A 144,179-nucleotide genomic window follows, 5' to 3' on the forward strand; every position below is an offset into this window, starting at 1 on the left:
AAACGTCCCTTTGGAAAAAGCCTGAAAACTTAGTGGCACATCTGGGAGCCTCGCATTTTTCGCATGAAAATAGTTTAAAATACGGGTTTGAAATATTATTATCTCATTCCTTAACCATTTAGGCATATCATTACTTACAAGGAGTCGCTCTATACCCCCTCCTGGAAACTATAAAGCTTCCCTTTAACACAGGGGGTTGTCTATGCAAACGTCCCTATGGAAAAAGCCTGAAAACTTAGTAGCACATCTGGGAGCCTCGCATGTTTCGCATGGAAATAGTTTAAAATACGTTTTGGAAATAATATTTTCTAATTCCTTAACCATTCATGCTTAAATTAACGTAAAAGGAGTCGCTCTATACCACCTGGTGAAAACTATATAGCTTACCTCTCGTGGGGGTTGGGGCTGAGGAGTGGGGATGGGGGGTTTGCAGCGATTCGGCTATATCTTTTACTCCATATTATCTTCATATCTTCTTATACAATCTCTGCGTTTCCCATCTGGAATTGGGTGGTGTCTCGGGGTGTGTTACTGTTGGTCATCACCCTTTCTTGGTGAGTGTGCCTCAAAACTAAAACAGCCACAAACCGTAACAATGACGACATGCTATGTCTTAGACGAACATCTTGTCTCTGAAATTAACATATTTTATAGATAAAACCAGTTGTTAAATATTAGTTATGAAATATAATAATAACAAATACTCTCTTCATTTTCAGAGACTAAACAAATCTGTAGAGCTATAATTGCCTGGAAATTCAAAACACACGTAAAGAATGCTATCACCCATCACTGGCAGGCCGCTGAAAGTGTGTCTGACAGGAATATTTACTGACGCTACTGCCTCTCCCCAAACACACACACTCTCACTGTCAGTCGTGGGTAGTTGAGAGAGGCTAAGTGTCTAATGTCCAGAAATCTCTCGAAAAATCCGACAACGATTTCAAAGTTATTTACGGTTTGCACTATACTTGTAATGGGATGTCCTCAGTGGTAGCGAGAACTTGTATTCGATTTTATGAGATTGAGGTAATCTAGGTATGTGGTTAATCCTGTTTTGTTTTTTCAAAGCAGTAATTGTTTATTGTTGAGCAAGTTTATCTCTGCAGCCGTTGAAATATGCAGCTACTCGCGGACTCGTCTCGCATCAAAACACAAGGCTGTGTACTCGCGGGCAACAACAACACAATAACAAGCAATAAACGTATATTTCGCTTCAGGGTCATAGCTATGACATATTGAAGGTACAATTGGAGATGTATGGTGACACGAGGCAAGAGACTTTACGTTTAACTGCAACACACTCATACATTTAATTAAGCATCTTGAGGATTTCTTTTACAAACTGTGCTTGTTTTCTTTGATCTGATAAACTTTCAGTATTGAGTAACATATCAAGTAGTATCGCACTAGGTCTTGTAAAATACTTCTTTTGAAGATATAACTTACGCAAGTTATGCAGAAAAGGACATATTAGTAGATAGTGACATTCGTCACCTAAGTCATGTTTATTACAGTGACTACAAATTCTTCCCGCGGTATATTTTCCCATCGCCCATTTTCTATTGGTAATCTATGGTTTGTGGATCTTATTTTAGTAATCGGGATACTGAGTCTTCAGGGTAGCGACAGTAGGTGATTTTCTAACTGGAGTTTATGTTTAAATATTCGGTAAAATACTGCCTTGGGAGAGTCTGTCTAATCTGATCAAAGATAGTTGTTTAATAGCATATTTTAGTCCGTTTATATTTGGCATGAATTGTTGGGTCCGTGTAAAGCTAAGGCCTAATCCATCGAATAGTCTTTATTTATGGTTACAGGAGTCTGCAAATAATACATTATACACAACAGTACACAATTTCGTTGGTTTATTATAAGTTATCTTAGACCAATATGTCACCATTCTTTGTTTAATTAAATCCGTTATAGGGGTTATTCCCAGCTCACCATATAAAAAATAGTGGGGTGTGCTTTTTTTACCCTTAGTATATATATTAAGAAATCTGTGTGAACCTTTTCTATCATATCTAGTTTACCAAATCCCCAAATTTCGGAACCATATGTTAATATAGGTACGATTGTTTGATCAAATAATAATAGCTATATCTATTGGCATGTCAAGATTACATATTCTAATATATAATAAGTGCATAGCTTTTCTAGCTTGAGCCACTAACGACATTTTGGCTGCTAGGAAATTTCCATTTCGTTTAAAAACCAGACCCAAGTACTTATATTTATCTACTACTACAACAACATTATCGCCTATCCTAAACACATTATTGTTCTTTCTTGATCAGAATACAACCACCTTAGTTTTATTAATATTCAACATCCATTGTTTTCAATATTTATTTAAAAAAAACATTCATATTATTTTTCTCTAAGGTCACATGGGTTATCTGCAAGTATAATAGTATCATCTAACTACTTCATCTTCCGATATAACATCAATACCTTTACATATTTTCTGTTTTAGATATTCTTCAAGGTCATTTAGGTACAGGGCAAAGAGAATTGGCGATGGATTTTTCCCCTGTCTAACTCCGATATTACTAGAGAAAAACGATGAATTTTCATACGACTTTATGCCTTGATACATGTTAAATATGATCTCGAAACGTTTACCTTGTACATTTGTTTTTATTAATTTTTGCCAGAGTCCAAAGCACCAAACGTTATCGAAGGCCTTAGAGAAATCTATAAATGTACAATACTGTTTCTTTTTGTGTGTCCTGAGGTATTCAATGAGGGAGTGCAATACGAACATGTAATCAACAGTAGAATATCCGTATCGTAATCCTCCTTGTGATTCTGATAACAAATTATTATTTTCTAGATAATTATTAATTCTTTCACTTAAAATAGAAGTAAATGGCAGATGACCACGGAGTAAGCTGATCACTGTGTCGCATTAACGAGACTGATTAATGAGTGATTTCGGTGATTCGTTGCAAATTAGGTGTGTCGGAGTCGGAATGCGAGACTGTCGGATTAACGGGTCTAAATAGCACTGATTTAATCGGTTCCCATCATTAGTGTCGGATAAAGCCGATTGTCGGATTAACGAGACTTGATTGTTGTATGGCAGTTTGATTTATGTAGCATCGAACAGAATATACGTTTTTATTGGAAGTTCTAAGATAGAGACATTTCTTCTGACTGCAAAGTTTTCAAAGAGCAGTACATCGAGAATGTTCTTCACATAACGTGAGTGGACACGTTGTGGACAATATTTTAAGCCAACTTGTGAAGTCATTTGAAAAGACTGTTATTTTTTTATATCAATCAAATGGAACCGAAGACGGATTGCTCTGTATATTTGCTTTCTTTGGTGATAAAGCAATTAAGTCATCAATGTTCCTATTAATTTTAACCGGAAATGCCAACCAATTCAAAAAGTAAAGAAAATACAAAAATCGTATATGTCACCAGGTCTCCAAAATCACACATGTCTGGCCAGTGTTCGAGTGGCAGGGGGAAGAGCAGGAGGTCTTGGTGTGGTGTCAATAATACCAGCTGGAGATTAACTGATGATTAAAAGGCCTGTGAATTCAGCAGATTTGTACAAACCCTGATACTGCAGCAATCTAGACTTGCTAAATACCATAGACTTGGAAGGGACTGTAATGGATATATTTGTTTCATGATCTGATTTATTTGTATCTGAAAGGATATTCATTGAAGAAAACATTCCTTTCCCGAAAAAAACACACATCATAATTCATACATACACATATACAGACATACATACATACCTGAAAACACAAAGAAATGATTTAATGTATAGAAAATATCAACAGTACAGATTTGATGATATTATACATAAAATGTCATAGGTTGATCAACAGGAATCTATTGCTAGACATCATCCATTTGAAACATATGCAATTGATGTTGATGGATAAATATTTGAGAGGATGTGGTGAAATAATATGTTTTCATTATTGTGGACATTTACATTTTGTGTGGATACTTTTCCAAATAGTATATTTCTTTCTTTTGTGTGTTTGGTACAATAAAGTGTTTTTCCTCATCAATGGTTGAACATGTACGACATAGTTTCTGATGTTGTGGGAAGGGTGGCTTTGTATGTCTTCCAAGTTCTATAGTTAATTTATGGTTACTTACTCTTAGTTTAGAAAAGTGCACTCGATATTTTCTTATTTTACAGTGACTGAAATAGGATTCTAATTTTATTTCATTTTTAACTGTCCTGAATGTCCTCAGTTTTTTCTTGCGCCTTTTGGGGCATGGTTGGCTCAGTCGTCCGAGGCGCAGCAATTCGCTGTGCCGGAATGAGCGTCCTTTGGGCACGCCAGAAATCTATGATCGTGGGTTCGAATCCCGGTTCGCCCCGATTATGTTTCTAGATTTTGTCAGTACGACAACCGTGCTTGTGGGTTTCACCGAAGTGGTTGACGTCTGACACCTGCATCACTTCGGGCTTTCCTCTCACATGGAACGAGGCGGTCGGGTAGCCTAGTCTTTAAAACCTTAGTTCGTCACGCCGAAGACCCTAGTTCGAATCCCGACATGGGCACAATGTGTGAAGCCCATTTCTGGTGTCCCCCACCGTGATATTGCTGGAATATTACTAAAAGCGGCGTAAAACCATACTCACTCACTCTCACATGGAACTGACACACCGTGATATAACTGGAATATTGTTCAAAGCGGCGTGAAACCCAACTCACTTGAAGAGGGAGTGGAATTTAGACTTTATTGTCTCTTTGAAAGACTTACATATTTTGTTTTTCTGAGAATAGATTGAGTTGGTTTTCCCATCCCAGAACCAGAATTTCACTATGTTGAAGAACCAACAAGTGATATCATTTCGTAATTTATATTAGTACTGTGTACATAAAGAGTATAGAATCCTAGTTCTGCTCGCCTTGCCCAATTGTGTGTTGTTTTGTTGACACCTAACATGGATTTACAACATATGTGCAGCTGTTTCTCGGGGATTAATTAATCAAGGTGGTTCAGACTAGGGGGATTGCTTCTATACCCCAGATTAGTTTATTGGTAGACTGAAGCTTATGGTAGGACCTAGGCCCTCTTTCAAGGTATGTTTGGCGCTATTATTTTGTTTACCATTTGCTTCAAATGTTATTCATAAATAATTATATCTATCCATAACTAGAATTTTTGCACCAACCACGGTCCAAGTATTCGTTTCTTCTATTTTACTTTATTTGCCAAACACTGCAACATTTGTTTTTTCACCTTTAATCTTTTGGTTATTTGTTAAGATAAATACTCTTAGACCATCAAATAACTCATGCAGATGTTTTGGAAGTGGCAAATAGTATGAAGTCATCGGCAAACAACAAATGACAAATGTTTAAAACATTAAGTGTTATTTTTTTATTTTCCTGTTTGATATGTGGTGGACGATCATTGAGGAATATATCAAATAATGTGGAAGACAAAATTCACCCATGTTTTATGCCGATGTTGGATTTAAAGGATTGTGAAATGCCCTCGTCAATTTTCACTTTTTAAGAGCTATTTCCTGACTTTTTATTTGAAATAGACTTGTTAGGGGTAGTGCTCTGTCAACTGAATCAAAGGCCTTTTGAAAGTCTACAAAGCAAGTGTATACTTTTTTCTTTTTACTTTTTGTTGAAACTATTAAATAAATATTTTATGAACAAATACATTACTTGATGTTCGGTAGCCCTTTCTTAATTCCAGAATGAATTTCTTCATTTTTAGAAACAAAAAGTCTAGACTTTCTATATCGTTTCTTTATAGGGTCTGTTAGGGGACTTATTTGTTTATTGTAACATGATACGTTCCGTGGCAAGTTCCAGATCCTAGAGGAGTTTCCAGGGAGTTAGAGATGTCACAGCAATAACTGGATGACACATTTAGTGCTTCTGTGAGATCCTAAAAGATAAGCACATTTCTTGCATTTGGCCTGGTACTAAACTACCTGAAACCCGGAAGGGGGCCAGCAGTTGACCTTATGTAAGAGTGAAGTTCCTGGAGTTGACAGGGCTAACTGATACGTATAAACAAGGAGCATCCTGCTGCATGATAAGAGTGCTAACACCAGCTAGCTACAGATGTTGGAAACTTAGACAGTGGTCAGCCTTTAACAGAACAGACCACGTATTTATTCATGAAAATGACTTGGACTTCAGCCACTCGTATAACAGATACAACAAAAATATATATTGACAATGGAGGAAGGACACGATTTCATATTTACTGTAAGAAGGATTTAATATATTTAGAAATGTATAACAGTTGTGTTTTACAACTTGTTTGTAGCAGGCTAACTAGTTTTAATTCAGATGGCCTTTCCCAATAGTATTTATGTATACATTTTACTCTGATATCTTTATATTTGGGACATATTAATAGAAAATGATATTCATCTTCAAGTATGTCAACACTTCTAGCTTGACAATAATCACAGTATCTAAGATCTTTCATAATGTTGTGATATCGTCCAACTTCTACATACTCAGGGCATATCACAATATACTCTCAATAAGACTCAGGTATATAATATTTCAAACCCGTATTTCAAACTATTTCCATGCGAAAAATGCGAGGCTCCCAGATGTGCCACTAAGTTTTCAGGCTTTTTCCAAAGGGACGTTTGTATAGACGACCCCCAGTGGTAAAGGGAGGCTATATAGTTTCCGAGACAGGATATAGAGCTACACCTTTTACTTCATTTTATGTCTAAATGGTTAAGTAAAGATATAATAATATTTTAAACCCGTATATTAAACTATTTCCATGCGAAAAATGCCAGGCTCCCAGATGTGCCACTAAGTTTTCAGGTTATTTCCATAGGGACGTTTGTATAGACGACCCTCTGTGTTAAAGAGAAGCTATAAAAATTCCAAAATAGGATATCGAGCGACTGTTTTTTAGTTATTGTATGCCTAAATGGTTCAGGAAAGAGAAAATAATATTTCAAACATGTATATTAAACTATTTCCATGCGAAAATGCGAGGCTCCCAGATGTGCCACTAAGTTTTGAGGCTATTTCCAAAGGGACGTTTGTATAGACAACCCCCTGCAGTAAAAAGAAGAGATATAGTTTCCAAGAAAGGATATAGAGCGACTGTTTTAAAGTTATTGTATGCCTAAATGGTTCAGGAAAGAGATAATAATATTTCAAACACGTATTGTTATCTATTTCCATGCGAAAAATGCGAGGCTCCCAGATGTGCCACTAAGTTTTCAACCTTTTTCCAAAGGGACGTTTGTATAGACGACCCCTGTGTTAAAGGGAAGCTATATAGTTTCCTAGACAGGATATAGAGCTACACCTTTTACCTCATTTTATGCCTAAATGGTTAAGTAAAGATATAATAATATTGTAAACCCGTATATTAAACTATTTCCATGCGAAAAATGCGAGGCTCCCAGATGTGCCACTAAGTTTTCAGGCTATTTCCATTCGGACGTTTGTATAGACAACCCTCTGTAGTAAAGGGAAGCGATATAGTTTCCAAGAAAGGATATAGAGCGACTGTTTTAAAGTTATTGTATGCCTAAATGGTTCAGGAAAGAGATAATAATATTTCAAACATGTATTTCAAACTATTTCCATGTGAAACATGCGAGGCTCCCAGATGTGCCACTAAGTTTTCAACCTTTTTCCAAAGGGACGTTTGTATAGACGACCCCTGTGTTAAAGGGAAGCTATATAGTTTCCGAGACAGGATATAGAGCTACACCTTTTATTTCATTTTATGCCTAAATGGTTAAGTAAAAATATAATAATATTTCAAACACGTATATTAAACTATTTCCATGCGAAAAATGCTAGGCTCCCAGATGTGCCACCAAATTTTTAGGCTATTTTCCATAGGGACGTTTGCATTGACAACCCCCTGTGTTAAAGGGGAGCGATATAGTTTCCAAAAGGGGATATAAAGGGGCTGTTTTAGAGTTATCATATGCCTAAATGGTTCAGGAAGGAGATAATAATATTTCAAACACGTATTTTAATCTATTTCCATGCGAAAAATGCGAGGCTCCCAGATGTGCCACTAAGTTTTCAGGCTATTTCCACAGGAACGTTTCCATAGACAGCCCCCATGCTTAAATTAAAGGGAAGCTATATAGTTATCCAAACGGGTTACAGAACGATTCCGTTTACGTTATGTTATACCTAAAGTGTTAAGGAAGGAGCAAATAATATTTTGAACCTATATTTAAACTATTCCCATGCGGAAAATGCGAGGCTCCCAGATGTGCCACTAAGTTTTCAGGCTATTTCAACAGGAACGTTTGCATAGACAGTCCCCGTCTTACAGGGAAGCTTTTTAGTTTTCAAAACGGGGCAGAGGTAGATTCCTTTTACGTTATTTCATGCCTTACTAGTTAAGGAAGGAGAAAATGGTATTTCAAACCCGTATTTTAAAGTATTTTGATGAGGAAAATGCGGGGCTCCCAGATGTGCCACTAAGTTTTCAGGCTATTTCCACAGGAACGTTTCCATAGACAGCCCCCATGCTTAAATTAAAGGGAAGCTATATAGTTATCCAAACGGGTTACAGAACAATTCCGTTTACGTTATGTTATACCTAAAGTGTTAAGGAAGGAGCAAATAATATTTTGAACCTATATTTAAACTATTCCCATGCGGAAAATGCGAGGCTCCCAGATGTGCCACTAAGTTTTCAGGCTATTTCCATAGGGACGTTTGTATAGATAACCCCCCGTGTTAAAGGGAAGCTGTATAGTTCTCCTTTGGGGGTATTGAGCGACTCCTTTTACGTTATGTTATACCTAAATAGTTAAGGAAGGTGAACATAGTATTTCAAACCCATATTTTAAAGTATTTGGATGCGAAAAATGCGAGGCTCCCAGATGTGCCACTAAGTTTATAGGCTATTTCCACAGGGACGTTTGTATAGATACCCCCCGTGTTAAATTAAAGGGAAGCTGTATAGTTCTCCAAAGGGGGTATTGAGCGACTCCTTTTTCGTTATGTTATACCTAAATAGTTAAGGAATGTGAACATAGTTTTTCAAACCCATATTTTAAAGTATTTGAATGCGAAAAATGCGAGGCTCCCAGATGTGCCACTAAGTTTTCAGGCTATTTCCAGAAGGACGCTTGTATAGATCCGCGTACGTGTTAAAGGGAAGCCGTATAGTGTTCAAACGGGGGTATAGAGCGATTCCTTTTCCGTTATGTTACACATAAACAGTTAAGGAAGGAGAAAATAGTATTTCAAATCCGTATTTTAAAGGAATTTGATTCGAAAATGCGAGGCTCCCAGTTGCATAGACACCCACCGGTGTTAGAGGGAAGCTGTATAGTTCAGCAAAGGGGGTACTGAGCGACTCATTTTACCTCATTTTATACCGAAATAGTTAAGGAAGGAGAAAATAGTATTTCAAATCCGTATTTAAAAGTATTTTGATGCGAAAAATGCGAGGCTCCCAGATGTGCCACAAAGTTTTCAAGCTTTTTCCATAGAGACGTTTGCATAGACAGCTCTCCGTCTTAAAGGGAAGCTATAAAATTATCCAAACGGGGTACAGCGCGATTCCTTTAACGTTATTTTGTGCCTAAATAGTTAAGGAATGTGAAAATATTTTTTCCAAATCAGTTTATAAGTGCACTTAATACAGGTGTATGGTGTTAAACGCTTCAACGGCTATATCACGGCGTCGGGTGGCTGCAGGAATGGGCTTCATTAGAAACATTACCCCGATGAAAGGAATCGAGCTTGGCAGTTTGGGCGTGACGTGCCAAAACTTGATTGAGACACTGAGCTACTTTATCGCTAATATGGACATATTTTCTTCACACATATTACATTTACAAATATTACCGCGCACACTGGAATCTGTCGAGTCAGGACTTTCACTAATCAGCATAGTAATACAAGGCGATATCAGTTGTGCCGAATGTACTCCGATTAATAATAACACTTCTTTGAACTTTGTTTCCATTTACATGTGTTATCATCTGTTATACTATTCCTAATACGGACCTATGTCTAAATCAGACTAACCTTTGACCCCACAAAAAGTAAAACGTTCATTTCGCCTGGATGTCAAAACAATGACTTAATGAAGTCTAAAGCAGATATTCCACTGCACTACACAATACACAATGAACGTCAAGAGCCCCTTGCATGAATGCGCAATGCAGATGCGATAGGGTAATTCTCTCAAATGTTGGAGGCAAAATGAATTTCAAAGCTTTGTACTTATTGATTGCGATGTTCTCTGCATTCCAGAGAATTCTGCGCTCGTCCTCACAGTAGGCTACACCAAATGACTGGAGATCTACATTTGTGTGTTTGTTGTTTAACGCCAGACTCGCCAGTATTCTAGCTATATGACGGCGTCTGTAAATAATCGAACCTGCACCAGACAATCCAGTGATTAACATCATGAGAATCGATCTGCACAATTGGGATACGATGACATACATCAACTAAGTCAGCGAGCCGAACACCCGATCCCGTTAGTCGCCTTTTACGACATGCATGGGTTGCTGACGACCAATTCTAACACGGCGCTTCACGGGTTAATATTGTTAGTAGCGGGTGACCACGCCTGGATGAACACCACCAAGCCAATAGTCCTTCATTTCCAGATGAACGTCCGTATGCCGCGTGATTGCGTTATCAATTCGAATTACGAATTCCCCGATGTCTAACAATAACATCAAAGAGGGTCGGAATTTGCTCACGTGAGAAGGCACTGTCTTCATCAGGCAGCCTACCTACCCATTGAAACCTACAAATGTAGGTTTTAACAAAGCATAGCTAAGAAATCATTTTTACGAAATAGGATTGTTAAAAATACTTAAACAAAAATATCATTAAAATGTCCACTTAAAAAACGATTTTTGTAAATTCTGTTATTGTGATAGTGTTGAAGATGAAGTTCATTTTCATTCTTACTATGGTCTTAGATTTTGGGAAAGATTTACTTTCCCTAGATCTAATTTTATATACGTAGTAGTTGAAAAGCTTGTACATTAATTTAATGTCAAGTTCTACTTTTCTTAACCCCCTCGCCGCACTTCGATCTGAAATGCATAATTGGCGTCTCAACGACAATAGGAGGTATTTACAGGTTGTTACAATTAGCAATCCCCGTCATTTGAATCGGCCAGATGTTGTATTTTAAGTAATGTATTGGGTATTGTTCGTCATACATGATGTGACACACTAATGCAATATTTTCGCCTTCGTTAACGGTACCAAAAAACTAGAGATGTAATGATGATTTCCCCCGATATTGTGCAGTCTGGATCAATTAGAATTGAACTAAAGGGTTTGGCAATGACACTATGGTCATGTAATTTCGTCTACCGTAAACAAACCATTTAATCGACTTAGAATTGATTAAGTATGTAACTAACTCTTCTGACAAACATTAAGTGTATTTTGATATTAAAAAGTACAGAACATTGAAAAAATCTCAAGAAGTCGGCGTGAGAGTTCTGGAGACAGATGGTGAGCTGGGGGCGTCCCGTATTTCCACAGCCTCGTAATAAGGGATCTGGCGAGGGAGACTTGCCGCCAGTCTATGTAACTTAACTCTCCCCTGGGTTCACGCTTACTGGCACCTCTGTGTGGCTCCCGGCACACGGCACATAGGAGCCTTCCCCCACTGGCGCTTGCTAGTCAACGTTAAAAAAACAAACGTACAGTCAAGTCTCGTTAATCCGACACTCGTTAATCCGACACTCGGCTTTATCCGACACAAATGATGGGAACCGATTGATTCAGCGCTATTTAGTCCCGTTAATCCGACATTCTCGCACTCCGACTCCGACACACCTAATTTGCAACGAAATACCGAAATCACTCATTAATCAGTCTCGTTAATCCGACACAGTGATCAGCGTACTCCGTGGTCATCTGCCCGCGAGTACACAGCCAGTGTTTTGATGCGAGGCGAGTCAACTGGTAGCTGCATATTACAACGGCTGCAGAGATAAACTTGCTTAACAATAAACAATTAATGCTTTAAATAAAGAAAACAGGATAATTCACATGCTTAGATTACCTCAATCTTATTAAAATCAGATACAAGTTCTCGCTATCGACGAGGACATCCCATTACAAGTCACGTCAGAACAACCTTTCGCGAACTATGACCTACCAATGAAATGACCAACAGGAAGTCAACGTTAGCCACTTAGAAAGCAGCTTTCTTAAACTTTGGGTACCAGTTTCAAAGTTGCGACTTCCATTTCAGACTATGCTTTTTAAAGTATTTTGAATCTGTCAAACAGTCCGTAACAGTTGTTTTGTGTTAAACTTTAGAGGTTGAATGATTAGAAAACATATTCCGCCAATAATTTAACATAACAATATGAATATATATTTCATATTTTTTATAACGTGTTTGAATCATTATCTATCGTGTAGTTGTTTGATTTTCGATCACGAACGTTGATACTACTAAATTTCGTTTATCCGACATACTCGTTAATCCGACACAATCATATGCAACCAACGATGTCGGATTAACGGGACTTGACTGTATTTCATTTCCGCCCAAAGGTAATACCCCGATCCAAATTTGTTTTTACTTTAAGTAACAATGTCATTGATTATACTCATGCATACAAATATTTCCGGTTCTGGTTTCATGAGCATCTTAACCTAAATTTTACAGTGAACGAGATAGCCACAAATCTGCCAGTCTTGCTTTGGGTGTCATCATATGTAAATTTAAGTCAGGTGGTGGTTAACCCTATAGTGTTTATAATACTCTCTACGAAAACCTTGTGCAGCCTATTTTATGGTATGGTTCAACCATCTGGGGAACTAAGGAATTCGGATGTATCAATAACATCCAAAACAGAGCATGTCGCTTTTTTCTCGGTGTGAGTAACAAAACTCCGAATGTTGCAGTCCGTGGTGGCATGGGTTGGGTGTCCTGTCTTACAAAACAGTACATTGAAATTCTCCGTTTTGGGCGTCGTATTAATTATGTTCAGCATTCAAGACTTGTTTTTGCAGTTAACAGATGGTCTTCCAATTTTAGTAAATCTTGGTACAGTGAAGTTTTATCTCTCGTTTCATCTTTGGAGTTGCCTGTTTCTAATATTTATGACATTTCGCCATGTGAATTTGATCTTTCAAAACAGGGTTTGATCTATGCTGATTATATTAACTGGTTTACCCATTTATGGGATGACAAAGGAAACGTTAATGGAAATAAACTACGAACATATCGCTTGTTTAAAAATACTTTACATGTAGAAGCCTATGTCAACTCTCCTCTTGATAGAAGCGAGAGTAGTATACTAAGTAAATTCCGCTGTGGAACACTCCCGCTGCAGGTAGAACTTGGTAGGTTTTCACGTCCAGTTATCCCCCTTGGGGAGAGAATATGTAAGTTCTGCAACAGTAATTCTGTCGAAGATAAACTTCATTTTCTTATGTTTTGTCAACTTTATGCTGATTTGCGTTACGACCTCTTTCAGTTTGCTTCTACTCTTAATCCTTCATTCCCTCAGCTGTCCACAGTTGACCAGTGTCTCTACCTTATGTCTAATAATTCCCTGTGTAAGAAAATAGCCGTATCATTGTCTAAAATGTATAACCGTCCTAAGTCCATCATTATATAATTTATAAAACCCCATGGTTCGTAACTCTAATTCTCTTAGTATTTCAAATGCACTTAAGTGGTTTTATAAACTTCTTTTTTTATTACATGCTTTTTTATTGTGTAACATGTGTCTCATAGGCCTTTATAGGCCGGCTGGCGTTATTCTTTTTTATATATATATCTGCCTGTATTTTACCAAATTGAAATATTATTGTATACAACGCCGGGTGACACTTAAATAAAACAATTTTCTTCTTCTTTCTTCTTCTTCTATACCTGGAATAATGTTTAAAGCGGCGTTAAACCCAAATCACTATCTGTAAATCACCATAACCCATTTGAGTTGCTGAACAAATGTAATTTGAACATATATATTGCACGAATGGACCTTTTTAGGGTTATAAGTATCGTTATGCATCGTTTGTAATAGTGAAAGTATGATGAGTGGTTCAGACCTGGGATCAAATGGGTGTTATACACTGGGAGCGTGTAAAGGTGATGGGGGATGCCATGGCAACACCACAGCCGACATCCCCCATATATCACTTGTCTAAGACGTTTAACCCCAGAAGACAAATTTATATATGTTATGCAGAATGATAGTCTAGCTATTCCCCTAGCCGCAGTTGTTACTGCCATGAATTTCAACTTGCATTGTAAATAGTGCACTACTGATCCACAAGTAATTGTTATTCTTCCTTATAAAACTGAGTTATTTTTTATCTCTCGTGTCTCATAGGCCAACTGGCCGGGTGGTATATTATATATTTTGTCATGTACTTTGAATGTATGTTTTTTTTATACCGTGTGACACGCAAATAAAATATTATCTTATCTTATCTTAAATAAAATGTTGTGGTTGTAGTTGTAGTTGTTGTTGTTGTTGTTGTTGTTGTTGTTGTTGTTGTTGTAAAGTATTGAGCACTGACCTATTATCTCCATTAGCTACAGGACTATACCTGATATATTTATCAAGGGCTACCCTTGCAATGATGTACAGTAAACTACGGTTATATCGAACTCAAAGGGACTACTAATTTTAGTACGTTATAACCGTAATTCGTTATAAGCATATATACAGCATAACTACAGCAAATAGTCGGGACTAAAAAGTTAGTTCGTTATATCCGTTAGTTCGTTATAAGCGTGTTCATTATAACCGTAGTTTACTGTACATCGTATTTTGTCACGATATAAGCTGCCGAGGGTATGCTCCCTCACCCAAATTGAGCTCTACCATTGCAGTGAGTTTAAGTTGTATGTTATTCAGGCAGACAGTGGTCGTATAAAAGCCTGGAATTCAGGTCAGACCTGAAACTCAACCCTTCACTCCCTTCTCGCTGTTATTGCAACAGACTGTTTGATTAACAAGAATATATACCAGACTTCTATAAAATTTGGAAATAATTAGAGCAAATAACATTTCAAAGGTTTCTTTAGTTCGAACGGGAAATCAGTTAACGCCAAATACACACATTTTATATATTTTGGGGATATTATAAGTTTTTTTGTCACCTATGTATTGTGATTCTTCAGTATGCAAAGTTCAGTACAGTATTTTGGCGTTTTTCATGTTGTTTTTTATTGTTGTCTATTGTTTGTTGCCATAGAGTAGATGGTCAATTAATGTATATTTTACAGTAGCTGTCATTTGTTTCATTTTAATGTTTTTAAACATTTCATCATAATTTTATTCGACGTCAATACTGTTGGGGTATCTTGCAGGAGGCTAATCCACAGCGAGGTGGTCTGGCTTTGGTTACTGGTGGCCTATGGCCCGTGCTTTAAACATTTTTAAATAATATTGTTATGCAAATGTTATGTTTGACAAATTTCTTTTTAAATATAACTTTGTAGTCATGACTAACTTTTATATATATCAACTTGTTCTCGTCGCTATACAGCTAAAATAATGCCGATGTGACGTTAAATTTTAACTCACTCACTCAAATAATTTTAATGCGTTCATGATTCTCATAATGGGAGCGCAGGAACACCTCAGCTGTTTCAACAGCCAAAAAGGCCAGGGACAACAGCTCATGCAAAACAAAATTATACATTTTTTGGCCAGTATATCTTATTTTTTATTGTTTGTTGTTGTTGTTGTTGTTGTTGTTGTTGTTGTTGTTGTTGTTGTTGTTGTTGTTGTTGAACGCCGCAATATTCCAGCTATATGACAGTGGTTATATATCTTATCATAATCATGTTGCTAGGTCAGTATGCTAAGATGAGTACTGCATTGTGTCAAGAACTTGCTTTATCACTTAAATACATGTGTACATGCATTGAAAATGTCTTGGTGCCAACCTATTTGTATAAATATTCAATACCTCATACAGCACATTACTGGTCATAATATTCAATACTGCTCAACATGGCCGAGTCCTTTTGGACACGTGTCACCCTGACTGTGAAACAGAATGTTGCATATTAACATTCCATTTCACATTCTTCTTCTCACTGCTATATACTGCTTCCGTTATTTACATGGGAAATCAAGAGCCAAGAGACTTTCCTCAGTTTCAGACTGACACTGCAATAATCTAGACTTGCCAAATATTATGGACTTGCATGGGCTTTATTGGATATGAATGGATGCACTGGGTAATTGTTTCATTGTAAGAGCCAAGAGACTTTCTCCAGTTTCAGACTGACACTGCAGTAATCTAGACTTGCCAAATATTATGGACTTGCATGGGCTTTATTGGATATGAATGGATGCACTTAGTAAGTGTTTCATTGTAAGAGCCAAGAGACTTTCTTCAGTTTCAGACTGACACTGCAGTAATCTAGACTTGCCAAATATTATGGACTTTCATGGGCTTTATTGGATATGAATGGATGCACTGGGTAATTGTTTCATTGTAAGAGCCAAGAGACTTTCTTCAGTTTCAGACGGACACTGCAGTAATCTAGACTTGCCAAATATTATGGACTTGCATGGGCTTTATTGGATATGAATGGATGCACTTAGTAATTGTTTCATTGTAAGAGCCAAGAGACTTTCTTCAGTTTCAGACTGACACTGCAGTAATCTAGACTTGTCAAATATTATGGACTTGCATGGGCTTTATTGGATATGAATGGATGCACTGGGTAATTGTTTCATTGTAAGAGCCAAGAGACTTTCTTCAGTTTCAGACTGACACTGCAGTAATCTAGACTTGCCAAATATTATGGACTTGCATGGGCTTTATTGGATATGAATGGATACACTGGGTAATTGTTTCATTGTAAGAGCCAAGAGACTTTCTTCAGTTTCAGACTGACACTGCAGTAATCTAGACTTGCCAAATATTATGGACTTGCATGGGCTTTATTGGATATGAATGGATGCACTTAGTAATTGTTTCATTGTAAGAGCCAAGAGACTTTCTTCAGTTTCAGACTGACACTGCAGTAATCTAGACTTGCCAAATATTATGGACTTGCATGGGCTTTATTGGATATGAATGGATGCACTTAGTAAGTGTTTCATTGTAAGAGCCAAGAGACTTTCTTCAGTTTCAGACTGACACTGCAGTTATCTAGACTTGCCAAATATTATGGACTTGCATGGGCTTTATTGGATATGAATGGATGCACTTGGTAATTGTTTCATTGTAAGAGCCAAGAGACTTTCTTCAGTTTCAGACTGACACTGCAGTAATCTAGACTTGCCAAATATTATGGACTTGCATGGTCTTTATTGGATATGAATGGATGCACTTAGTAATTGTTTCATTGTAAGAGCCAAGAGACTTTCTCCAGTTTCAGACTGACACTGCAGTAATCTAGACTTGCCAGATATTATGGACTTGCATGGTCTTTATTGGATATGAATGGATGCACTGGGTAATTGTTTCATTGTAAGGACCAAGAGACTTTCTTCAGTTTCAGACTGACACTGCAGTTATCTAGACTTGCCAAATATTATGGACTTGCATGGGCTTTATTGGATATGAATGGATGCACTTGGTAATTGTTTCATTGTAAGAGCCAAGAGACTTTCTTCAGTTTCAGACTGACACTGCAGTAATCTAGACTTGCCAAATATTATGGACTTGCATGGGCTTTATTGGATATGAATGGATGCACTTGGTAATTGTTTCATTGTAAGAGCCAAGAGACTTTCTTCAGTTTCAGACTGACACTGCAGTAATCTAGACTTGCCAAATATTATGGACTTGCATGGGCTTTATTGGATATGAATGGATGCACTGGGTAATTGTTTTATTGTAAAAGCCAAGAGACTTTCTTCAGTTTCAGACTGACACTGCAGTAATCTAGACTTGCCAAATATTATGGACTTTCATGGGCTTTATTGGATATGAATGGATGCACTGGGCAATTGTTTCATTGTCTGTGTGACAGGCTATAATTACCCCACAAGTCTAGATTGCCAAACGGAACCGAACATACTCATATCAATACTATCGTACAAGACCCGTGAAGACCCGAGTTACGATAGGTCTTCGGCAACCCATGCTTGTCGTAAAAATTGACTATGTTTGTCGTAAGAGGCGACTAACGGGATCGGGTGGTCAGGCTCGCTGACTTGGTTGATGCATGTCATGGTATCCCAATTGTGCTCATGATGTCAATCACTGGACTGTCTGGTCCAGGCTCGATTATTTACAGACTGCCGTCATATAGCTGGAATATTGCTGAGTACAGCATTAAACAACAAACAAGCAAACAAACATGTTCATTCCATACTCTGATTTCTTAAGACACATTAGGAACCTTTTTCTTATAATTAGTATTTTTTCCATTAACTCAAAAGGAAAGACTTTGCACTGTTTATTTTCACAATACCGTCCATATGTTTATATCAACAATACAATTTAGTGATGTTTAAACTGTTAATGTCCTCCTACCTTTAAACGTGTAAATGAAAATCTATAAATTTAGCATTGAATAGCAATTAGGATAAAGTATGTGGAATAATGAATATGTGCATTGCTGTAGAATGTAAATGCTTGTACATTGAAAGCATTTTGTCTTATAGCTACTATCTTGTACGTATACATTGAAACATGCCTTATATGTGACATATAGTAATACTCCTATTTGTACAATGCCTATATTTGAAAATAATCAAAATAAAGAAAAACAAGTAATTTCTAACAAGAAAAACAATACAATTTCAAAAAATAAAGCTAATGTAATGTAGGATTCATACCATTTCATATGGTGGTTTAATGGTTTTACATGATTTAGTTTTTTTCATAAACTCATCAGATTGGTAAGTTTTTTGCAATTCATTCACACAATTGGTGATATATTGTCCTACAAAAATATATGCTTGCATGATATATTCACATGATATTGGCCACCTTTTGTTATATTATTACTTTTGTAGTTGTTACAGGTACATACATATATGTTCTCTACTTCAAGGCATTTATTCACCTGATGAAGGGGTAAGATTATTCCTCCCAAACGTTGTGTTTCTCAAAATAAAGAAGTTGACATCCATGAATTATCTTCCTTGTGTGCATCACTTCTAAATGCTTTTCAAAGACTTTTTGTTCTTAATGTTGGTTTGAACATTGTTAAGATTCTTCTAAACATACTTCATATGCAAGCGGAAGTAACAAGACATCTAGTCTCTGAAATGAACATATTTTATAGAAAAAAACAGTTGTTAAAATATAGGTATAAAATATAATCAAAAGGCGCCAACATACTTTCTTCATTTTCAGCCTGCTACTACAGTAATCTAGAATTGACAAATATTATAGACTTGGGGTTTATTGGATATGTTTGTTTCAGGGTCTGTCTGGATATGTTTGTTTCAGGGTCTGTCTGGATATGTTTGTTTAAGGGTCTGTTTGGCAGACTACATGTATAATCACTCCACAAGCCTAGATTGCCAGACGCAACCGTACACAACCGTATCACACTACCATAAAACAAACATTCTAATAGCAACGATTTAGTACTTGAAACCACACCGCTCGTCCCATTGCTATGATTACACTTCTTTCTTCTGCATATGACATTAATCGGCGGGGAACATTTGATGCACTGCATCAACGTCTACTCCCCATCTATTTTCTACCTCACGCCCCTTATCCTTAGACACCCATATCTGAACGAGGTCGCTAGTCCAAGGTCAGATAGTGTTCGAGGGATGTAGCTTTGCTCCAAGGCTGTACTGAATGTTAAGTCCATGGATGTTAAGGAATTCTATCCATATAATAGGCATGTCTAGATAAGTGGACAGTTTAAGACGCCAAAGTTTAAATCGGACAACTTGTTCTTATTATTTATATGATCTGTATTTTTTTGTTTTAAACTAATAAATATTTCCTTAGAGACTTGTGCAAATCTACGAAAGGTGATACCAGTGCATGATAAGGAAAACACAGGGTCATAACAACCGAACTAACCGAACTGTCAAAACACTCTTGACAATTAGAGATTAAGAGGGTTTTTTCCGCTGTTTCCCAAAATTCCCCGCTCCTCGCTTATCATATCACAAACTTAATCAACAAATATAGATTGAAATATCCCGGTATCCAATGATTGGGTAACCCAGTCATAGGCACGACGTGTTCACGACGTGCTTTAAATTTCGAATGAATGCACTTATGACCCCTCAGCATCAAAGGCGTCAATGGGTAGGGCATAGAGGTTATCGCCAAGGCTCGCTTAACACAATGTTTATTCCTAATGCAGGATATTTACCATCCCCAAACACACTCGCGTGATAACCTCTATGTCCTACCCTTTGACGCCAGGATCACAATTATATTGATTAAGATGCATGTACATTATGCAGACAAACGTTATACATGTACACAGTTATGTTTCCCTTACAAAATACAGATGAATTAGATATATGTCTCTATCTTAAGTCACATATACGACTTTCGATGCGTCATTAACCCGTAACCCCATTAGGACAATAGAAATGAAATGCGTTGTAAATATTATTTAAAAACAACTCGTTCCTTATAATTACTTTCGATCAAACTGTCTTCGTGAATTACATTTAATGCTAAAGTGCTTGTAAAATAAAGTTTAACTTTCCCGCCAGGGGAGACTAGATATCCGATTATAGTATAGGCTCAGGCAGGACTATATATATGTATGTAACAATTCTCTATCCATTTAAACTGTATTGTTAACGATTGTATGTTCTGATGTGAGTTATATTGTTATCTACTACTGAGTCACACACACACAGATACATAATTTTGACAAAACTATACTTAAGATATACATAAAATCTTACAATAATAGCTGATTTAACATATGTTATAGATAATCATTGTAATGCACTTCATATTGTTGTCAACGTTAACTATGTGGCCACACTAATTAGGATGTCTCTCCATATGTGTAGTTTACACAAGTACACATAACAACTGTGTTAACGCCACAGCGGTTAAAGCGTTCGTTCGTCAAGCTGAAGACCCAGTTTGATTCCCCACATGGGTACAAGGTGTGAAGCCCATTTCTGGTGTCCCCGCCGTGATATTACTGGATTATTGCTAAAAGCGACGTGAAACCATTCTCACTCACTCACAGCGGTGTTTATCAAATTACTATATGCAAGTACATATACTTGTAGATTTGCACAAGACAAGAGACACAATTCAAGTTAAACATACATCAAATGTCAAAAAGAATATTTACGGACAACAGTATGACACACTGTAACATCATATACTTCCGAAAACAAGTTATAGAACACCCACAATTATAAGATTGTATTTTTGCAAAACATACAGCCATGACTAATTAACCATAGTCTTCTTAACTTCTTTTGAAAAATATATATTTAGATTTTAACCTGTTTTATTCAGAGCGTATTGCCATGATCTGCCACGCGCTTTCGGCGTGATGGTCACATACAACTGAATGGGGCCGTAAATCAATCAATTACATTTTACGCAAAACTCTGTGGATTGTTTTAAAATCACCTTCGTCTGCAGAGTTAAATTATGTTTTAAGTTTATAGTGAGAAAAGTTCAACATTCCTTCCCATTTGCAGCAGATATCACATGCGGCCCCTATAGTGGTCAAGAGGGGATATTGCTTGACCGCGATAAAGCGATAGAGCGAGAAAGCGAGACAGCGATGTCCCCTCTCGGCCACCATAGAAGACAGGTTTCTCCTGATTGCAGCAAGAAGTCATCTGCCACCATTCTCCGAAATGATCTGCGGATCGCCAGTGGCGTTAACGTTTCAACTCACAAAGTACATAATCGTCTCCACGAGGCTGGTTTCTGGTGACGTAAAGCATGCATTCGCATCCCACTGGCCCGATATGACAGCAGGCACGTTTGGATTGGGCCGAAGATCACCTCAATTTAACAGATCAGTACTAGGCTCCATTCCTTTTCACTGATGATTAGAGACAAAGTCTACACGTCACAGATCGTCGTGTCCAAGTGTGGCGTAGGCAAGGAACTTTAGGTCGCCTTCGCACGCAATGTTTAAAGTTTGAATGACAGTTCCGTTCGTGAACAGGTGTATGAGGTTGAGCTACTGTGATAATCTATACCTCCACTAAATCAATCTTCTGTAAAGTAATGATGATTTATTCAAATATAGTATGTGACACCCAGCGGTGGGTTGGGGGTAGGGGTAGAGGGTGCGGTAGAGCAGCTAGGTGGGTGAGGTTCCATTCCTCACATGGGTACAGTGTGTGACGCCCATGCTTCTGCCCCCGTCGTGTATAGTCGGACTACTGCTAAAAACGCATGGAACCATTCTCACTCACTTACTCACTCACACATGTCTCAATCTAAGCGTTAGTGAGAACCATAACTGTCCCAGTTTAGTTTACGACGTCTAGGCCGAGTCCCTGTTTCAGTGTTGGAATAAATATATAATATCTCTATCTGAAATGGCGGTTGTAAACAGGAAAAGCCGCATCGAGCAAAGGGAGATCACTCAATCCGTGCATGTAACGCATAGTAAGTGAAGTGGACGTAAAATATCCAGCGTTCCGATAACAACTGTGATATGTGTATAGACTGGCATTTCTAACACAGATTTGGCATGTAATGGTTTGGTTTGGTTTGTTTGATGTTTAACGCCGCATTTAGCAATATACCAGCTATATGACGGCGGTCTGTAAATAATCGAGTCTGGAACAGACAATCCACTGATTGACATCATGAGCATCGATCCACGCAATTGGGATCGATGACATGCATCAACCAAGTCAGCGAGCCTGACCACCCGATCCCGTTAGTCGCCTTTACGACAAGCATAGTCGCCTTTTACGGCAAGCATGGGCTGCTGAAGACCTATTCTACCCCGGAATCTTCACGGGTACGCTAAGATAATGAAACTGGGCTAGCTGACATCAACATAGCGGGTTACGGCTATTGTCTCCTGTTAGTTCGTTAGTTTAATGTGTATTACAACTTCAAGATACTAGTATCTTATCACCAAACTTATGTCAGCTGCCTCCCGCCTCTGGTGTGTTGCTGTTACGTAGTCGTTATTAGATAAGGACGGAAGGACGGACTAATATCTTTTTTTAAGGTGTCTTTTACACGATATACGGATTTCCATTGGACGAGAGGTTGGTCACATGACCGCAAAAAAGACGTTCATAAGTGTTCATACGTTTTTCACGAGACTGTATTCTTGAAATGACTAAAACACTAACATACTACTTCCGCATTCCTCCCGGGGAACCTTTGGGAATTTCCTGGCACGAAGGGATACAGAAGCGTTGTTTCTGATAATTTAGATCCTTTAATCTTGAACTCAGCGCCCTATTGTACATTGAGAAACGTCTAAACTTGTTTTTGGGTCTAAATGTGGTAAAGACCATACAACCCTTTTAAAAATTAATTGTAGGTTCAAAAGGGGCGCTTTCTATATTTTTAGCGTTTAATTCGGATACAGAAAGGTTGGTGGGTAGGTGGACGGGTTGAGTTAAAGTTAAGTGTTGTCGTAATCAGATATACCTTCATTGTCGGCTTCCTGTATGAGATATATACTATTGGTCATACAGCAACAGTGAGTGAGATTGGTTTAACGCCGTTATTAACAGTATTCCAGTTATATCACGGTGTGTCAGCTTAATGTGGGAGGAAAGCAGGAAGTGATGCAAGTCTCAGACGTTTACCACTTCGGTGAAACCCACGAGCACAGGTATGGTGCTGACAAACCTAGAAACATAATCGGGGCGAACCGGGATTCGAACCCACAATCATAGGTTTCTGGCGTGCCCAAGGGACGCAACTCTAAACAGCGAATAGCGGCGCCTCAGACGACTGGGCCACCCGTGCCGCCACATTTATGAACACAGAGACTATCGGCGTGAAACGAACCCGCTAGCTCGTGATTTGCCACGGACACTGTTGTCGTCAAAAGTGTCAATTTTCCTTGTCATCATTAACCTATGAACACGAAATGCTATTTAGAAAGTGGTCAAATGCAACAAATATAACACCTTCCTAGTAAAAGTACACAATTCTCGTCGGACTTTCATTTATTTGAACGCCTCGGTGGCTGAGTGGGTTAGATCGCTGACTCTGTGTGCTTGCGATGAAGTGCCTCACTCTGGCAGTGTGGGTTCGAATCCCGGACGGGACTCAGCCCAAAAAAGTACAAGAATCTGTACTTAACTAGGAAAGTATTATCCCAAATAAAGCATTTGTTACATTTGAACACTTTCTAAATGGCATTGTGTGTTCATAGGGGCCGTGCCAATTTACACTTGTCAGAGGGGTACACAAAGTACGTGATCTAGACTACCAGTTGTCGGACTTTCATTTTTTAGGGAAGCCTCGGTGGCTGAGTGGGTTAGGTCGCTGACTTTAAGTGCCTCACTCTGGAAGTGGGGGTTCGAATCCCGGATGGGACTCAACCCCAAAAAGTACGAGAACCTGTACTTTACTAAGAAAGTGTTATCCCAAATATAACATTTGTTACCATTAACTTACACTGTAGAAATTGTGTCTGGAATGTAAACACATATAAGAAATGTTTAGATCGAATTATTTAGGAATGAGTTTAAATCCTATAAGGAATATACATTTGGTGCGTTTTATCTGAACACCTTTAGGGTCTAAACACATGAAATGCGCTATCGTCTTACAACCTAAACACCACTAAAAACAACGTCCCATAATTTAAACATGTTCATGATTTAAACACGTTTAGACGTTAGGGAAAACAGCATCTCATATTTCTTCAAATTTACATTCATTTAAATGTATAGGTAATTTTGCATGGCGGAAGGTGATCTCAAGAAACTTGTAATATGGTTTAAAATTACTTCTTGGCGCGTGTCTGGCAGGTTAGAGACCCTCAAACTGACTTATCAACAAATCTGGCTGCACGACGCGGGACAGCTCATAACAGCAAGGAATGCAGCCGCAACCAGAAATACAAACAAACCCTTATGTCTCTGAAAATATATAATTTTGATAGACTCAAATATTTCCATTTAAAACGAAAAGGTGCCCCAGTGAGATGGGAGATATATGAACCTGAGGTAAATCTAGACTTGCTTCATTGAGGGTTGTTGCATTACAGAAAGGGCTGGGCGGGAGGGAAAGTAATATGGTTCAGGGACTGTGAGATAGACTACCAGAGTGAGTGAATAACGCCGCTTTTAACATTATTCCAGTTATATCACGGTGTGTCAGCTTAATGTGGGAGGAAAGCCCGAAGTGATGCAGGTCTCAGACGTTTACCACTTCGGTGAAACCCACGAGCACAGGTATGGTGCTGACAAACGTAGAAACATAATCGGGGCGAACCGGGATTCGAACCCACAATCATAGGTTTCTGGCGCGCCCAAGGGACGCAACTCTGCACAGTGAATCACGGCGCCTTAGACGACTGGGCCACCCATGCCCCCCAGACTACCAGAAATATGGAACCTTCAGTTAAAGAGCAACTCATACTAAAGGAACAAGGCGGGGCAAAGATGTGTTTTCGGCTATTTTTATGCTTGAAACACTCGACGTATTTTGGACACTTCCCGGTGATCCCCACTTAATCAATTTTAAGGAATATTCTGCCGGGTTTTTTCGTTTAATGCGTCCACATACGAATGACAGTTTCGTGTATGCAGTGAAACAGGTGAACGTTGAGAGAGGTATCCTATCGGAGCACAGATGTGATTATAATGAGATTTCTCTGCACAGTGAATAGACTTCCAGATGTTGCGTTTTACCTTAATAAAATAAACCATTGCTATGAACGTCCAAGATCTCCAAACCTTATGCAACCCACACTGACTTATTGGTGTCTCATATTATTATTTTACTATTTTTACTATCTTATATATATAAAAGTGTTAAGATATCACATTTGTTTAATGTCATTAATGTGCCTGTACGTTCTGATGTTATCCTGAAACACAACAGGACCCGTGAAGATCCGGGGTAGAATAGGTCTTCAGCAACCCATGCTTGCCGTTAAAGACGACTATATTTGTCGAAAGAGGCGATTGACGGGATCGGGTGGTCAGGCTTGCTGACTTGGTTGATGCATGTCATCGTATCCCAATTGCGTGGATCTATGCTCATGACATCAATCACTGGATTGTCTGGTCCAGACTCGATTATTTACACACAAAAACAAAAACAATATACAGTGAGGGATTTCCACTGATTCAAGTAAATGACTGAACTTTAATGATTCAGACTACCAAGACAATTATAGCCTCTCAACCTATAAAATAAAACTGAATTTTACTTCACAGTGAATGCTGAAATGTGTTTCATTATATCAAATATCCCGGCAAATTTCTTGATAAAGGTAAAATATACATACATATATACATATATATGGACAAATTTGAATGAATAAAAACACGTTTACCTTATCGAGAGTTGCCAGGCAGTTCCACTTATCATGATGGCCATGGAACGTTTGTGTCGGTGCCCTTTTGTAATGGTCGCTGTCTCGGCGGCGGAGTTTGCTGCTGTACTTCTATTAAGAAGCAGAAGACATTCCATTTTACAAAAGCTAACAAGTTCTTTGACAAAACATTTTTTCATACACGGTGTTCCCGAATTTTCCAGTTTAGTAAAGGATATCCAATGGGCAATCTCGGTACTATAGATTCGTTGGTTATCAGGTGGTCCCTTACTCACATTATTGCAAAAACATCCCCGATGGTTATTGTGCACCCCTACACAATGAACCGATCCAAATCTTGCAACGAGATGTGCAGTGTGATGCATGTATACGGTAGAACCCGGGGTTGTCTGTTTAATTGGTAACCTTGGATACCACGAGAAACCTATGTACACTGTATCTAATAACCTACTTTAATCACCTAGACAAGGTACACAAACTCATATGGATTAGAATTGTTATATGCAGAAACAGTAGCATCCTAACTACGAAAAATGTCTATTTAAAAAAAACATTAATGCTACCAAAGTGGCACCATTAGGTTCGCAAACGCAACCCTCAACATGTTTCGACCCTAAACGCGTCAAAATTGTGGGACCAGAAACGCGCTTAGGTTTGTGTTCAGGGTGTAAACACGTTTTTCAGTGATTGAGTATGCTTAACATTAACTAAACGACAAAAGAAAGTAAAGGTTGGCAATTTGTAATTTTCCTAAAAACAGCGATAACTAGTTGAAAGTGGGTATTGGGAATATGACTGACCAGGAACAGGTACCAAAAAACACCTCACCCGAACGCGCCACCTTTGACGGCGCTCGTGCGGTGACAGAAAAATGGTGAAACAGGTTTCCCGCCTATGGCATAAACTGCACGTGCATGTTAGCTGTATAAATGCGTTCGTCTGCAGGGTATAACCACACGTGATGAAAGCACACAAAAGAAATTCCACGACTGCCACAGGAGCAGAGAGAGAGAGCCATCGGTATGGCCGAAATGGGGGCAACACAGGTCCAAATTGCCAGAAGGTTTGGTTGTACACCATTGACAGTAGCCAGGCTGATTCAATGTACAGGCAGACAGGGAGGACACAGGACAGACCTAGAACCGGACGACCCCGAGTGACAACACCACTGGAAGACGGTCAGATACGGCTCATTCACCTGCGAAACAGATTCGTAACGGCGACGGCGGCGGCGACGGCAGCAACAGCGTTGGGACATCCCATAAGCCAACGTACAGTACTATGACGACTTCGTGCTGCTGGATTCCGAGCGTATCGTCCTTTCCGAGGAATGGTACTGACCGCTCAACATCGACGCCTGAGACTGCGATGAGTGAGGCAGGTTCGACGCTGGCAAGTGAGAAATTGGCGTCGAGTGCTGTTTACTGATGAAATGACGGGGAACGTGGTGGCTCCGGCGTGTATTCGAGAGGTCCATCCATTCGGCGGGGGAGGTGTCATGGTTGGGGGCGGTATTTGTAGAGATCAGAAGACTGATTTGGTGATTATACAGGGAAACCTGAACGCTGTGCAGTACAGAGATCAAGCGTTGCAGCCAGTTGTGCTTCCGTTCTTACAAAACCAACAGCAGGGGACATTGTTTCAACAGGACAATGCCAGGGCCCATACTGCAAGACTGACTCGCAACTTTCGAAACCAGCAGAACGTTGACGTTTTGCCCTAGCCTGCCCACTCACCCGATATGAATTCTATTGAACATCTGTGGGACCATCTTGACAGACAGATTAGAGCACGACATCAGCCTCCCGTCAACAGACAAGAATTGCAGCAGGCCCTGAGAGACGAGTGGCAACGGATTCCAGTCCATGTCATCAGAAGAGAGCGGTCGGGTAGCCTAGTGGTTAAAGCGTTCGCTCGTCACGCCGAAGACCCGGGTTCGATTCCCGACATGGGTACAATTCGTGAAGCCCATATCTGGTGTCCCCCGCCGTGATATTGCTGGAATATTGCTAAAAGTGGCGTAAAATCCAACTCACTCACTCATCAGAAGACTGACGTCATCGATGAGGCGGCGTATCACAGCATGCATTGAGGCAGCTGGAGGTCATACACGCTATTGAAGGCAACTGTGTCGACAATGAACTTGTTGTGTGTCTGACAATTTTTTGGTGACATTTCAGACAACTTTTGAAAATGAAATTTATTACCCCATCATTGTTAACCTTGAGCTTACATTACCTGTGATTGCACAATTTCATTCAAACTGTGGTTGATCAATCATTTGTTACCCCTCCCTAGATTATATTATAATTCACAACAAAACCTCTTCTTGTTATTTTTTTATCGATCATGGAACTCGACCTATACTTTATTTTGCCGCCCAGTTTAGTTTACATTTCTTAGGAAGAGACACGGTTTAATTGATGCTTAATACCTCGTCAGCTGTGCATGTTACAATGTCTGGCGTGTCCGATGTCTGCATGTTACAATGTATGACGTGTGCTATGTTTGCATGTTGTAATGTCTGGAGTGTCCGATGTCTGCATGTTACAATGTATGACGTGTGCTATGTTTGCATGTTGTAATGTCTGGAGTGTGCGATGTTTGCATGTTGCAATGTCTGGCGTGTGCGATGTTTGCATGTTGCAATGTCTGGCGTGTGCGATGTTTGCATGTTGCAATGTCTGGCGTGTGCGATGTTTGCATGTTGCAATGTCTGGCGTGTGCGATGTTTGCATGTTGCAATGTCTGGCGTGTGCGATGTTTGCATGTTGCAATGTCTGGCGTGTGCGATGTTTGGATCGATGGTCCCGGTGTCAATCAATCACAGTGCAGATTATTAGAGAATGGTGTTTTTTGAAAATAGGATTTATATCTTAGGGGCACGAGTGACCCTGTCGTCTAAGGCGCAGAGTTGCGTCCCTTAGACTTGCCAGTATGCTATGATTCTGGGTTCTAATCCTACATTGGCATCGGTAATGATTCGGTTTATCAGCACGTTCACGTGGGTTTCACCAACCACCTCCATTGTCTCGTGGATAGATCTGTCCAGAGTGCAGAAGGACGGTGGTTCCATCCCAAAACGCCTGAAACCAAAAGACGTTAAAATGATGGTACTTAATTGCTGTTAAACAGCCAGCAGTTCAGCAATAAGTGGATAAAACATAGACTAGTGGGCTATGAGGCAGTACAACGTGTCTGAGTTGGGAATCCATGTTTAACTAGGGCATAGCATAGGTCCGGACTAGTACAAGCAGCAACACACACACACACACAGATGTGCATGTACTTCGCTGTATATAAGTGCAACAATTTTGAAACGGATGTAAGTCACATTTCACCTCACCTTACTTAGTAGGCACTATAAATTATTAAACCCCTGGAAGATAGCTACAAAGCCTACTCCCAGAGGTTCTTTGTAAAATATTTAATACAGTATATTCGATTATATTATGAAAGGGGTGCATTTCAGAAGTTAGTGATATATTTGAAATGGCTTATAACAGAAGCGGTCTGGATAAAAATAGTTACGGGACTGATTTTTGCTTTGAAAATAGCTTTTATTCCAGAAAATGGTGGTCTTGAAGAGGAGAAAATAGTTTGACAAACAATTTTCAATGTTTAGTTCTGCCTCATAATGAGATAATTGCTATATTGGCCTGATTAGTGTCAGCTGAGACATTAAAAGGAAATCCAGTTCTAGTTTTGCTCGAACTGAATCCCTTCAAACAAACATGTATTCAGCAGTAGGTAATAAAGCATGAGTAAGAATACTGTGTAATTGTTGTTCAAATAAAATCTAAAATTTCACGATTGCAAACCCTGCGATTCGAACCTGTCTTCATGTTTGTACGAGTTTCATGAACGTGTATTGTCAGACTTCAGACGAGTTGCGTCCCTTAGGAAAGTCACATGATCAAAAAGAAACAAAATGTCGTCGGAGAAGTTTGAGTCACTCGAAGATGACTTGACAGCCATAATTGATGATATCAAATTCAAATTAGAAAGGAAAATTCCTCATTATGTTGGAGGTAAACTATGGTGGACACCAGGACGACTTCAGTTGAAATTATGTTGAATCTGATCATTGATAAGAATCGTAGACACTGCTAATCACGAAATGCATGATAAAAAAAGAATCGCTCTTGATAAACCGATCATTGAACGTGTAACAGTCACTTAATGTTCATGATATGTAAGATACCATACACATGGGCTATGTGACATAACAATCAGGATTCATTACATATTAATAGCTAGGGTATCTATTTTCAGGATATTCAAGTTAACTGGTTGCAGGAAATGTGGCTAGATCTAGTAGCACCTCTAAAACATGTAAAATAACTATTGTCAACCCAGACAGACTGTTTTCTCATTGTCATGCGATCAGCGATTGAACCGTAGTTATTAATGAGTAAGTGAGTGTGGTTTTCGCCGCTTTTAGCAATATTCCAGCAATATCACGGCGAGGTACACCAGAAATGGGCTTCACGAATTGTACCCATGTCAGGAATCGAACCTGGGTCTTCTGTTTGACGAGCGAACGCTTTAACCACTAGGCTACCCGACCGCCCCCCGTAGTCATTAATACAGTACAGTCACATATTGTAAATTTAATGTTCTGTCTTCCGATGATCGATCATTATCAAGGACTCGTGATCATCAAATGATCAGTTATAGCAGGAAAATAAATTTCCTCATAGATCTACATAGTAGAGGAGCAAGGGGTATGTATCCCTTTAAAGCAGCACAAGATATTAAAGTCAATGTATAACAATTCTATCAATAACTCATATGATGTTATATATTTAACAAAATTACACAATCGCTGGACATGAATCATAGATAAGAAAATACACCCCTCATTTTCAAACAACTTTATCCGCACTGGTTGTCAAAAGCGGCGTTAGAAATTGGCACTTGTCCTATAGTCCTTGCCAAACTGCCCAATAGTTAAGATATCATAAGGACGAGTAGAAATTTTTAAGTGTTTTAATATATGTTATCATTATAAAGACGAGTGGACTAAAACGGAAAAGCTGACTGGCCCAACTTAAAATTTAATTTTACTTATGTATTGCCGATGTGACGTTAACTTTAAACTCACTCACTCATTGAAAGAGATGCTTGATCGCAAGATGAGGAGATTGTTAACTTCACTTGGTTCCTACCTGTAAAGTCCGGGTTAGGATCTGTTGATCTTCAACCTATGCTTGTCGTAAGAGGCCATAACAGAAACGGGTGCCAGGCTCACTGACTAGGTTGATACATATCATTGTATCCCAATTGTGTAGATTGATGCTCATGACAATCACTGGATTGTCTGGTCCAAATTTGATTTTTTACAGACTGCCCTGATACAGCTGAAATAATGCTGAGTGCGGCATTAAACAGCAAGCAAACAAATACTTGTTTTCTCTACACATACGTCGTAACTGGTAGTATTAAAACTGGGTCCCATTCCACAAAGCTTTCTTAGCACTAAGATGATCATAACTCCCATAGTTTAACAAAGACTTACTACAACTGTAGTGTTGTTATCACTTTGTGGAATCAAGCCCTTGTGTCTTGTGCAGAGAATGTCATTGTGAAATTGTTAGGTCACCTGCTACTTTTGGTCTTCTAGCCTTTTTGCATGGCTTATAGACATTTTAAAAAAAATACACAAATAGTTGTCAATTCAGTCAGAAACTATGGGAATCCTTAACATCATAAGGATATGTATTGGAAAATCTACCAAACTTTTGTCATTTCCAGTTCCATTTGTTTCACGGACACATTAACCATGTTTATCCATCATCTGTTACGGTTTGGTTTTAAGACTATTGTTATGATATATTAATAAATAAATCTTGTGCATTTCAATAGAGGCTGTATGCTTATTTAATTAATGTTCTCACTTTTACTTCCAGAGGAAAAGAAAAGTGCGGTCCGGCAAGTTGAACGGAAGCTGGAGGAGGCACATCTCATTGTAAGTTATTGCTTGCTGTCAACAAATTGCTAATAGAATCAGAAAAAGTAAAATGAAAGTTTCTGAACAAGGACTGTCCCCTACCACTGCCTGTCAAGGTCACCTTGTCTGACAAATTACCAAATTGGGGATTGCCTTTGTTTTCAAAACAATGAGCAGGTGCAGGAACATTCACGTGTTCATATGGGTCAAGCACTTTCATCCCAGTATCAGTTGCAAGCTAGGCTTTGAGCTATGTTTTGTTTGTTTGTTTGTTTTATGTCGCACTCAGCAATATTACTGCTATATGATGGCAGTCTGTATATAATCAAGTCCCGACCAGACAATCCAGTGACTGACATCATGAGCATCGATCTATGCAATTGGGATACGATGACTTGCATCAACCAAGTCAGCGAGCCTCACCTCTTACGACAAGCATAGTTGCCTATTAAAGCAAGCATGGGATGCTGAAGACCTATTATAACCCGGATCTCCATGGGTCTTTGAGCTATGTAGCCTTATTGCATTGGTTTTAATTCTTGTAATTAATGGTTTCAAAATAAGACAGAACTGTATATTGTAAGTTACAAAACACACACACTCCACTAGAAAATCCTTCGATATCAGTACTACTTGATACACCTGTCAATTAGCAATAAGGCTTTGACCTGTGTATCCTTATTGCTAATTGACAGGTGTATCAAGGTCTTCAGCAATCCATGCTTGCTTTAAAACGCAACTGTGCTTGTGGTAAGCGTTAAAACCAGTGTTTGAGTTTGATCCCGACTGTTCAATAACTGCTGGTCTTCTGTAGCATGTTTAATTCAAAGCCTAAATTATTTGTACAGTATGTTTTTGTTTAAGACTAATTGATCTTGAAATTAATGAAAGAGAACTAAGTAATACAATTATATAATGCTGCCTAATGAAACTTTGCTTAGGTGTGGACCGCCTCCGTGGTCTAGTGGTAGAGCATCTGCCCAGAGAGCGATTGTTTGGGGTTCAATCCCCGGCCGCGTCATACCTAAAGACGTTAAAAGATGGTACTTGTTGTTACCCTGTCTCGGCATTAAGGGGCTAAACAAGGACTGGTCAGCTCGGAGTCAGTATACTGTGTCTGAGTGGGGTATTCATGTTAAACTGCACCATGGTATCTCAGTGGGCTAGCACTATAAATTGGCATCAGTCCGGACTAATACAAGCAGCCACACAAACACACATGCATGGATGTCACTATAAAAGTGCAATAATCCTGAATGCGACGTTAAACCCCATTTCACCTCACCTCGTTTAGGTGAGCATTGTAAGGAAGGACCATTGGTCTGAATGCATATTAGATACTTGTCATGTTTAGAACTTATGGTCCAGATGATTATTACTTTATTCAGTCAGCTACTGACAGCTGTGATTGTTACCCCCCGCAGTACGATTTGCTGGGTGTATTAAAATGAGACACTGTCCGTCCATGCATCAATCTGTCTGTGTAAGATGTCATTTCCGGAGCAGATCTTGAAATCCATTCAATGTTTCTTCACCAAACTTGGTTCAAATATAGGTCTAGTGGTGAACTGGTGCTTTTAGATAGTTTGTGATTTTAGAAAAATGTATTTTTCTAGTTTGAAATGGTGGTAGTGCTTGTTTCTGGAGCAGATCATGAAAACTGTATAATATTTTTTCACTAAACATGGCACATGGATTGGTTTAGTGGTGAACAGGTGCCGTTTGATAATTTGGGATTTTTGAAAATTTTATTTTTGAGTTTCCATGGTAACAAGTTTCATATGTTTTTTCACGACAAGTATTTACCATTGCAACATGCTTAATGACTTTGTCCTTTTCTTGTTTATTTTCAGCTCCAGGAAATGGAAAGTGAAGCCAAGATAGCTCCAGTGAGCTACAGAACCCAGATGCTGGGGAAGATCCGCAACTACCGGAGTGACGTGGAGGGCATGACCAGAACACTGGTGAGATCTTCTCCTTGCTTACTCTAGTCGGTATGATGTTAGTCATCTTCCCAAGGCAAGGGAGTTAACCATAAAAGTCCAGTTTCCACCCTTGCCGAACTAGGCTGCAATTATGGAGTTGTAGTTTAGTTAACCAACAAGTCTGTGCATAGACCAATCAAAATCATGTAACAAAATCAATATCCAGTTCATAAACAACATGGCGACTGCCATGCAGATTTCGGTTGATTACAAAATTTGCAGATGGCGCCGACAGAAGTCTTTTCATGTTCTTTCTCAAGGTGCTCAAGTGATTTGATGCGCATCACGAGGTAAGACCCGTTTTATCACAATAAAGATCATGATTATCAATCAGATCATCTTGACTGGGTGCCTCTATTTTGTTTGAAGCAAATGTAAGTGATATGAAAGGTGGAATCTGATTGGTCAGTAGGTGGGACATAAATGGGGCATTAGTCGTAGTAGCCACTGGTCAAGCCTAGTCAGTTAACTCCCTTGCCTTGGGAAGATGGATGTTTGTATCTTGGTGTAGTATTACTAAATATTCAAAGATGATAACTGGTGTCATATACTTGTTGTGTTGCAGAAGAAAGGCAGCGGGGGAGGAGGGAGAAGCTCAGACAACTTTGGGTTTGATAGAGAGGATGTAAGTGGCATCTTAAAATGTCCTAGAAAGTAAACCCATGTAGAACCCTGCTTTATACATGATTTACTTAAGGAGTCTGGATTGGCATATTCACATATTTCTTCTACTGAAATGATAAAATTTTTCTTTAGATCCGATACTAGAAGGTTAGAAGAATGTAACCTGACTAAAACTTAAATGGAAAAGGGTTAATTTTGATAGGCATTTTTTTTCGTGCAAAAATAAGAGAGTGATAATAGCCAGGTTTGGTCACATGCTTCCGGTATGCATGCTCAGTCCAGGAGTGTGTTCAGGTCAGATGTTTTCTCTGTTCTCCGGGAACACAGTTCAGGATGTTTCCACTCCCTTTCAGAAATAAGTAGAGATGAGCGCTAAGTAGGAGTCAGGATAAGTATAAGTAATATTTTTACCCTAAGCAGTACATAATGGTCAGATTTTGTAGATGATATATTAGTATTTAGAAATTTAGTTTCTTCAGAAAAAAATGTGTGAATATGCCAGTCCAGACACCTTATGTATTGATGTATAAAGCAGGATTTCAGATCGGTTTATTTTCTAGGACATTGACTGATTATGTTTGTAGTACAAAGTGTCCTGAAGATTTTATTCAAATCTGGTAATTGTTTAGGATTAAAATTTGATTAAATCAGATTAATGCTTTTTTTTCTGTAGCAAAATCACTGATACAGCATTATCATGATTGTTCTTACCACACATTTTCACCTGACTTTGTGTTGCCCAGGTTCCAGTATTTACTGGCTGCACTGATAAATTGTACAATTGCTGACCATGTTGCCTGTGGCATCAAATCGCATTCTATCAGTCACTCAAATCATCTAAGCTCACTATTTCTGTAGTCAGTGCCCATGCATAGGAAAGAGTGTTGAGTTGTGATACAGCCATGTTGAATGTTATATATTTTAGAGAATTGAAGCCTCCCAGCGAAGTAAGCTATTACAAGGTCACCAGTCATTGCAAAGAACATCAGAGAGTATTGCACGATCACAACAAATAGCTGCAGAGACGGATCAGATCGGTGTGGAGATCATCGATGAACTGGGACAACAGAGAGAAACCCTTGTCAGGACACGGGATAGGGTATGTTCTGTTATGTTACAGGGGGGTATGATCCTGTTATGTTCTGTTATGTCACAGGGGGGTATGATCCCGTTATGTTCTGTTATGTCACAGGGGGGTATGATCCCGTTATGTTCTGTTATGTCACAGGGGGGTATGATCCCGTTATGTTCTGTTATGTCAAAGGGGGTATGATCGGGTTATGTTCTGTTATGTCACAGGGGGGTATGATCGGGTTATGTTCTGTTATGTTACAGGGGGGTATGATCCCGTTTTGTTCTGTTATGTCACAGGGGGGTATGATTGGGTTATGTTCTGTTATGTCGCAGGGGGTTATGATCCTGATGCGTTCTCTTATGTCACAGGAGGGGTATGATCCTGTTATGTTCTTTATGCCACAGGGGGGGGATGATCCTGTTATGTTCTTTTATGTCACAGGGGGGTATGATCCCGTTATGTTCTGTTATGTCACAGGGGGGTATGATTGGGTTATGTTCTGTTATGTCACAGGGGGTTATGATCCTGATGCGTTCTCTTATGTCACAGGAGGGGTATGATCCTGTTATGTTCTTTTGTGTCACAGGGGGGTATGATCCTGATGCGTTCTATTATGTCACAGGAGGGGTATGATCCTGTTATGCTCTTTTATGTCACAGGGGGTATGATCCCGTTATGTTCTGTTATGTCACAGGGGGTATGATCCCGTTATGTTCTGTTATGTCACAGGGGGTATGATCCCGTTATGTTCTGTTATGTCACAGGGGGTATGATCCTGATGTGTTCTCTTATGTCACAGGGGGGTATGATCCTGATGTATTTTGTTATGTCATGGGAGAGGGTATGATTCTGTTAGGTTCTGCTGTCTCATTGGAAAGGGTATGATTCTGTTAGGTTCTGCTGTCTCATTGGAAAGGGTATGATTCTGTTATGTTCTGCTGTCTGATTGGAAAGGGTATCATTCTGTTATGTTCTGCTGTCTCATTGGAAAGGGTATCATTCTGTTATGTTCTGCTGTCTGATTGGAAAGGGTATTATTCTGTTATGTTCTGCTGTGTAATTGGAGAGGGTATGATTCTGTTAGGTTCTGCTGTCTCATTGGAAAGGGTATCGTTCTGTTAGGTTCTGCTGTCTCATTGGAAAGGGTATGATCCTGATGTGTTCTGTAAAGAAAGAAAAATAAAACTGTGATCCATTATTGGTTTATCAACTCTCATCTGCCCCCAAAAGCTATTGTCAGTTATGATTTTGGGAGTGTTTCCCAACACCACTACTTTGTCTGCAGTTGAGTTGTGTGCCCTCACCCTGTTACCATACCAGGGAGGAACAGGATCCCAGTGGCCCAGCTCGTCAAAAGACCCCACTGTTCATTATCAGATTGTTCCTATGTGCAGTGATTATGTGTCATGGTAGTTGGCATTGATTGTTGCTCGTGCTATCAACCACTGGTTTGCTTGTCCCAAACTCGGTTATACACAGGCTGTGTGATGAGGCAGGGGTATTGTTGACTGATGTCATTTGTTACTTCAGCTGTCGGACACAGATGCGAACCTGGGCAAAAGCAGGAAGATCCTGAAGGGAATGGCAAGAAGGTAAGCACCACGGTCTGCACCAGCTTGAAATGGTCTTCAATTTGGCAATCCAGACTTGAAAAGGCTTACTTTTTATCTTCCTACAAAGGGCCTCTACATTCAAGGCATTTTGTCAATTTATGGACTTATCGTTTGCTGGCTGATGTCATCACACATTGGACACGTTGGTGAATAGTAATTGTAAAATATTTATTTAACAGCAGATTTAACCATAGTTGCCAAATTCAAGGCATTTGATTGATAAATCTGTTAGGAAGCACACGTGGGTCTTACTTTTCGGTGACTTGCTTGATTGCTGTCATTGTATAGAAACGATGTGAATTATTGCTCATGATACAATCACTGGTTCATCTGGTCCTGGCAGTGCTGTCATATACCGTATTCGACGTAATAAGTGCCCTGTTCTAATAAGCGCCCACGGCGATATTTACTAATATATTTGCTGGTGAACAATCCCAATTAGCACCCCTTCCGATTGATCAATGTACAAAAGACTTATTTATTCGCGTATCATACGCAATTAAATTCTGGAAAAATATATCTGTCGTATATAAACATTTCAGGCTGTCAGCATAAACCACGAAATTTATCTTTCAAGGCTGTTTTTTTTTTCACCCAAATAACATTCTATTAAAAGCCCCCCATTTCTAATTTTGAAAGCGCCCTGGGCGCTTATTACGTCAAATACAGTAGATGGAATATTGCTGAGTTTGGTGTTCAACCAACAAATTCTTACTATAAAATACAATTATTTAAAAATTCATTTTGCTGATGTTTATGTCTTTTCTTTTTCCCCAAAGTAATATTATGCTTTAAATCAAGTGTTGAAATCTCTGCAGATTGATGACCAACAAGATGATTCTGGCAGTGATTATTCTGTTCGAGGTGGGAATACTAGGAGGCCTTGTATACTGGAAGTTCTTCAGTTGATCAGGGCTGGAGTCAGGGCTTGTTTGGCAGTGAGAAAGACACTAGAACAAGATTCAGCCAACTGGTCGGCACTCTGCTGCCATTATCTACAGAAGAACAGCAGAGGGTGTTGGAACTCTGCATAGGAACTAATCAAGTCAAGGAAACTAATGTCAAGATTTGACTATGTAAAACATTTTTGTTCTCCCTCCACAGCAATTTAAGAAATACTCAGGTCCATGGTAGGATTTTCAAATCTGTGGCATATTTCCTCTCAGGATGATCTGACTGAAAATTTCCATTATATGAATATTAAGAAGAAAATTGGAGTTTCTATAATTATAACAATCCAGAATGTTAAAAGATAATGATTGACAATAGTGATTGACTGATTGTAAGTGAGTGAGTTAAAATTTTAAGTCACATTGGCAATATTTCAGCCATATCGGGACTATCAAGGGTTAAACATGATAAATACATAGGGACTTAGATAAAAACCTGCCAACGAAGGAGACTGATTGTAGGGCAACCTGGGGCTACAGTAGTAATGGGGGACTGGGGATACAGTAGTAATGGGGGACTGGGGCTACAGTAGTAATGGGGGACTGGGGCTACAGTAGTAATGGGGGACTGGGGCTACAGTAGTAATGGGGGACTGGGGATACAGTAGTAATGGGGGACTGGGGCTACAGTAGAAAAGGGGGAAACAAGAATGACCCCCAAGAACCTGGGACCATTCCATTTATCATGTTATGACATCACATTATGACAACATGTGTATATGACATCATTTCCGACATGACATCATTTGACAATGAGATTGACTATGTGCCACAAGTTAGAGCTGCTGCCGATCTGAGATCAGGTGAAATTTACTACCCGAGTACCCGACATACTATTACCCGACCCAATGATGGCCTCAAGTTGGGTACGAAATGTCAGATTAGGAATTGGTGAAACAGAACCCTGGCAGAGAGTATTTAGATACACATATAAAACGATCTGGTCATGCATACACTGAAGTTGACTGAAGCTCTATATTTATTCAAACATATAAAAGTAAGAAGGAATGTGTGAAGTTTGAAAGAAATGTGAACATTAGTGACTTGCAGTGTAAGCAATATGTCACTTGACTAACCACGGGTCCAGGTAGACCTATGTGTACCCAGGTCATACTCAGTACCCACCCAACCCATCTTCTTGAGGCAAGGGAGTTAACTGACTATAAAAGTCCAGTTTCCACCCTTGAACTAGGCTGGAATTCTAGTGAGACTATGCACAGTCCAATCAAAACTGTGTAACAAAATCGACACCCGGTTTAAAAAATACCTTGCAGATTTTGGTTTATTGCAGGATTAAGCAAAACATGCATGCGCTAACTTTTCATGTTTTCAATCAAGGTGCTCGCTTGATTTGATGCACTTTGTGGAGTTAGATCCGTTTTATTACAATAGAGATCTTGATTATCGATCAGCTCGTCCTGATAGGAGGGACATAACTCGTAATAGCCACTGGTGGTGCTACGATCGAGCCAGGATATTCCAGCCTAGTTTGGCAAAGGGTGAAACTGGACTTTTAAAGTCAGTTAACTCCTTTGCCTCAAGAAGATGGTACCCAAGTTACCCGTCCCAGCCCTAGTAACCAAACCACATGAAACATCATCAAATCGGAGGAAAAGTCAGATTTCTGATGATGCATGTTGAGAGTCTGCGAATCAGCAAGATTAGACTGGGGTGGGGGTGTAGAATTGCAAGACATTCATGATGTGAGATAAGAGACCAAACAGTATAGGCTAGTCAAGGGTATTGGCAAAAAATATCCTAAATGAGTACTGATTAATCTTGATTTTAAACATTGGCAGAATCTTAAGGCAAGTAACCGAAAATATGTTAGACCTTTGACATCCATTGACATAAGAAAGTCCCACGTAGCATACAAACTGATAAGGCCATAGCTTGTGAATAGGATTCCAATAGTTGGAACCCTAAAAGACTAAAGTTGTTTCGTATGTCAGGTATGCTAGTAATAAGAATTTTCCAGATGTATTAGATGCAGTATGTATTTTTGCTAAGAAGTAACAAATTCCCCTTTAGAACTTGCACAACTTAGTAATGTTTTAATGTAATTATATAATTTTCCTGAACACGAATTTATCAGGAAACATGGCTTGAGTGTTTTTATTCACTCCGCAAAGATATCAAGGGAAACAAAGTGGAATAAAGTGGATTTTTATTTGAATGATGTACATATTGTTATTAGTCAGCTTCTCAAGGCAAGAGCGTCCACTAGCCTTTTTATTAAAGTCTTGTTTCCACCCTTGCCACATCAAGCCCACTGGACTATTGCATATATCGATTGTCCAACGTTTTACAAAATCAACATCCACAACTGTACATCTTCGTATGAAAGTGATTTGCTGCTGCCTGTCTTTGTTGACATGAATATGTCTTTTTCATCTTTTAAAACACACACACACACACACCTTGCCTATGTTTTTGTGTCAGGGATGCAATCGCGAATGTTTTCATTATCTTATCAACTAGGTTATGCTTATGGTAGTCACAGGGGCGGTCGGGTAGCCTAGTGGTTAAAGCATTCGCTCATGACACCGAAAACCAGGGTTCAATTCCCGACATGGGTACAATGTGTCACTCACACACTCACTATGGTAGTCGCCATCTTTGTGATGCTATTCGTAATAAGAAGTGATCTGATTGGATATCATGTTTTCATTACAAGGGACACAAATCGTGATCTATGCAAGATGGTGCCAGGGTCGAGCCAAGAAAAGTGGCCTTGATGTGGCAAGGGTAGAAACTAGGCTTTGATATGGGGTAGTGGACACGCTGGCCTCGGGAAGATGATTTTTTAGTCTGCTCAAGTTTCTGTACACTGATAATGTAAATAATATATTTATTGTGTTCTGATTGCTTGCTGTCATAATGCCCTGTATAGCATGTACCTGCAACAGACATTGTTCAAGACCTGAGCAAATCAGGTCATCAGACAATGAAAATATAGACCTTCAGCGATAATAGTAATATAACTTGAGAAATACAATCTTCAATATTTTTTTCTTATTTAACCTCTGAATGGGCAATTGTTTCCTGAAAAGATGGGAGCCACAAGTGCTTACACATGCTTACAAGTGCTTACAAGATTAAGGACGACCATTTGATCTGTTCCAACATCAGTTTGATTTAGGTTTGAAACTTAAATCAGCTAATCTGAGTTACATTTCCTTGTGGCCTAGCACTTTACCATGAGGTAGTCCGTAGATGGCATTGGAAGAAGCTCAACACATATTGGTTGATAACATTCTTGCATTGTTCACTGACAGCATGTTAATAAGAGCAGGTCATTAAACACTCCAGGTGATCCCATGATTAAATTAAATCTCAACTGATCACAGAGCTAAGTTACAACTACAAGGAGACTTATTTCCTGCAAAGCTTTGATGCATATGAATCAGTTTCAAGTTCCTGATCAAGCACGTAAAAAGTTTGATGCCGATAGATGTAAACATGGTCAATACATGTGAACAACAACCACAGTTTTAACTGAGCTGAATAATAATACATTTATATATTTGTTTACATTTGGCCATGTTTGACCCAAAGGGGTTCAGATGAATTTTTTAAAAGTAAAACATAGGAAGTCACTCAATTAAGGAATAATTCACTTTGTCAATTTCAGACATGCATAGATGCTCATGTTATTAACCACTTGTCTGGTAAAAGGGAATGGTGTTACGATACAGTAATAATGTTATTATGGAATTCAAGTAATTCAATAGGTCCATGAAGTTAAATATTATTCTTACTAGCCTGGCACTTGTACTTTTTGTATATCTGTACATTATCAAATGATTTTGTAAATATTCTTCCAAATAAAAGAATGAAATATATGAGGGTTTTTTATGAACACTTTGAATGGTAAAGGTATTCTCACAGGCTTGTGATTGAAGAATGACAACAAAGATTAAAGACTTGTCTTTGCTGAGGAAGGCAAAGAAAATTGTGTACACCTCCAAAGATGACTGTTCAATCAGAAAGTTGAAAGAGACTGAATTGAGATGGAAATATCACATGCCTCCTTTAAGATCAGTTGATTGTAACTATCAACAGCTGGATGTGTGGAGCCGTATACATCAACAGCTGGATGTGTGGAGCCATAGACATCAACAGCTGGATGTGTGGAGCCGTAGACAACATCAACAGCTGGATGTGTGGAGCCATAGACATCAACAGCTGGATGTGTGGAGCCGTAGACAACATCAACAGCTGGATGTGTGGAGCCATAGACATCAACAGCTGGATGTGTGGAGCCGTAGACATCAACAGCTGGATGTGTGGAGCCATAGACATCAACAGCTGGATGTGTGGAGCCATAGACATCAACAGCTGGATGTGTAGAGCCATAGACATCAACAGCTGGATGAGTGGAGCCATAGACAACAACAGCTGGATGAGTGGAGCCATAGACAACAACAGATGGATGTGTCCAGCCGTAGACATCAACAGCTGGATGAGTGGAGCCGTAGACATCAACAGCTGGATGAGTGGAGCCATAGACAACATCAACAGCTGGATGTGCTGTGTGCTTCTGGGGCAGAAGTTATCACAAGAGTGGACGGACTGCTGAGGATCAGATGGACTGCTGAAGAGCAGGTGGACTGCTGAAGATCAGATGGACTGCTGAAGAGCAGGTGGACTGCTGAGGATCAGATGGACTGCTGAAGATCAAATGGACTGCTGAAGATCAGATGGACTGCTGAAGAGCAGGTGGACTGCTGAGGATCAGATGGACTGCTGAAGAGCAGGTGGACTGCTGAAGATCAGATGGACTGCTGAAGAGCAGGTGGACTGCTGAAGATCAGATGGACTGCTGAAGAGCAGGTGGACTGCTGAGGATCAGATGGACTGCTGAAGATCAGATGGACTGCTGAAGAGCAGGTGGACTGCTGAGGATCAGATGGACTGCTGAAGATCAGGTGGACTGCTGAAGAGCAGGTAGTTACAATGTGTGACTTGGCTGATGGTGTGTCAGTGTTTCATGGCATCTTGGATTGTTCATCCTGTCAACTACCTGCAGGGTTTACAGGTTCTAGGGATAGGACCCCACCGACAAAATGGATTGGATGGTCAGGCTTAATGTCATCATACCCAGATGATGTGAATAGTTACTCATGTCATTCACAGGATCGTCTGGTCCAGACTTACCAGTTCTTGTCATATAGCCAGAATATTGCCCAGTGGGGCGTTAAATAACGAAAAACATACTGGAAGTACTGATTTGTCTGTCCAAGATTTGATTATATACAGGTAGTCAGGATAGAGCTGGAATACTGCAGACATGTGTAGAACAACATTCTCCCATACAACACCCAGATCTTTCTAATTATGATGTCTGGGTTGTCCGCGCAATATCAGTGCACAGGTAACATCACAGTGGTAAACATCTAGGCCACTGCATCACTGGACTTACGGCATATTATCTTTGTCTGTGGACTTGTAACAACTGTCTGTCTTGTAGCATGTCTTAACATGGTGACTGCCTCCAGGGTAGAGCGTCTGCCCAGAGAACGGGAGTTCGATCCCCGGCCACGTCATACCAAAAGATTAAAGATGGCACTTGTTACCCTGGCTGGCACTCAGCATAAGAAGGCTCAAACAAGGACTGGTCAGCTCAGAGTCTGTATACTGTGTCGGAGTGGGGTATTCATGTTAAACTGCAGCAAGGTATCTCAGTGGGCTAGGACTATCAAGTCGGCATTAGTCTGGACTAGTAAAAACAGACACACACACAGGTACTCATGCCATCTTCCCAAGGCAAGAAAGTTAACTGACTATAAAAGTTCAGTTTCCACCCTTGCCGAACTATCCCAGTATTATGGAGTTATATTCTGACTGGACTAACAAGTCTTTGCATAGTCCAATCAAAATCTAGCAACAAAATCGAAATCCAGTTTGTAAACTGTCGTGCAGATTTTGGTCAATTGCAGGATTTGCAAAGCATGTGCACGGCCAGCTTTTCATGTTATTAATCAAGGTGCTCGCATGATTTGATGCACTTTGTGGAGTTAGATCCGTTTTATTACAATAGAGATCTTGATTATCGATCAGCTCGTCCTGATAGGAGGGACATAACTCGTAATAGCCACTGGTGGTGCTACGATCGAGCCAGGATATTCCAGCCTAGTTTGGCAAGGGGTGAAACTGGACTTTTAAAGTCAGTTAACTCCTTTGCCTCAAGAAGATGGTACCCAAGTTACCCGTCCCAGCCCTAGTAACCAAACCACATGAAACATCATCAAATCGGAGGAAAAGTCAGATTTCTGATGATGCATGTTGAGAGTCTGCGAATCAGCAAGATTAGACTGGGGTGGGGGTGTAGAATTGCAAGACATTCATGATGTGAGATAAGAGACCAAACAGTATAGGCTAGTCAAGGGTATTGGCAAAAAATATCCTAAATGAGTACTGATTAATCTTGATTTTAAACATTGGCAGAATCTTAAGGCAAGTAACCGAAAATATGTTAGACCTTTGACATCCATTGACATAAGAAAGTCCCACGTAGCATACAAACTGATAAGGCCATAGCTTGTGAATAGGATTCCAATAGTTGGAACCCTAAAAGACTAAAGTTGTTTCGTATGTCAGGTATGCTAGTAATAAGAATTTTCCAGATGTATTAGATGCAGTATGTATTTTTGCTAAGAAGTAACAAATTCCCCTTTAGAACTTGCACAACTTAGTAATGTTTTAATGTAATTATATAATTTTCCTGAACACGAATTTATCAGGAAACATGGCTTGAGTGTTTTTATTCACTCCGCAAAGATATCAAGGGAAACAAAGTGGAATAAAGTGGATTTTTATTTGAATGATGTACATATTGTTATTAGTCAGCTTCTCAAGGCGAGAGCGTCCACTAGCCTTTTTATTAAAGTCTTGTTTCCACCCTTGCCACATCAAGCCCACTGGTCTATTGCATATATCGATTGTCCAACGTTTTACAAAATCAACATCCACAACTGTACATCTTCGTATGAAAGTGATTTGCTGCTGCCTGTCTTTGTTGACATGAATATGTCTTTTTCATCTTTTAAAACACACACAGACACACCTTGCCTATGTTTTTGTGTCAGGGATGCAATCGCGAATGTTTTCATTATCTTATCAACTAGGTCATGCTTATGGTAGTCACAGGGGCGGTCGGGTAGCCTAGTGGTTAAAGCATTCGCTCATGACACCGAAAACCAGGGTTCAATTCCCGACATGGGTACAATGTGTCACTCACACACTCACTATGGTAGTCGCCATCTTTGTGAAGCTATTCGTAATAAGAAGTGATCTGATTGGATATCATGTTTTCATTACAAGGGACACAAATCGTGATCTATGCAAGATGGTGCCAGGGTCGAGCCAAGAAAAGTGGCCTTGATGTGGCAAGGGTAGAAACTAGGCTTTGATATGGGCTAGTGGACACACTTGCCTCGGGAAGATGATTTTTAGTCTGCTCAAGTTTCTGTACACTGATAATGTAAATAATATATTTATTGTGTTCTGATTGCTTGCTGTCATAATGCCCTGTATAGCATGTACCTGCAACAGACATTGTTCAAGAGCTGAGAAAATCAGGTCATCGGACAATGAAAATATAGACCTTCAGCGATAATAGTAATATAACTTGAGAAATACAATCTTCAATATTTTTTTCTTATTTAACCTCTGAATGGGCAATTGTTTCCTGAAAAGATGGGAGCCACAAGTGCTTACACATGCTTACAAGTGCTTACAAGTTAAGGACGACCATTTGATCTGTTCCAACATCAGTTTGATTTAGGTTTGAAACTTAAATCAGCTAATCTGAGTTACATTTCCATGTGGCCTAGCACTTTACCATGAAGTAGTCCGTAGATGGCATTGGAAGGAGCTCAACACATATTGGTTGATAACATTCTTGCATTGTTCACTGACAGCATATTATTAAGAGCAGGTCATTAAACACTCCAGGTGATCCCATGATTAAATTGTTATCTCAACTATCACAGAGCTTGAAGACTTGTTTCCTGCAAAGCTTTGATGCATATAAATCAGTTTCAAGTTCTTGATCAAGCACGTCAAAGTTTGATGCAGATAGATTTAAACATGGTCAATACATGTGAACAACAACCACAGTTTTAACTGAGCTGAATAATAATACATTTATATTTTTGTTTACATTTGGCCATGTTTGACCCAAGGGGGTTCAGATGAATTTTTTAAAAGTAAAATATAGGAAGTCACTCAATTAAGGAATAATTCACTTTGTCAATTTCAGACATGCATAGATGCTCATGTTTTTAACCACTTGTCTGGTAAAAAGGAATGGTGTTACGATACAGTAATAATGTTATTATGGAATTCAAGTAATTCAATAATCCATGAAGTTTAATATTATTCTTACTAGCCTGGCACTTGTACTTTTTGTATATCTGTACATTATCAAATGATTTTGTAAATATTCTTCCAAATAAAAGAATGAAATATATGGGGTTTTTTTATGAACACTTTGAATGGAAAAGGTATTCTCACAGGCTTGTGATTGAAGAATGACAACAAAGATTAAAGACTTGTCTTTGCTGAGGAAGGCAAAGAAAATTGTGTACACCTCAAAAGATGACTGTTCAATCAGAAAGTTGAAAGAGACTGAATTGAGATGGAAATATCACATGCCTCCTTTAAGATCAGTTGATTGTAACTGTCAACAGCTGGATGTGTGGAGCCATAGACAACATCAACAGCTGGATTTGTGGAGCCGTAGATATCAACAGCTGGATGTGTGGAGCCATAGACCACATCAACAGCTGGATGTGTGGAGCCATAGACAACATCAACAGCTGGATGTGTGGAGCCATAGACAACATCAACAGCTGGATGAGTGGAGCCATGGACTACATCAACAGCTGGATGAGTGGAGCCATGGACAACATCAACAGCTGGATGAGTAGAGCCACAGACAACATCAACAGCTGGATGAGTAGAGCCATAGACAACATCAACAGCTGGATGAGTGGAGCCATGGACAACATCAACAGCTGGATGTGTGGAGCCATAGACAACATCAACAGCTGGATGTGTGGAGCCATAGACAACATCAACAGCTGGATGAGTGGAGCCATGGACAACATCAACAGCTGGATGAGTAGAGCCATAGACAACATCAACAGCTGGATGTGTGGAACCGTAGACATCAACAGCTGGATGAGTAGAGCCATAGACAACATCAACAGCTGGATGAGTAGAGCCATAGACAACATCAACAGCTGGATGAGTAGAGCCATAGACAACATCAACAGCTGGATGTGTGGAGCCATAGACAACATCAACAGCTGGATGTGTGGAGCCATAGACAACATCAACAGCTGGATGAGTAGAGCCACAGACAACATCAACAGCTGGATGAGTAGAGCCATAGACAACATCAACAGCTGGATGAGTAGAGCCATAGACAACATCAACAGCTGGATGAGTAGAGCCATAGACAACATCAACAGCTGGATGAGTGGAGCCATAGACAACATCAACAACTGGATTAGTAGAGCCATAGACAACATCAACAGCTGGATTAGTGGAGCCATAGACAACATCAACAGCTGCATGAGTAGAGCCATAGACAACATCCACAGCTGGATTAGTGGAGCCATAGACATCAACAGCTGGAGGAGTGGAGCCATAGACAACATCAACAGCTGGGTTAGTGGAGCCATACACAACATCAACAGCTGGATTAGTGGAGCCATAGACAACATCAACAGCTGGATTAGTGGAGCCATAGACATCAACAGCTGGAGGAGTGGAGCCATAGACAACATCAACAGCTGGGTTAGTGGAGCCATACACAACATCAACAGCTGGATTAGTGGAGCCATAGACAACATCAACAGCTGGATGAGTAGAGCCATAGACAACATCAACAGCTGGATGAGTAGAGCCATGGACAACATCAACAGCTGGATGAGTGGAGCCATAGACAACATCAACAGCTGGATGAGTAGAGCAAGACAACATCAACAGCTGGATGAGTAGAGCCATGGACAACATCAACAGCTGGAGGAGTAGAGCCATAGACAACATCAACAGCTGGATGAGTGGAGCCATAGACAACATCAACAGCTGGATGAGTAGAGCCATGGACAACATCAACAGCTGGATGAGTAGAGCCATGGACAACATCAACAGCTGGATGTGTGGAGCCATAGACCACATCAACAGTTGGATTAGTGGAGCCATAGACAACATCAACAGCTGGATGAGTGGAGCCATAGACAACATCAACAGCTGGATGTCCTGTGTGCTTCCGGGGCAGAAGAGTGGACGGATTGCTGAAGATCAGATGGACTGCTGAAGATCAGATGGACTGCTGAAGATCAGGTGGACTGCTGAAGATCAGATGGACTGCTGAAGAGCAGGTGGACTGCTGAAGATCAGGTGGACTGCTGAAGATCAGATGGACTGCTGAAGAGCAGGTGGACTGCTGAAGAGCAGGTGGATTGCTGAAGAGCAGATGGACTGCTGAAGATCAGGTGGACTGCTGAAGATCAAGTGGACTGCTGAAGAGCAGGTGGACTGCTGAAGAGCAGATGTGTGACTTGGCTGATGGTGTGTCAATGTTCCCTGGCATCTTGGATTGTTCATCCTGTCAACTACCTGCAGGGTTTACAGGTTCTAGGGATAGGACCCCACCGACAAAATGGATTGGATGGTCAGGCTTAATGTCATCATACCCAGACGATGTGAATAGTTACTCATGTCATTCACAGGATCGTCTGGTCCAGACTAGATTACTTACCAGTTCCTGTCACATAGCCAGAATATTGCCCAGTGAGGCGTTAAATAACGAAAAACATACTCCAAGTACTGATTTGTCTGTCCAAGATTTGATTACATACAGGTAGTCAGGATAGAGCTGGAATACTGCAGACATGCGTAGAACAACATTCTCCCATACAAGACCCAGATCTTTCTAATTATGATGTTTGGGTTGTCCGTGCAATATCAGTGCACAGGTAAAATCACAGTGGTAAACATCTAGGCCACTGCATCACTGGACTTATGGCATATTATCTTTGTCTGTGGACTTGTAACAACTGTCTGTTTTGTGGCATGTCTTAACATAGTGACTGCCTCCAGGGTAGAGCGTCCGCCCAGAGAACAGGAGTTCGATCCCCGACCACGTCATACCAAAAGATTAAAGATGGCACTTGTTACCCTGCCTGGCACTCGGCATAAAGAGGCTCAAACAAGGACTGGTGAGCTCGGAGTCTGTATACTGTATCTGAGTGGGGTATTCATGTTAAACTGCAGCAAGGTATCACAGTGGGCTAGGACTATCAAATCGGCATTAGTCTGGACTAGTAAAAACAGACACACACACATGTACACAGGCCATCTTCCCGAGGCAAGAAAGTTAACTGACTATAAAAGTTCAGTTTCCACCCTTGCCAAACTATGCTGGTATTATGGAGTTATATTTTGACTGGACTAACGAGTCTATGCATATTCCAATCAAAATCGAGCAACGAAATCGAAATCTGGTTCACAAACTGTCGTGCAGATATTGGACGATTGCAGGATTTGCACAGCATGTGCACTTGTCAGCAGATATTTTCCAAATCTTTTCATGTTTTTAATCATGGTGCTCGCATGATTTGATGCACTTCATGGTGTAAGACCCGTTTTATCACAATACAGATCTTGATTATTAAACACATCGTTGTGACTTGGCACCGCCATTTTGTTTGAAGCAAATGCAAGTGATACGAGACGTGGAATCTGATTGGTCCATAGGAGAGGCTTGGAAGGGACATAACTGGTATAGCCACTGGTGGCGCTACAATCGAGCCCAGTAATTCCAGCCTAGTTCGGCAAGGGTGGAAAGTGGAATTTTAAAGTCAGTTAACTCCCTTGACTTGGGAAGATGGTACACATTCATGCACGTCTATATAAGTGCAATAATCTTGACCGCAACATTAAACACATGGTATCTTCGTCCGGATTTCACATTTAGTGCATTATCAATATGCTGGTATGATTAATTGAAAAAACAACAAAAGCAAATTCATTCCTAATCCACAGCCTTTATTGTCTACCTATTTACACATTTCTATCATGAACAGGAATGAAAGGAAGTTTGTAGTTCTGTGTGTAAATACTGAATTACCTTGAATAATGTTGCTATTGGAAGCTTGTACCTTGGATGAGTCACAACACAATAATGACATTATGTACAAAATGTAATCAAACACCACTTGCTGTAGTTCTATGCAAAGCACAATTCCAAGCATCAATTAAGGAATGAGACCAAACACTAAATGTTTCTACAAAATATTGCAACATGAAAAATAATGAATTATAAGACAATGTATGAAAATTAAACTGCAAATTTAAATGGAATTCTACCAAATGATATTTTTTTGGCAAATACGACAAGGGTTATTATTTAAGTAAACATGATTTAAATACATTTCCTGTTTGTTTATAATGTTATGATGTTTTATAAGAATATTTCCATTTTTTTTAATATGAGTTAGAAATATATTTTTTACACTAAGTCAAGAGAAAAGAATGAAAAACAAAAAGAAAGCATGAACTGAATTACAAGATTTCATTAACAGAACACCAACAATATGCACCACCCATAGCTCTAGATATATAGATAAGGGTAAAAACACTGACGTAATAAGGTCATTTCATAATAGTTCGATGATTCATAAAACAACATTGGAAAAATAAGGCAAGTTTTCATTAACAAACTAATAGTTGGAATATAAACTTTTTTTCGTTTCCCTTCCTTTGACATGACTTTCAGTTTCCCTCAATCTCATTAAAATCAGATCTTAGTTCTCGCTACCGCGAAACAAAGATCTGAGGACATCCCATTACGGGTCACGTCAGACCGACCTTGCGCGAACTTTGACCAACGAATGGAATGACCAATCAGAGGGCAGCTTTCTCGTGCTTTACGGCACTAATTTCAAATTGGCGACTACGCTTCAAAACATATTTTGACAAATTCTCCATTACAAATTTAAAACCTGAACAAAAGAACATTCTGGAATGGCTAATAGATGGTCTAGATGGTATGGATTCAGTCGTTAAACCCGTAACTATCGTTCGGAGTTAAAGTTTTCGAGGTTGCATGATTAGAAATCACATTCCGACTGTTACTTTCATAATCTGGTAAGCGATGTTCTGATTGGTCGGATGAAAGGTCATTCTGGCGTGACCCCTAATGGGATGTGCTCAGATCTTTGTTTAGCGGTAGCGAGAACTAAGATCTGATTTTAATGAGATTGAGTTTCGCTTAGTGTTGGTTTATTCATGGACAGACTAGGTATGCAAAATGAAGCAAAATCAAAATTACTGCAACTAAATCTGAACTTATTGAGTACAGAAACTGCAGATATGAACACATTTAAAATATGCAACTGAATGAGAGAATATATTATCATGACACCTGAAGTAGGTTGATTGTGAACAATATGTTTTTCTTTTTTTCTTTTTTAACCTGTGTCCTTATATTAGCAAACACTTCATCTTATCTTAACCTAAAATGTATCTACAAACTCTCAATTATACATCTATTATGCATTGTAGACATTTAATAACTTAATATTAACACGACAATTTCAAAGTTTGAAATTGGATGACAGATTCGGAAGTTGCTGCTTCAGCTGTGATCGTGTCAGAACAAGGTTGTTTCTGTATTGAAGTTTCCATTCCATCACAGGGTGCCCTTGGTTCAAAGTAATTTAATTATTTACTTATCAGTACATAACATATTTACATATTTACATTAAAAACTACAGTTAAGCTAGGTAGTTAATTTCATATAAGAAGACCTTTTGGAGTAGAGATAGTATATTTGTATTTATTGAGCAGATGAGATCAGGAAAATGGAAATAGGTTTGAGAACTGGAATCTACATGACTAAATTGGGGAATCTAATATTGTTGATAATACTTCCTTGAGAAAATATAATGGCTATCTATGAATAAAATATGGCCATATATGTGCTGGAATTGTTGTGGCCTTACCATCATAAAAAAGTGTTTTTTTCTATTCATTGTCAAATCTACCTTAAATACCATTCAAACATGTACACCCAAAGGGTGTGAGTATTTCACAGGGTGCCATTTAAACAACAGTTGAAACCACTATTCACTATTTAGAAGAAAACGTGACACTGGTAACACAACATTCTTTGCAATACAAAAGCTTCTTATCTTGTCAAAAATATTTGAAATTCATTAAGTATTTGTTACTCTTTCAAGTATGATGTAAGAGATACTTCATCATGGTTTGAGTGAATGAGTGAGTTGGGTTTAACGCTGCTTTGAACATTATTCCAGTTATATCACAGTGTGTCAGCTTAATGTGGGAGGAAAGCCCGAAGTGATGCAGATCTTAGACGTTTACCACTTAAGTGAAACCCACGAGCACGGGTATGGTGGTGACAAACCTAGAAACATAATCGGGGCGAACCGAGATTCTGGCGTGCCCAATGGACGCAACTCTGCACAGCGAACTGCAGCGCCTTAGATGACTGGGCCACCCATGCCCCCCGTCATAGTTTGAGCTGTATATCAACTTAACACTATGCTACATGTTTCCGGACAGATACTTTCCTTCCTTTACAACTATGCAGTCACATCTTCCTGCAAGCATTGTATAATATATATGACAGTGTCATCAGTACTTCGTGGGTGTATATACACTAAGTCCTTCATCACTCATGAATACTAGGGCTGGGACGGGCTGGGACAGGTTGGGACAGGTTGGGTCAATACTGAGTAGGACCCAGGTACTCACAGGACTACCTGTGGTTAGTCAAGTGATCTATAGTTTAATGACAAAAGTTATCTAGAGTACAATACAGGTCACAAATGTTCACATTTCTTTCGGACTATTCACACATTCCTTCTTACTTATATATTTTAAATTTTTTAATAAAGAAAAAGCTTCAGTCAAGTTCAGTTATGCTTGACCAGATGATTTTATAGAGTACCTGAATACTATATGCCAGGGCTCTGGTCTAACAATTCCCTATCAGACATTTTGTACCAATATCTTGAGACCTACAGCGGGTACCCGGTTATGGTCGGGTAATAGGGGGTTGGGTACCTGGGTATTAAATTTGGACTCATCCCAGCCCTAGTGAATACCTGTGGCCAACATGTGGTCTAGTAGTGATGGGTGTCACGTTTTAGAAAGCAAATAAATTGTAACCATTAAACACCTATGGAAGTCAAATGAAACTGTGCAAGAGCCAAAAGAAATGCCTGCCATTAACGCAATGCTTAGAGCAAGCAGCAACAGGACTAGCGCACATGTTGCACTGCAATGTCCAACGAGAAACACTGCCGTTTGTCTGATGTAAGCTTAGGGACTAGTTCAATAGTTCAAAGTAAGATTAAAAACTTAGTTCCTTATTTTCTTCGACTTTCCCCATCCCTCCAAAATACATTATTCTGAAAATGTTGAATTCCTTGTATACTAAGCAAACACACTATCAAGTTAAAAGACAAACATATTTTAGTGCTGTTGACATCAAAACCCTACCTCATGAAAAGACCGAATGTATTTAATGACAAGTCTAGCAACATATGCCTGGCGATTCTAATACATTACCAGTTTACATTACCAGTGGTGTTAGAGCTTGCAGGCCGAGTTGACTGCTTTTCCTCTAAACTAGTAAGAACAGGATCACAGAAACAGGATCTGAGATTTTGCTTAGTTCAGTTACTGTGTAAAACATTGCGAAATCAGTTAAGTTGATTTTGTCAGATGGAAAACTCACAAGGCCACTAATCCCCTCAACCCTAAATTTAAGGAATTAAGATTTTTATCCGACATCAAACTTTTGAACTGGTCCCTGAGTACTTATTGGTCTGGCACTTGCTGGTGTCCATCTGGCTGAAACCAGAACGTGTCTTAATTGGTTGGTTAAAAATAGTATCTACACCACACAGCGGCAATATGTATTCTCAAATGAAGTATACAAACCCATGAAGTACCGACGGTTACAAACTTGCCGATGTTTTGTCAAGACATATATTTTGTCCTATGAGATCTTGGGAAGAAACCTAGTAAGCATTAAAATAAGTAAACAATAATCTCCTCCCAAGCATCTTAGTTTAATATGGAATTCAATACTGTAATACTCAAACGATGGCAGTGGCGACACACAATTGTTGTCAGTCCAGCCGGATGGTCAATCTCATTAAAATCAGATCTTAGATCTGAGGACGTCCCATTACGGGTCACGTCAGACCGACCTTGCTCGAACTTTGACCGACCAATTGAATGACCAATCAGAAGGCAGCTTTCTCGTGCTTTACGGCACTAATTTCAAATTGGCAACTACACTTCGAAAAATATTTTGACAAATTCTCCATTACAAATTTTAAACCTGAACTAAACAACATTCTGGAATGGCTAATAGATGGTCTAGATTGTATGGATTCATTTGTTAAACCCGTAACTATCGTTCGGAATACCCCGTGTTAAAATTTTCGAGGTTGCATGATTAGAAATCACATTCCGACTGTCACTTTCATAATCTGGTAAGCGACGCTCTGATTGGTCGGATGAAAGGTCGTTCTGACGTGACCCCTAATAGAATGTCTTCAGATCTTTGTTTAGCAATAGTGAGAACTAAGGTCTGATTTTAATGAGATTGTCCAGATGGTCTACACAGTAAGTAGGAAGGCTTACAGAGACATGCTAGTAGTAATCCACTGACAGGCATCACACATCATTCAGTATACTTTGATCTGCAGCATGTAATACAGAAGCAAATCTTAGATACAAAGAAATGACTTCATCTTGATGAAGTATATTTTAAATCAAATATACTTCACGATAAAACCATCAATTTGTAACCATCCTATTCATGATTAACTGATTTGTTTGACAAAATGACAAAATGCAGGAAGCTATTAAAATTTAATTAATTTTAATAAATATCCTAAAAGCTCTTGAAATAAAAAACCCAAACAAAACAAAAAATGTTCAAATGAAGCATATTTTCAACATGTTAAGTATTTTCAATCTCTAAAGTTTTTAACTTTCACAATTGTGGGGGCAAATCCATCTGTAACAAAGATATTAACTGACATGCCCTAACAGCCTTACTCTTAATAGCAACGATTATCTACAATCGTGATATGATTGCAAGTCTTCATTTAAAGAAAACAAATTTGGTATACTGACCTCCTCTAAACGTCCTGATAATTTGTGCTTTGTTTGCCATCGTCTGCATGAAACTAGTGTATGTACATGTACAAACGTATATGACGACGGCATTATGTACAAATGCTCTTTGTCTCACGAGTCGAAGCCAGCATCACTAGACATTAATACTGTGACTGTACACATTGCACAATGTTGAATAATCAAGCCCATTTATCACAGATAAAAGCACTTATGCAGCAAAATATCCTGTATTTAACTGTAACTCAACTATATTTGGAACGAATGTAAAAAAAAGTAGAAAATACCCAAAGGTAAATCATGTGAAATTTCTTAACAAATCTAATAATGTAAATGGTTCATGCAACAATCACAAACATAGCTTGTATCTAGAATCGAATCAAGCACACTTACCTCCTATTATTATCTCCTGTTTGTTCACCTGAAGCAACATGTTGTAGCTTTTGATTGTGCACAATACACGAAATGGAAACTTTTCGAAACTTGAATCCAACCATCGGTGTGCATTATACTCAAGTGTACACAATAGACAACAAAATACAATACTCGCAAAGTAATTAAGTAAAAGTTACAGTTTTAGATAGCCTGCTAGCCAGTGGCTAGAAAAAGTTTTAAAGAAAAAGGGCTTGTGGAATGTTGAAGGCCACATGCCCAGCTGTGTTTAATCTGATCTTATTTTACCTCCTCAGTGAAAAGCTTATGGACAAACTGACAAACTGCTAGTCCCAGCTGGTTCTGGCTGGCCTTCAAGGCTTACTTATCTTTCATATATCATTTTATATTGCATAGTACTAGTCAACAGTTATACACAGTTAATCCTCTCACTCTTGGTGCCCTGACAAGTAGAATTCTAATATTGATACAAATAGGGACCAAGAGGGATTTTGCCAGGACTTTTAAGTAAGAATACCTTACATTTACCCAGTGTTTCTTCTCAATCAGGTGGACAGCAACATGGTCAAAAGGAAGAGGAGACATCCCACAAACACCCAAAGCACATAAAGCTGTTCAAATTTGACAGCAACTGAGACGTAATTCTCTGTAAAATCTGATCTTTTGTTCTAATTTGATGCCTCTCTCCATCAAGATTTGACAAATCCTACATTGGAGGTCACGCCAGTTGAACCCTGATCAAACTTTGATCAAAAAGAAGGATACATGGTATTTTGATTTTTTAAAAAGCTCCGGCTTTATTTGTCTGAAACCTGTCCCCATGATCCATTGTCTGTTGCTTTTTCTCCTTGGTAAATTTCTTCACTTTCACTTACCCTCATTTGAAAATTTCATCACGCCACACAAAACATAAATGTTCCCTTGATAGTACACCCATTTGTGTGTCCATGCCATGACGCTCAGAAATGTCAGGGTTAAAATATCCACATAACAAAGCAACCATTATTTTCCATTCAGAACTGCTCATTCACATTCGTTTAGTAAGGGTCTGTCAGTTCTCCATAAAAAGACATGCTAAATGAGAACAAAACATCAGATTTAAATGAGATTGATCCACAATTATGAGTTTCATTCTGCCCAAGGTTACAATTGAGTACATTCCAAGTGATTAAGATAAAACATGTCACATTTCAATCATAAACAAAATATTTGGTTTAGAAAAATGTCATTGCAATTTGTCTATCTGATGAAAAACCATCATCAAACAAAATTTCTATAATAACAAGCCCTATACATGTATATTGTCTTTCCTGGGGTCCATAAACTGATCGTTGCACTAAGGTGATCACACTTTAACAAACTGTCTTAGCACAAGGATTGCTTTGTGGAACAGAAAGCGATCTTAGACTAAGATGATCGTAAGTCCTATACTTTAACATAGGCTTACGATCATCGTAGTGCTAAGATCGCTTTGAGGAACGGGGCCCAGGGCCCTGCCTATCAAATGATCGTTGATCATACACATAAATGGCTCCTTGTCTCAACCATCGTATAAACTTTAGGTTTATCAGCTAGACTTCCCAGGTTCACACATCTTATATCACATTCATCATTGAGGACAACCCTTTCAATACCAAAACATAAACATCTTCTACATTGTGGAACCATCATCTCTTCATCAAAACAGTAAAAGTTTCCAGGAAAACTTAAAAGGAAACCAACAAAAGGAATACACCACCAAAAAACAGAAATCAGAGAAGTCCCAAATATGTTGGGATCAAATTTTCTTGATTATCTTAGAACAAAACAAAACATTTCCTATTCCAGTGGATTAGGTTGTATGGGGAAGTGTTTTCACGTTATATATGATGGTAAACAAATATGGTGAGTCTTATGATAAGGTGAGTTTTATGGTACAGGTTTCACCCATTACATTTGACATGGGTTTCCTTTTACATATTTACAAATAAAACAGCCAAACCCCTGTTATAACAAGGGCGAAGGTCAAGATAATACAATAAGATGAGACAAAGAAAGTCTACAGGAATAACATGTTACAACTACAGTGGAATCGGTTCAATTCAGACTCGGTTGGGATCGGTAAAAAAAACAGTTTACAACCCAGTCCAGATTACACAGAGTACAAAAAGTTTGACTGAAGACAAAACGAAAAACAAATATCAGACAGCTGATTAAGACAGCTGAATTTCAATAGTTAATTGGTTGTCGGGTCCGTAATTTTAGTCCGAAGTGCTAAGTGTAAAAAGAGATTTGAATCTCTGAAATAGAGATATGTAGGTCAGAGTAAAGATAAGTTAATAAAGAGCTGAAGGGACGGGAGAAAAGGTTTTCTCAAAAATCCGAATTTGACAAGAGTCCAATTTGGACAGATTCCACTATACATACTGACAGACCAACATCCCACCACCAGTATCTAAAGCATCCTCTTGTATACTACTCAAAAAAGGTTAAGGAGCACCAGATTCTTTCATATTGGCATGACAGATTAGCTATAGTAATATGAAAGAATTGGGTGGCCTTAACTTCTATTGAGTAGAATATTACCTGGTTTACAGATCGTTTACATAAAGTCAAGGGTGAGTGGTCAAAATATAAATCACAATACAATTGTGAAAACATGGCAAAGGTATGGTCGGTATCAGGAAATTAAGAAAACAAGAAATGATAAAAATATGCTGCTTGTGGAGAATATTGTGAAACACTTTTCAATATTCAAAGCAACATATTTCTTTCATTTCATTTCAAAAGTTTGTATATATTTATCTACTGTAAATTTAACTAATTAAAAAACTACAGTTATCTTGTGATCAGTCTCAGTTGAAGAATGGTTACTTAAAATGTTACTTCACATTTGAGAAACTTTGTGTTGGTAGGTCAATAAACCAATTGAAAAAATAAAATGGCTTTCATATCTTATGTAAGTATTGAGCTCTATAAACCCTCACCAGGTGTTTTTGCTCTGACTAGATGCATCATCTCAAGTCTAGGGATACTGTTCATTTAACTCAAACTCTTCAAATCATTCTTTAACGAACCACAATACATTAATTTGATCATGTTTTTTTCCTAATATCTAAAATGTTTACCTAATGAAAAATAATTTCATTTTAATTTCAACTGTAAAGCTAAATTAATATAATATCAAGGTTTTTATCTTTTAAAGAATGTCAGAGTCAAAACATTCCTGCAATTTGTAAACGTTACTAATGCACAATGATACTCATTCATCACAGATAATTATACTAAACAAATAAAGTTAGGGATCATGAAATATTTGTATATACCGTACACAATTTAAGAAACTAAGTCTTCACTACAATAAATATCCCCAAATATATTCATGATCCCTAACTATTTTTGTTCAGTATATATACATTAACATTTTGCCCAGCAATGTAACTAAAACAAGTCTTTGTCAGAAAAAACAGCTCATCAATTTCTATTTCAGCAATTGAAAACATGACATTCAATAAATGTTTGTGATTTAAGCATCTACTGTGATACAGAAGTCAAGATCTTACTCTAAAAATTAAATAAAACCTATTGGCACTGCTGGAAAATTGTTGAATATTTTTATTTACATCACTAACAATATGTAGGTAGGAGGGAGTCAGGGTGAAGAGATATGGTGTTAAAGCCAACAGTATTTCAGTAACATCATGGTGTCAATGTCATAACAATCAGATGTTTCACTCCGATACAATACCTGTCTGCGATAACATCTGAATACACCTTCACAAGAGGTTATATCTGACAAAGTTTGAGGAAACTTTTACCAACCAATCAGTGAAGGATGTTTTGGTTCTTGAGCAAATCAGATGTCAACTAAAATAATTTAGTTTCCTTTGTTTACTGCTTCGATACAAAGTTTTTCAAACCATTTTGGGCGTAGATGCCATGGGGCTCACAAATGATTTGTGTTTTTGGGGTTGTTTTTTTTTTTTGTTATTTAACGCCACACTCAGCAATAGTCCAGCTATATGACTGCTGTCTGTAAATAATCGAGTCTGGACCAGACAATCTAGTGATTGACATTATGAGCATTGATCCATGGAGTTGGGATGATGACATGCATCAACCAAGTCAGCGAGCCTGACCACCCGATCACATTAGTCACCTCTTACGACAAGCAGTCGCCTTTTACGTCAAGCATGGGTTGCTGAAGACCTATTCTACCCCGGATCTTCACAGGTCCACGCAGTAGGGAAACGATGACATGCATCAACCAAGTCAGCCAGCCTGACCACCCAATCGTGTTAGTCACCTCTTACAACAAGCATAGTCGCCTTTTATGGCTAGCATGGGTTGCTGCAGACCTATTCTACACCGGATCTTCACGGGTTAATTGATTTGTGAGCGCCGTGGCATCTACACCCAAGAAATGACATGACGAACAAAATATCCACAACATAATGCTGCATTATTTTTTCACATTCGGATTGCCTTGATTATATTTTGTTTGAGACACAGAAATCAGATATGGCAATCTGAATGCTCTCTCACGAACCGAGAATATAAGAACCCTCAACTCTGATCTGACCTCTAGAGGTTTCCCAGATCTTGACGCAGAGAGGTACCATATCAGTGTAAAAGATCTGATGTTAATGCAATCAGAGTGTCAATTTAATATGAAACAAGACCAAAGTAGCACAGGTTGTAGACATTAACCACTTCGGTGAAACCCACGGATTAAGTGCTGACAGACCAAAGATCATAATCAGTGAAAAAGTAGTTTCCAAACCCATGACCAGCTGATCCTGGTAAAGCTAAGGCAGGCAACTCAGCACAGTGGTGGGTCCATATGACTGGACCACCTGTATCTCTGTGGAAGTCAGCAATATCTGGCTGATAGATGGAATGTTCCCTTTTAACCCTTCTATCAGAACTCCAATACACATAGCTGTCCGACAATATGGTGTATATTCATGTGCAGAGCCATTAATGTCTCCTGAACACTACTGAAACCCTTAGTAATAATTTAATAAGATCATTGCTATTCATATCAGTGGTCCATTACCAGGTAAACAAGTTACTCAACCAATCTTTGCTTAATAATATCAGGATGCAGCTTCCCAAGGCAAGGAAGTTAACTGACTTAAGTCCAGTTTCCATCCTTGCTGAACTAGGCTTGAATTATGGAGTTATATTTGGGCTGGACTAACAAGTCTATGCATCGTCCAATCAAAATCGCGTAATGAAATCAACATCCGGTTGTAAACTGCCGTGCCGATTTGAGGCGATTGGAGCATTTGCAATGCATGTGTACCGTCAACTTAGCTTCAACAGACATTTTTCAAATCTTTTCATGTTTTTAATCAAGGTGCTCATGTGATCTGATGCACTTCGCGAAGTAAGACCTGTTTTATTACAATATAGATCTTGATTATCGATCAGATTGTCTTCACTGGGATCAGTCATCTCATTTGAAGCAAATACAAGAGACACCAGAGGTGGAATCTGATTGATCAATAGGAGGAGACACAGAAGGGACATAACTTGTAATAGCCACTGGTAGCGCTACCATCAAGCCCAGACATTCAAGCCTAGTTCGGCTTGAGAGTCAGTTAACACCCTTGCCTCAGGAAGATGATCAGGTTGTGGAAATAACATTTAAAATTTGTGAGAATGGTTACACTGTACAGATTGTTGATAAAATCAAACTTTATTCTTATGTTACCCATCATTTCATTAAAGGACTTAAATACAATCACAAAATTTGGCACAGCACCTCCCCAGTGTGTCGACGGTTCATCTTCAAGGGACAAGGCTTGGTGAGCCCTTTGTCAATTTACCATACTGAATACAATGCCATGTGAACTTGTTTAACAAACTCATTTAATTTTCAAAGTAATTAATCACAAATACAATTTCCTTACTATCATTACTTGTAAATGAATTATCTGTCCTCATCATCATGGAGGTGCTACGTAAGGAATTGCTCCTACATACAAATAATGGATGGTATACTCTTAACATTAGAGTTTTTAACCTCATTTAAATCAGATCTTAATACTGGCTACCACTACACAAAGATCTGAGGTCATATCATCTCAGGGCATGTCATAACGACCTTCTGCGAAATTTAACCGACCATATGAAATGACGAAGTCAACATTAGCCAGAAAGCAGTTTTCTCAAGATATACTGTGCTAGTTTCAATCTGGCGACTTTCATTCCAAATGCTTTGAAGAAATTATATTCAAAATTTGAAAACTGAACAAAAGATAATTCTGGAATTCTTGAAAGGAATGGTGAACTCAAGATATTCCAAACGACTGATTCTGTATATATCAGTCATTTGGAATGCCTCGTGTTAACCTTTTCAAGGTTGCATGATTTAGAAAACACATTCCAACTGTCACTTTCCCGATCTGGTAAGCAACACTCTGATTGGTCGAATGAAAGCTTCTGATGTGACCCATAATGAGATGTCCATAATAGGATATTTGTTTATTGGTAGCAAGAACTTTAACCTGATTTAGAAGATTGTAGAATTTTAAGTCTTTCGCTCATGGATATAGCACCATGCTGTCACAAGCATTACGAAATGGTGGTCGAAACCATCACAGCTTGTCTTTCTTCTTCTCACACTTGAGGCAGACTCGGACTGGATAGTCCCAGCCCCGCGAGGGAACGGGGAGTTTGGCCGGGGAACAGTTCCCACACACCCCCTGTCCACACGCCCGACAGTGGTGCTTGGCCACCTTGTAGCTGAACTCAGTGGAACACACATAGCACTGGGATATCTCTTCATCCGGGATCCAGTACGCAGGCCGAGCAGAGTCCTTCAGCATGCCTGGCAGTAAAAGGCGAAAGAGTGAGTGGTGAGGTGAGGTGAAATGGTGAGGTCTGTCTGTCTGTCTGTCTGTCTGTCTGTCTGTCTTTTTGTGCTAGTCTGGACTTGATGCTGATTTTAAAGTGCTAGCCCACTGAGATACCATGCCAAAGATTAACTTGAATACCCTACGCAGACATAGTATACTGATTCTGAGCCGAGCAGTCCATGTTTTAGACCCTTAATGCCGAGCGTCAAGCAGAATAACAACAAATACCATCTTTTAACATCTTTTGGTATGATGTGGCTGGGGATCTAACCCCCCACATTACAATCTTCGGGCAGATGCTCTAACACTAGGCCACAGAGGCGGCCTCACGGCAATGGATATGGAGTCATCTATTCATAGTTTACTGTAGGGATACTAACATTCTCCAGTGGAAAGAAGAAAACATGGAGCAGTCATAGGGTCTGTATATAGCATAGATGGTCAGGAGTTAGAGACAAATGAAAATCTAGAGGTGCTTGCTGTTTTCACTTTTGAAATGAGCTGTGGACGGGATATTGCCAATGGTGTCAATGTCAAGATTTCAGACTGTTTGATCAATTGTTATCCAACTAAGGTTCTTCCAATAGTCATCATGAAGAGGAATAGTGCCAATGCATTGTTGCTAACAATGTACAATCAAAGATTTGTAGCAATTGGATTTTCTTCAGTGAAGATGGTATGATTTCAATGCAATATTGTTAATCTTTGGCAGCAATGAGATAAAATTGTCCTATCAATAGTTGATTAAAACATGAAAATGCTCCAGATGGTCCTCATGTCGTTTAAATTTGAAATCTCAACATTATCAGTCTGATCGTTTGATTCTCCACTAAATATGGCCTCACCTATAGGGTAGTCAATGGCTGAGGCTACAGCCCCTAGGGTAGAAGTGACAACTTCGCCAACTTTGCGAGCAGTCACGGGCGCCTCCCCTTCCTTGGCTTCACCTGGAACAGACAGCCACACCATGATATATTTGTTTGTTGTTTATGTCACACTTAATATTAATCCAGGTAAATGATGGCAGTCTGTGTATAATCAAGTCTGGGACAGACAATCCAGTGATTGACATCATGAGAATCATTCTACAAAATTGGGATATGATGATATCCATCAAGCCAGTTAGCAAGTTTGAGCACCCTATCACCTAAGTCGCCTCTTTAGACATGCATGGGTTGCTGAAAACCGGTTCTTAATGGAATGCATGAATGCATGAATGGTTCTTGTACAATGATCATTGAATCCCGGATCCAGCATTGCAAATGTGTAGCCAGAGACCATTGAGACACCCATGCCCCCAGAAATAATGAGAGACGTTGATTGTTACATGAAGACATGAGGTGAAATGGGGTTTAACATCTGGTCCATCCAAGATTATTGACGTGAATGTGTGTGTGTGTGTGGGAGGGCTGCTTGTACTATGCCAATTTATAGTGCTAGCTCACTGAGATACCATGCCGCAGTTTAACATGAATACCCCACTCAGACACTGTATACCGACTCCGAGCTGACCAGACATTGTTTTAGTTTTAGCCCATCAAGTGCCAGACAGGGTAACAACAAGTCAATCTTTTAACGTCTTTTGGTATGACGCGGCCGGGGATCTCCGTGCAGATGCTCTACCACTAGATGTTACTTTGAAGACATGAAATGGTTATTGACTTCTTCTTTTTTGTAACACCGTTTTAGGGCACTTTCTTGCCACTTTATCATATGTCTTCATGTTCTCCCAACAACCACTTGATTATTGTGACAGATTAAATACCACATGTCATGTCTTGATCCTGTAAACTATACATGCAGCAAGTTTTGCATCATTTCCCAGAGTTGCTGGGAGGGGATGATGGCAACAGCTCCCACCTGTGCCGTTACCTTGGAGACAGTCTTTACAGACACGGACTGGTTCCAGTCCCCAGCCCCGTTCTGGCACCGGCCGCTTGTAGCTGGAGCAGGTGTCACAGAAGCCCTGGCCACACCCACGACAGTGGTGCTTCTGGTCATTGTGGGTGAACTCTTCTCCGCACTTAGCACACGCCTGGGATGGAATTGGTAAATTGAAGGCAAAGTAAATATGGATTAGCCATTATAATAGAACAAGCTCACTGCATCTAAGACAAAGAAAAAATAACCTCAATTCCATTTAATCATTTGGTGTATCAAAATTACTAGTACTTCTTCCCAAGGCAAGGGAGTTACTGACTGTGAAAGTCCAGTTTCCATTTCCGAACTAGGCTGGAATTCCAGAGTTACATTTTGGCTGGACTAATGAGTCCACACAAAATCACTTAATAAACCAGATATCTGATTCGTAAACAAAACTTGTGTACCGTCAACTGGGTGTCAATAGATATTTTGCAAATCTTTTCATGTATTTTTTTTATTACAATATAGATCTTGATTAGCGATCAAATTGTCTTGACTAGGAGCTGCCATTTTGTTTGAAGCAAATGCAAGTGATATGAAAAGATGGATTCTGATTGGTCGATAGGATGGACATGGAAGGGACATAACGCGTAATAGCCACTTTTGGCACGAGCCCAGAAATTCCAGCCTAGTTCGCTAAGGGTGGAAACTGGACTTTCATAGTCAGTTAATGCCCTTGCCTCAGGAAGATGGCCTACAACACATGAATGAAGATAACATACCAACACTGATGTTCAAATGAACAATTTATAAAAGCATAGGCCATACCACATCAAATGTTCTGATTTGTATTGCATCATTTTCATGTTTGGTTTAGCGCCGCTTTTAACATTATTCCAGTTACATCACGGTGTGTCAGCTTTATGTGGAATAAAAGCCTGAAATGATGCAGGTCTTAGATGTTTACCACTTTGGTGAAACCTACAAGCATGGGTATGGTGCTGACCAACATAAACAAAATCAGAGAGAACCAGGATGCGCACCCACAATCATAGGTTTCTGGCGTGCCCAAGGGACACAACTCTGCACAGCGAATGCGGCACCTTAGGACATCATAATGGGTTACAAACCAAGCTTCCACTGAGACACCCAAAATCTCCTTTTATCACTATGTTCACAATAATGTTAGAAATGAACACGGAAAATGACCAATTGTTGAAATATTCAGTTCTCTATAAATGAGAAGAATATCAACTTCACTAATTACAAGGATAAATAATAAATCAAATTTTCAGATTTGTATCCAAACAGTTTCAAAATTAAGCATATTAAAATGTTTAAGTTGCTAGGGCTTATATTGGAAAGATACAACTTGACTGATTACCAGGATCTTGGAGTTGGGGATCCAGTATGCCGGGGCTATCTGGTCAGCTGTCCACTCAGCGAGATACTTGGTGGGCTTGGCGCTCACACTGCCAATGGTGTCCGCCACGTAGTTGAGACTGTCCAGTACTTTTCTAGCTGCATTGTGGGTACCATCCAATCCAAGGTTGCTCTACGTCACAGAGGGAGGAGTAAGTGAGTTAGGTTTTACGCCGCTTTAAGCAATATTCCAGCAATATCACGGTGGGGGATACTAGAAAAGGGCTTCACACATTGTACCCATGTCGGGAATCGAACCGGGGTCTTCGGTGTGACGAGCGAACGCTTTAACCACTAGGCTACCCGACCGCCCCCACAGAGGGAGGAAAAAGAGGAATTGCAGGAGTGAGTGAGGAGGATGAATGGTTTTACACTGCTTCAAACAATAGTCCACACATATTGTGGTGGTGGACACAGAAAAGAGCTCCATGCATTGCAGCCTGGTATGATGAGTAAACACCTTAACCACTAGCCTCCCCATCACCATTATTATTCCAGGCAAATGACAGCAGCCTGTAAATAATCGAGTCTGGATCAGGCAATCCAGTGACTGACATCATGAGCATCGATCCACTCAATTGGGATACAATGACATGCATCAACCAAGTCAGAGAGCCTGACCACCCGATCCCGTTAGTCGCCTCTTATGACAAGCATAGTTGCCCAACCAAATACCCACATTAGAAAACATAAAACAGATCCCATGAATAGAATATGTGTAAAAAAAATAATTTACCTAGACCTGCAGAGAGGCCAATAATTGGCCCAAAGTCTGCAGCAAATATCATCAAAAATTCCCAAATTGGAATAATAAATTTCCCATTCATGAAACATAACTAAAAACTAATAATTTTTAACCTTGTAATGCTTAGTTTTATATTATTGCAATGAATTCAAACACAAAGACAAATTTGGATATCACTCTGAATTTAAAAACTGCAAGATATCCAGTTTGTGAACAAAATAAAAAAAATCCCCAAAGTATGCCAAGCACACTTCGTTTAGAAGCCTACATAAATCCCTGAAGTAATGAAACAGTCCCCATCAATAGTCTAAAACAAAAAAGCGAGGTTTGAGGAAATAGTATATGAAATGCAAAAAGGGCTGCAAAGCCATCATTAGTTAAATTTACTCAAAGTGGTTTGATTGGATTGTTATGTTAGATGGAGGAATATGATTACTGACAAGTTCTGAGTATCACAACTTCCTAAGGAAATGCAGTCAAGTCTCGAATTGCTGATATCACTCATTAATTAATCTCGTTAATCCGACACAGTGATCAGTGTACTCCGTGGTCATCTGCCCGCGAGTACAGGCAAGTAGCTGCATATTTCAACAGAGATAAACATACTTAACAATAAACAATTACAGCTTTAAATAAACAAAACAGAATTATGCCTAGATTACCTCAATCTCATTAAAATCGGTTACAAGTTCTCACTACTGCTGAGGACATCCAATTATAGGTCACGTCAGAACGACCTTTCGCGAACTTTGACCGACCATTGAAATTACTAACAGGAAGTCGCCATAAGCCACTAAAAAAACAGCTTTCTTAGCATTGCGGCACTAGTTTCAAATTAGCGACTTCCATTCCAGCCTATGCTTTAAAAAGTATTTTGAATCAGGCACACAGTCCGTAACAGAAGTTTTGTGTTAAAGTTGCATGATTAGAAAACATATTCTGCTAACAACATGAACAATGTAACACAAAAATATGATTATTTCCTTTTTCCTTTTTTATTACGTGTTCGTATCATTATCTATCGTGTAGTTTTCCAATTTTCGATCACATACTCGTTAATCCGACATAATCATATGCAACCACCAATGTCGAATTAACGGGACTTGACTGTATGTAGATGGTAACATCAGCAGCCTCACTCACTCACCTCAGGCCAGATGTGTGCCACCTCAGCCAGGACAATGGCCTCCACGTCCTGGTTCCCGTACCAGTACTGTCGACTCCGGTAGATGATCCCACAGTTAGGGCACTCCAATACATAACTACACAACAAGCAAAAGTACATATAGCATGCGCTTCCAAACAAACCATGGCTTCAAAGATTCGTCAATGGCTTAGTACTCATAGTCTCTTGAGTATCAACAAGGAGGCAATGAGATGAACTGTAAACATGATTTATTTATGCCGATATTCAGACCCAACTCTGCCGCATTTGTCATTAGAAATTAATAAATGGGAATAAAAAACAGTGCCATGACACTGTAGCTCACCTGGATATATAGTCAACAGTATACAAAAAATATTGCTGTCAGCATTGATATTTAAATATTTTCCACATGAAAACTGAATACTATATTACTAACACTAAAGTCAAATGAATAAAATAAAATATGTCATCATAAGAAATGTGTATGCCAAAGATCAGCTTCTTCAGTCTGATAATTTCAGAGAATTTTACAAGGGTAATATGCATTTTGAGACAGTTGAAAAACATGGTCAATACAAGGTCTAAAAAATTTTTAAAATGCAAAGACACTGAACTTATGAGTGGAATTCCCTGCAAAATGAATACCAAATTTCTTAATAATTTGAACAAAAAAAGACTCAATAATGGCTACAAATAGGGTTTTTTTTATAATACGGCTGCTATGGTAAATATTTTTAAAGCGGGTACTTCTTACTAACATCCGACGAGTGGGAGTTATTTGTTGTACAATAGAACACTGCAGGGAGAATAAAGCATGAGGGGTGCATTAACTATCAGTAGGAGCTTACCCTGACCAGATGTATCTCCCCAAACCAACCCACGTGTTGTCTCCTGAGGATGAGGTTTTGGGCACAACCACCTTCCGTTGTCCTTTTGCATGCATACATTTCTGTAAACATGGTGAATAGAGGATGATATTTATTTCAAAACTTGGCACAAATGCAAATATGGTAAGTATAAAGAAACTCAGCTTAAATCATTTAAAATGGGTATGGCCTACCAGGATACATCTTCCGGGCAAGGGAGTTAACTGACTGATAAGTGCAGTTTCCACCCTTGCAAAACTAGGCTTAAATGTCCTTGCTCGATCGTAGCGCCACCTGCTATTACCGGTTGTGTCCCTTCTATGATCCCCCTACTGACCATTCAGATTCCATTTACCTCGCGAAGTGCATCATATCACTGGAGAGCCTTCATGAAAAACATGAAAAGATTTGGAAAATATGTGTCGACAAACAGTTGACAGTACACATGCTCTGCAAATCCTGCAATCAAACAAATTTGGCACGGCAGTTGACATATTGTTACAGGATTTTGATTGGACTATGCATAGAATTGATAGTGCAGCCAAAATATAACTCCATAACTCCAGCCTAGTTCGGCAAGGGTGAAAACTGGACTTTTAAAGTCAGTTAACTCCCTAGCCTGAGGAAGATGACCTGGATAGTATACAGATGTAGCAAATATAGCTGTTATTTTCATTCAGAGACTTTCTTCTGATTTTCTAAAGACAACTTTTCAACAATCTCATTAAAATCAGATCTTAGTTCTCACTATCGCTAAACAAAGATCTGAGGACATTCCATTACGGGTCACGTCAGAATGACCTTTCATCCAACCAATCAGAGATCTCAAGCAAAGTTAGTGTGTGACAGCAATATTCCAGCTATATCACTGCAGCCTATAAACAAATAAATGTTGGCCAGGCACTCCATTGAAGAAGAGTCAGAATCAATGGCTGTCCCTAATCTTATGAGAGGACACTGTGGACCTATTAACAATGACAGCTCACACATCATAGCCACCCAATCCACATAAGTTGGCTTTAACACAAGCATGAGATACTGAGATACTGGGGACACTGCCTACCAGGGCACGGTGACAGCTCACACTTCATAACCACCCAATCCACATTAGCTGGCTTTAACACAAGCATGAGATACTGAGATACTGGGGACACTGCCTACCAGGGCACGGTGACAGCTCACACTTCATAACCACCCAATCCACATTAGCTGGCTTTAACACAAGCATCAGATACTGAGATACTGGGGACACTGCCTACCAGGGCACGATGACAGCTCACACTTCATAACCACCCAATCCACATTAGCTGGCTTTAACACAAGCATCAGATACTGAGATACTGGGGACACTGCCTACCAGGGCACGATGACAGCTCACACTTCATAACCACCCAATCCACATTAGCTGGCTTTAACACAAGCATCAGATACTGAGATACTGGGGACACTGCCTACCAGGGCACGGTGACAGCTCACACATCATAACCACCCAATCCACATAAGTTGGCTTTAACACAAGCATGAGATACTGGGGACACTGCCTACCAGGGCACGATGACAGCTCACACTTCATAACCACCCAATCCACATAAGTTGGCTTTAACACAAGCATGAGATACTGAGATACTGGGGACACTGCCTACCAGGGCACGGTGACAGCTCACACTTCATAACCACCCAATCCACATTAGCTGGCTTTAACACAAGCATCAGATACTGAGATACTGGGGACACTGCCTACCAGGGCACGGTGACAGCTCACACATCATAACCACCCAATCCACATTAGTTGGCTTTAACACAAGCATCAGATACTGAGATACTGGGGACACTGCCTACCAGGGCACGATGACAGCTCACACATCATAACCACCCAATCCACATTAGCTGGCTTTAACACAAGCATCAGATACTGAGATACTGGGGACACTGCCTACCAGGGCACGATGACAGCTCACACATCATAACCACCCAATCCACATAAGTTGGCTTTAACACAAGCATCAGATACTGGGGACACTGCCTACCAGGGCACGATGACAGCTCACACATCATAACCACCCAATCCACATAAGTTGGCTTTAACACAAGCATCAGATACTGAGATACTGGGGACACTGCCTACCAGGGCACGGTGACAGCTCACACATCATAACCACCCAATCCACATAAGTTGGCTTTAACACAAGCATGAGATACTGGGGACACTGCCTACCAGGGCACGATGACAGCTCACACATCATAACCACCCAATCCACATAAGTTGGCTTTAACACAAGCATGAGATACTGGGGACACTGCCTACCAGGGCACGATGACAGCTCACACATCATAACCACCCAATCCACATAAGTTGGCTTTAACACAAGCATCAGATACTGAGATACTGGGGACACTGCCTACCAGGGCACGGTGACAGCTCACACATCATAACCACCCAATCCACATAAGTTGGCTTTAACACAAGCATGAGATACTGGGGACACTGCCTACCAGGGCACGATGACAGCTCACACATCATAACCACCCAATCCACATAAGTTGGCTTTAACACAAGCATGAGATACTGGGGACACTGCCTACCAGGGCACGATGACAGCTCACACATCATAACCACCCAATCCACATAAGTTGGCTTTAACACAAGCATCAGATACTGAGATACTGGGGACACTGCCTACCAGGGCACGATGACAGCTCACACATCATAACCACCCAATCCACATAAGTTGGCTTTAACACAAGCATCAGATACTGAGATACTGGGGACACTGCCTACCAGGGCACGGTGACAGCTCACACATCATAACCACCCAATCCACATAAGTTGGCTTTAACACAAGCATCAGATACTGAGATACTGGGGACACTGCCTACCAGGGCACGGTGACAGCTCACACTTCATAACCACCCAATCCACATTAGCTGGCTTTAACACAAGCATCAGATACTGAGATACTGGGGACACTGCCTACCAGGGCACGGTGACAGCTCACACATCATAACCACCCAATCCACATTAGTTGGCTTTAACACAAGCATCAGATACTGAGATACTGGGGACACTGCCTACCAGGGCACGATGACAGCTCACACATCATAACCACCCAATCCACATAAGTTGGCTTTAACACAAGCATGAGATACTGGGGACACTGCCTACCAGGGCACGATGACAGCTCAAACATTGCAACCTCCCAATCCAGACAAACATCAGCTACTGGGACTTGCCCCCAAATCCCCACCTCGGAATCTGCCTCTGTGGTCTAGCAGTAGAGCGTCCGCCCCCAGAGCGGAAGGTCCGGGGTTCGATCCCCAGCCGCGTCATACCAAAAGATGTTAAAAAATAGTAGTTGTTACCCTGTCTGGCGCTCGGCATTAAGGGGCTAAAACATGGACTGGACGGCCCGGGATCAGTATAATGTGTCTGGGTGGGGATTCATGTTCAACTGAGGAATGGTATCTCAGTGGGTTAGGACTATAAATCGGCACCAGTCCAGACTAGTACAAGCAGCCACACACACATGTGCATGCACGTCGCTATATAAGTGTAACAATCTTGAACATGACATTAAACCCCATTCTACCTCTCACCTCACCTACCAGAGTTCAGACAAGTATGACATAGCCTGCTCACCTTGCACAGGTAGATCTTGTTGCCATACTGATGCTGATACTGACAGTGTTTGTTCTCCTCTGTCTGATGCTGGAACTCATCCACATCATGGTTCATGCTCCGCATACAGCGAGACCTGGAACAGGCAGTATTACTAGCTTGAGGTCCACAACTAATGGTTGGTTGCTTTGTTGTTTAACGCCGCACTCAGCAATATTCCAGCTATATTATATGACGTGGTCTGTAAATAATCGAGTCTGGACCAGACAGTCCAGTGATTAATATCATGAACATCAATCCACGCAATTGGGATCGATGACACGCATCAACCAAGTCAGTGAGCCTGACCACCCAATCCTGTAAGTCGCCTTTTACGACAAGCAGAATAACCTTTTACGGCAAGCATGGGTTGCTGAAGACCTGTTCTACCCCGGATCTTCACGGGTCTCCACAACTTATGAAGCTGACACATCAAGGATCCTACGACCTGCTACTCTCCTAAAGGACATCAAGCAGGGCTGGCTTTATGTTCAACTACAAATGAGGAACCTTTGGATACTGATACCACGACTGAGTCCATGAATGCTGGAAACATAAGGGCCTTGTCATATATTATGAGGGTGACAGTGGAATTGGTCTTAGGTCTGTATATTTGGCTGAAGCATAATGACATGTAACACTTTTTATATGCCCCTCCACACCCTATCATACATTACCAGGCCCTAATCATGCTAATAAATTATAAACCTTTTTTTAATCATCATTTTTCATGAGTAACACCTCCCCCCGCCCCATATCACATGTGAAGTGTCACATATTGGTACAAGTGAGTGAGTGAGTATGGTTTTACATCGCCCTTAGCAATATTCCAGCAATATCACAGCGTGGGACACCAGAAATGGGCTTCACACATTGTACCCATGTCGAGAATCGAACCCGGGTCGTCGGCGTGATGAGCTAATGCTTTAACCACTAGGCTACCAGACAGCCCCTATATTGGTACAAAAGGACACATGTATCATATTAATAATAACTTGTTTCTTGGGTATGAAAATGAATAGAAAGATCTCTGAAGGATCTCAAACCTGCCCAAGTTTACAGGATACAAGTTGAAATGGCAAAACAACATTTTCTTGAAAATGATGCAACACAACATCCATGACAAAAGGAGATTTGTCATATAGATACACACATTATAAGATAATAAACTCAAAACTGGCTACAATATCATTATTAGAATTTAGATCTTGACATGTGAAGTCGACATGCATGATATTTATCATGAGTGTATCTGTGCCTCGGCTTGTAACATCTTGGACACACATTGTACATACTCACCCACAGGCCTTGCACTTAGCAGTGCAGGTAAAATACTGGTCCGGGAATGTATTGGGCACTGGCTTATCAATGTCGCCACTGAATTTCTCATTAAGACACTGAAAAGGAAATATTATTAACATGATGAATAAACATAATTCCAGGACACCACTAACAGAAAGTTTACAAGTTAAAGCTGTGCTAATTCAGAGATAGGCTGAAAGAAAGATTTCTAAATGTCAAATGAAGTTAAAAAAAAAAAAAAAAAAAAACATGTGGCATCACTTAAGATATTTTCCCTAAAGTACTTAAATCTAACCATGATCAGAAAAAAACACAAAATAATTTTCTGTGTCAAGAAAAGTCATTTAATTGTGAATTAGCTATGGATAGATCCTTTTCCATCACTGTGTATTGAGGCATCACATTGTATTTCATTTGAAACATTACCATGGTTACTGGTATGTTTCCTGTTTTTAAATCCCTCAAACAAAGATTCAGCTGTCAGGCAAATAAACAAAATGCCGAAACTATTCTTATTTTATTTCCTGATCATAATTTTGTCTCACGTGGGTAGAATCCAAATAAATAAAAGAGTGAGTGAGTGAATACAGTTTTACGCCGCTTTTAGCAATATCACAGCAGGGGGCACCAGAAATGGGCTAATAAATAAAAGAAAGTGTGGCCTCAGCAACATATATCCAGCACATGAGATGACTCCCACCTTAAGACTTTGGAAGACCACAGCAGGCCTCCTAGCTGTCCTCACAGTATTGTTGGCTAGCAGGTCCTTTACTGCTTTCTGTAGAGGTTTGAAGTCTGTTGGAGGATTCATCGTCCTTGTGCCCACATAGTGCAGGCTGCTGAAAGCATCTATTGTGCACTCGGACTTCTTGAACTTTCCTCGTATCAAGTCTTCTGGTGTTATTCCTGTCATAAACAGCAATACTGACTGTTACCATGTTTATCATGAAAATATATATATACTAAAATATCTTATCATTCATGATAATCATGATGATAAAAATTATGAATAATATTTTGAGTGTGTGTATGCATGCATGTGCAAAATGGAAAACATTTAAAAACTCTTCAATCAACATGTCTGTCATAACAGGAATGTCCATGGTCAAGGAAACATAGAAGTGTGACGACAGTACAGTTGTCCTAGCCCAGGATATATCAGCCATTAGCCCCTTGGAAATAGACCAATGGTAGATTACAATAGGATAAAACAGTGATAGAAACTAACATTTTTAGTTCACTAGTCCTTATAATGATATCCCCCTAAAAAATGGCAAATTTCTACTAGTCCTTATCATGCTTATGATACCCTAACTATTGGGCAGTTTGGCAAGGACTATAGGACAAGTGCCAATTTCCATCGCTTAGATATTTAATATGCTCCATATGATGCATATTTGTAAGTGGATGGGTGGGATTTTTACAGTTTCTCTTCAAGACATGCATCTGTGTAAATGGCTGACAGCAGCAGCAGCAGCAGCAGCTAGTGCTACTATCTCACCTTCCTTCCCTCCTCTCAGCTGCAGGACGTCGGTGTGTAAAGTCTCATGGAATATTATCACAGCTGGCCCAATGTTGGAGACAGACAGGTTGTAACGTTGTGTTGCTGCCCGCAGTTCGGCTGAAAAATGCTTCAAGTAAGCCTTTGAAGCATCACTTAGGAAGTTCAACATATCTACATGCAGCCTCTCAGCCCGAGTGCGATATATCACAATGTCCGAGATGGCAAGAATCTTCAAGAGCAGTCTGGTCCTCTGATTCTGGTTGCTGGTCACCCCCAGCAAGCCCTCGGTGTCAATCACAAGCGTGTTGTTGACAGGGTCATGAGCTGCCCACACACCCACAGTACATGACTCTTGTTCCGGTGATGTCTGAAAAACCTCCTTACCACCAAAAAAGGTATGATTGAGAGTATAGGATTTCCCATCCCCTGTGTTACCAAAGATGGAAATAATCTTCACCATTGCATCTTTGTTGCAGCTCAGCTTCTCCATGAATTCTTCTTCGGATGTCACCTGCGAATAAAGGATGAGAAAAATTGTTTACCATGTTTACATTTTTCATATGTTTTTATATCAATTTCTTGTACTGCACAAAGTATCTAACTTATATTGTTTGTTTGTTTGTTGTATAACGCAACATTCAGCAGTATCACAGCATTATGACGGCTGTCTGTATAAAAATCGAGTCTGGACCAGACAATCCAGTGATTGATGTCATGAGCATCGATCCACACAATTGGGATACAACAACATGCAACAACCATGTCAACAAGCCTGTCCACCTGATCCCGTCAGTCACCTCTAACAACAAGCATAGTTGCCTTTTACAACAAGCAAGGGTTGCTGAAGACCTTTTATAACCTGGATTTTCACTGGGCATAACTGATATGGAATAACATACTTTGCCACTAGCATTACACAGTTTTAGTTTTTGCTTAGATTGTAAGGGTGCACGGTATTATCAGTAATTTGAGGTACATACTCCTTGACCTATGATACAAAATATTTTGTTACGTGTAGGATAAAACAAGTCAGAGGGTTTTTATGAGACTTAAAACCCTCGTCCTTGAGATAAAACCTTGGGGCACGCATCCCTCGGTTTTATCCCTTGGAAACAGGTCTCAAATCTCTTAAACCCTTCTGACTTGTTTTATTCTACACATAACAACACAATTTGTGTCATAGGTCAGGTAGCATTATCTTTCAACGATAAGTATCACAATATCATTTTTTTAATGCTTGGTATATCAGGTGATTTCAAAAAGCAATTATTTCCATGTGTATAATGTAGCAGGGCGTGGAGTCATCCCACAGATGACATCCTCATGTGGACAAGACATCCGACTTCTGATCAGAAGGTCCGTGGTTCGAATCCCATCATGGGACTCTGAAATTTAATGGCCGCTATTGTCCACACCTTGTCCACATGACCAAAGAGGTTAACCCCTTCAGCAAGCTGACAAGGTAAGGATGTCATCTGTCCACGACCTGCTACAATAATGTTGTACACTTGCATATAAAGTGCGATGCAGATTTGGATTGGGGATCTATTAGGAAAACACTATGACAGTATGAATCAGCCTGTAGCTCTGAGTAGCGAATTGTCAATACTAAAATCGTACACAGGGAGCAGCACAGGGGTATGGTTACCGCTGCTAATAGGTCTACATCAGTACATGTGCCATTTGACAAAACGTTTACCCGTACTCAATACTTTGAACATGTGGGAGTACTGTACTTTCAGTTATGCAGACTATGAGCATGATGAGCGTTTTACAACAGAAGTGATTCACCAGAGATTCGTACCATCTGAAAATGGCTATACTACCTGAAATTCCTGTCCAATCCATACATGATTTAGAGAATTCAAATGTTATTTGGATGACCCGTACACAAAGCTAGATGATGCATACACAAATTTTGCTGACCCAAATTTAATAAACCCCATACAATCATTCATACATTTCAAACAATTCATTTCATATTTCACTGACTATGGTGATAATATCCTTTACATGTCATTGCTTCAAATAAGAATAGAAAAGAACAGTGTTTAAAATCATTTAAATATTGTACAAATACGCCTTTTTTGGGGTACGAGTCATCCAGTTGATTAGGCATAGCTAGGCACAAGTTATCCGACATTTGTGTCTGAGTCTGCAAAATATACAAGGTAGGGATTGTCCAGTTCTCCATTAAACATAAGCTAACACAGGCACGGTACAAATCATGCACATGCGGATACTTTTGGTGATACAATGAATAACAAAACTACTGGAATACGAAATGACACAAAACCGCATAACATATCATTTTGTATCGTTACATGAACATAGGACGCGATAGTCATACAGAACCTTGATGTGTCATGATACATCAATGTATGGGTGAATTGTCCCACATCTAACTTGTCTAAGAGAAAGAAAACTTGTAAGAATTGAACATGATGAAATAAATAGCAAAAAGGTATCAAGCAATCACCTGCAGTTCTTCCTGGTCATTTGCCAATTCAAAACTTTGACATTCGGTATATCTGCCATCATCCATAAGAAAAGCATCCATTTCTCTTGCCATTAGACTCACTTCATTTGTGTCTTGGCAGATATCTGGAATGCTCCCACCTGAACTAGGGTGGCTGTGGTCAGAATGAAAACTAGCAAAGGACATGTTTTCTTCCAAGCTAATTTCTTGTGGACATGAAACGTAAGTCAAAGAATCGTCATTATCTGACACTGGCGATAGTGGCTTCACCGTGTCTTGTAACGCTCGTAGCTGTCTCCGATGGTACTCATTCACTGATATCTTCTTGTGCGTCTTCCTTCTTCCTTGGGCATGCGATTTGTCAAAACAATCAAGACAAAGCCTGTGTTTACAGTCCTCGCACCAGACGTCAGCGTAATTCCTGTTGACACATGCCGTCCCTGATGCCGTACCCTGACAGAGTTTATCCGGGGAAGGTCGTTCAAGACGTCGCCTGTTGTGAAATTCGAACTTTATTCCTGAATGAACGCTCTTTTCACACTTATCGCACTGAGCAGTTTTGCACTCTGAACATGTAAACACTGCCTCCGCGTTTACCACAACACAGCTCAGTTTTTCCTCACAAAGGCGAATGGAGGATTTGGTTCTGCTGGTTCGCTTTGCCGTGGGACGCATTGTTCAAATAAAGTAAACTGGTACAATCGTCAACTGTTTTGATAAAGATCATTGTCATAAACTTCGGTCATAATAAACTATGACCAAGGGAATCTCCCATTTCGACCATTTCCGTATGGTTGAATGTGAAACATGCAGTGTAAAAGTTTAACGAAAACGGAATGTGTGTAATTCCTTTCGGCTGAAGTTCAGGCATGTGACACAGGGTTGAATCAAAAGAACAAAACACAACTGAAACTCATTCCTCTGTTTTATATGAAGAAAACAAATCATTCAGCACAAGCACGATATCGGAATCTCGGATCTCTCATTCCCGTTATAGGTTAATCCGCAGAACGCCATGGAGTCACATGCATAGGATGGATAAGATTGAGATGGTCAAGTATTGGAATTGTTTTAAGTTCTAATTATTGATAATATAGGTGATTAATGTTGTTTCTGTTTATGCTATTACTAAAGGTAGAGTGAAATAACGAATTCAATGAAAATGATACAACGATATTGTGTTCAATACCACAAGAGGTCAGAAATTAAACACAAATAATTATATATACATTTCATCTAAAAAATGTGTTCATGTATGCATCGATCCTGAATATAATAAAAAAATATATAAATATAAAAAGCAATATGAAAGCTTAGACATCGAGTGCAACTAAAAGACGAAAAGTTCATGTCAGAATCGCAAAGACTTGATTAAACATATCTAGCAAAACAAAATATAAGTTGAATAAACATTAGTGCCCGATGTTTTGTTACACAAAACTTATACTCAAAACAATATGTGAAATAAATTACCCTTGTTGGCTACATTGTTTGATAGGCATTACTTAGAAGTTGACGGATGACAAGATAGACACAATTTTTATGGATAACAACTTCTTTAATACTGTAAAAGGCGACGTTTCGGTATAGATCCTTATACCGTTGTCAAGCTTGACAACGGTATAAGGATCTATACCGAAACGTCGCCTTTTACAGTATTAAAGAAGTTGTTATCCATAAAAATTGTGTCTATCTTGTTGGCTACCTATGATTAAGTTTTCACCAAAATAAATGTGCATACAAAAATGCTAGACCTACGGTACCGAATTCGCGAACATGGCGCGCACCGCGAATTAAATTAAGTTTATTTTATAACACGGTCCTATTAATAAATCCTGTCGTGAGAAAACGTAGGTCTTTATATGTTTTTAATTATTTGAAGATATACGACTACTGTACACTTCACGTAATTTTGATTATGACTCAATACAACAATATACTATTTATTTGACATTATCAACATAATACTTCTTCTACGTCTGATAATATCTATAAAATTTATAAAATGTCGAAACAATATTTTAACGGTATGAACAGCGAAACGTTTTTTTAATACATATATTTTGTTTTATATCTATAAGTGAAAAAAGGATTAAAGTCAATCTTATTAAAATCAGTGTTTTTGCCTTTCTTACGCAGAGAGGTATCGTATCGGAATAAAATAATTTATTTTAATGGGATTAGGATTAAAATATGAATTTCAACCCTTTTTTTTTCAAAGCGATGTCTCAATGCAGGTACTTGTATAGTCTGTCATACAGATCCTGAAACAAATATTCAAATACAGACCATACAAGTCTATAATATTCGGCAAGTCTAGGTTACTGCACTATCAGTATCTGAAAATTATGTACTCTCCGGTCTCCTTCTTATTATATTTTATAACTATAATTTAACAACTCTTTTCTGTAACTATGTTAATTTCAGAGACTATGTGTTGGTCTAATGCTTGTACATGTATACAGCTTAACAGAAGTAGTATAATCCCCACCGAAAATGTCGTATTTCAAGAAAGAACAAACTTCTTTCAGTTCGTGTCAAGCCTGTTTTCATTAATATAATATCAACTAAAAGCTATATGCCGATGAGATTACAAAAATAACCCACTCCAATGCATATTTTTCTTGCACGGGTATCCCCGTGGCGAAAATTTGCCAATAAGTCGGATTTAGTCCGTCATGAAAATAAAGCTATTGTTATCAATATTGTAACAGCATAAATATTTAAATAATATGTTCATGATGCTAATCTAAATAATGGGACCCTCCTCAGCCCACCACGATCCGCAAGCAAACGTTTCATATGAACGTGAAATAAACACACGCCACCACTTTATTTGAAATGACAAAAAATGGTTGATGGAATATTGAAATTATTGTTTTAGTGTAATCTAAATCCGTTTCATGTGGTTCATCTTTTCGATCAGTCTCAAAGTTTTCACTTGTTATCTCCCTTGACAGGGAATTCTGGGAAGCTACTTATGCATAGACTCGGCACCATTACTCTGTGCTGGAGCCAACTTTCAACTAAATATGTCGAAAAGAAAGACACGAGCTTTACTCATCGACTCAGATAGCGATGATAGTGATAGTGGAGAAGATGTAGATGAAGTTAGTGTCTTTCCTCATCTTCTTGATTTTGATTCCACAACCTCGTATTGTTCCAAGATATGTGTCGGGAATCAGATCTGAAAAGCAGCAATTGAAAAATTAAGTGCAATATTCGAATCTTTGACCACAGAGGACAGGATATGACGCGGAATCACCAATGTCGGATAAACAGTTTCCATCTGAGGAAACAAAAGAACTAACGCAACTAAAAAAAAGCTAACCCATACCCCAGTATTTCAAACACGTCTTCATATCTTGGACATAGATTATGAAAATATTTTCCTCTTTACACTATCTTGATTGTTGGATGAACCAAATGTCCCCATTTGATTTAAATAGAAAATATTTTTAACTTTACATTACGACCTACATTACTGTTAGAGGTTTTAAGATTGGAGTTAATATCTTGAATAACACTAATTTATTCAATTTGTAATTGTCTTGTTCTACAAAGAGGTGCACATAACACAAAATGTATTACATTTCAGATCTAGACCCATGTAGCCATTGAAAGTCATAACATGTCACATTTGTGAGTAGTAGAAACAGTTGCAGCACAAAATGTGTAAAAGATGGTTTGCAAACAATTGCTGACATGATCAAACTTTAAATTGTGGATTGAAATTACCATCAGAAATTGATTATATGAATTCATGTTTGGGTTTTTTGATAGGTGATGAATGCCGCAGACACCAAAGATGAAAGACTTACTTTATGTCTTAATGATTTCATTTCTAAATTGATCCATCATTGATTGATGTCATTCTGAAAGTTTATGTAGAATTTTGGAAAGATTTCCTCCCGTATCCCCCAGATATTACCCCCTCCGCAAGTAAATGTATGCTGTGTGCATATACATGCATTGCTGCTCAATCATTTTAATTATATATATTTATGAGGGGGGGGGGGGGGGGGGGGGTGGGTATTCAGAAGATTACAAGAAGCTTTTGCAAAGTACAAATCTGAAAAGTTGTGCAAAACCATATTCCAAAGTGAATTGATGATGTGTTATGTTAAAAGTGTATTGAAAATAACTTTCTATATTTTTATCTACTCATACAGTGCTGATAAACTAAGCACAGTAGTGGCATGTGCAGTTTACATTTGAAAGTATTTAAAAAAAAAAGTAAGGGAGAAATTCCATTGTCCAAGGTGTGAGAAGTGAACTTAAAACAAATTGATAATAAATAATTGTGTTCTGAGTAAGCCAGCATTTTATTGTAATCTACACTAGGGACTTATCTAGGCCTTCTAAGAGGACGATATTCGACTCAAAGTCTGTAGCAAATGTCAGAAAACTATTCCCAAATTGGAATTAAGAAACTTCCAATTCATGTTAATATAGTTAAACTAATGTAGATGACATATATTTTGCTGATAGCAGGACAAATAAGGAGGAAGAGGTTGAAATGCTTAGTTGCAATGTTTAAATATCTCTGAATTAAGAAAATCCCACTTTTTGAACATTATGTTTAATTTGTCTCAATTTGCCTGGCAAAGGCATTTAGTTTGGAATTCTAGATAAACTCAAGGTTGCTACACTCTATTTTCTCACAAGTTATAATTGAGAGGTATTACACACCATTTGGCTCCTTGCTAGAAAATTATACATACAAAGAATTCGAATCGAAAAGTGACTGTTTCTCATGCTGGTCCATACATCGAAGTCCAAGGGTCGGTAACAGAGAGTTTCAGTATAATTACTGATTTTAAACTGCACATTGTTAGGCATATGACTTGATATGATGAAATGAAAACATTTCAAATCAAAGTTATTAATTTCATCAATTTCTTATAGGCTTAATTCCTATCTCATGCATGACTCTCAGACTTGTTCTGATGATAATGATAAGCTTGTTATAATTTCTTAGACTATGTTAATTCTTGATGACTTGTTTTTTTCCTGTTTTGTAATTGTAATTAGTTTTAGATATTCACACCAGCCCATGACAAGAGACATTTTCAAAACATTAGTGACCTGTTGAAGGCCGCTAGCCCATTTTTCTATTTTAGCATCATGAAAAACTAGATTTTACCTTCTCTGCCTGTGTAAGGGCTTGTGAGCAGATTTATGCTGTTTGTTGAGCTCCTACTTCCAGTTACTCCACTTTATTAAAAACACATGAAATAAGGCTTATTTAATGTCCATCAGAGCTAGGAACTGTTTCATGTTACTCAACCTGGATAATGATCTTGCATATTAGTATCTAAACTTAGCCATGGTAGTGGGACAGTAGTGTTTTCCTAATTCTGTGTTTCTGGAGACATCTAGGGAAATGGAAGAATGAATGACAGAGACCAGTATTCCACTCACTCCAAGTGTGCAGCAAATGTTAATTAAATATTTCCCAATTCATGGTATAGTTATAAGTAAAGTTAGGGCTTTGAAGAGGTAACTTGTCTTACTGATAGCAGAACCAATAAAGAAGAAGAGGGTTTAATGCCTAGTTTGACATTATTGCTTTGAATGCAATATTGAATAAGAATGTTAATATAATTTTGAAATTAAGAAGAAAAAAAGTTCAAGAAATTTGAACAAAATAACATTTTTTTCTTAAGTCTGCCAAGTGTGCTTAGTTTGTATTCCTGGACACATCCCTGGAATGGAGGGTGCAGATAGGGTGATATTCTAGTGAAGTTTGCCCATCATGATCAGGGCAGCCCATTCTTATGTAACTTTTATGCATGGCACTGTTCATCATTTTAGGTCCATTTATCAGTTACCTTATGCAACATCTGCATCATTTTCAGGGCTTTCGTGCACTGGCCAAAAGGAAACGTCCCAGTTCAGAGTCCCAAGCAGAGCCACCTGCACCTGCAGCGGTGGAAGATTCAGACTCCGACACCAGCTCTGGAAGTGATGGAGATGTAAGAATAGATACTAAACCAATATATGTCTCATTTTAGTTGGTTGAAGTGATGTGGTCGAGGAAAGTTCACAACCAGTGTGTAGCAGGTGGGTTTACTTGTGATAAAGGTGTTCGCTCATCACAGTGAAGACTAGGGTTTAATTCTCTTCTTGGGTACTTGGGTGGTGAAGTCCTTTTTTGGCATCCCCTGCCGTAACTTTCCAGACCAAGTCCCACAAAAGGATCTTACCGCTACAATTGTCGTAAGTTAAAGTTTAGGAGTTATGATCATCTTTGCTCCAAGATTGCTCTGTTGAATGGGGCCCAGAATGTTGCTAATACACTGGTCACTCACACTCACAACCAGTAGAGGTGATTCAATACATCAAGGGCAAGATAGGATGTGTATTGCAATACTTAGTTCACAATATGATGTTATTATTGAATCACTATTAAAGTAAAACTGTATAATTGTTAAAAAAAACCAGCTGATTTGTTTCCCCCAAAAGACTTTTGTGTGGATTGTTCATTGTTACGTTGACAACAGCGGAGCATGACCAGACTGAGTCGGTGGCTTGAATATAAGAAGTCATGAATATCAGTACAGAACTTTTATTATGTGAATAAGTTCCACCTTGGAACCGAGGAATAAAGGTTTTCTTTCAAATTATTAACCGTGCCGTAAGGTTTTACCTTGACTCACAAAAATGTGGTCTAACGATAACAATATTTCACAATTTCCCTGCTAAGGGCACTTAGTTTGGAATTCTAGATAAACCCCTGCTGGTATGTGTGCATGATTTCTGTTCAGTGCTTTTGAATTGTTAATGTGCACTGTGAATTGGTTTTCAGTGGACCGTCAATGGAACAAGTCCAAGAAAAAAGAAGAGCAAAGCAACTCCAAAGAAGAAAGCCAAGCGTTCTTCCACAATAACCTCTTCAGGCAGCGAGGATGACAGCGAAAAGAGTGGATCCGAGCCAGAAGAAGGTGATCATCTTTCATATCTTACACTATGCATTTCTTCCTTCTTTTTTTCAATCAATTTTTTTTTCAAAAGTTTCCAGCTTCTAAAACCAATTCGCCCGAACACATCCCAACATCATCATGGTCATCACCCAAACAAATGGGTCACACACTATAATACCGTGCACAGCGACCTACACAACATCATCACATGACTACCACTGCCACATCATTCTTCTTTCTTAGATGTGTACTTAGAGAATACATTTTCTTTTTGCGGATTTCTCTCCAGTATCGTATTAACTTAACGTTAGTAACCTAAGGGAGGATGGATACCGAACATGAAAATTAACCGGTATGCCTCGTGTACAGATGAACTTTCTCCATTTGGATCCTCACGATCTCTGTTAAGACAAATAATGTTCCCAGCATACTCATCTCACAGATAAATCCTTTAACATCTACCTACACAAATGCCACAAACATGACGCTAACCGGCGGTCGAAGTCCAAAGATGTGGAACCTGGGCCGTCCTCTACTAAGAAGCCGGCAGTCCTCTCCTCCATTTCTGTCGTCAGACAGTCTCTCGTGTCTTCCTTACGTGCACTGTCACTGAGGGAGGATGGCATTGCCGATAGCTTCCTCATGGATGGCGTCCCTGCTGTACCGGTCCAACAGACTGTCCTCAGTGCGTCCGTGTCCGTGTCAATCCGTGCAGATCCGGGGTAGAATAGATCTTCAGCAACCCATGCTTGCCGTAAAAGGCAACTATGCTTGTCGTAAAAGGCGACTAAAGGGATTGGGTGGTCAGGCTCGCTGACTTGGTTGATGCATGTCATCGATCCCAATTGTGTGGATCAATGCTCATGATATTGATAACTGGATTGTCTGGTCCAGTCTCGATGATTTACAGACCGCCGTCATATAGCTGGAATATTGCTGAGTGCAGTGTTAAACAACAAACCAACCACCCAACTGTGTCCGTGTCCGTGTTAGAGTGACAGTGTGTGAACCATTTGTTTGGGTGGTTTCCATCGTGATGCTGGGATGTGCTTGGTTAAATTTTTTTTTGAAGCTGGAAACTTTGTTCAAGCATGTTTCCACAGAAGGATCGAAAAAAGAAAGTGCAAAGTGTGAGATAGTATAAGTGTGTAAATATACAATTTAATGTCAAATTTACAATTCATTTATGGGTACCATGGTAACTAATGATTACTGAAAATGTAAGTGTTTTGTCTGTGATACTCGTCTGTGACTTATTATGTAATTGAACAGATACGAATACTCTTTGCCATTGACACCATTGTGATGATGTGCCTTCTGAACGTGTAGGGGAGGTGTCAGACTCCGGCAGTGGATCTGGGTCAGGCTCAAGTTCGGAGTCGGAAGAGGAGAAGTTCTTTGATGGTTATGATGAGAACTTGATTGGTGATGAGGAAGACAAGAAGAAACTCGAACAAATGACAGAAAAGGAAAGAGAACAAGAATTGTTTAACAGAATGGAAAGGAGAGCTGTGTTGAAGACAAGGTACTGTTGTTTAAGACCTCCTGTCCAGATATGTCCATGGCAACTGTGATGTGTATTTTCTCTCTGCTTTGTAGTTCAAGGCAAACATACAGAAAAATATATTTGAGTAAAAAAGTCAAAGAAGAAGATTGTATATAAAGAAGAAGATAATACCCCAACCTAAAACATGCTAAAAGGGCAGGGTATACAGTTATTCCAAGAAATTCCTTCCGTCCGTCCGTCCATCTGAGGACATGTTTTTGTGACATATAACTTGAAAACTACTACACACATTCTTTTCAAACTTTGTGAACACTTTTTATGAATATAGGAGAGGTGCAATGCGAAGTTTTATTTCAATAATTGGATTTTCTGAAAAAATACAGTTTGTTTTTTTTCTTCTCCTTTTGCGACCTACAACCTAAAACTACTTAATGGATTATTTTCCAATTAGGGGTACAGCTTCTACATATCAATAGGAGAGGTGCAGTTCACGTTTGATTTCGATTTCGATATTTTCTGAGAAATATTGCTTTTTCATGTTTTCAACATAGAAATATGTTGAAGTCAAAGTATTCGTGAGCCCAGCTCACTCTTTGACTTACCTTTAATTCCTTGTTCACTTATATATTCAGAAGCCAAACAAAGTGACCTGAAATATTGCAAAGGTTATTTAAAAAGTTTAATTGAAAATGGATGATAATAACCCTGTAAACTTGTTAAGGTGTCAATTTGAAAACTGATGTTATCTTACAGGTTTGAAATTGAGCAAAAGCTGAGAAAAGCAAAGAAAGAACAGAAGCACAAATTGAAATTGTCATCGGACACCGCCGCGCCAACCAGATCAGTGAGCGAGCGGAGCAAGGAGAGAAGGAAGAACATGGAGGACAGCCGCAAGGACAACAAGAAAATGTCAGCTCTCCAAGATCTGAAGGCACGGAGAGAGGAGAAGAGAAACAAAGGTACTCCAGTCACACCTTCAGCTTACCGTACTCGCCGTATTAAGCCCCCTACTCCTAATTGGTCCCCCTGGCAAACTTCTAGAGCAGTCTGTAAGGAATCTTTATAAGTGGACCATACAAAGACCTAAAATGTACATGAGTCTATTTTTTTTGTGTTGTAGAAAATACAGAAGAGGAGTGTAAGTTTCATTGCCTTAGAACTAAGTTTATTCACTACTGCTCAATATCTGTGTATGATTTTAAGTGCCCTTCTTTGTCAAGTTTCTTAGAATCCAGGGTGGTTATTCCTGCAAATACAGTACTTCAATTTTTCTGGCAGTTGGCAACCTTCCATTTTCAGAGGAAATAAAAATACAGCAGCAGAAGAAACTACTGAAGGCGAGTGACATCTACAGTGATGATGAAGACGATGAGGAGGAGGATGACAAGAGGATGGAGGAGAAAGAAAATCAGGAGAGTCGCGCTGACTCAGACTCAGATTCAAGTTCCTCACGGTCATCAGGGCAGTCGGATTCCGAAGATGAAGAGTGAGTACTTACGATTGCTATGACGATTGCTTCACTCGAATCACCAAACCAATGGGCTTCCGACCCAAGAAGATCCGGGGTAGAATAGGTCTTCAGCAACCCATGCTTGTCGTAAGAGGCGACTAACGGGATCTGGTGGTCAGGCTCGCTGACTTGGTTGATGCATGTCATCGATCCCAATTGCGTGGATCGATGCTCATGATATTAATCACTGAATTGTCTGGTCCAGACTCGATTATTTACAGACCGCTGTCATATAGATGGAATATCGTTGAGTGCGGCGTTAAACAACATGCCAAGCAACCAACCAATGGGCTTCCGAGTCAGACTTGTCCCCCGCCGTGATATTGCTGGAATATTGCTTTTTAAAGCGGCGTAAAACCATACTCACTCACTCACTCCGAGTCAGACTGGGGTGCCTATGAGCTTATTCTTGTCAGAAGATCCAGCTAATGGGGATTAGTCATGATGTGTGTCATCGTGCCCTAACTGGATCATTCTTCATCACTGCCCATACTGTCAACCATTGATTTGCTTGCCTTGGAGTTTTAAGGCCACCATGATATCGCTACAGGTTGTAATGAATAACATTCACTCATTCAGATTATCTGATCTTAGTTTGGTACTGACTATTCAGTGTTCACTCTAGGAATTTTCTGACATGGGCCCTTTATGTGAAGATTTAAAAAATTCCATAGGTACAACCATACCTACCCATGCATCACAATGTTAAAGTGCCCCATTGTATTTGGAAATGTGGGCCTTTTTTTCAAATTTAGGGGCTAAAATCACAAGGCCCCACCTTAGAATTATCCCTGGGACTATGACAATTGCATAGATAGTAACATGACAAAGTAAGTGTTGTATGAACTTCAGCTCGAGTTTTTTTTAAAAATTTGTGGGTTTTGTTTTTAAGAAGATATTTTGACTCAGAATTGTAACATCTGTTTTTTTACCAACTATTTGTGCTCTCATTCTCATGCATAATTTACTGCACTGTATAATGTATGATAAAAGAAACATACATTTTGACTGCAATTCAAAAAGAGTTTGTTTCAATAGCAGAAATGACATTAACAACCATTGGTTACCAATTTCAGTTCCTATTCTAGACCCAAGAAATCACATCTCGTCTCGGTGAAAGAAGATCTGAACAAGGTCAAATTATCAAGACACAAACTTGAAAGGTGAGAATGTGTTATGAAACAGTTGTGGTTGTATGTCGGTAGACCAGATCAGCCAGTGGCTGAAAGAAGTGCATCCAACAGGGTTCGTACAGGCTTGAAAGGGCCCCTCTTGAAAAACCTTGATTTTTACTGTCGACCTTAAAAAGCCTTGAATTTTTGTTTCAACCTTAAACATGTTTAAAAGCCTTGATTTTAGTGTCAACCTTAAAAAGCCTTGATTTTTTAGTGTCAACCTTAAAAAGCCTTGAAAATCTCCAAAAAAGCTTGAAAACCTTTGAATTTGTACAAAGTGAAATCTACTTTTAATTGTTAATAAAAGTTTAAGTGTAATTTATCGCAGTGATAGATTTGTGGGCAAAAGACCATGAAGCATTCACGATAGACTTAATTACATTAAGTAATACATTACCACTGTTATACCGAGGCTGTTGTCTCCCACAACTGCTCATATAGCAAAATCTACCACAGAGATTCAATTACCTCATGCAGCACGTACGTAGCCACCTGAGCTGCCATGTGACACCCTTCAATCTTGTCTCTTCGCTTGCCTCAGCAAGACGTTTAAAGAGTGCTCGGAAGTTTTCCTGTTTCTTCATCTTGGTGATATTTATAACTGTTTATTAAAGCTTATAAACTGTATCTATTGAGGGCGTTTGCTTTAACTACGCTCGGAAATATTTTTCCCACCAAAAGGAAAAATTTCCCCGCCCTTTTCTCTATATACTTACGGGGTGTTTCGTCTGCACGTTGCGTCTTACGTTCCCCTGTTATAGTATGTTTGGTTTTTTGTACATCACCTATTCCTCTCACGTTAAAATATGTGTATGTTCTATATTCGCATTACTCGTTTATTTTCTTGTGAAAATTTTCGTTGTGAATATTTGCGGCGCTTGTGTTTGTAACCATGTTTTGTTATTTGTTTATAGCATAAACAATGTCTGACATGGATACTTTGCCGTGCTCCACTCCCGCAACTAGGCGTTGCGCGGTGTGCCGCAAATTTCTATCGTCCTGGGATCCCCACGATCGTTGCCCGTGGTGCAGGGTTTCTTGTGGGGACACCCGGTGCGCCCTGTGCGACGGTTTGGGGCCTGAGGCGTTTGAGCGCTACAGGGGTCTACGAGTAGTTGTCCGACAAGGCTTTCCCCGCTTCAACCTTGTTGCGCGGTATTAAGCCTTCCCTGGAGAAAGCCTTTGCGGCACGTGCCACTTCCTCAGACGTCAAGCGTACCTTGTCGCCTCGGGGTTGGACGCTGCTAACCAGGAGGTCCTCCTTTCGCAGCCTTGGTCTGCTCGGACCCTGTTTAATAACAAGATACCTGGCGTACTGAAAGAACAACAGGCATCTGTGTCAGCCGAGGCCTCTCGGCACACGATGGATCTTGTTGGGTCCTTGCATCGACGCCTGGGTGCCGTTCCTAAGCGGAGTGCCCCCCAGGATGCTGCGGCCGGTAAGTCCAAGGGGTCGGGTCCTTCTTCCTCCGGGAAGAAGCCCCACCCCGAGGGCGCCGGTAAGGGCAATCTGCCGCCCTTTCGCGGTAAGAAGGGACACTGGGGGAAGCCCAAACCGTATGCTGACAGCCCGTAGGCGAACCCGAGTCACTCGGCCCTGGACAGTTGCGCCTGCCGCAGCCTGTCAGGCCTCCCTTTTTTCCCCGGTAGGAGCCAGACTCCAGACTTACTGGGATAATTGGGAACAAGTGTTCGACGACCCCTGGGTGGTCAACACGATCCAAACGGCTATCAGCTAGATCTCAAGGCGGATCCGCCGCTCACCGTCGCCCCCTTGGAAGGTTTCTATTCGGAAGCCGATCTTCCCATCCTCGCCGATGCCATCGGCAGCTTGGTGGAGAAGAGGGCGGTACGGGAGTTAGCCCTACCAGAAATAACACGGGGGTTTTACTCCAGGATATTTCTCGTTTCCAAGAAGGACAGTGCCAAACTCAGAATGATTCACAACCTGAAATCGTTCAACGAGTTTTACCTACACAAACCCCCCAAGTTCAGAATGTTGACCTTGGCGGACCTGAAAGCACTGATCATGCCCGCCAACTGGCTCGCATCGATCGACCTGAAGGATGCTTATCTGCATGTTCCGCTTCATTCGGACCATCACAAGTATCTCTGGTTGTCTTTCAAGGCCGGCACTACAAATGGGTAGCACTCCCATTCGGCCTGTTGTCCGCTCCCTGGCTGTTCACCCGGTTAACCACCCCCATTGTGGGTTCCTCCACAAGTGGGGTATCAGGTACTTCGCGTACCTGGACGACTCGCTAGTAGTCAACTGAATGACGGACACCCTGACACGCCAACTCGATTTCGCACTTCGGCTTTTGGAGCAATTGGGGTGGATTGTCAATTTCCCCAAGAGCGAGTTAACCCCCTTGCAGAACTTGTAGTTCATCAGAGGTCGGTTCGACCCATCGCCTCTTTGTCCCCCCAGATCGGTTGCACAAGATTCAGGCAATGATTGCCAAAGTCTTAGCGGTGCAACAGACTGTTCACTTTTGGGAACAGTTGTTAGGGCTGCTTGTATCAGCCCAAGACTGCACCGAAAGGGGTCGTCTCCAATTCCAGGCCACGTTGAACCTGTATACAGACGCCTCTCTAGTGGGCTGGGGCGCCTATCTGGAGGGGGAGGTGAGCTCGGGGCTGTGGTGCATAGACGAACTAGGTCTTCACATCAATTGCCTAGAGTTCAAGGCAGTGATCAACGCAGTCGTATGCATCGTGATTCTACCCAGAAGGTGTATAATGGGCGCTGGGCTATTTTCACGAAGTGGTGTTGTAAACATCACATTCATTCGCCAGATAAGGTATCAGTGCAGGATATTGCTCGTTTCATGTCTCACTTAAGAGAGACCCGGAAACTCTCCGGGGGTTGTATTGCCAACTATGTCTCGTCCTTTGCTACGTTACGGGACGTTGCTATGGGTACCAGTCTCTCAAAAGAGCCGGTGATTGGGGTATTATCAAGGGTTTCAAACAGCAAGATTATAAAAGGGGCCGCCTTCGGGCACCGGCCTGGGATCTCTCCTTAGTGTTGCAATAACTTACGGAGGCTCCGTATGAACCTTCGAGTAGTGCTTCGTTCCGGCATGTGACTTGGAAAACAACATTTCTCCTCTCCTTTGCCATGGCGGCACGAGTGTCGGAAATACACGCACTCAATGTCACCAAGGTTTGATTCGATAGGGGCGACGAAGCAGCGGTCCGTCTGGGCCTGCTCATGGGCTTCGTCGTTAAGAATTAGAAATTTGGCCAAACGGAGAGAGAATTCACTGTATGATCACTCAAGGAAATCTTACATCCTGCTGATACCGAGGACAGATCACTGTGTCCGGTTAGGGCCCTTAAGTATTATCTTAAGGCCTCGAATGAACGTAGACAAGGGCGCAACCGTCTGTTCATATCGTGTAACCCTAATTGGACTGCTGACATAACTCGCAACTCGATTGCGTTATGGCTTCGTTCTGTCATCAATCTGGCGTACCGGTCACGGGGGGTACCGGTTGCAGGGTCAAACCCGCACGAGATCCGTGCGCTAGCGGCAACATTTGCCCTACACTCTAATATCTCTGTTCACGGAATATTGAGAGGTTGTTACTGGCGTTCTGACTCGGTATTTGCCAATCATTACCTTAGAAAGGTTTCTGATGAAGACGTGGAGGACGTGCACCGTCTTGGGTAATTTCCCTCTTCCCGACTGTTTAACCTGATCTAAGATTGAGCTCACATGGGTACTGTGTTCTCATCTGCTGGGGCGATGAAATACCTATCCAGTGAGGCCATTTGGAGTCACCAATCGTTTGACAAAGATGGTTGAGCCTTACGGTATGCGCTTGACAGTGCTTTGGTATTCCTATAGGGTAACGCCAAGCTGGGAGCATGCGCATCGAGTGCTTCCGCCTTGTTTACTTCCGCTGGTCGGAAAAGGAACAGCGAGCAGTCAGGTTTGGGTTGTAGCACTCCCCACCGCCTACTGAGGTAATCAGCCTTGGTAACACAGTGGTAACGTTTTACTTAATGTAATTTGTAGAATTTTCCTATTCGGAATATTCTATAAGTAATACGATACCACTTGGCTGATGCCCGCCCGACCGTCCCCTGAGCACTTGCTCTCGCAAGAGAAAAGAGTGAAGGGTGTCACATGGCAGCTCAGGTGGCTACACACGTGCTGCATGAGGTAATTGAGATCTCTGTGGTAGATTTCGCTATAAGAGCAGTTATGGGAGACAACAGCCTCGGTATAACAGTGGTAACGTATTACTTATAGAATATTCCGAATAGGAAAATTCTACAAATTTGTTTTATTTGTTGGTTGTGAAAATTAACTTTGTTGGAACATTTGTGATATTCATACTGCATTTACGGTCTTACGACTACGGCCAAATTGTAACACATTATATGGTGAAACGTGAGTTCAACCAGCTAGTTTTGTGTTTTCTGCATATGGATTAATCAATCTCAGTGACTTAGCAGGTTAGTTTGTTTTTCCTGGTCCACGATAGATTGACTACAAATTTCATTCATTCATTCATTCATTCATTCATTCATTCATTCATTCATTCATTCATTCATTCTCTGCTTGCTAGGTGGTGTCATATGCCTTTCTTCAAGAGGACTGTGACAGGGTGTTTTGTGAGAATAGGCATTGGAAACCACGAGGGAAGGGCCGTATATCGGGTAAGATAAATCAGCAGTGATCTGAATCAAGCATGTGTCAACATAGGTTTCTATGGAGAAAAATAAAGATTTGTGGGGTCCCTTGATTTAGGTTTTACAGGACAAAACCACGAGGACCCCACTGACTAGCAACTTGCCATTTTGCGTCGATTCTGACTGTACTTATGTTTCATGTACTCTAGAAATAAATGAAATGATTTACCTACACTGACGCGGTGTGGCTCTCAAATACCCAATGATTGTTGTAGAATCATCTGAAATTACAATTTGATGGATAGTGTGTCATCATTTTCTAAAAGCATGAATCGAAGCACTTGTTTTCAACGACTGGTTTGCCTGCCAAGAGAGAAGTATGAACACACAATGCCATTTACAAAGTGGTCAAATGTAACAAATGTTATATTTGGGATAACACTTTCTGAGTAAAATACAGATTCTTGTACTTTTTTGGGTTGAGTCCCGGCCGGGATTCGAATACACACTGCCAGAGTGAGGCACCTAATTGCCAGCACAGAGGAGTACCAGATGTGGAACTTTCATTTTGGTGGAAGCCTCAGTGGCTGAGTGGATCAGATCCCTGTCTTTGTGTGGTAGCAATATGGTGCCTCACTCTGGCAGTAAGGGTTCGAATCCTTTCCTCCAAAAGTGTTATCCCAAATTAAACATTTGTTACAAGAGAGAAGTAATACTTCTGACTGTGGAGTTGAGTCAGAGTCACAGGTCCACATAAGTCTGTGATGTCAGTTGAATGAGCAAGTAACTTTCTAAATAATGCATAATCAAATTATGTATGTTATAACATGCATTTCATGATATGTTCACAGGTAGCTGAAATTATTGAAGTTGTTGAAACTGCCAAGGTATATCAACTTGGAACCACAAGAACAAATAAAGGTCTCAAATTAAGGTATGGATGATAGTGTTAGTCGTTCAGACACAAAGTTAAAGGGTACCCTATCCATATAACCCACAGTCTAATGACGATTCATGAGCAGTAATGTATGTTTATATTCGACCTATGGGTGTTTTTTCAGCCGTTGCACCCTTGTAGTTGCTGAGAATAGCTGTACACATTCTTGATGAAGAAATATTTATTTTGTTGGTGCCCTATGGGGGATCTGGTGTTAAGCTCACTCGACTGGCCGCTAAGATATCTCAGTAACCCCATTCCCTCTCACTGTGTCTTTGTAACATATGGTCATGAGTGATAGACTCAATGAGTTACAGCCCATTAGTCATGTCAGTAAGAAGCTCACTTCATATAAGTACTTTATGTAGCATTACATGTAATAGTTTTAATGAGAAGCAAGTACTTGTCCTGTATTACATATAATGCAATCACGTTTTTAGGCCAAATTGATCTTTAGCCCATGGGCTTAAAACGGGAAAATAAAATGCTTTTAAGCCCATGGGCTTAAATGAAATTGAAACAATGATTGATGTCCAATACCGGATTCTTTTTAATACGTGTTACAGCACGCTTCTATATGGCCAATATGCGTCTTCGTTGCACTGTAGGGGCCTAGTTACCTAGTGGTTAAAGCGTTTCGCTTGTCAGGTTCGATTCGCCAATTGGGAACAATGTGTGAAGCCCATTTCTGGTTTTCCCTGCTCTGATATTGCTGGAATATTGCTGAAAGCGGCATTAAACGATACTCACTCACTGTTGTTGAACTGAAATGTACTACCAGTGGAGATCTATCACCCAGAGGGAAACACTTCAATACAACAAATAACCTTGATGTTTAATCCTGCTCTTGTTATTCTAATTGACGAAATGTTTGCGTTGTGGTAACTAAAGGATGACACTACAATGTGTTCATACATCCATCACCTAGTGTCTCCAATTACCATGGTGTCCATTCCACAACACCATCTTTGTGCATAGTCTAGGCTCAAAATGAAAATGACGGTATTCATAGCATTTAGATCACTTGGTGGGACGGGCTCTGAATGTTCTACTGTTGTGATTGGCTATATCTCCCCCTCCTCTAGGCATGGCAATGCAGAGCGTGTGTACCGCCTTGAGTTTGTCTCCAATCAAGACTACACAGACTCTGAGTTCTTCAAGTGGAAGGAGGCAGTGATGCTGGGAGGCTTGGAGCTGCCCACTGTGGAGGAGATCAACAGGAAGGCCGACGACATCAAGCAGGCCCTCAACTATAAACTGAAGGAGAACGACATTGAAGAGGTGAGTCCTCAACAAACCCCATTCTTGGTGGCTACCTCCATTTCTTGCCTTCTCGTCATTATGATGCTGAAACTGTGTCCGAAAGATGTAACGTGATAAAGTTTGTGTGATACTTAAATTAATTTTTTGTTCAGATTGTTGCTGAAAAACAGAGATTCAGGAAGAACCCTCACAACTATGCTGTGAAGAAAACCCACCTACTTAAACAGAAGGTATGTCTCTTTCCACTCAGTGTGCAGATTGCAGCATGAGGTCCTGAGGAAGGAGTTACATTGTTCTCCCAGTTAATGATTGTTGATGTGCAGGCTGGAGAAAGTATCAACATTATAAAAGGTGGAGTTTGATATCTCACAATTCCTCTAAGGTTCAGAGTTGTATCCCTTTGCTGTGGAGAATCCACTGATGGGTTCGACTCCTAGATTTACACTGGAAGATATGTGGGTGGCAGGACCCTGCTGGAGCTGATGGGGGTGGTGGGGTAGCCTAGTGTTTTAAGCTTTCGCTTGTCACGCCAAAGAACCGGGTTTGATTCCCCACATGGGTGCAGTGTGTGAAGCCCATTTCTGGTGTTCCCCGCCGTGATATTGCTGGAATATTGCTAATAGCGATGTAAAACCATACTCACTCACTAACTACTGGAGCTGATGAGTTGCACCAAAGTGTCCTGTGTCTATGACCTGCATCACACCCACTTCCCATCCACACGGAGCTCACACACTGAGATATTACTGAAATACACAACAGTGTTAATTTGCTCACTCGTACACTTACTTATTTGCCATGCCTTTATGTTTTTTCCTTTGCATTTGTTTGTTGCCTGGTTGTGTTCTAGGAGACAGCTGAGCTGGAGAACGACCAGGACAGGTTGTACAAGGTCCAACACGAACTGGAGGAGTTGGAGGAGAGAGCGGTGGAGCTGGATCGCCGTCGCTCCAGCAACATCAACTCCATCAGGTCAGCAGGGACCTTGTTGACTGGTTCACTGGGCACTACTGTTTGGACATTGATAGGTGTATGGAGTTTCTTGCTTGTGAAGTAACCCTGTGGGGTTTCTGGGTCATAATATAATGTTCAACACTAACACAGGTCGGCTGGTCCGAGTCTAGCATATTTTCTTAAGGACCAGTAAAATTAAACAAATGCTGGTCCGGTAGTCTAGTTTTATTTTGGTGACCAACAAAGTAATTTAGGTTTGTACGACTTTTGAATCACCAATTGATCGACCATATGTTCCAAGCAAAATCAGCAACCTAAACAACCCTGCATGGTTCAATGGTTACCTTGGCAGGTTTCTCATTCTAATTGCACAATGAAGTAATGCCTTTCAAAATCATTTTTGGTCAGGCCCATTAAGTGTTGTAGAGATCCTATGTGTTGGTCCTTTGAACCCCTGCCATGTTTTGGTCAGTGTCAAGCTCTGATAACAGGCATCCAGCACCCATTTCGGTTGTGAATGTCTGCAAGGATGAGTATAGGACAGTCACAGTTCCATACCCAACACTTTGCTTCATCCAGACTGGATTATTTTCTCGTAGCTGTGATGCAGCTGGAGTGATGATGATAGCATCTTCCCGAGCCAAGCGTATCCACTAGCCTATGTCAAAGTCTACTTTCTACCCTTGCCACATCAAGGACACTTTTCTTGGCTGGACCCTGGCGCCAACACGCATAGATCATGAGTTGTGCCCCTTGTACTGAAAACACGGTATCCAATCAGATCACTGCTCTTAGCTTGTATGGCTTCACAAAGATGGCGACTACAATAGACAACGACCTGGTCGATCAGATAACATTCACAAATTCATCTCTGACTGACAAACAAAGGCGGTAGTTTAGGGGGTTAAAAGATGGAAAAGAAATATTCATGTCAATAAAGACAGGCAGGTAAATCACTTTCAGACGAATTTGTACCAGTAGTGTTCTGTCTGTTCTCATCATTGTACCTGCTTACAGTACAGTAATTGGTGATTTGATTTAACACTTGGGAAGACTTGTCTTCGCTTTATTGTTAAAAACTTCAGAGCAAATTCGACAAGCTGTATGTCAGCGGCCATGTTTTTAGAACCCAGATGTTGAATTTATTAAACGTTCTCTGATTAGACTATCGATATGTGCGATAGCCCACTCATATTTAGCACCGGAAAGTGGGCGTGATGTGACAAGGGTGGAAACAAGACTTTGATAAATAGGCTAGGACACTCTTGCCTCGGGAAGATTTTGACACAAAAAGCTATATATAGGTCAATGACTGGGACCAAAGAAATGTATGAAGTCAATGGAAAAAGTCAATAAGTCAATTCAACAAAATTGGTGGATGAACCATAACAACAAATCAATGCAATGCTGTTCATGATTGGATAAATAGATTTGATCTGGCCAATGAACATCACTATAGCTCCTGACAGCGTTTCGCAATGATACAGAAAGTTTGATGCAAAGACACACACTGCTCAGAATTTCAATTACGATTTTTTATGGCTGTGTGTTGTTTTGTTTAATCGATACTGTAAGTAGGACTAATCCTTGCTATTTACTTTTTAATTATGAAATTGTGAATCATGAGACACCTTGCTTCGCATTTCTATTGGTTGAAAGTACAGCTACTTCATCAAACCATCAGTCAAATTGAAATTTTATCGGTCTATGACTGGTGACCGACGGCCATCTGAAACGACTCTGGTGTAGCTGGAGTAATGCTGATAGTGGCATATCCAACTTTCATTTACTAACATTCACTTATTGACATTCACAGTCAAGGCACAACTCTACTTACTCAACTTTGATATCACATGGCAGTTGCTCTATTTGGGCTAAGATGAGATTGATAAGTAACTCCCAAGATGGTTCTAAATTTCAGTTACATTAACCAGAGAAACAGGACTCGGAATATTGTTGAGTCTGAGAAGGCAGCCAAAGCTGAGGTTGAAGCTTCCAAGCATGCAATTGCAGACCCATTTACACGAAGACATTCACGTCCAACACTTGTAACAAAGGTGAGGGATGTGGTTTCTAATGTTTGAAGGATGAAAGGGAAGCCATGTGTTACATCTTGTAGGGGAGTGAATAGCCAAGTCAACTAAGGCACAGACATTGGCTGTGCAGAGTTATGTCCCTTACTGACTCCCAGGATTCTATAATTGTGGATTTGAATCCCAGATTCACTCTGATTTTTCTGTCAGCAGCATGTCCGTGCTTGTGGCTTTAAAGTGGTAAATGTCTTAGATTTGAATTACTCTCCTCTGACATGGAGATGCCAGGCAGTGAAATAACTGAAATGCTGTTCGAAGCAGTTTTAAAACTGACTAGCTCACTCATTCAGGCAGTTAAATGGCATCATTCACTTCATATAAATCATTCACCCAATGTGTGCATTTTTTGTTACAATAACAATAAAAATTGTTTGATGTCTTTTCTCAAACATGCCTACATCATGTAAAGAAACGTAGTGACTGTTATACAATCAGGTTGTAGAATAGTAAGGTATTATGCATTTATCAGTGTCACCGATCCAGTGCAATGTAGTCAATTAAAACCCTATTCGTTTTCATTTTCAGAGAGACACAGCTGGAGATGCGAAGTTAGCTTTTATGTTGGCAAATGAAAGGAAGAGGAAGGTAAGTGATAAGCATGTCTCCTACACCAGTGTCTGACGCTTGTAGGACCAGCCTAGGACATGAGTAGGCCCAGTGTCTGACAAGAGCAGGAACAGCATGGCCAGTCTGACCAGTGTCTGACTGGGGTAGGGTCTGTGAAGGGCCAGTGTCAGACCAGAGCAGGGCCAGTGTCAGGCCAGTGTCTTGACTAATGCAGGGCCTGTGTCTGACTAATGCAGGGCCAGTGTCTGAGCAGAGCAGGGCCAGTGTCTGAGCAGAGCAGGGCCAGTGTCTGAGCAGAGCAGGGCCAGTGTCTGACCAGAGCAGGGCCAGTGTCTGACCACAGCAAGGCCAGTGTCTGACCAGAGCAGGGCCAGTGTCAGACCAGAGCAGGGTCAGTGTCAGCATAGAGCAGGGCCAGTGTCAGACCACAGCTTGGCCAGTTTGTCTGACCAGAGCATTATCAGAGCCAGTGTCAGACCACAGCTTGGCCAGTGTCTGACTAATGCAGGGCCAGTGTCTGACCAGAGCAGGGCCAGTGTCTGACCAGAGCAGGGCCAGTGTCTGACCAGAGCAAGGCCAGTGTCTGACCAGAGCAGGGCCAGTGTCTGACCAGAGCAAGGCCAGTGTCTGACCAGAGCAGGGCCAGTGTCTGACCAGAGCAAGGCCAGTGTCTGACCAGAGCAGGGCCAGTGTCTGACCAGAGCATGGCCAGTGTCAGCATAGAGCAGGGCCAGTGTCAGACCACAGCTTGGCCAGTTTGACCAGAGCAGTATCAGAGCCAGTGTCAGACCACAGCTTGGCCAGTGTCAGACCACAGCTTGGCCAGTGTCAGACCACAGCTTGGCCAGTGTCTGACTAATGCAGGGCCAGTGTCTGACTAATGCAGGGCCAGTGTCTGACCAGAGCAGGGCCAGTGTCTGACCAGAGCAGGGCCAGTGTCAGAGCAGAGCGAGTGTCTGAGCAGAGCAGGGCCAGTGTCAGACCACAGCTTGGCCAGTTTGTCTGACCAGAGCAGTATCGGAGCCAGTGTCAGACCACAGCTTGGCCAGTGTCAGACCACAGCTTGGCCAGTGTCTGACTAATGCAGGGCCAGTGTCTGACCAGAGCAGGGCAAGTGTCTGACCACAGCTGGGCCAGTCAGACCAGAGCAGGGCCACTGTCTGATTAGTGATGGAACAGCAGCCATATTGAAAGTTTTTGAAAATGTTGAAAGCTTGTATGTGGCAGTCTTTGAAGACATTTTAGAGTGTTGACTACTGTCCTGATGAGCTACAATGTCATGATTTCTTACAATTCTTCAGTAATCACTGCTCCTTTTCCTCTTGTGTTTTCAGGAAGCTGAGGCAGCTGGTATAGCAGATATGTTAGAAGGAAAACAACCAAGGTTACCATCCTCTCTAAAGGTAGACCCCTATCCCATCCATGATAATATTGATGGTTAATATTTTATGTATGTTAGTGTAAATGATAAATGTTTTATTAGAAACATATTTTAACACAGGCCCACCCTATGCAGTTTGGGTGGTTTTGGGAATCAAGGCACCATGATTCACTGTGCAAAGTTGTCTCCTTTAGTTGTTCCAGGATTTGCTTATATGGGTTCAAGTCCTAGATTTGCCATGATTGACATAATGAGCTGTGCAGAGTTGCATTCCGTAGGCATGCCAGAAACCTAGGGTCATGGATCCCAATCCCCGAGTCACCCTGGTTATGTTTCGAGGTTTGTCAGCACCATTGTCATGCTCACTAGTTCACCAAAGTGGTGTCATCTTCCAGATTCCATCCTTGCTGAAGTTGGTTGGTTGGTTGGTTTGTTGTTTAACGCCGCCCTCAGCAATATTCCAGCTATATGACGGCAGTCTGTAAATTATCGAGTCTGGACCAGACAATCCAGTGATTGATATCATGAGCATCGATCCACGCAATTGAGATCGATGACATGCATCAACCAAGTCAGCGAGCCTGACCACCCGATCCCGTTAGTCGCCTTTTACGACAAGCATAGTCGCCTTTTACGGCAGGCATGGGTTGCTAAAGACCTATTCTACCTCGGAATCTTCACGGGGCCCTTGCTGAAGTAGACAGGAATTATGGAGTTATATCTTGGCTGGACTAACAAGTCTATGCATAGCCCAATCAAAATCGCATAACAAAATCGACATCTGGTTCATTTACTGCCAATTTTGGTCGATTGGTGGCGCTACGACTGAGCCCAGAAATTTCTGCCTAGTTTGGCAAGGGTGGAAACGGGCTTTTACATCAGGAAGATGAAGTGTATTTCTGCAACCTGTACGAGATTGTTTTTATCCTTCATTAAACTGCCACACAGCGACATCACTTACTGGCTTACTCTCTCACATCAATAGTCATCAAAGCCCACTGGACCTGATCATGGCCACTTTGTAAATAATGAAAATACACTTCTGTATGTATTCCAGGATCCATCAAGGGAAGGGGGTTCTGACAAGAAATCATCTGACGATCTGTTTGCTGTTCATGACTTCGATATCAAAATAGACCTGGATGTTCCAACGAGTGGTAAGTGCTTTCGGTCTTTATCACATGCTTGGATAGCAACATGAGGCTGAAATACATGTCCTCGTTATCATTAGTGATTAATAACGTCACTTTTGAATGGACCAGCTCCGTGGTCTAGTGCAGCGTTAGAAATTGGCACTAGTCCTGTAGTCCTTAGCAAACTGCCCAATAGTAAAGGTATCCTTAGGACTAGTCGAAATTGGGCCATTTAAGGGGTTTTGCTATATGTTATCATTATAAGGACTAGTGGACAAAAACTGTTAGTTTCTAACCCTGTAGTGGTAGACTGTCATCCCAAAGAGGGGAAGGTCTGGGGCGCAATCCCTGGCCGCATCATACCAAAAGACAATAAGAGATGGTATTTGTCGTTACCCTGCCAGGTGCTTGGCATTAAGGGCCTAAACAAGGACTGGTTGGCTTGGTGTCCATATACTGTGTCTGAGTGGGGTAATCATGTTAAACTGCAGCATGGTATCTCAGTAGGTGGCTATATTAGTGCAATAATCTTGGACACAATGTTAAACCCCATTTTATCTCACCTCATCTCACTTTGAATGAATCTTGAAAAAACCAAACTGTCCATTTTCTTATGTTATCCATAAACTACCCATTTATGTTAATTTGTCAGGCACAGGTTAACAGTCGTCAAAGGTGCTACAATTCATTTATAAAGATTTGCTTACCTTACCCTTTACCAGAAGACACCATGGAGATTCATGGTTAGAATTTGTCCCAAGCTACAGGCACTAATCATACAAGATGACAATGAAACAGGTGTTGGACGTTGCTCATAATATCAGTCACTTGTGTGTGTGGTCCAGACTAGAAGATTTACGCCCCGTGAAGTTGCTGGAATATTGTGGTGTGGTGTTCAACAGTAAACAGACAAGTAGCCAACACATTAAGCTTACACATTTTGATATAGCTGAAATGGTTAATACTGCTCAAAGGGGCTTAAAACTAGGGCTGGGACTTGGGTACTTGGGTCGGGTAGGTACTTAATAGGACCCGGGTACCCACAGGACTACCCGAACCCGTGTTTATTCACATGATAAAGTTTTTAATGGCAAAGATTATCTGGAAATCTATTGTTACACTATTAGTGACAATTTTTCACATTTCTTTCTGACTATGCACACATTACATATGACTTTATATGTTTGAGTAAAGATAAGACTTCAGTCAACTTCAGCTTATACAGGATCAGATAGTTTTATATGTGTATGTACATTTTGTCAGGGGTATGGTCAAGCCTTTACCAATCGGACATTTGGTACCCTCCTACAGCGGGTACCTGGGTAGGGTCGGGTAATAGTTGGGTCGGTACCCGGGTAGTAAATTTGGACTCGTCCCAGCCCTACATTAAACTCACTAACTCCAATGCCTGGCATTTTTAAAGCCACTGACAAGCACATCTCTCTTCCCCACAGCACAATCTGTTGTTGTTTCCAACCGACCATCCAGCCAGGTCCGAGATGGTGCCCCTAGACGCTCCCTCAACCTCGAAGACTACAAGAAACGTAAAGGACTTATTTAATATATCATTTTGTTGTCGTATGTTTTAGTGTGTACATGAAGTATTCTTTGTAATGTAAATAGAATGAAAAATGAATAAATGTACAATGTCCAATGTAATTATCTGGTTGTCTGTAATGTTCTGTAGATGCAGCCATGCTGAAAGTACTAATTCATGTACCTTCAATACACATATACACATGCACAGAAACACAACAGCTAAATAACACGGGACTGATTTGTTATAAGCACAATATTGTTAAGCTATAATTGTAGACCATTAGGGACCAATCATTTGATTTTTAGAGGGTGGTGGGGCAGGGGTTTTGTATCCCGAAAAGGGAATTATTATAGCTACAGCAACAAAACAAGATATTTAAAACCATGAGCCTGATTTTTTTAAAGAAAAATACCTTGCAGAAATGTAATATTTGTGGCAGGCAATTTATTCTTTTCAACAGTCTGATGCCCCCTCAAATGGGAATATGAAATTGTCCGTCCCTAGGTCTTTAGTAGTGCGAGCCTAGTAGCTAAGGCCATAGCTTGACACTAGGTTCATTCCCCGCATGGCTACAATGCGTGAAGCCCGTAATTCCTTTGAATACCCTACCTCTATTACATAACAGTCATACATTCCTTATTTTGGCTGTCACCTCACCACACCTTAAAGGTGTTAATAGTTCCTTCATTCATCAGTATACTGAACTGAAGTAAAAAAAATTTGGATGTTATCATACTGTAACTTCTAGATCAACCTACGGACATCCAGTGCTTGCTGAATCGCTGGGGTATTGAAAATCAAACGTTAATGTAAGTAGGTAGTTAGTAGGTCGTATTGTGGGAGATGTGCCGCATCTGCTCTGGGTACTGCATCAATCCTCATCCTACATGCCACACCTGACTCTCAAGTATACACAGCAACAAACTTTCTAAAGGATCGCTGGGTTGGATTCCGGACATGGGTACAATGTGTGAAGCCCATTTCTTGTGTCCCCTGCCGTGATATTGCTGGAATATTGCCCAAAGCGTGGTAAAACCATACTTACTCACTCACTCACTCACTCACTCTAAAGGAGCGTTTTAGAAGCTCCATAACAGCTGGAATCACTCAAAGCCATCACAGCATTGATACAATATCAACTAAAGGCAAACTAAAGTGGATAAAGTGATACTCTTTGGAATTATTTCCTCAGATGGCTACTCCAAGATGCATGGGGGCTCAGTTTGTTCTGATGCAGACAAAGGACGCACCCCTTCCCACCTGTCCAAAACAAAAAAAGGAATCGATTGATTGAGTTCATTCTGATATGATTCTCCTGATAGAACTTGTGCCCACGCACTTCTCAATAATAATTAACATACTCCCAGGGACTATCAACCTGACACTTTGCTGTTCATGGCAAATCGTGTGCAGTTGACGCAAAGCCATGTCCCTGTAGTCACTGATACACAGGATGGCCAATCATACGATAGTTCGGAAGACTTACTCTCGCCATCAAATCACTGTTATTCTGCAAGCTGCAAATCTGGTCCCATTGTAAAAACCGATCTCAGCGCTAAGGTGTTCGTAGCTCCCACACCTTATAGACTGAGGTTGTTTTGTACAATGACACCCAGAGCCGACTCACAGAAACAGAACACCACCGTGATCATAACTCACCCCACCGCTGCCTATGGGTTATGAACCCCGACAGTAGTGCTGCGAAATACAAAGACTGTGGATAGTTTCAATGCTAATGGATATTCATTTGGAGATATACGTGAACTGCATCATGCTACTCTGTAATGACAGCCAGCTTGATCGGAGAATCCTACAGCTGATCGAGCGTGCGGGTCTTACTGAACCGGTCATTTAGGAAATGGACTTTACCCTCTGACATTTCCATCTGTCACGGAGAAAGTTTTTTGACTGCTAGACAGAGTACTGAAGAGCACTTGTTGGGGGTTTAAAATTACCATCTACAAGACACATGACTGTCCCTAACCGCCGCGTCGTTTCAAATTCGTTAAATATCATTCAACCAGATTATCAACGTGCGCAAGCTCAAGGACTTAGATTCCTTTCCTTTGAAAAGGAAATGTGGAACTTTAGTGCGTAATCTTTTATTGATGTTAAACCTCCTCTCAATTAGGAGTGTGAGTGAGTTGGTTAAACGCCGCTTTTAGCGATATTCCAGCAATATCACGGCGGGGGACACTAGAAATGGTCTTCACACATTGCACCCATGTCGGGAATCGAACCAGGGTCTTCGGCGTGACGAGCGAACGCTTGAACCACTAGGCTACCCGACCGCGCCAACAGGTACACTGTTCACATCTCGCCAAGATTTGACCTGCAGAGCGAGGTAAGGGTTACGTCCGCTACAAGCTTGGATACAACCAGGGACCTCGAATTGTTTCACTTGTAATTTAGGGTTAAAATTGGCCTCTAGCAACCTATTCCCTCAACATATTCTAGTGAGTGAGTTCAGTCTTACGCCGCTTTTAGCAATACTCCAGCAATATCACCAGAAATGGGCTTCACACATTGTACCCATGTGAGGGATCAAACGAGCGCACACTTTAACCACAACCCTCAACATATTCTAACCTATGCAGCCGCGATTCGCTGTGCAGAGTTGCGTCCCATGGGCATGCCAGAAACCTATGATTGTGGGTTCAAATCCCGGTTCGCCCCGATTATGTTTCTAGGTTTGTCAGCACCATACCCGTGCTCGTGGGTTTCACCGAAGTGGTAAACGTCTTAGACCTGTATCACTTCGGGCTTTCCTCCCACATTAAGCTGACACGCCGTGATATAACTGGAATACTGGTAAAAGCGGCGTTAAACCAAACTCACTCACTTACTAACCTAACTAACCTTGTTTGACAGCATGACAACGTACCCCGTCGGCGTGGATCGTTTGACAATATCGAACTCTGGATTGTTAAGTGTTGTCATACAGCTGGAATATTGCTGAGGGCAGCGTTAAACAACAACCAAACAATATTCCAACTTTATTAAGTTGGCCTTTACTTAGTGAGTTAGGTTAAAAGCCGCTTTGAAGAGTATTCCAGTTATATTAAGCCGTGTCAGCTTGATGTGAGAGGAAAGCCTGAAATGATGCAAGTCTCCGACAACCCCATGGGCACGGGTATAGTATTGACAAACCTAGAACATGATCGGGGCGAACCGGGATTTAAACCCACGGTCATAGGTTTCTGGCGTGCCAAGGGTACGCATTTCTACACATTGAATGGCGGCGCCTTATGCGACTTGGCCACCGCGTGCCCCCTTTACTAAATCAGATGAGGGCCGGGAACACCAATACTTGAACCAAGGGCAACAATCCATGCCGTGTGATTATGATGGCACACTACGTCCAGTTATCACGGTGTGCTCAACTGGTCATCATTTTGGCTCTCGTGACAGGTGCTGTTTTGACAGTATGTCGCCACGGCTACAGTATTATAGGTACGTTCTTGAAGGTTCTACTGGTGAAGATGAACTAACGAAGGATCCCCGACGCCAAATCAAAAGAGCTGGGCTCAAAATGCCTTGGACTGACGTATTTAATGCTTAGATGAAGACACGTGTGAGGTCTGCTCCATGTGTACAGACCCGTGAAGAACCAGGTTAAAAGTATTCAGCAACCCATGCTTGACGTAAAAGGCGACTATGCTTGTGGTAAGAGGCGACTAACGGGATCGGGTCGCTGACTTGGTTGATGCATGTTATCGTATCCGAATTGCGTGGATCGATGCGCATGATGAAAATCACTTGATTGTCTGATCCAGACTCTATTTTTTACAGACCGCCGTCATATAGCTGGAATATTGCTAAGTGCGGCGTTAAACAACAAACAAACAAACAAACAAACACATGTGTACATCGTGATGTTAGACAAAGACTGAAGTGTGTTTTTCGCATGTTTGCATTTCATTAATATCACAGCGTGTAGGCTTGATGCGGGAGGAAAGCCTGAAGTGGACCCGTAAAGATCTCGGATAGAATTGTTCTTCTGCAATCGAGGGTAGACAACGGACTAACGAATACGTTAACAGAATAACAACATAGACCAATGTTTTTCATTATCTTTTCAGCAATTTATACCGTGTGTGTACATTCTTTTTCTTGTATTTATTTCTGTTTGTACATTTTCAATTATCTTGGTCGAAAAATAGCTTGTTCTTTGTACTATGATATCCGACGTTAAACAAAATTTCTTGTATCTTGTACTTTGCTACGTTTACAGTGTGAAAACCTTGGAACCATTTGAATATTTGATCAGCACAATAAGGTTATGGTAACGTTCATTATCAAACACTTTCCAATTCCCCTTAACTGACATTCTACGTACTTCCATGGTTTGTCAACACCATACCCGCGGGCTCGCGTGTTTCAATACAAAGGTAAACACGACTACGAACTGTGTCATTTCAGGCTGTCGTCCCACGTTACTGACACGCTGTGATGTACTGAAATACTGTTCAAAGCGGCGGGCAACACAACTCACTCACTCACTGTGAATTGATTAGTTTGTTTGTATGTTGTTTAACGACACACTCAGCAATATTCCAGCTATATGACGGCGGTCTGAAAAATAATCGAGTCTGGATCAGACAATCCAGTGAGTCACGGGTTGATAAGTATATACATGCAAGTATGTGTATCTTGTTCAGTAGAAAAGAAGGCAGTTTAACCCTGCGCAAACACAATCCATATTCGTACTTATTTATACACAATCCATATTCGTACTTATTTATACACAATCCATAATCGTACTTTTTTATACCCAATCCATATTCGTACTTATTTATACACAATCTATATTCGTACTTATTTATACACAATCCATATTCGTACTTATTTATACATAATCCATATTCGTACTTATTTATACACAATCTATATTCGAACTTATTTATACACAATCCATATTCGTACTTATTTATGAACAATCTATATTCGTACTTATTTATACACAATCTATATTCGTACTTATTTATACACAATCCATATTCGTACTTATTTATACACAATCCATATTCTTACTTATTTATACACAATCTATATTCGTACTTATTTATACTCAATCTATATTCGTACTTATTTATACACAAGACCCGTGAAGATCGGGGTTAGAATAGGTCTTTAGCAACCCATGCTTGCCGTAAAAGGCGACTATGCTTGTCGTATGAGGCGACTAACGGGATCGGGTGGTCGGGCTTGGTTGATGCATGTCATCGTATCCCAATTGCGTGGATCAATGTTCATGATGTCAATCACTGGATTGTCTGGCCCAGACTCGATTATTAGCCGACCCCCGTCATATAGCTGTGGTGTTGCTGAGTGCGGCGTTAAACAACAAACCAACAACCAACAATAAACTTATTTACAATAACTCTACCTTTGTTGTTATGGTAATAACTGACAATACCCAACCTTTACTAATGCTTTGATACCTAACTAAATGAGATAACCAAACTGATTTCTGTATAGTGTAAGACAAACATTTAAGTCCTGTTCAGTTCTAAATATATCCTGTCAACGTTCTTGGTGGTTTGTTTGTTTGTTTAACGCCGCACTCAGCAATATTTCAACTATATGACGGTGGTCTGTAAATAATCGAGTCTGGGCCAGACAATCCAGTGACTGACATGAGCATCGATCCACGCAACTGGGATCGATGACATGTATCTACCAAGTCAGCGACCTTGACCACCCGATCCCGTTAGTCGGCTTTTAGGACAAGCATAGTCGCCTTTTACGGCAAGCATGGGTTGCTGAAGACCTATTCTACCCCGGATCTTCACGGGTCGGTCTTAGTCGTAGTCCGGTGACACAACTGACTCAAATAATGGTATTGTTCAGATCAACCCCAGTGTATATTTATGATATGAACATGTTAAGGTATCTCAAGGCGTTAAGTTATGGGACAGATGCTGTTGCGGCTGCAGATCTAGGAAGAAAATAATGAAAAGACTGAAAGTATGACTGAAAACATCCAAGAGTTGAAACTTCAAGGGTGATGAAAATCAGTAGATGAAGAATTATCTAGCAAGACTGTGGAAGACGTTTAAGACGTTTTTACGTCATCTTCAGGCTCGATTTCGTTATATTATATTTTCGGCAAATATATCTAAATTTGTACTGTATAAAAAAGATATTGGTACTTTAAATTCCTCAAGATAACTCCCAGTTGGTAAAGGATTATATGTAGACAATGTCTCTACTTCTCCCGTCTTCAAGTATGGGATCGTGTGTTTTCAATGCGACTGTGTTATCTTCCCCTGAGAGACGGGTGATCACTCATCTCCGACCGATCCTTGAGTGGTGGTCCTATCTCTGCCCACACACTTGAAGACGGAACCGCAAAGCCGAGAAGATCGCTTTTAATCTGCCATGGGAGTGTATCCGAACCATAACATTACCAACGTTTGTTGTCGCTTGACTACCACTATCACCGTTGACAGGATTTACTTTCCATAACAGTTATAACTCCAAAAGCAATTTATTTTATTTGAGTAAAAAATTTAATTACAGCATGGTGTCCTCGGGTGCAAGATTTGTGAAGTTGTTATTGAGCCATGTAGCCTTCGATACGATGATTAATTTGTATTACTTAAATGTGGCATTAGTTGAGTGTTGCTATCAAGAAAACGCCAGTTTAATAAACATGTCTATCAACAACCAAAACGGGTTGCTGGTGGCCAATTCTGACCCCCATCCTGTCCTTCATGTTATTCAAACGAACATGGAAGTTTGGGCAGTTTGTTTGTCAAAATTATTTGCTTCAAAAGAACGTTTCCAAACCAATCCAAATCACTTCTTTGAATCCAAAACGTATACAAGCTGATCAAAATACAGTCGAACCCCGTTGCGTCGAACTCGTGGGGACCTGGAAAAATGTTCGAGTTATCCGGGAATCGAGACAACCAACAAAGTTTTGAGAAGAAATTCGCAGGGACCGGAAGTGAGTTCGACACACCCAAGTTCGACACAACGAGGTTCGACTGTATTTCACCATACACTAAACGGGATATCTGTTTTTGTCGACATTCAGACGCTCGAGGCTGTCTTATATTCTCCTGTATCGTGTTTAATATCTGTCTATGTATGTTCAACCCGAATCCGGCTAACCCTACGTTCCAGATGACCTGGGCTATTCATTGTGAAGGTCATTAGGTCCCTATTGTCGTGTTTCACCATTGACGTACGTAGGGTAGTTGACACACGGAATGTTATAATAAGCGATCACTGCAGGCGAAGTTTACCAACTGTCGTGTTGTGGTTGTACTGTCGCGTTAATACGTCTTGAAGTGACCGGGCCACCATGAATACACCGCATTAACTACCGACATTAATGGAGGCCACAATTAAGCCATAAACTCGTGGGTATGTATGTATATGTCCAATGTGGTGGAATAACTTTATGGGCTCTAGACGTCAAGGGGTAAGGTACGACGACAGCTTTAACACATAGCATAATTTTGCGACAGTCGTAAAGTAGATACTCTTTAATCGTTCGTCGTAAAGGACAGTTTCTGGTAAAAGCACGTGCGGGTGTCGTGTAAGACACATAACGCGTTGTTAATCCGGATTATACCGTTCCCGGTTAATTAGTCTGGATAAATATAAAACGTCAAGAGAATAATCAGTCTCGATTGTCTTCCGAAACAGATTCCATTGGGCGTAAAAGGCAACCTAGTGGTCCAAATTATAAGAATTGATGACTGAAAATCAGTGATGACACCAGGTGTTCACGAAAAGAGTAAGCATGTCCTGCCCTACCTGTAGTACCCGCCACTCACACAATTTGCATAAAATAAGTGTTTCTTCGTTGCATTACGCCGCACAGCCGCACAGCCGTACTCCTGTCACATACGACGCATCTTCCCGAGGCAAGAGAGTTAACTGACTTTAAAAGTCCAGTTTCCACCCAAGGCTGGAATTACTGGGCTCGATCGTAGCGCCACCAGTGGCTATTACCAGTTATGTCCCTTCTAAGCCTCTCCTATGGACCAATCACATTCCACCTCTCGTATCACTTGCGTTTGCTTCACACAAAATGGTGGCGCCCAGTCAGGACGATCTGATCGATAATCAAGATCTATATTGTGATAAAACGGGTCTTACTTCGCGAAATGCATCAAATCACGTGAGCACCTTGATTAAAAACATAAAAAGATTTGGAAAATGTCTGCTGACAACGAGTTAGCGGCGCACATGCTTTGCAAATCATGCAATCGACCGAAATCTGCACGACAGTTAACGAACCGGATTTCGATTTCAGTGCGCGCTTTTGATTGGACTATGCATAGACTCGTTAGTCCAGCCAAAATGTAACTCCATAATACAAGCCTAGTTCGGCAAGGGTGGAAACTGGACTTTTATAGTCAGTTAACTCCTTTGCCTTGGGAAGATGCATACGACGGTGGCCTGAAAACAAACAAGTGTTGACCAGACAATCCAGTGATAGTGGGCCAGGCCATCATGTGACGCGACAGCGCTTTACTGATTTAAAAAATAATAAAAACGACATGTTAATCAAGAAATTTCCGGATTACGAACCTTTAGGCGTCACAGTATGACTGGAATTACGAAGAAAAAATTGACTTTGAAACTACTAGTCAACAACTTACCACTTCACTAACGTGTGGCTTAATTACAAAAGCAAATATAATTTCGAGCGCAATTAAAATATTTATATCGGCTATCGAGTTGAAACAGTTGTATTCTACATACTACGGAATCATTTTGTCGCATGAATCATTGCGTCCATGCAGAGGTTCATGCCAGTGTTTTATTGTGTACAGTGAGTGAGTGAGTGAGTTGGGTTTAAAGCCGTTTTGTCAATGTTTCAGTCAGCTTAATGTGGTTGGGCAGCCACAAATGATGCAGGTCCTAGATAGTTGCCACTTTGGTGAAACCCACGAGCACGGGTAATGGTCCTGACAAACAAAGAATCATAAACAGAGCCCATCTGGGATTCGAACCCCGATCATAGGTTTCAGTGGCAACTCAGCACCGCGAATTGTGGCGCCCTGGCTGACTGGGCCACCCGTATCCAGAGATTCGTAATTTAGCAAAACGAGTCCGGCAAATTGAACCACACACACCGATACAATTTCTTAAGTGAAAATAATTACAGTGTGGCAATTCAGTAATTAATGCTATATCATTTATTTGGGTACCAGGACTGCCCGTTAAGCCCTGGGCTTAAAGGCGGATTTTGTCTATCTTGACAGAGTAACATTTTATCCAAATTTAAGCAGAGGGCTTAAGAACGAAAAATGACAAACGCATGATAGGAAGAATGAATATACCAAGTTTACTGAAACAATTGTCACAAATGAAATGAGACAGACACTTTAACTTAAGACATGTTTTTCTTTTTCAACTTGAAAATCTTGAGTCAAGAACACTTTCAAAACTGAATTGATAGCTGTCAAAAAAGTAACAACAAACCAATATTGCTGTTTTGCCTGCCTGCCCGCCCGATGCGTGAAAATGTCATACTTTGTATCCAGAATATCACCTATACGTTAGGGGTCCAATGTGTCTTGTGAATGAGGAAACCTCTAACGTGAGTGTGTGAGTATGGTTTTACGCCATACGACATTCCAGCAATATCACGGCGGGGGACACCAGAAATAGGATTCACACATTGTACCCATGTGGGGAATCGAACCCGGTCTTCGGCGTGACGAGCGAATGCTTTAACCACTAGACTACCCGACCGCCCCTAAGATGCAGCGTAGAAGCAAATTGGCCAACTAGAAGCGTGCTGTAACGCGTGTTAGAAGAATCCGGTATTGGACATCAATCAATGTTTCAGTTTAATTCAAGCCCATGGGCTTTTTATTTTCCCGTTTTTAAGCCCATGGGCTAAATTACGAGGTGGCTTAAAACGCGCAGTTCCGTTACATGTGGATATGATTACTTTGACGAGACTACCTATCGATGTGACATATATAGCACTGCTGCGGGCGAACACCAAACACTGGTGGTACCATGTGCATGACTGAAAGGCCATGTCCTCCTTTTCTCTGATTCCCAACACAAAATGTTCAAAATGATTATCTCAAATACATGACAATTTATAACAAAAGTAATGATTTTCTTCAATAGGATATTTTGAAGACACATTTGATACTAAATATATAGCATAATATTTGCACCATTGGAACAGTTCTCAAGTGTTTTCGAAGAACTCAATCTACACAATAAGGTTCTTCATTATTGCATGAATCTTTTCCATTTTCCACCACCAATGCCATCATATTCTTTAAGCCACATACATACGACTGAGTGACTAATACATTCTGATGAGCTGCAATTAAGCATGAGACGCCGAGGAACCAGATCGGCGAGGTGACTGGTCATAGAACTTTTGTCGTCTGCTCTCCTCTTCAAGCAGACGATTCTTGTTGACGTCCGTGCTTGCCTCCCGACGGCGCCGTAGATAGTTCACTTTCAGAATAAAAGATTCAGACGATAGTCTAGCAGTCTTTTGTACATTGGATTTAACGAAATGTGGTACCTGTCCGCATCGGTCTCTGAAGTTTAACCGCTGGTAAATAAAGTTGACGGACGGAAGGAATCTGACTTTGTGAGACCCCAGGATGAAGTAGGAGGTCTGAGATTCAGGCTGAAGTCTTGAGGCGGACTCCTCCTCCTCGTTGATGGTGAACAGACTGTCTGAATCATCTTCCATCGTGGCCGCATGGACAAGAACACCCTAGTTTCAATGCCCGGCTCGCCTCAAGGCGTGCACTATCCTAGAGTTGAAGTAGAATCACTCCTTACGTTGTTCTGAAGGAGATATTTTCACATGTGATCTGTTATCAAATCTCTATATCCCATAGCGTGTCTTCATATACCGCAACTCTGAAAATGGCATTTTGAAGGGTCTGTATATTTCATAACAATTCATAACACGATATAACCCCCGGTTAGACATTTTAATGCTATGTCTCCAACAACAAAATAAAACTGTTTATATATAGGTTATAAATGAACAAAATATAGAATCAATATGTCAGTATAATTCGTAAGAATTAAACATTTAGCCACGTCCTAAATCTCCACTTAATAGCCAGTTCATACTTACAGCAGTCCCAAAGAAACTCCAGTGTGAAGAGCATAAACAGGTCCATGGTTATATATTCATAGAGATAAAAACCAATCTGTTTGCAGCGCGCTCTCTCTCACTTTGAACTTATCACGTCTCGGGGTGCGACGGTTGAACAGATAGCGCTTACAACCCTCGATAATATAGTTGATAATATACCTGTCTCCGTGATATATGAACTGAGTTTAAAAGCTGGTCCTTTCTCGTGCCAGTGTGCTTCACAATTGGTGTCAGGGGTCGACACAGGGCCCGACGTCTACGCACAACACACACATTGCTAATAAAATGACACCCCTTGGCTACCCCAAATGGTCTATTTAATTTATATTGATCGAACAGTGTGATGGAATTTGTTTAGTAAATCTGTGCTTACAGACCCCTATCGCTGAGAAACCGTAAAGTGATCGCGGGCTGACGGGTGGTGGTTCATATATTGTATTTACCCCCCTCGTACTTACTCGACAAAGACAGCCGGTGTGAATAAATACACGCCCTCGTTGAGTAAATCATATATATACACACATATGCCCGGAATGCATATTGATAAATTCAGTGGTTTGTTTCAAGCATGCTCGGATAAGCATTAAGCTTCACGTGACCATGGGGATTGTTACAGGAGCTGTAATAACACCGTATTATGTTTCAAATGTCATGTTAACAATGGTTAATGTATTTGTAGGCACGTCTCGGACACATTCATATGAATGTGTTTTATATGGGGATATACTTATTTCACTCTAGAATGCAGATCCGGGTCTCTATGGAGGACACATGACGTGTGTTGTGTAATAGCTTAGAATCGCTGGACTCAACTGAATAATGATAATAATAATAATAATAATAATAATAATAATAATAATAATAATAATAATAATAAAAACAATAATAATGATGATGATGATGATGATAATTTTTTTAAATGTTGTTATTATTGTTGTTGTTGTCTCCATTGATATTTTGTCAAACTTAGAAACTGCCGGGCATAGAAAAGTATACACCCATGTTTTATAGTGGCTAAAAGTGAAACAAACAAGAAATGGTTATTGGATGGTGATGTATTTGATACGGATATTGCAGTTGTGTTTTGGACCTTAAGTTAACTATGTTTCGGAGACTGTTTTTAGCCTACTAGTAATGTTTTGATAACGCTTGTAATTGTTTGGTCAAATCCATTTTTCAAGTGAAAACTTTCCGTTGCCAGGCACTCTATATCAGAAGTCATGGACATAGCTGACGTATATGAGACATAACTTCAGATTCGATTCAATTGGTCATTGTCGTGAAACCTTTGATCTCGATAACACTGACCGACTGGCTGGCTGTGGAACTAGACCCGTGTTTACAGTTGACATAGATACATGTGACACGTGATTGATTAAATTTCATCAATATGTATTTAACAAAGATTGCACTGCGGTGGAAGCTCTGCGTCACGAGGTAAACTACATGCACTTATTTAAATTGGGGGGTACGGGGGTACGGGTGGCCCAGTCGCCTAAGGCGCTGCGATTCGCTGTGCAGAGTTGCGTCCCTTGGGCACACCAGAAACCTATGAATGTGGGTTCGAATCCCGGTTCACCCCGATTGTTTCTAGGTTTGTCAGCTCGTGGGTTTCACCGAAGTGGTAAACGTCCGAGACCTACATCACTTCGGGCTTTTCTCCCACATTAAACTGGCACGCCGTGATATAACTGGAATACTGTTAAAAGCGGCGTTAAATCCAACTCACTCACCCCTTAATGCCATCAGTGTAATCATGTATGGCTGTTGACATTATTGTATGTGTGTAATTTCATATATACTACTAGGTCCACATTAACGAAAATGAATTTCTGCAAGTGTAATTTTTAATCACACTTACGCATGTATGTCACATGAAGGTTTTTGCTTCGTGATAATCAATGCTGATATGTCTACACATGGTCGGATGTTCAAAACAGACCCCCGCTGTTTGACATCGGTGGCCGAGCTGGCTTAACGACCCTTACTTTTTATTTTTATCAGAATTCCATTTTAACCATGACGTCATTTTAAGGTGCGAGGAAAGCCCATGAGAAATCATGTTCCAGGTGAAACAACAATGGCGCTTACAACAGAGGGTAATAAGCAGTGTTCATCAGGGATTCGAACCCAGTTGATTCTTGAGGCAATACTCGAAAGAGACACTGTGACGGCCCTGTCATTGAACACTGCCATCAGCATGGGCATGTTTATGTGTGTGAGGTGAGGTGAGGTGAGGTGAGGTGAGGTGAGGTGAGGTGAGGTGAAATGGGGCTTAATGTCGCGTGCGTGCGTGCGTGCATGCATGCGTGCGTGCGTGCGTGCGTGTGCTTGTACTAGTCCGGACTAATGCCGGTTTGATAGTGCTAGCCCACTGAGATACCATGCATCAGTTTAACATCGATACCCACCCCAGACATTGTATACTCCACCATATATATGTACAGTAAATGAGCCCAGCCGACCAGTCCTTGTTTTATCCAGAGCTCCAGGCAGGGTAATAACACGTATCATCGTTTAAGTCATTTTGTATGTATAGCGGCCGAGGATGGAACACCCACCTTCCTCTCAAGGTAGACGCTATTTCCACTAGACCATGGAAGTAATCGTTTACCTGTGTACAATACACACACGTGTCTATACACATACAGTGCTGGTCCCTTGTTTGACGCTGCAGGGTTTGTTGTGGTTTGTTTGTTTGTTTGTTACGCCGCTATAAGTTATAAAGGTAAGTTCTATTACTCTTCTAGTTTCACAAACAATAAGAGTTATAACAGTAAGTTCTATTACTCTTATAGTTTCACAAACCATGAAAAAACACATAACCTAATGTGGCAAAGAAATACATTTTTCAGCATAATGAGTTACATGTGAAACTATAAGCGTAATAATAGAAGTGTAAGAGGCGACTAACAGGATCGGGTGTATTTGTTTGTTTGTTGTTTAGTGAGTGAGTGAGTGAGTTGGGTTAAACGCCGCTTTTAACAGTATTACAGTTATATCACGGCGTGTCAGCTTAATGTGGGAGGAAAGCCCGAAGTGATGCAGGTTTCAGACGTTTACCACTTCGGTGAAACCCACGAGCACGGGTATGGTGCTGACAAACCTAGAAACATAATTGGGGAGAACCGGGATTCGAACCCACAATCATAGGTTTCTGGCGTGCCCAAGGGACGCAACTCTGCACAGCGATTCGCGGCGCCTTAGACGACTGGGCCACCCGTGCCCCCTGTTTGTTGTTTAACGCCGCACTCGGCAATATTCCAGCTATATGTAAATAATCGAGTTTGGACCAGACACTCCAATGATTGACATCATGAGCATCGATCCATGCAATTTGGATACGATGACGTGTGTGTGTGTGTGTGTGTGTTGTGTGACTGCATGTACTGGTCCGGACTGATGCCGATGTATAGTGCTAGGCCACTGAGATACCATGCCGCAGTTTAACATGAATACCCCACTCAGACACAGTATACGGACTCCGAGCCGACCAGTCCTTGCCGCTTAATGTCGAGCGCCAGATAGGGTAACAACAAGTACCATCTTTTAACGTCTTTTGGTATGACGCGGTCGGGGATCGAAACCCGGACATTCCGCTCTCCGGGCGGACGCTCTACCATTAGACCACGAGGCGGTCCACAGTAGGCTTAACATTTGATTACATCAACTTTAGCTTTTTGTGCTACGGCGAATCCACGTCAATATACCTTGTGTTACTATCAAACATTGATTAGTAATTATTAATCATCTTATATGTTATAATAAATAAGGATTACTGTAAACTACGTTAACGTACACGCTTATAACGAACTGACGGATATAACGAAATTCTTTTTTGTCCCGACTATTTGCTGTCGTTTTGCTGTATATATGCTTGTAACGAACTACGGTTATAACGAACTAAAATTAGTGGTCCCTTTCGTTCGTTATAACCGTAGTTTACTGTACTTTAACACACGTGACTGTAATTACCATTTATTACGCATTATTGTAATGAAAAAGGTTTTTTAATATTTGTACTTAAATTGTTTGTTTTTAGCTGTTTTATTCATGTGTACGACATTAACAGTGGATATTCTCACGACCATTCCAAACTGAAAAAAAACGTTATTTGTTCACTGATTGTAATGCATATTTAACAACTGGGAGTTTCCGGACGACTCAAAATATTCCCGGACGTTAAATAGTAAGACATCCCCTTACCTAACTCTCTCTATATATATAAATGACATGGGAGACAGTTTGATAGTGAAAAAAGGCACGCACTTTCGTTATTACAACCTGAACTTCGGACCCTCGACTATTGGGGACGTCCGGAGCTGACTGTCAACAAAATTCAAACGGCACACACTCAGTTCTCGTGTGATCAAAGAAACATTTCTCGGGACATACTCCCTTTCTTATCAATTAGTCGGTCAGTATGGTTGAATAGATACCCTGCGTTTATGTATCTAAGATTAAGACTATGTAAGTTGTTCTATGTCCTTTGAGGCCTCGCGAGTTTACCGCTTGATTTACCACGCTTGTCGTCTAGCATTCACCTGCCGGTCTATATCGGCGTTGTCAAATACCGTTAGGAACGAGTCAGTATCTACCGTTATGTACTGTGACGGTGACCACTGTACCACTTAGTTTATGGGCTGAGTAATTATCTGAAAGATATAAACTAGGCGCCGGCTCTTGGGAGTACAATTCCTGGATTAACCATTCTATTCTTTCCATTTCTATATGTTCTAAGGGGGATTTCTCATACATATGCGAAAGAATGGAGTTTTCATTCAAATATATATATGGTTAATCGAAAACTGCGAGGACGGAAGATTTAAGTAACTGCGACCGAGTTTTGGTTGGGTGTGAATAGTATTCCAGTTATATCACGTCGTGACAGCTTAATGTTGGAGGAAAGCCCGAAGTGGTGCAGGTCTCAGACGTTTACCACTTCGGTGAAACCGACGAATGCTGACCCACAGTTTTTTGGGGTGCCCAAGGGACGCAACTCTGCACACCGAATTGCCAGCCTCAGACGAAGGGGTCACCAGTGTCTGGGGGATCGCTCGCCGCAAGATGTATTATGTTATAGAATTGGTTGAAAGAACGTGAAATGGTTTGGTTAGGCTGTTTTATGAGTTGATGTCTGCCTCAAAGATGCCACTTTTGATGTTCTTACAGTGGAACTCTGGATATCTTAGTGGTTGATAGCATGAGCAACAATCAGTATGTGATGACTGGTTAGCTAGGTCATAGCACCCGAATATCTTTGAGCATGGACATCCACAGACAATGGATTTCGGCGACCTTTCGTTAGGAAATCTAGCATGTTCTTTGTTGCACAGAAACACATATTAAGTCGATCTTTATAATCAACAAACCTTTTTTAACATTGCTCTGCTCTATTCCAGAGTGGGGGCGATCGGTTAGCTGAGTGGTTAAGAAACAGGTTCAATTCCCCACGTGGGTACAATATGTGAAGCCCATTTCTTGTGTCTCGAGTTGTGATATGGCTGAAATATTGCTAAAAGCAGGGAATAACCAAACTCACTCACTATTCCGACCCCTGAAGATTCTGCCTAGAATAGGTCTTAGGCAACCCATGCTTGGCGTAAAAAGCGATTATGCTTGTCCTAAGGGGTGACTGATGGGATCGGGTGGTCATGCTCGCTGACTTCGTTGATGCATGTCATCGTATCCAAAATATGTGGGTTGATGCTCATGATGTCAATCACTGGATTGTCTGGTCCAGACTTGATTATTTACGGACCGCTGTCATATAGCTGGAATATTGCTGAGAGCAGGGTTAAACAACAAACAAACGAACAAGCACTCACTATTCCAAAGGGCGCAAGAACACACCACACATTAGCTTACAGTGAGTCTCAACATTTTTTCAGCAGTGTTAGAGACACCAGGTATATGCTTTTCACATGTGGGATTGAACCCGGATTTTCTGCATTAACTACTGGGCTACCCCACTGCACAATGTACAAATGCTTGAGATACTACACTCTAAATGTACATGGACACATGCAAGTTAACATCATGAACACATTTTGGTTGAAAGCCAACTGTACAAACAAATGAAAGCAAAATGTCTTTTAAACTTTATTCCAATATTTAGGCAAAAGCTTATTCTTTACTATTCATAAACCGCCTTTCACGAAGTATATGAAAAAGTATAAAATAATACACAAAAGCCATAAAACTTTGAGACCGGTGGAATGACACAATATGTAAAAGAAATATATCTTGCTCAATCACAAACTGCTCTTCTCAACTGCTTTGTACTGAGCAGAGAGTAGAAATTATGCACTTCATTCACATTTGCAAAAATAAAAATGGGTATTTTTATGATAAATATTTAAAATATCAAGGTCACTTTAGGGTGAAATGGGAGCAACTAAGATCCTCAGGTTGAGGTATGATGACTATCATATCTACCACATTTATGACATATATGAACTACAATATGTATGTGGTACATAATGATATATGATAAATCTACTTGACTGGATCCATACTCTCAATTCTATAAACACTGGAAACTTAATGAGATCTCAGGGTTTTACCTTGACTCACAAAAGTGGGGTCTAGGAGACCCCAATGGATATTTTTAGGGTCCTTACAGACTTTATGAGTGGTTGAGTGAGTTTGGTTTAACGCCGCTTTTAACAGTATTCCAGTTATATCACAGCGCGTCAGCTTAATGTGGAGGAAAGCCCGAAGTGATACAGGTCTCAGACGTTTACCACTTCGGTGAAACCCACGAGCACTGGTATGGTGCTGACAAACCATGCAACATAATCGGGGCGAACCGGGATTCGAACCCACAATCATAAGTTCCCGGAATGGCCAAGGGACGCAACTCTACACAGCGAATCGCGACGCCTTAGACGACTGGGCCACCCTTGCCCCCTTGCAGCCTTTATGAGGGTCCTGTAAATTAATGAAATGGTGTAGTGTACTGTATGTGTTGATAATTACTTTAGAGCCTGGAATGAATCAATGATCATGTGGTCACGATTGATGGATGAAATGAGAGATGCCCATAATTGCTCTTGAGGCATTAGGTACAATGAATATTATCGTGCATCCCTCGGATGCAGTATTCTTTTCTGCGTCCATTCTGTACATTTGTGTGTCAGGTAACACCCTGGATCTTGAGCTCACAGCATTTGTCCAATTAATTTTACAGCAAATAGCATATTGCGCACTACTGAACATGCTGAAGGCTTAATAAGGATAAAAATGAGTTCCTATGTAAAATATCATATTTCACTTTGACAGTTCAACACTTCAGTTCTTACATGCGCTTATAAAAAACAGTGAAAGTGAAAGTGAAACTAAACAATAATCTTGTACAGAAGCACACAAGGCAGTCAACCCTGTCTCAAGACTCTCAATGAGCCATCACAGCATGATATATATATATATATATACTTCATAAACTTGTATAGTTTCCTTGTACATTTATTTTCGTTCATTAATCATGTGTTTGTGGACAAAAAAAACCATACCACTAGATATATTATTTTTCATTACACCAAATCTGAAATAAATGTGAAGAGTATTTATAGTATCTAATAAACATACATAAGAGAAAATGTTATTTGTAGACATTGGGACAAGGAACATGATAAACCTTTGAAGGAATAAGATTTTTTATCCTCAAAACTCAAAAATATTTACTATCTTGAGATCTTCATGTCCAACACAATACTCAGATTCTGCACACAACACAGACCACAAAGTGTGCTTCTGAAACATTTCACTAAAAGTTTCTAAAATGATGATAAAAGAGACATAACACCATGTCCAATATTTTTCATATCACAATATCTCCTGTTTCATCTATAACAATCTTCATTATTTATTAATACCGTAGTCAACGTAATGAGCATCCCGCTCTAATAGGCACCCACAACCTTATTTGCTAATATATTGGCTAGGGAACAATACCAATTAGCACCCCTTCTGATTGATCAATGTACACAAGACTTATTTATTTGTGTATAATATGCATATGTGTTATATGCACCCTTCATTATGGGCAATTAAATTCTGGAAAACATATATGTCGTGTATAATACGCACAGACTTTTCTTTTGTATCATTTCAGGCTGTCAGCATAAACCACAAAATTTACGATCATTCAAATCTGTCTTTTTTCACCAAGATTATATTCTAATAAGAGCCCCCTATTTCTAATTTTGAGCACGCACGGGGTGCTTATTACGTTGAATAAGCTACATCATATCATATAATACATTAGTTTACTTTATCTTAAATTTACCTAGTGTAAAAGATATGTTCTTTATAGCAAAGAACATCATAACAAAGTATAATTCATAGAGAAACACATGTACCATGTTTCCCCTACATCTTCCAGATTTCTGAGTTTGAGGAATGATTGCCCCTGGTGTTAGCTTGTGTACTGTGTTGTCCACAAACCTTGTTACCATGAGACAGCTACAGTTGGAGACTACTGGCCTACCCAATAATACTGTACTAAACATACAGTCATACTGTATTCCGAACACCATGCTGTCTGCTGGAGAAAACACATGACTGTTTTCATCTCTCTTGGCATACGTTATAATAAGAGCATACCATCCTGCAAACTTGGGCTACAAAGGAGATAACAGAGCCATCATGTCTAATACTTCATGGAGGAAGCATTGCAAGAGACAGATCTCTCATGAGATGTATTGTGTAGCCTGAATAGTGTCGGACCACAGACTCCATCTTCCTAAGGCAAGGGAATTAACTGACTTTAAAAGTCCAGTTTCCATCCTTGCCGAACTAGGCTGGATTTTCTAGGCCTGATTGTATCGCTACCAGTGGCTATTATGAGTTATGTCCCTTCTATGTCTGTCCTATAGAACAATCAGATTCCACCTCTCATATCACTTGCATTTGCTTCAAACAAAACGCTTCAAACAAAACGGTGACAATTATCTGATAGATAATCCAAATCCATATTGTGATAAAACAGGTCTTCCTTCGTGAAGTGCAAATCATGTGAGCACCTTATTTAAAAACATGAAAGGATTTGGAATATATCCCTTGACACCGAATTGGCAGCTTTGCAAATCCTGCAATTGACCGAAATCTGCACAGCAGTTGACAAAGCGGATGTTGATTTTGTTATGCGATTTGGATCGGACTCTGCATAGACTCATTAGCTCAGCTAAAATAACTCATAATTCCAGCGTAGTTCGTCAAGGGTGGAAACTGGACTTTTATAGTCACTCCCTTGCCTTGTGAAGATTACAGACTCTGGCATTGGTGTAACTCAACAAACACACTCAACATTGGGATATACAGAAAACATTTCCACTACCCTCAAAAAGCATTATTATACAAGAATTCTGACATACTTGTCCAATAAACATGATCAACAAAGAAACAAGCCTCTAAATCAAGAGGCTAATTAGGATGAAAACATCACATTTAAAACAGAGCCCCCTCCCCGTAACAAATGCTTCAAGCACCAACTGGCCAATTATGCAACAGAGCAGTTCTATACATTGACTACCATCAAAGAAAGGTATAAATATAGGAGGATCATTTAAACATAATGCATATAAAATGCTAATGTATCAATAACAGCTACAAACTAAAATCATCTGCACCAATAACATCATAACTGCTTTTATGCAACGAAAAAGCAGTAAAATTGTTGAATTATATAGATACCTTAGATCTACGTTTATAAGCCATATATTCATTAATCCCTGTTTGGCAGAGAATGTAACAGTCTCTCCTCTAGGGCAATACATTTATTGTTAAACACAAGGGTTGGTAGGTCTGCCAAAAAAAACCAACATTCTTTAATTAATTTGCAAAGCCATATTAAATGGAAATTCTCAAAATAATCAGAGATGATTAAAACTCATATGCAAATTCCCCACCAACTTTGCTCTGGAAGGGGGCTGTCGGGTAGCCTAGTGGTTAAAGCGTTCACTCGTCACGCCGAAGACCCAGGTTCGATACCCAACATGGGTACAATGTGTGAATCCCATCTCTGGTGTACCCCGCCATGACATTGCTGGAATATTGCTAAAAGCGGCGTAAAACCATACTTACTCACTTATTCTGGAAGGGTTAATGGGAAAGTGAAATATAATCCCTCAATGCAATAAGCATCTTTAACAACTTTCATGAAGGTTCATCAATAATTCCTCATTTTGTCTTTTAACATGAGCGATAAATTCTTTACCTACAAATGATGACTTCTCTTCACTACATAAATGCTTGGCTGATCGTATCTACATGACTCAACAAGTAATATATCACACAATTACACACATAATTTCACTATGGTAACCATGGTAATAGGAAGCTCAGACTCATCTTTGTAATGGCCTTCACAAAGAAACAAATGCTATCAAATGACCTTCATAACATGTGTACATCACAAGATGTGGTGTTTGACAATCTCCATCAAATCGGATAGTTTACTTCGATATGATACTGTCTGCATGAAGATTCTAGCACACCACCACAAGAGGGTGTGCCCAGTGACTTTCTAACACTGTCTAATCAGCCAAACAGTGTCTTGGCTTCTACATTCTCAGTAAAAGCAAGCAAGGATTCAAACATATCTGATTTCGGTATCTTGAAAACAAACTTAAACGGACAGTTCCTAATGGAAATAATTAAAGCCACACCAGTATATTGTAGTGGATATTGTATACACCCTGTCGTTTCTGAACGCCATGACACCTACCTCCAAATGAGTGTATCTACTGTGTGGGTTTTCTTTTGTCAAATATCCAACTTGCGAATCCACATGGTAAAGAAATGAAGTTCAATTATTCTAAAAATCTGACATCTGATTGACACAAGAACCACGCCTCCTTATGGAACTCGTCAGATTTTCCTACAGATATCAGAGTGATGTGAGTGTAATGAGGTTGGGCTGTTTGATCAAGCTGCTGTTTCGTTGTTTGCCTTGTTTCAGCACAGAACAGCACATACAGATACATGCTACAACATTTTGATTCTAAATCATGACATCATATACTCTAATAAAACATGGATAATCGTAATCTGTAAATAAATACAACTCTTGAAAGCTCTGGTTCATGAAACCAAACAAGGAAACACTTAATCTGAGAAGCATACAATCACCAAGACAACGAAGAATGTAATAGTGTAATATAATGCCCTGATCTTGAAGATCCCAAATATCTTGGTTAATACTGATAAATAACACTGGGAAAACTGAAATAAACCATTACATAACTGGATTTAAGCTCCAATATAATGAATATTACTTAATCAAATCGTACTATTCACTAGAAATGGCATATAAGCTTGAAAAACACCACAAAAGGGCGTCTGAAAACAATGTCACCAAAATAACAGCTTTGACAACTGTTTTGAAACAGGTTCAACTTCTGAGGTAGGATACCATCTATAGTTGGTACAGATGTTTGCCAACATGATAATGATTACAATCAAATTATTTCAAATTTGGGAATATACTTGTCATCAATAATTACGCTTAAAACATTAAATATCAGGGAACTTGCCAACAGTATCCAAGATACAGAACTTAGACCTTGATATTTGTATGCTTGTATGCTTCGTCAATGTTTAGTAGAGTATTATTATAAATACTACACTTTTCCCTTATAAATACCAGTTTTATAACAACCTGTGTACTTCAAAATACACGTTTAAAAATAAAATAATTTTGTAAAATTTATGAATTAAAGGAATATCATGTAAATAATCACATTTACAAACTTGACAAACACAAAAAGAACAAAATCCATGTCCAAGCAAAACATGTCTAGAATCAATGCTTCTGGAACCAGTAACAAGAACCCGTGGAATGCCTGTCTTTGGTACTTACTATGGAAAGTCAAATATCACGTCTGCTAAGACAAATACCATGATGAAAACGGGTGCTACTTGGCACTAGGCAACTAACAACAGTCTATATGTTTAATGATGTTTATGTGGGCTTGAATTTCTCTTTTCAGAAGAATGTCCTAAGGCTTAAAAAAATAAAAGAATTGGTTCTCAGACGACTTTTGAAAATACAATGCAGGCAGGTGTTTTTTGTTGTTGTTGCTTGTTGAAACTAGTATGCAACCAAATAAACAGTTGTGTACCATCAACCTGGGACAGGGCCTCCCTACGTAAACAAGCATACAAACTCCTATTGCCGGCATGACCAAAACACGAGATCCGCAGCAAAGCAGTGCACATGTAAAGGGAAGTAACTGTGTGCTATATTGGATCGCATTGTTTTTAAGTATTAGGATTTTGATTTTTTTTGAAAATGGAAAAAGAAATGAAACAAGCGGTGGACTTTATGATGATGTGGGTGGTGCCTGAGAACCAAGACTATTATTTTTTTAGCCTAATGTTATTACTATTAAGGCTAGTAAATGGTTCAGGTGAATCTGCATCCCTGCAGAACATGTATGATTGAAATCATATATTTGAAAGTTCAGAGATCATTGTCATTGGATGAAGAACACAGATCATGCATAAGCTTTCTACGGAATGGAAGCTGCAAAATGGAATTATGCAATATATTTACACTGGACTCAACGTAATCTACCGAGATGAAAGCATCTTTGAAAGCTTGTCATTATCTTTGATAACATAAAATGCATGACTCAGTGAACAGGAAAGATCTGGCATTTCTACAGCAAAATTAACCAGGTACTGTATTCTGATTCAAACTGAAACCAGTGTCAGACAATTGAATATCACACAGAATGTTGATGGAAGAAAGATGTTTAAATGCATGTTTCAAATGGACTTGACAAACCCCCACAAAGACAGGGTAGAACTCAGAGTCTTCAAGCTGATGATGCGTCGTCGATGTTGCCATCGCTGACAAAACAGAAGACGTCCTTGGAATGCCAGAATAATGATCACTATGACCACTGTTGCCATCAATAGATAGCCAAATGTGTGTGATGGTGTGGGCCCCTAGTGAAAATAAAAAAACAAGTCATAGAGCGATCATTGATATAGATGTTACTATGAGTCACATAACATTTTATTTCATACAAACTTAACCACACAAAATTTGGACAGTTCAAAGGAAAAATACTTTCTTGTTTTGCTTCATCTATGAAAGAAGTGATGCATCAATTCAGTGCAATTCCCTCATCCAATCGTAAGCCTTTTTGCTCAAAACACAGAACTTCCTCTCAAATAAGTGTTTTAAAGTCACAGTCGTAGTTGGCGGACTTATCAGTAACCAAGTTGATTTAGCATCAAAAGTGTCTGCTCCAAAGTGCAACATGACCTTTTGACAGTTCCATTAACAACTGATGACACAAAGTAAGGGGGATAACTCTAGATGTACAATCAACATGTAGACGACATATTTAGTACATTTTCAACAGTACTGTAGAACTTCATAAAGGACCTCCAACATGTCAAACATCAAGCCATGTGCACCCTGAAAAATGTTGAACCTTGAAATGATACATACCTGTAGAGGTTGAAGATGTTGTTTTGTGATCAGGGTGTCTGTGGGCTTGTTGGATCTCCTGTGTTTCCAGTGGATCATGTAGTCGAACAGCGCGACGTACAGAGGATGGATCTCCGCTGTTTCATGCTGGGAATATAACAAGTTCAAAAATGCCAAAGGTACTATGACTTTCAGCATGTTCAGATTATTTAAATTTTTCAAAGATAGATATTTCTAAAATCTAGATGACAGAATTTAACTTGACAATTGAAAGGTGAGATGACATGGGGTTTACATTGTGTCTAAGATTATTGTGCTAACATAGCGACGTGCATCCACGTGGATGTGGGTGTGGGTGTGGGTGTGGGTGTGGGTGTGGCTGCTTGTACTAGTCCAAACTAATTTACTAGTGCTAGCCCACTGAGATACCGTGACGCAGTTTAATACTCCAAGCTGACCAGTCCTTGTTTTAGCCCCTTAATGCTGTGCGCCAGGCAAGGTAACAACAAGTACCATCTTTTAACTAACATCTTTTGGTATGACACAGCCAGGCATCAAACCACAAACCTTCCTAACTCCGGGCAGACGCTCTACCAGTAGACCACCGAGGTGGTCTGCAAATTGGAAAAGGAAGGGGGTTATTGTGCATTATGTTGCGTTAGGCACACTTATTAACAACCATGCCAAGTTCACACTTTACTTAAGAGGCATATAGAGAAATTACCCTCCCTATTTACAGTTGTGCATAAAAGTGGAACTAATTGTATTTAACTTTTCAAAATATTTTAACCACAAATGGAGTAACGGTCGAGACTTCAACAATCAAGATGGTTGTGCTGATTAATTAGACAGGAGAGATACTCTATGGTTAACAATAATAACAACAACAATAATAATAGGCAATCTAAACTGTGCTGTATTTCGAAACCGTGATGAAAGGCTTCACTATTAATACCCTGGTCAATGGATCAGTGTGCACTCGATTTCATTCTCAGCTCCCTAAGGAGTATACAACCCAAGCTGCCTGTGAGAGACATTTCCATCTCATCCTACCAGGTACCCATTCACTGCTTGGTGAAACAGACACATATTTCCAACAAAGTCCATCATTTCAGACAAACCTTCAAATCTTCACTGCGAGGGTTGAACTGGTCGAAGCAGCTGGCTCCAACATGTGTTGCACTGCCCCATAGCTCTATAGCTAAAGAAAAGGGAATCTACAAAAACAACATAGGTGAGAATATTTCAATACAGGTTTGAGAACATTTCATGTAATTTTGTCACAATGTTCACAAAAATTAAATCTTGCCTAACTACAATTAAGCTCCAAATAATTTTCATTGTCAGAAGCAAGTGCGGAAAAATGAATAAATCGTTAAAGTTGTAGCCCCACCTTGTTCAATAAATCGTCCGGCAGTAAGGAATAAATGAAGTTTCTTATTGATAACCAAACAGTAAGAAGGTGCATCCCCACATCAATACATGTATTTTGCTGAGAATTCTCCGATTAGTCGACTTTTATCAAACTTTATCAAAATCTATCAAAAACAGATCCAGGAGGATCTGTAGTGCCCCTGAATTATGATGAAATAATGGCATCAATATTTAAAGTTGGATTGGAAATATGTGTGCAAGAAGTGCCAACAAATGTATTATATGTTATTCCACATACCACATACTTGCTACATACCAAATTTGATATTAATTACACATGGAGAAATGCCAAAGTCATTTACAAAAATGTAATTTTCAGTATGTCTTAAATTGGAAAAAAAAGTTGTGAGCATTTTTTAACAGACCACATAGCTGGAATCAATCATGTACAGTGTCAGCTTCATGGGCCTTGTAGATTCAGTGAGTGAGTGAGTTGGGTTTAATGCCTCTTTTAACAGTATTCCAGTTATATCATGGTGTGTCAGCTTAATGTGGGAGGAAAGCCTGAAGTGATGCAGGTCTCAGACATTTACCACGTCGGTGAAACCCACGCGCACGGATATGGTGCTGACAAACCTAGAAACATAATCGGGGCGAACCAGGATTGGAACCCACAATCATAGGTTTCTTGCATGCCCAACTCTACACAGCGAATCGCAGCGCCTTAGACGACTAGGCCACCCGTGCCCCCTTGTAGATTCAGAGGATATGTAAAAAATGTGAGAGTTAATGACGGACAATTTGCCAAGACTCAAGCTCATATCAGGCAAGCTAAATATTTCAGGCAAGGGGGCAAATAGTTTTGTAACTGATCAGATAGACACAATTTTTTATGGATAACAACTTCTTTAATACTGTAAAAGGCGACGTTTCGGTATAGATCCTTATACCGTTGTCAAGCAAGACTGAATGAGGGACATAGTGTAGAATATATATAGCAAGTGGATGATAACAATAGAGGATTAACAGTAACAACCCTTGTTGTTACTGTTAATCCTCTATTGTTATCATCCACCCGTCAACTTCTAAGTAATGCCTATCAAACAATTTGTAACTGATCCTTGTACATTAACTGTGAAAGGATGTGATTCACATGAAGCACGAATGTTTGGTGGGACTATGTACATTATAAGTTGTCAACCGATCTCAAAGGGCATACTGCCTGATGTACCCTGTGTATGAATGAGTCTTTGTGCCCTGAGCCGTCGACAACAAATTATCTCACCGACATTCATTCATACAGACCCACAATTTATGTCCGAAGTTTCACTGAGTAACTTTAGATTCACCATATTGACAGTTAGGACAACACAAATGAACAAAGTTACTTCACTTTACCCAATGCATGCGGATAAACATCGGTTCATTTCAGCTCAATGAAATTTATGCGAGATGAGCATGTTACCTAAGATGAGTCTGATTGATTTCTGATTTCGGGATACATGAGTGGACATGGAAAATAATTGCCTGCTCTTTAAGTCAGAAGCCAGTGTTTTAATGTGAGGTGAGATAAGATGATTATGGCATGTGGCATTTATAGGCTTGGTACAAACTTGGTAAAACAAAAAAATACTTGATGGGGTGTGGTATTTAATGAGGAAGGGATGATAATAAACATATAATTTATTTTAGTCGGCCAAAGTGAGATAACTAACCAACCAAACATGGTTGCAATAATGTTTCTCTCTTTTCTTGAGCAGTGTTGAGAGCTAGATATATAAAGTTAGCTATGTGTTTTCAAACAACACGGTTAGGGCTAGAGAATAACAATTTCAATTTTTATTTTGTTGGATGTTAGTAAACAGACTGGTTTTATCATGTTTATGAAATGGACATTAAAACAAAAGGGATATTCTGTTTCAACACATATGAGATGACAGACAAACAGCAATACATAAATAGCAGAGACATCAGACCAATCAATCACATACCTTCCTCTGTCCTGCCATGTAGTCAAAGGACGTCCCATCTGCTGTGTAGAACGTGAGATCCATCGCCTTCCCATACTGGTATTTGTGTCTGGTTGAGGAGGCGAGGCGTGCCGCTAACTCCTTGATGCTCCGTATGTTGGCTGGTTGTCTGTTGATGTTGTGGGAATGAGTATCTGGAACACACAGGTTCTACCTAGCACCTCACTAGAAATAGGATTAAAGATGTCTTCCAACACGTAGTGGGTGTTGTCAGCCCATGGAGACAGAGTACCACCAGTCGTCAGGGAGAAGACACATCTGTCAAAATCTGGGCCAAGCAGGTTCCGAGTTGTACAATAATCATTGTTGTTATACCTCTATCATGTCCATTAAGAATCTTGCAATTCCATCGGTTAATCTGTACCACATGACGAAACAATAAATTTCAATGTAGACCTCCATCTTCCCCTGCAAGGGACTTAACCGACTCTAAAATTCCAGTTTCCATCCTTGCCGAACTAGGATGGAATTTCATACCGCCACCAGTGGCTATTATGAGTAATGTCTCTTCTATGCCCTCCTATTGGCCAATCAGATTCCACCTCTAATTTCACTTGCATTTGCTTCAAACAAAATGGCAGCGCCCAGTCAAGACGTTCTGATCAATGATCAAGATCTATATTGTAATAAAATGGGTCTTACCTCGTAAAGTGCATCAAATCACGTGAGCACCTTGACTTAAAACATGAAAAGATTTGGAAAATATCAGTTGCCCCAAGTTAAAGGTACCATCCTTTGCAAATCCTGCAGTCGGCTGAAATCTGCACATTGTTTACGAACCAGATGTTGATTTCGTTATGTGATTTTGATTGAACTGTGCATAGACTTGTTAGTCCAGCCAAAATAAAACTCCATAATTCCAGCCTAGTTCGGCAAAGGAGGAAGCTGGACTTTTACAGTCAGTTAGCTCCCTTGCCTTGGAAAGATGGGCATGATCAGACTGGGACCACAATCAAGATAAGCTCAGAACAAATTTAAAAAATCAAAAATCAAATTATCTTGAAAAATTGGAACAACAACATAGAAATCATAACCATAGTGATCATGGTCATGATGATGTAACATCTTTAATACAGTGGAGAACAAGGAGAACATCAAAGGATTTTACTCACCAGCAAAAGGTAAATAGATTTGTCTAATCCCTGAGTGAAACGAAATGAAGAGATCAAAGTGCAGTTCCTGAGTCAGGTGTTTGTATACAGTGCATTCAGGTTCTGAAATTTATAACATAAACAAGATAAACATGATAAAATAACAATTTAATCATGTTAATAGCAATTGAGAAGTCAACAAAGCAAATAAATAAATAAACATGATAAAACTAATCGCACATCTTAAAGTGACAACCATAATGGTCCCCTTATCATGATGATGTATATACTATTCTCAAAACATTCTTAAGTCCAATTTTTTAAAACTAATGAACAAAAAGCCAGATCACTGATGATGCTGATCATGAATGCTGACACCTCTTTCATGATTCAAGTCACATTTCTTCAGGAGAAATAAAAAAACCTCTCTGTATTCATGATCAGGCACATCTACCATTTCTCTTAAGGTGGACTGGATAGCCTGCCAGTCTTATCAGTAGAGGAGGTAATGCGTATGTGACACGTGTCCCCACCACTCGTACAAGTGACTACTTGAGAGTGGGTTACACATATGCGTGACTGCATGTACATGGATAACAGATTTCTGCCTGTAGCACAAAAACGTGTCTACAAGTGTTATTTATTAAACTAATAAAACAAAATTGAGTACACCTCTAGTATATCTAGATATTTTTTATATTTATATACTTATCCTGCATTACTCCATAATGCATTTACTGCTTTCTTTTGACAGAAACGAAGCTGTGATGGGTCCAGCTGATGAGAAAAAAGTTGCCACATCATACCAGCAGTGGTGACGTCACGGAATCTCCATATTACTACTAGTCACCTGACAGACAAGTTAAACCAATAAATGCATTAAGGAGTAATGCAGGATAAGTTAAAAAGTACTGATAGTTTTACCAGTTATTACCTGAGAAAGCATGGGGTCCTCTATATTCCTCATCATTAGGATCAGCCGAGCTCCCCTTCTTTGCATACTCCCAGTCAAAGTTCCTATTGAGATCAACGCCAGTGCTGGTTCCCCTCCAACAGTAATTGTGGGAGTGTTCGACATGCACGCGTCCATCTGGGTTAGCCATCACTATGATGTGTAGGTCAGTGCTGGACAGTACATGTCTGGAATACACTTCCTCATAACTACCAGGTGTTGACCGAAGTCCACCAGTGAGGTTCCTCAACAGGTGGAACATACTTTCAACTGGGAAGAATTCTCGAGCATGCTCACCGTATGATAACAACATTTTGACCTTTCTTCCAACCTTCTGGTTGGGGTCTGTGTTCAGTGTGAAGTTGGTGATGTGGAGAAGCATCTGTGGTTTGCCCAGCCTTGAGTTGTACTTCCAGTCAATCTTCATGAAGTTGGGGTACCGAAAAAGCAGCTGCTGAACATCTTTTTGTATGGAAGTCAAGTTGTGATATATGGAATAGTCAGGAATGTACACTTCCTTCTGCGGCTCCACGTCTATTGTGTCTGCGGTGTTCCATTCGCAGAGGAATGTGAGGACCCCAATCAACATCAAACCACACACATTTGGAGGACTGCTGGCAGGTGCCTTTCTTGTCAGAGATTCTTTTTTATGAAAAGGAGCCATGATGGTATCATCCTCTGGAAAAAAAAAAAAAAGTCTGACATTTTACGTACCTAGGAATGGTGTAGGATCAAGTATCTGGTTAATCCCTAATGGATAAATATTTCTATTTAAAAAATGCATATGAAACACATTTAGGCCTAATGACCTGTTAGTTAATTTGGGATCAGGCTAAAGCTGTATGATTTCAAACAACACAAAAAGTGCAAAAATGGCACCAAATCAGCGAAAATGGCACCAAATCGGCTAAAATGGCACAACATTTATAATATACTTCAGGAAGTTGAGAAAAGTGATATTTTCATTGCAGTGAACATAACACTTCAATGGAACTATTGTCATACAAGAGTTAACTCATCTCAAATTGTCTCCCTTTAATTGTAAAAATAAAATTCTGGTAGAAAACTACACAAAAAGTATATAATAATATATATCATTTGGTATATACGCAAAGTAAACACTATTTTACCATTCAACATACATTTATTTATCCTATGTCCCGTGTCTTAATGACATTTAATCCAATCATACTATTCAACACACATTCAACACAAAGAATATTCTGCGATAATGTTGCCAACATTAAAACAATTCACACTATTCCATGTATTCATTGTATTCAACATAGTCAACATTTTTTGACTCAAACATAAATGTTAACAAATGTTACTATATTCAACACTCTGGACAGGCTCTCAACAATCTTGAATGCATCATCTAAAAACCTCTGGCCACTCCTACTTAATTGTTTAATTGCCAGTCATTGGCCAAAATATTTTCGCTTGCCTGTAAAACAAAAATAAAATTACTTTAACTAATATCGCACCAATTGTCTGCCAGCAGTCTCTTTTATTGATAAAGAAACAAACTATTACCAGCTTACTGTTGAATGATCAGATTCAACAAAAATAATTGAGCAAAGAATCACAGAATAATTGTTGGAAATAAGTGCATCTTATGTATCATGGCATGAGTGTGACTACAGGACAGATTGTTGCAAATAAAAATGATGCTGAATGTGAATCTGATACTATTGTGTGTGTAAATCTAGAATAAACATCTATCTTCATTATCCGTCATAAAGAAAGGTTCACTTGAATTAATGGCTAGAATATGAGATATGTACCCCTAATATTTCCGTTTTATTGATTCAGTAGTACATAGTACATGATAGTATGGTCAGATCATAGGTTTTCGAACATCATACATCTTCGGACAACCAAGTTTATCACGATTTCTTGCGCTATAACAAGGGGTGTGGGGTCACAGACGTTGTAAATACTCAAATGATGACCTGTGTTCACGATATAGTCGTCTTTCATAAGTGAGTGAAATGTTTTACAGATGTTCTTGTGATTCCTTAAGAGGCCAAAAACCAATAACATGGGAATATAACAATAGCATAAAAGTCCGGTGCCGTTTTCGCCAATCTGGTGCCGTATTGACACTGCTGTTTCAGCAAGTATTTTAAGTACAGTGGAAGTCTATACGAAAACCACAACAAACACACAAGAATAGAGAACGTTACAAAAACAACCGGAACGACTAAGAACAACCAGTCACATTTGCGATAATATGACTATTATGACGTGTAGGCTATAAGCTCACGAACAACTGTTTATTTTTTACACATGTGTCAGTCCACAGTAAGACGGTTTGATCGCTTCAGTAAAATTTTCGACGAGGAACAAACTAAACTGACAAGTAACCATAAAACATTGAAAAAGACACAACAATATATCATCAAATGATTCTTTTTCACTAGAGTGACATCGGAATCTGAAGAAAGGATTACCCAAATGTCTCATTGGCAGGTTTGTTGACAACTCACACACCGGAAGCGACTACTCAGTAGTAAAGTTGTCATACTTGGTTTCGTATTCTGATTTCATCTTCATCAGACAAATGGCATTTAGTAATATTAGCGACAATAAAATATTCAGTTTGTATCATAATATAATTTAGAAGTTCTCTTTTAGTAGCAGTGTTAAAAAGTACATTCTATGTTTCGTTTTATGAATGCATACGAGACTAAATCAATATACCTTTACCAACATGGCTGCGCCCATGTATATATATCGAAATCGGTTCTGGGGGAAGGAAAAATTGAGTGTAATAATAAAATAATTCCAATATTGCATTGAAGTTCTTCTCAATGCTGAGAAAAATGAAGTCCGACAACTGGTAGTCTAGATCACATCTTTTGTGTACCCCTCTGACAAGTGTAAATTAATACTAAATTGGCACGGCTCCCATGGCCGAAAGCTGAGTGGGTTAGATCGCAGACTTTGTGTGCTGGCTTTTAGATGCTTCTCTCGAGGTGCGGGGGTACGAAATCCTGGATCGGACTCAACCCAGAAAGGTTCTAGAATCTGTAAACACAATTGGTGAAAAAATCGTCATGACACATAACTGTTGAAGGCAACGAACGCAAAGAGAACCGCCTTGGAACTGGTTACGTAACGGTTTGTTGTACACTTTTAATTTCAGGCTGGTTACTGCACACGATGATTGATTGCCAAATCTGTGTCATTGAATGGTAAGTGTGCCATTCACAACATTGGGTGCAGGCTCAAACGGCACCTCAGCAAAACGTCACCGATTTCTAGGCGAAAACGGCACCTCTATTTTTAATAACAATAAAAACGATTTATGTAGTAGTATATATTACTTATTTACACTTTATTTGTATTGTCATTTCCTGTTTTCCAGTTATTCACAGATAACTATTGGCATAGACATATATACAGTTCTTCAAACTTTTCATCATCTTGGTCTTCTTCAGTCTGGCTACAGAAAGTCTGGTACCACATAAGAATGGGTCCACAGGTCACAGTTGCCACATGATATAGCATGTTAATTTTTCTTACATTCTTCTCGCATGCAACACATCAAAAGGCCGTTGTGAATCATTGTGATCTGACAACACCATGTTAGGCCTCTTAATACAGTTTCAGCTTGAAGTTGAGTTAATTTGAGTAAAGGTACATAAAACTTCAAAGCATATAATGTTTTCACAATAAGTTAGTTGCACCTCCCAATCAGAATTGGCGAGTAAATTGGAGTAGGGGCTAATTTTTTATGTAAACTTGTTTTAACATTTTACAATTATTTGTGTTTATGAGTTAAAGGGTTGGGCTGGGTAACTTGGGTACTCGGTTCGGGTGGGTACTGAGAAGGACCCAGGTACCCACAGGACTACCCAGACCCATGGTTAGTCATGTGATATAGTTTAATAACAAAAATGATCAAAAACTATTATGGTTACACTACAACTCACTAATGTTCACATTTCTTTCTGGCTATGCATCCATTCCTTCTTTTCAATAAAGATAAATCTTCAGTCACCTTCAGTGTATGCATGACCAGATCGTTTTATACGTGTATCTAAATACATTTTGTCCAGGGCTACGGTCATACTATTCCCAATCATTACATTTTGTACCTACGAGGGGTGTTCATTAAAGATTTACCCTGACCCACTTCCGATGGACCTAGTGGAATGAAACTTGGCATAGGTATTAGTCTTTCTCCACATAGGAACCACCAAGAGTTACACACTTCTCCCATCGTTTTATGCAACTATGGAGACCTCGCTTGTAAAAGCCCTCATTTTGCGTCTCAAACCAGGACTTGACTTCAGAAATCAGTGTTTCATCATCTGTGAAACGTTTTCCCTTCAAAAATGACTTCATGGTTGGAAAGAGGTGGAAGTCAGATGCTGCAAGGTCAGGAGAGTAAGGAGGATGTGGAAGGATTTCATAGCCACAGGACCGCGCTTCTGTCTGGGCAACATGAGAGTTGTGTACTGGAGCATTGTCTTGCAGGAGATGGACACCCTTGGTCAGCATGCCACACCTCTTAAGCTTGATAGCGTCCCGCAATTTCCGCAGCAGTGAAGCATAATAAGCTCCTGTAATTGTGGTACCCTTTGCCAAGAAATCCATCATCACTACTCCGTGCTGGTCCCAAAACACCTTGAGCATGACCTTGCCTGCAGAGGGTTGGACATGTGCCTTCTTTGGGGGTGGTGACTCCACATGCTTCCATTGCATCGACTGAAGTTTAGTCTCAGGATCAAAGTGATGGACCCATGTTTCATCCTGTGTGATAAGTCTGTCAAAAAAGTTTGCCTGTTTTTTTTGGCACATGTCCAAAACATCCTTTGAGCAATTGACTCGTTCCTGCTTTTGGAAAGGTGAGAGCAACCTGGAAATCTATCGTGCAGACACCTTATGCATGTTCAAATTGTCATGGATGATTTTTTCCACAGACCCTACACTGATCTTGACATCTTGTGCTAACTGGCGAACAGGTATACGTCGGTCTGCCAAAATGGCGGTCTCCACTTGATGGATAGTGTCCTCATCAATGGCTGAATGGGGGCGACCAGGAATGGCAGCTGTTTCCACAGATGTCCGACCACACTTGAACTGTCGATACCAGTGTTTAACAACGTCATATGATGGGGCATCTTCCCCATAAGTTGCTTTCATTTCATGGAAAGTTTCTTTTGGTGTGCGACCTTTCAAATATAAAAACCTAATCACTGCTCGGTATTCTGCTGGCTCCATTGTCACACCCTACTCGATCATAACACCTGTAAAAGTGGTAAGATTAATACTTCAGTGCTGCAAACTCAGACATAACCCATAGATACATGTATAATTACACATGTGAAATTTCAACCAAATATCATAACCCTAAGTGGTTTAGGGGAAATCTTTAATGAACACCCCTCGTATCTATTGAGACCTACAGCGGATATCCGGGTAGGGTTGGGTAATAGGATGGATACCCGGGTAGTACCGCAAATTTGGACTCGTCCCATCTCTAATAAGTGACAATGTGAGTTAAATTTTATTTTGCTTCAAAGCATTTTGTTTTCACAATAAGCTGAGTAGTGTATAGGCTAGGTTGGAATACAGTTGAAATAGAGGCTAATTTCTAATGTAAAATTGTTTGAATATTTCACAATTATTGTTGTTTGTAAGTGACCATGTGAGTTTAATTTCATTTTTTTCATCAGTACCAAGGTAAAAAACAAATAAGGTGCCATTTTCGCCAAGCAATAGTAGATGATTTCACTTGAGACGAAGTGACGTTTTCGCAAATCAGTGCCGTTTTCACCTGGTGATGTTTTGCTGAGGTGTCATTTTAGCTATAACCCCATAACAATGGCCCCTTTCTTTAAACTGCTGTAATGACACGAGTTGTTATGAATGTGTCGTGTGGGTGTGGTAGTGCAGTGATCAACTGACTGCAATATATATATATATATACGAGACAGCCTCCATGCTCTAGTGGTAGAGTGTCCGCCCGAAGAGCGGAAGGTCCGGGGTTCGATGCCGTGTCATACCAAAATACATTAAAAGATGGTGCTTGTTGTTACCCTGTCTGGCATTCGGCATTAAGGGGCTAAAACAAAGAATGGTCGGCTCGGAGTCGGTATACTGTGTCTGAGTGGGGTATTCATGTTAAACTGTGTCATAGTATCTCAATGAGCTAGCACTATAAATTGGCATCAGTCCGGAATAGTACAAGCAGACACACACACACGTGCATTCATGCCGCTATATAAGTGCAATAATCTTGGACGAGACGTTAAACCCAATTTCGCCTCACCTTACCACATAAACGAAGTCTGGCACCTCCTTTTCTGTACATGCCATTTACATGCGATTACTTCGAAAAAGAACATAGTTTTCAATGTTTCTTGTTGATTATGTAAATGTGTTACATGTATAAGAAGTATATCGAAACTTTGATCTGATAATCAGATAATAAGACTTCAGTATTTGGTATTTGAGCGACCTGAAATCGTTCAAACAAACTCAATGTACACTTCTGAGAATTAACAGATATAAAGAATGAAAAATCACTTAAATATACAAGGAGAAATGTACTTTTATCTCCAATAGTTTCACTTCTGTTATATCACAAAATGTATGCAAAGCATTTACATTTCTACTTGAGCTGCTGTGTACTGAGTGTATTTAAAGTTGCAGATTCTTTTTCAAATTAAAAGGTAATCTTTAGACTAGTTGTCTGTTCATAAGTATATAGGTTATATATCCAGGGGATTGAGCACTTTCCTTGTTTCAATACTCTATGCACAAGTCATATGTGTTTAGTTTATAACATGTTTTAACATTAATTCAGAGGTGGCGATTAGGTGCCCTACTCTGAGGACGTGGGTTCAAATCTGTACTGTTATGTTAGAAGTTTCCAGTTTGTCAATGTGGCATCAGTATTGGAGACAATATTACTGGAACCTGTTTGTGCTTGGTTCACGTTGTATTTGTCTGTAAGCATAACTGTTCACTACCAGGGTTTGATCTGATACTTGCTTTTCTAAAAAAACATTACAATGGTCAATGAAAGTTCTGCCTTTTTCTAGGCAACATAGTAAAGACTGGCTAATCCTATGTCAAGCTATGCAACATACATGTGCATGCAATTTAAATATTCCTAGTTACGCCCCTGGCTTGGACTGTAAATATCATGCCAGAATCTAATGACTGGGTTCAAGTTTCACCCTGATAATGATCCTTGGTTTCACACCATAATACCCTTACCCGCTCTGTGGTCATATGTTCCACCTAAGTGGTAAAATCTAAGACTTTGTGCATTACTTATCTGCATTACTTTGTGATCCCCATATTAAGCATATTTAAAGTGATACACCATGGTGTAACTGAAATACCGCTCAAAGTTGGTGTTGAACTAAGTTGACTTCCATATTTCTGAACTTTAAATCCATTGACTTGGTTGTTTATACCGTTACTGTGAATGGCAAAATAGTACTCTTAAATTTGGAAAATGCTATTTATCGAATCCCTTTGAAGTCTTTAAAACCAGCTGATTATTTTAAAGATGTAAGTACCTGAAGTGCATTTGCGTTCCATATTTATCTTCAAAACTGTTTGCACAAGTCAGCATTCATCATTGAAATGATGTGATCAATACAGATATTCATAAACATGATAAAATAAAAATAGTAGTCTGTAAGCAAAAACCTTTTATTTTTCAGTCACATAATACAGAAGAGTGCTGGTAACAACAGCATATCAAACACATGCGTTGCTAGCCAATGTTAATCTTCAGGAATAGCACACTCCAAATGATGGAAGGTTGTTAAATAATGTGGAATTATTCAGGTTAGAGCATTATATACAGGCTTTGAAAGCAAAAACAGGCATTTTCAAGATTGAAATATCAAAAAAAAAATTGTTTAATGCTGCACTCAGCAATATTCCAGCTATATGACGGCAAAGTGTAAATAATCAAATCTGGATCAGACAATCCAGTGATTGATATTGAGAGCAACGATCCACGGCATCGGGGTACATTTACAGTAATGACACTCCATGAACCAAGTCACCAAGCCTAACCCCCCAATCTACTTTGTCGTCTCTTTCTACCAGTACAGGTTGCTGGTGATAATTCTTACCCAGAAACTCCACATTGGTTGAGATGGCAAATCTGAATTTCTGACTCGCAGTTTTTGCTGCAAACAGTTGCTACTCTCACAACAACTTGAACATTCATTAATGATTTGCATGAAAAAGTTGTAGGATTCATAACAGGTATGTCTCCTACTGAGACTTCCTGCAATATACAGACTAAATTAAAAACTACAATTTGCTGCACATTTTTCAGAGTAAGGCCCGATGAATGTTATTTCTTGTTTATTTTGTTTGGACCTTGACAAACTATCATTTCAAAATCACAAACCCTTTCTTATTAACTATTCAAACTGGTCAGATACCATGAATACTGTAATTATGTACAGGTTTTTTCACAAAGGTACTGAACCTTAAATCATGTTAAATGTAAATCATATGCAAATCCATGTTGTGGGGAGATCCTTCTGTGCCATCATGCACTTCAAATTTGCTGTCTAAATACTATTCATTTTGAGCCTTTTGTAGGATTTAACATTAATTTTTGGTACATTGACTTAAATAGTAAGGATAAAAACAATACATGGAAGTATATAACAAATTATCAACAATATTGTTTATGGCAAAAAACAATCAGGTTCCACTTGGAACAAAACAATTGTTACATTTAGCTAATATTTGTTTTCTCTGTAAACAAAAACTTTTCAAATAAAACCAAGATATGTGACATGGAAGTACAAAAACAACAAACCAGATAAAATAGTACACAAAAACTCAGAAAATAAGTTAAAAGAAAGAAAGAAAGGTTTGTAGTGGTAAGAGCCTAAAAATTTAAAATAATTATTTTGAATTGCATCTTTTTTTTCTTTTCTAATCCATCCAAACTGAAGTTTGCAGCCAAACGAATGTAATTTAACTAAACTCCATTATTTATTTTCTTATGAATGCCTTGTGGATGTGGTCATATAATATAAAAGTATCAATCTCATTAAAATCAGATCTTAGTTTATGCTACCGCTAAAGATTTGAGGACATCCCATTACGGGTCACATCATAACGACCTCTTGCGCACTTTGACCGATCAATGAAATGAATGACAAGAAATCGACAAGGCCAATCAGAAGGCAGCTTTACGACACTAGTTTCAAACGGGCGACGACGCTTCGAAACATATTTTGACGTATTCTCGGTTAAAACTTTTAAAACTGATAAAAAGAACACTCTGGAATGGCTTACAGATGGCCTAGATTGTATGGATATAATCATAAAACCCGTAACTGTCGTTCAGAATACCCTCTGTTAAATATTTCAAGGTTGCATGATCCGAAAACACATTCCGCCTGTCACTTTCATGATCTGGTAAGCGACGCTCTGATTGGTTGGATGAAAGGTCGTTCTGACGTGACCCATAATGGGATGTCCTCAGATCTTTGTTCAGTGATAGCGAGAACTAAGATCTGATTTTAATGAGATTGTAAAAGTATAATAATACTAATTCCGTCTTGGGCACAAACAAAATAATATCCTTTATAAAATATTAAAATATTATATGCTTATATTATAAGCAGATACATTTACTGTAATTGACCCAATAATATAATAAAAAAAAAAGCATTCATTATCAATAAATAGATGTGTGAGCAAGAACAAATAAGTAACTAAATTCTACAGACTACTAGAGAGCAATACTATTTGAAGGAATTTCCTTCACATATATGGCACAAACACAAATAAATAGCAAAGTAACAAACACTCTCACTGGTAGCATTTTATGAATTCTTTCTACATGTTAAGTTCTTTTACAATTGAGTACATATATTACATAAATTGAGATATCACAGCTTGAAGAACATTATCACAATTTAATGGTTTAATCAAAACTGTTGAGAATAGTTGCATTATTCTTCAATTGTTGGCCACACATCATCTGATCCCTGTTCTGGGAGATTCTTTTTCAAACCTGTCGCAAAGGAGAATTTTGGATTTAGTGCCACATTTCTTTAATTTTGCAATAGAAGAATTAATAAGGGCAGACCACTTTCGTTTCACATTTTTGGATGAGTCTACTCGCCCCAGCATGAAAATGTTTTTTTTAACCTCCTGCATGCTTATAAATTTGGTATAGAAAATCAAGAAATCAGAGATAAAAGTGGTTTGGCCAAATGAAGGCAATGGACATACTTCGTCTTTCATCAGCAACACACCTGTGACAGGAGCATTTTTTTCAGGAATTTTCTATCAACTTTTGCTTACCGGTAAATGATGAAAATGCCCTGATTACATTTGTCTTCAATAATCTTCAGAAGTTTTGAAAGGCAAAATCTCATAATATGGTGCAAATCTTGACATAATAACCAGCTCAAGGACCCTGCTAAATTCCTAACACTGTATTTAATATATTAACACCAGACCATTGCAGACATTTAATGTTCCACATAATTACTGCATATCAAATGACATGAATAAATGGCATCTCAGG

At 39.8% G+C, this 144,179-nt stretch overlaps 6 protein-coding genes across 6 annotated transcripts in view; 3 read left to right on the forward strand and 3 right to left on the reverse strand.

Moving 5' to 3' along the window:
• Positions 1 to 30,293: 30,293 nt before the first annotated feature.
• Positions 30,294 to 39,086, forward strand: LOC139443109 (vesicle transport through interaction with t-SNAREs homolog 1B-like). The gene is made up of 7 exons (XM_071224052.1): positions 30,294 to 30,398; positions 32,280 to 32,338; positions 34,174 to 34,284; positions 34,871 to 34,930; positions 35,855 to 36,028; positions 37,535 to 37,596; positions 38,436 to 39,086. Exons 1-7 carry the CDS (start codon positions 30,299 to 30,301, stop codon positions 38,524 to 38,526), a joined length of 657 nt encoding a protein of 218 aa, XP_071080153.1. The 5' UTR covers positions 30,294 to 30,298; the 3' UTR covers positions 38,527 to 39,086.
• An 8,181-nt stretch (positions 39,087 to 47,267) lies between these two features.
• On the forward strand, positions 47,268 to 48,581 carry LOC139443804 (perilipin-4-like). The gene has a single exon (XM_071224718.1). The coding sequence runs from the start codon at positions 47,268 to 47,270 to the stop codon at positions 48,579 to 48,581; it is 1,314 nt and encodes a 437-aa protein (XP_071080819.1).
• A 12,766-nt stretch (positions 48,582 to 61,347) lies between these two features.
• Positions 61,348 to 78,765, reverse strand: LOC139442335 (zinc finger FYVE domain-containing protein 1-like). The gene is made up of 11 exons (XM_071223132.1): positions 77,991 to 78,765; positions 75,509 to 76,022; positions 74,708 to 74,913; positions 74,005 to 74,102; positions 72,688 to 72,802; positions 69,033 to 69,133; positions 68,185 to 68,299; positions 66,255 to 66,425; positions 64,880 to 65,042; positions 63,853 to 63,954; positions 61,348 to 62,979 (listed from the first exon to the last, which is right to left on the reverse strand). The coding sequence occupies exons 1-11, from the start codon at positions 78,663 to 78,665 to the stop codon at positions 62,747 to 62,749; spliced, it is 2,493 nt and encodes an 830-aa protein (XP_071079233.1). The 5' UTR covers positions 78,666 to 78,765; the 3' UTR covers positions 61,348 to 62,746.
• Positions 78,766 to 80,956: 2,191 nt separating this feature from the next.
• Positions 80,957 to 103,702, forward strand: LOC139443477 (RNA polymerase-associated protein RTF1 homolog). The gene is made up of 17 exons (XM_071224461.1): positions 80,957 to 81,100; positions 83,852 to 83,968; positions 84,802 to 84,937; positions 86,246 to 86,441; positions 87,177 to 87,382; positions 87,723 to 87,909; positions 89,010 to 89,096; positions 93,692 to 93,782; positions 94,607 to 94,689; positions 95,778 to 95,973; positions 96,108 to 96,185; positions 96,806 to 96,927; positions 98,831 to 98,966; positions 99,528 to 99,587; positions 100,904 to 100,972; positions 102,008 to 102,107; positions 103,538 to 103,702. Exons 1-17 carry the CDS (start codon positions 81,023 to 81,025, stop codon positions 103,642 to 103,644), a joined length of 2,049 nt encoding a protein of 682 aa, XP_071080562.1. The 5' UTR covers positions 80,957 to 81,022; the 3' UTR covers positions 103,645 to 103,702.
• A 17,136-nt stretch (positions 103,703 to 120,838) lies between these two features.
• LOC139442106 (carboxypeptidase A4-like) lies at positions 120,839 to 136,125 on the reverse strand. Its single transcript, XM_071222908.1, has 7 exons — positions 136,090 to 136,125; positions 133,616 to 134,311; positions 132,703 to 132,804; positions 131,552 to 131,724; positions 129,308 to 129,403; positions 128,208 to 128,333; positions 120,839 to 127,696 (listed from the first exon to the last, which is right to left on the reverse strand). The coding sequence occupies exons 1-7, from the start codon at positions 136,100 to 136,102 to the stop codon at positions 127,514 to 127,516; spliced, it is 1,389 nt and encodes a 462-aa protein (XP_071079009.1). The 5' UTR covers positions 136,103 to 136,125; the 3' UTR covers positions 120,839 to 127,513.
• A 7,473-nt stretch (positions 136,126 to 143,598) lies between these two features.
• The window catches only part of LOC139444095 (speedy protein A-like), a 6,316-nt gene continuing 5,735 nt past the window's right edge, over positions 143,599 to 144,179 (reverse strand). The window contains exon 6 of the mRNA XM_071225002.1: positions 143,599 to 143,660. Coding sequence (XP_071081103.1) covers positions 143,599 to 143,660 — 62 coding nt within the window. The remainder of the gene's footprint in view (positions 143,661 to 144,179) is intronic.

Source organism: Haliotis cracherodii, unplaced genomic scaffold (assembly GCF_022045235.1).
Source record: "Haliotis cracherodii isolate W230 unplaced genomic scaffold, xgHalCrac1.p SCAF_5, whole genome shotgun sequence".
NCBI lineage: Eukaryota > Metazoa > Mollusca > Gastropoda > Lepetellida > Haliotidae > Haliotis > Haliotis cracherodii.

Coding starts and splice junctions, on each gene's coding strand:
- LOC139442335 (XM_071223132.1), bottom strand. CDS start 78,665: ATGCGTCCCACGGCAAAGCGAACCAGCAGAACCAAATCCTCCATTCGC. Junction 65,043..66,254: donor TCCCCAACTCCAAGATCCTG/GTAATCAGTCAA, acceptor ATTCCATCCCAG/GCGTGTGCTAAGTGCGGAGA. Junction 63,955..64,879: donor CTGTAAAGACTGTCTCCAAG/GTAACGGCACAG, acceptor TGTCTGTTCCAG/GTGAAGCCAAGGAAGGGGAG.
- LOC139443804 (XM_071224718.1), top strand. CDS start 47,268: ATGTGTGGAGCCATAGACAACATCAACAGCTGGATTTGTGGAGCCGTA.
- LOC139443477 (XM_071224461.1), top strand. CDS start 81,023: ATGTCGAAAAGAAAGACACGAGCTTTACTCATCGACTCAGATAGCGAT. Junction 81,101..83,851: donor GTGGAGAAGATGTAGATGAA/GTTAGTGTCTTT, acceptor CATCATTTTCAG/GGCTTTCGTGCACTGGCCAA. Junction 98,967..99,527: donor GTCCAACACTTGTAACAAAG/GTGAGGGATGTG, acceptor TTTCATTTTCAG/AGAGACACAGCTGGAGATGC.
- LOC139443109 (XM_071224052.1), top strand. CDS start 30,299: ATGTCGTCGGAGAAGTTTGAGTCACTCGAAGATGACTTGACAGCCATA. Junction 34,285..34,870: donor AGGGCATGACCAGAACACTG/GTGAGATCTTCT, acceptor GTTGTGTTGCAG/AAGAAAGGCAGCGGGGGAGG. Junction 37,597..38,435: donor CTGAAGGGAATGGCAAGAAG/GTAAGCACCACG, acceptor AAATCTCTGCAG/ATTGATGACCAACAAGATGA.
- LOC139442106 (XM_071222908.1), bottom strand. Junction 132,805..133,615: donor AGGACCCCATGCTTTCTCAG/GTAATAACTGGT, acceptor TATAAATTTCAG/AACCTGAATGCACTGTATAC. Junction 128,334..129,307: donor CTCGCAGTGAAGATTTGAAG/GTTTGTCTGAAA, acceptor TTATATTCCCAG/CATGAAACAGCGGAGATCCA.